General features: G+C 52.7%; 1 protein-coding gene across 1 annotated transcript; it reads left to right on the top strand.

Moving 5' to 3' along the window:
* The first annotated feature begins 52866 nt into the window (after window positions 1-52866).
* Window positions 52867-125138, top strand: MISP3 (MISP family member 3). Its single transcript, XM_075346640.1, has 5 exons — window positions 52867-52943; window positions 97024-99287; window positions 105073-105660; window positions 115587-115654; window positions 124709-125138. Exons 2-5 carry the CDS (start codon window positions 97043-97045, stop codon window positions 124796-124798), a joined length of 2991 nt encoding a protein of 996 aa, XP_075202755.1. The 5' UTR covers window positions 52867-52943; window positions 97024-97042; the 3' UTR covers window positions 124799-125138.
* The last annotated feature ends 19041 nt before the right edge of the window (window positions 125139-144179 follow it).

Below are 144179 nucleotides of genomic sequence, written 5' to 3'. Positions count from 1 at the left end.
AATTTGGCCTCCAGGTCAGCCTTCATCTGCCAATATGCAGGGTCTTCACCCACCGTGGGCTGCCTATCAGGAACCTCTGTGGACCGGGGAGCGGTGTCTGCTCTGGCCTTACAGGCCGGGGTAAATGCTGAGGTAGTCTTTCCTTGGCGGGCCGCGCCTGGCATGGCGGCGGCCTGGTCTTGGCGGGCCGCGCCCTGTATGGCGGCGGCCTGGTCTTGGCGGGCTGCGCCTGGCATGGCGGCGGCCTGGTCTTGGCGGGCCGCGCCCGGGATGGCGGCGGCCTGGATCAGTGTCGCTGTTGCAGGAGGCTCTGTGCAGGCTGGGCTGGACGTCGCTGCAGCAGTCTGGGCTTGGCGGGCCGCGCCCTGTATGGCGGCGGCCTGGTCTTGGCGGGCCGCGCCCAGGATGGCGGCGGCCTGGTCCTGGCGGGCCGGGCAGGGCATCGCTGCAGGGACTGGGTCTTGGTGGGCCGAGCAGGGCATCGCTGCAGCCGCTGGGGCTTGGAGGGCCGCACCTGGCGTGGCTGCGGCCTGCTTCAGCGTCGCCGCACCGGACGCCTCTTCAGGGACCGCGGACGTGGCAGCAGGGGTCGGGGCACTTGCGCGGGCCGGGGCATCATTCGACTCACCCGTTGTTGGTAGCACTGGGGTCTGCGTCGTCGCCGTCCCGCCTGACACCCGGCGCGCAGCTCTCCCTTCATAGGCCCGAACCGCCGCGGTCATCTCCTGCAGTTCCATCCGTTCCTCCCGAATCTGCTCCACGACCCGGGTCTCCAGCCGGTTGCAAAACTGGGCCAGCTCTCGGTACCACCAGGCAGCGGAGCCTGGTTCTGGGTTCCTGCGGTCAGACGCCATTTCTTCTGCGCCGTCTTCTGCACGATCTCCCAGCAGTGGACTCTTCGCTGCCTCCTGTAACAAGCTGTCCAGTTTCTGCTCTGCCTCTTTCAGCAGCTCCTCTCCCAGCAGCAGGCTTGTGGCTTCCTTTCCTTCCCGCCGTCTCTCGACGCTTCCACTCTCATAGCTGGCAAGGTCAGAACTCTGCAGGGGATCTCTGGGTAGCCACACCTCTTCGTGGGCGGTAACTTCTTCCAGCGCGGGCTGCTGTTGTTTTTCAGCGCGCTTTTCATGGTGGCAATATGGCGGCGCTTCCAATTTTTCAAGCGGACCGCCCAGGCACATGGTCACCTGTCTCAACAGGTCTAGTCCTTATCCTGTTCGTGACGCCAGATGTGAAGCCCCACAGGTGTTGTATCGGTGCATACCTTCAGGGACTCCACGTAGCTGGTGCTGGTCACAGGTAGGGAATCTTCAGTTTTGATCGTGACGCCACTCTCAGATTTGCGGTCAGAGGGGACCGCCACTGCAGATTAGGAGGCACCTGGGGCTGATGGTGGGTGCAGTCGGGTGTAGTAGCCTCCTGAGAGTGAGGCAAGCCCCAGGGCCCTTTGTAAAGCTGTAGTACCACAAGTCGCAGAATGACCACACACAGGCAGAGTGTCTTTCAGGGTTTTTACTCACTTCAGGTGGCAGGGTGAGTAACCCGGGCGTAGCTGGGATGAACCAGGTGGGAACCAGGTATCCTTCCGGCTGACTGTATGAGGGTGACTACAAACTCGCCTTCCTTAGCCCTTGGTGGTTTGGGGTGACCCCGACTTTGAGTCCCTATGGGGGTCACCCAGGGAAGATGCTCCAAGCCTCTCTCCCCTTCTTGTGTTGCCGTGTGCTTGTTCCCCGGGCCAGGCCACTCCAGCCTCTTGCCTCCTGTGACCTATGGGCCCTACTTGCGGTTACGTGGCTGCGGCTTTTGGTTGTTGTGGTGTGGGCTGTAAGAGCCCCACACCGGCAGGTTTAGCAGGGAAAGGTGAATCTATCCTCGCTTCGGGATCTGCCGCCCGGTTGGGCCTGGTGCTCTCTAGAAGTCTCCTTACTTCCCACTCCGTGCACTCTCTAGCTGAAGCTGGCTTTCAGGCAGCACTTCTAGTTGACCGTTCTCCCCCGTCTGTAGTCACTGCGCGGGCGCTGTTAGACAGCATCAGCCCCACAGGTCTGCTCCTCACTGAGCCCTATGGAGTTCTTCCTCTAACCGACTCACTGCCCCTCCTCTCCTGTTCTTGCCTACGCCACCTAGCAACCAGACTCTCCACCACACCCCTTGAGAGGAGATGGAGGCTTTTTAACCCCCTGCCACTATTCCAGTGGAGGTATAGGCTTTGCCCCCTCCTGGGATCCCCAGGGGTCCTCTCATGGGTACATGTGTGAGACCTGATCACTATGCGCCTGTGTTCCACACCCCGGTCAGCCTTCTGGATTACCTGTATTGTACTGTCCCCAGCATGGGTGCAGTACTCAGTGGTGCCTGACCAGGTCAGGGGCGCCACAGTGACATCAGCCAACCAATTAAAACCTAGTCACCTCCCTCAGAGCTTGATGGACAAACCAGGGGGCGTGGCCAGGCGGTTGGACACACCCACCAAAGAGTTCAGATGGCCTGAGGCAGGAAAACACAAGGAGTCGAGTCCTAAAGTTCAAGGCTAGAGGCAGGCCTATGTGTCAGGGTCTGCAACTACTGACATGTGCCAGGGTTGGAGCCCTGGTACCTCCGGCTAGGAGGCATACAGAGGCCTCTGTCTGGAGGAGCCTGGAAGACAGCTCGGTGGAACCGAGGTGGACCGGGACAGGGTAGTGGCCCGCCGGTACCGACCCGGGGAACCGACTCGGAAACCGGAGCACAAAGGGGGGTACTCAGACCCTGAAGCTAGGTCCAGAAGCTACTGGGGGCTAGCTAATTAACTGATTGTGGCTAGGACTATAGGTCCTTTCCCACTCAAAGTCCCGACTGAAGACAACAGCCCAACAATAGAAAGCCATCGCCACGGCAGAGAGATCCCACGGGCCAGCGTCTGCAGGCAAAGGGCTCCTCCGACAACCACAAGCCGGGGAGCGGACTCCTGATGTTGGAGGCGCAGGTAGTCCACCATCACAAAACAGGTGCGGGAGAAAGACAGAGACCACCAACCAGGTGGGGGACCAGACTGCAGCCGGCTGCGGGCACCGACCACCATCACCTTGGTTTACCAGAGACTTGTGTGTTTACTAATCGTGAGTACATCAGTGCCCTCCAGCTGCCAATCTCCCTGCACCAGGTCCCCAACGGGTCCCGGGGCCACCATCCCTACCCACGGAGGGGTTAACAACTTGCTGCGTAACATCTCCCGCGGGTGCCCCCGTAACCGCAGCGGTGGTGTCCACCTTCACCACAACCTGTGGGTGGCGTCACGAACTTAAACACGGCTCCGGCCGTACACCTACGTCCCCGAACCGTCAGACCCTTTTTGGTTGGAGTGACCGCAGGACCCCCAGGTCCGGAGACCCTCGAGCCACCCAGTGAAGGTCCGGACCCGAGCGGCTCAGTAGCTGCCGAGCACGGGGCGGCACACCCCGATTTCTGGCGTCACGAACAGGATATTTACCCATCCACTTACCTTGTGGAAGTGCGCCTTGTGCTGAAGTCAGCGGTGATCCGTTGTGAAATTTTCGGAATCCGCCATCTTGCCGCCATCTTCTGGCGCGAAGATTCCCGCCAGAGTCTTTTTCCCCGCGAATAGAGCGCGAAAGCTGAAGCCCCACCCCCTGGGAACGCGGCCAGAAAGGAAGGCCAGAAGGCGCAAAACGAAACTTACTGGACTGGAAGAAGAGTGCCACAAAAAGACCAAAGGGGAGCGGATGGAGGATGTCTGCTCCCGAGCCTGATGCCGGCCCCGCGCCGACCGCTGGAGCGGCGGCGCCCGTGGGGGGGAGCCGCCGGCGAGGAAAAGGAAGCTGCCGCTTCCGCTTCGGTCACAGGAGCGGTGGACCCCAAGGCTCCGGTGGTGATTCTCCGCGTGGCAGCTGGCGGTGACCCGCCTGTCGCCGGAAGAATGCTGGCTCCGGCGGTCCGCCTGGCTGCAACAGGAGCAGTGCCTGACTCGGAAAACCCCTTGGCCGCCCGCTCAGAATCGGAGGAGACGAGTGGAAGTGACCCCGGTGTCGACGCCTCAGTAGCAGCGTATGTCCCGCGATATGGTGGAAACGGATACCGGATGGCCCTCTTGACCTGTACATATCGTATGCTGGAGACGTACGAGGCTGATGCAGAGTCCACCTCCGAGGATGAGGCCTCGGCGCCTGTAGGGGCTGTGGTAATGCCAGTCTGCCGGCACTGTGAGCTACCCGGGCACTTCGCCAGTATGTGTCCCGGGAATGCCCGGCCTTAAAGGGGCCGGAGACCACCGCAAGTTTTGAAGTTTTAATGTTCAATTAATGTTTTATACAAGAGACAAAGCCGAGAACTTGCAGGCCAACCCAAAAACTATTGGTCCTTGTAAATAGCCCTTGGACCACCCTTTTCATGTCCTACAGTCTCCGGAGAGGCTGGTTGGAGGAAGGGCCTGCGGTGGAGTCGGCTGAGGTCCCGTCACCAAGGAAACTGGTGACTACCCTCCGGGTCAGGGGTCCCCTAGACATAGGGCCTCTGAGAGACTGCCGGGTAAGGAACTTCTTACCCGGCCCGTGTGGGCAACACCCGGACCCGAACCAGTTTCCTGGACTGGGGGAAAAGGGGTGCTGACCTGGTTTGTAGAGGCAGCATCAAGGCTAGGTTTGTTTGGGTGGGAAAAATGAAAAGGACCCGGTCCCGTCCCATTCCCGGTTAACAAAAATGTTTTATTCTGCAACGTTTAAGCAAAATGCCTCCCGTTATGGGATGAATACAAAGCCTTCTTGATGTAAATATGTTAGTATACTTGTACATGTTCTAAAATCTTTTATCTTTTTACAGTTTAAAGCAAAACAAACGGTGGTGGTCAGACAGCCCATGGACGGTCTGTGGTTAACCAAGGTGCCAGGGTTGGAGCCCTGGTACCTCCGGCTAGGAGGCATATGGAGGCCTCTGTCTGGAGGAGCCTGGAAGACGGCTCGGTGGAACCGAGGTGGACCAGGACAGGGTAGTGGCCGCCGGTACCGACCCAGGGAACTGACTTGGAAACCGGAGCACAAAGGGGGGTACTCAGACCCTGAAGCTAGGTCCAGAAGCTACTGGGGGCTAGCTAATTAACTGATTGCGGCTAGGACTATAGGTCCTTTCCCACCCAAAGTCCCGACTGAAGACAACAGCCCAACGAGGGGGATAGAAAGCCACCGCCACAGCAAAGAGATCCCACAGACCAGCGTCTGCGGGCAAAGGGCTCCTCCGACAACCACAAGCCGGGGAGCGGACTCCTGACGTTGCAGGCGCAGGTAGTCCACCATCACAAAACAGGTGCGGGAGAAAGACAGAGACCATCAACCGGGTGGGGGACCAGACTGCAGCCGGCTGCGGGCACCGACCACCATCACCTTGGTTTACCAGAGACTTGTGTGTTTACTAATCGTGAGTACATCAGTGCCCTCCGGCCGCCCATCTCCCTGCACGAGCTCCCCCAACGGGTCCCGGGGCCACCATCCCTACCCACGGAGGGGTTAACAACTTGCTGCGTAACATCTCCCCCGGGTGCCCCCGTAACCGCAGCGGTGGTGACCACCTTCACCACAACCCGTGGGTGGCGTCACGAACTTAAACACGGCTCCAGCCGTACACCTACGTCCCTGAACCGCCAGCCCCTTTTTGGTCGGAGTGAGCACAGGACCCCCGGGTCCGGAGACCCTCGAGCCACCCACTGAAGGTCTTGACCTGAGCGGCTCGAGCACGGGGCGGCACAGAGACACACAGAGACACAGACGTACACAGAGACACACACACAGAGACACACAGAGGCACACATACAGAGACACGGACATACATAGAAACACAGACACACAGACACATTAACACACAGAGACAGACAGACACAGAGGCAGAGACACACAGAGACAGACACATTGACAGAGACAGACACACACAAAGACCCACAAAGACAGAGACACACAGAGACACGCAGAGACAGAGACACACAGAAACACACAGAGACAGAGACACAAAAAGAGACACACATAGACAGAGATACACAGAGATAGAGACACACAGACACAGGGTTACACACAAACACAAGCACAGAGACAGAAACACACAGAGAGAGGGAGACAGACAGACAGACAGAGGGGGACACAGAGAGTGGGTGAGAGGGAGAGGGAGAGAGACAGTTACACTACAACTATATGAAAATACCTGCAGGAGCCCCCATACAGCCTCCTATGCACAGCAGGAGCCCTCACACAGCCTCCTATGCACAGCAGGAGACCCCACACAGTTTCCTATTAACAGCAGGAGCCCCCACACAGCATGTTATGCACAGCAGGAGCCCCCACACAGCCTTCTATGCACAGCAGGAGCCCCCACGCAGCCTCCTATGCACAGCAGGAGCCTCCACACAGCCTTCTATGCAGAGCAGGAGTCACAATGCAGCCTTTTACACACCGCAGGAGCCCCCACACAGCTTTCTATGCACAGCAGGAGCCCACCAACAGCCTCCTATGCACAGCAGGAGCCCCTACACAGCCAATTATGCACAGCAGGAGCCCCCACACAGCCTCCTATGCACAGCAGGAGCCCCGACACAGCCTCCCATGCACAGAAGGAGCCCCGACACAGCCTCCTATGCACAGCAGGAGCCCCCACACAACCTCCTATGCACAGCAGGAGCCCCCACACAGCCTCCTACACACAGCAGGAGCTCCCACACGACCTCATGCACACAGCAGGAGCCCCCACACAGGCTCCTATGCACAGCAGGAGCCCCCACACAGCCTCCTGCACACAGCAGAAGCCCCCACACAGTCTCCTATGCACAGCAGGAGCCCCCACACAGCCTCCTATGCACAGCAGGAGCCCCCACACAGCCTCCTGCACAAAGCAGGAGCCCCCACACAGCCTCCTGCACACAGCAGGAGCCCCCACACAGCCTCCTATGCACAGTAGGAGCCCCCACACAACCTCCTGCACACAGCAGGAGCCCCCACATAGCCTCCTGCACACAGCAGGAGCCCCCACACAGCCTCCTATGCACAGTAGGAGCCCCCACACAACCTCCTGCACACAGCAGGAGCCCCCACACAGCCTCCTATGCACAGTAGGAGCCCCCACACAACCTCCTGCACACAGCAGGAGCCCCCACACAGCCTCCTGCACACAGCAGGAGCCCCCACACAGCCTCCTATGCACAGTAGGAGCCCCCACACAACCTCCTGCACACAGCAGGAGCCCCCACACAGCCTCCTATGTACAGCAGGAGCCCCCACACAGTCTCCTATGCACAGCAGGAGCCCCCACACAGCCTCCTGCACACAGCAGGAGCCCCCACACATCCTATTACACAGAGAAGGAGCCCTCACACAGCCTCCTATACACAGCAGGAGCCCCCACACAGCCTCCTATACACAGCAGGAGCCCCCACAGATCCCATATAGACATAAAAAAAATTATGCTCACCTAATCCTGATTCCCAGCACCACAACCTCTGTCTTCTTTTCTATGGTGGCCTGCGGAGGCAGCGAGATGCAATGATGTCACTGCACTACCCTTGTGGATATACAGTCTCCTAAGACACAGGCCTGCAGCGGTATGTGGCTTAGGAGACGGGCAGCTATAGACAGGGCCGGCTCCAGGTTTTTGTGGGCCCCGGGCGGAAGAGTCCCAGTGGGCCCCATCCACACGCAGACACACATACGTACACATACATATACATATTTAACGACAAACTCACAAAAATACATATAGAACTGACACATCTATACAGTCATATACACTGACATACATAGATACACATCATACATGCATACAGACAAACACACACAGCTCTGCTGGATACATACATACAGACACAGCGCTGCTACATACATACACACATAGCTCTGCTATATACATGCACACATAGCCCTGCTATATACATGCACACATAGCTCTGCTACATACACACATAGCTCTGCTATATACATACACACCTAGCTCTGCTACATACACACATAGCTCTGCTATATACATACACACATAGCTCTGCTACATACACACATAGCTCTGCCACATACATACACACATAGCTCTGCTACATACACACATAGCTCTGCTATATACATACACACCTAGCTCTGCTACATACACACATAGCTCTGCTATATACATACACACATAGCTCTGCTATATACATACACACCTAGCTCTGCTACATACACACATAGCTCTGCTATATACATACACACATAGCTCTGCTATATACATGCACACCTAGCTCTGCTATATACATACACACCTAGCTCTGCTATATACATACACACATAGCTCTGCTATATACATACACACATAGCTCTGCTATATACATGCACACATAGCTCTGCTATATACATGCACACATAGCTCTGCTATATACATACACACATAGCTCTGCTATATACATACACACATAGCTCTGCTATATACATACACACCTAGCTCTGCTACATACACACATAGCTCTGCTATATACATACACACATAGCTCTGCTATATACATGCACACCTAGCTCTGCTATATACATACACACATAGCTCTGCTATATACATGCACACATAGCTCTGCTATATACATACACACATAGCTCTGCCACATACATACACACATAGCTCTGCTATATACATACACACCTAGCTCTGCTATATACATACACACCTAGCTCTGCTATATACATACACACATAGCTCTGCTATATACATGCACACATAGCTCTGCTATATACATACACACATAGCTCTGCTATATACATACACACATAGCTCTGCTATGTACATACACACATAGCTCTGCTATATACATACACACCTAGCTCTGCTATGTACATACACACATAGCTCTGCTATATACATACACACATAGCTCTGCTATATACATACACACCTAGCTCTGCTATATACATACACACATAGCTCTGCTATATACATACACACCTAGCTCTGCTATATACATACACACATAGCTCTGCTATATACATACACACATAGCTCTGCTATATACATACACACCTAGCTCTGCTATATACATACACACCTAGCTCTGCTATATCCATACACACCTAGCTCTGCTACATACATACACACATAGCTCTGCTATATACATACACACCTAGCTCTGCTATATACATACACACATAGCTCTGCTATATACATACACACATAGCTCTGCTATATACATACACACCTAGCTCTGCTATATACATACACACATAGCTCTGCTATATACATACACACCTAGCTCTGCTATATACATACACACCTAGCTCTGCTATATACATACACACCTAGCTCTGCTATATACATACACACATAGCTCTGCTATATACATACACACATAGCTCTGCTATATACATACACACCTAGCTCTGCTATATACATACACACATAGCTCTGCTATATACATACACACATAGCTCTGCTATATACATACACACCTAGCTCTGCTATATACATACACACATAGCTCTGCTATATACATACACACCTAGCTCTGCTATATACATACACACCTAGCTCTGCTATATACATACACACATAGCTCTGCTATATACATACACACATAGCTCTGCTATATACATACACACCTAGCTCTGCTATATACATACACACATAGCTCTGCTATATACATACACACCTAGCTCTGCTATATACATACACACATAGCTCTGCTATATACATACACACCTAGCTCTGCTATATACATACACACCTAGCTCTGCTATATACATACACACCTAGCTCTGCTACATACATACACACATAGCTCTGCTATATACATACACACCTAGCTCTGCTACATACATACACACATAGCTCTGCTATATACATACACACATAGCTCTGCTATATACATACACACATAGCTCTGCTATATACATACACACATAGCTCTGCTATATACATACACACCTAGCTCTGCTATATACATACACACATAGCTCTGCTATATACATACACACCTAGCTCTGCTATATACATACACACCTAGCTCTGCTATATACATACACACCTAGCTCTGCTATATACATACACACATAGCTCTGCTATATACATACACACATAGCTCTGCTATATACATACACACCTAGCTCTGCTATATACATGCACACATAGCTCTGCTATATACATACACACCTAGCTCTGCTATATACATACACACATAGCTCTGCTATATACATACACACATAGCTCTGCTATATACATACACACCTAGCTCTGCTATATACATACACACATAGCTCTGCTATATACATACACACCTAGCTCTGCTATATACATACACACCTAGCTCTGCTATATACATACACACATAACTCTGCTATATACATACACACATAGCTCTGCTATATACATACACACCTAGCTCTGCTATATACATACACACCTAGCTCTGCTATATACATACACACATAGCTCTGCTATATACATACACACCTAGCTCTGCTATATACATACACACCTAGCTCTGCTATATACATACACACATAACTCTGCTATATACATACACACATAGCTCTGCTATATACATACACACCTAGCTCTGCTATATACATGCACACCTAGCTCTGCTATATACATACACACATAACTCTGCTATATACATACACACATAGCTCTGCTATATACATACACACATAGCTCTGCTATATACATACACACCTAGCTCTGCTACATACAGACAGAGACAGACACGCGCGGCTCCGGGGGGGGCATAAATCGGGGTTGGGGAGGGCACATACCGCTCAGGTCACGGTGGAGAGGGGGCCCACACAGCGCCGGAGGGACACGCTGTGCTGGGGGTCGCTGGCTGGCACTGCAACTCTCATCTGTGGGACTGAGCAGGATGCCGGTCTGTAGCTCCGCCCACAGATGAAGTTCAAACCAGGAAGTCTGCGCGCCTTAAAGAGACGGCGCCGCAGATTCCTGCCGAGGACTGAGGTCCCCGGAACTCGGCCCGGGGACCGCAGAACTAAGGAGAGTGAGCCCCGGCCAAGGTGCACCAGAGCTGACGAGGCCGAGTGGGCCCCCCCGGCTCTCCAGGGCCCCGGCATTTGCCCGGGTATGCCGGGTGCTGACGCCGGCCCTGGCTATAGAGCATGGAGTTCTCTGCTCTATCACAGGATTGAACTGTATCGGGGTGATGCCGACATAGTTCAGTGCGGTGGTTGCAGAAGATTTGGGGCTCCGGCCAAGAAGTTCTGGGCTGGAGCTCTGGATCTTTGATGCCACTGGTGCCCTTGCCGGCGGGTCCCTTTTATGTCCAATTGGAGAGCCCTCTGGGGCATTGACTGGTGTCTGTGTGCCAGAACGACTCTGGATAGATGATAGATATACAAATAGATATCAGACAGACAGATCGATAGATAGATAATAGAAAGATAGATAGATAGAGAGAGAGATAGATGGATAGATAGATAGATAGAGGGATAGATAGATAGATAGATAGATAGATAGAGGGATAGATAGAGGGATAGATAGATAGATAGATAGATAGAGGGATAGATAGATAGATAGATAGAGGGATAGATAAATAGAGAGATAGATAGATAGAGAGAGAGATAGATAGATAGATAGATAGATAGATAGGCAGACAGACAGATAATAGACAGACAGATAATAGATAGACAGACAGACAGATATTGCACAGTATACAGGACACACACGTTATACATAACACATACAGACAGCATATAATACATTACAGATGACACACAGCATGTTATACTTACATACAGTCACTTCCTTGGCCCCAGGATTTCAGTGTGGCTTTGGTAACAGCATCTCCGGCAGTGCTGCCGCCCCTCCCCCTCTCTATGGTAAAGACGGGAGGAGAGAGGACACAGAGCCAATAGCAGGGGAGGTCGCCCCCTGCTAGAGGCTGTGCAGGCACCAGACAGTAGCAGAGCAGAGGGGAGGGGGGCACTCCCTGCTGTACATTGCACAGAGTCGGAGGAGACCAGACACAGGGCACAGAGAAGGAGGGGGCGCGCCCTGCTAGAGCCTGTGCACCGGAGCAGCAAAATATAAGTAAACAGCTGCTCCCTGGGCGCCCCCCTCTGTTGTCTGCCTGCCGGCGCCCTGTGCGACCGCACCACTCGCACATAGGTAATGCCGGCTATGATTACACCTAAGCCAACCAAATCCTAGTCACCCCCCCAGGACAGCACACCAGTGGGCGGGACTAGGCGGATGGAGAATGCCCACCTAGGGGTCTAGAGAACCCGGGGCGGGAAAAGTAGTCAGATGAGTTTTCAGTGGGAGTTGGAAGTTTAAGTTTTAGTTAAGGAGTAGCTCAAGTAAAGGTGGAGGTGAAGTGAGAGAGAGGAGAAAGTGAAGTTCAAGTGGAAGTCTGACAGAAGTGGCGCCGGGGACGGACCCCCGGCGTATTGGCTAGGTGGCAGACGGTGGTCCGTGTCTGACAGGAGACGGGAACACGGCTGCGGGAGATCTGAGGTGGACCGGGGCAGGGTTGGAGCCCGCCGGTTCCGAGACCGGAGAACCAAACCAGAAACCGTGCACAGAGGGGGTACTTGGACCCTGGAGCCAGGACCGGAACCAATGGCCTAGCTAATTAACCAATTGAGGGCAGGATTATAGGTCCTGTCCCAAAGTCCCAAAAGCAGACAACCACCCACCGAGGGGGATATAGCATCCGCCAGGGCCCGTAGATCCCAAGGGTCAGCTTCAGCGGGCACGGCTCCCAACCAAAGTACCGGGAGCGGACTCCCGTGTTCAACACCGGGATGTCCACACACCACAGAACACAGTGCAGAGGAAAAGTGACACAGACCACCAGCCCGGGTGTGGGGCCAGAATACACCCGGCCGCGGCGGCCGGCCACCAACACCTTGGTTTACCGATTGGACTTGTGTGAAGTTATTTCAAATCGTGAGTACATTGACATTCCCTGGTACGTCCCGGCGCGCCAGCCACTGCAGCCACCATCCTCAGCACAGAGACACTGAGCCCCGGGGCATCCATCCCTACCCACGGAGGGGTTATCATCTAGCTGCCAGCTCATCGCCCCCGGGTGCTCCCCGGTAGCAGCGGTGGTGCTACATTTCACCCCACACCGTGGGTGGCGTCTCAAAATCCCCGTACATATACGTCACCTTTTCATTCGAAGTGTCCGCGAGACCCCGGGTCCGGAGACCCCTCGAGCCACACTGCAGATCCGGATCCCAGTAGCTCGGCTGCTGGCATGGGGCGGCACAGTAGAACTAGCTCACATTACAACTGCAGTAAAAGTGGGTGGAGTCTGCTCTCCTGCGCGTGATGTCACAGCTCCCCCTCCTCATCTGGGTGTTTCCAAAAGGATAAGCGAGAATGAAGTTTAGGATCACAGAGTGGAGCCATATTGTTGGTGACCACAAAGTGATCCTAATGTCTAAAGTGTCACTAAGGACAGCTGGCATAGTGCCCTACTGCATCACACGCCGCACTGCATCCCGTGCCGCACTGCATCCCGCGCCCTCATATACTGTGCTGCTGGCCGGGATCGGAGGTCCGAGATGACATGCGGCGAAGAGGTGTGATCTGCAGCCTGAGCGCCACTGCACTACAGATGTCATGCCGCGATCACCGCTCCCAGCCGCGTGCACTCACCTCAGACCTGCACCCCGGCAGCCTGTCCTGTCAGCCTGGTGTCTGTTCCTCCCATCAGAGATCACAGTACAGAGCATCGAGGAGCGGAGGCCCTAGGGGGTGAGCGGTGGAGTGGGGGTGAGCGGCGGAGTGGTGGTAAGCGGCGGCGGAGGGGGAGTGAGTGTAGCGCCCCTGAAACCATCAGGGTGCTACAAGGTTCTGCATCCCCACAAGGATGCAGGGCCTACCCCCTTAGGGACCCATAACCCCAGTGCCGGTACCAACAAAAACCCAGGTAATCCCAGTTTTCCCCAACAATCCCCCATACAATGGTACCCAGCTAGGGTGGGACCATGGATGGCAGCCTAGAGGTGGAGCCAATCCAGTCCACTAGTTGACCAGGTGGGAGGGGCAGACTGTGTAGAGTAGAGAGACAAGTGTGAGACAGGCGAGGAGTGAGGGTGGAAGTGAAGAAACGTCCTAACTTGGGTTAACGGTGACTTGGTACACAGGAGAAGTAGTTGCCGGTGGAGTACTCCCGAAAGTACGCACCGACAGGGTACGGGACCCTAGGACAGGAAAGAGCTCCAAGCTGACCTGTTAACACCTGCACAGCAAGGGGACCATCAAAGACCTTGCTAACCCTAAAGAATCCGAAGACTCAGTAGCAAAGGGAGAACCGGGGACAAGACCAGAGATGCAACCCCACAGGTTTCACGCTACTGTCAGGCGGACAGAAGTGGACAAACCACAGAACAGGGACCCCCAGTTGTTCTATACCACAGGGACCCACTTACCAGAGACAGGTGCAGGGGAAGAAGGTACTAGAGAACCAAACTGGCACTGGGACGAAGGCGACCTGGAGGTGAAACCAACCGGCCTCGGGCAACCAGTCAACACCTACCAGCACTGAGTAAACCAGTTGCACTGAACACCTGTGTGGACTACCTTCTTCCGACGCCCACTGCACCATACACTCTCTGGGGCAAAACCCTACTTGTGGAGTGTCTACCATTCTAACTGCCATTTCCACCAGCCCCAGTAGAGACATTCTGCACCGGCGGCACCCTATGACTCGCCCACCGCAGGGCTATGGGACACCCGGTGCCGGGCCGGACTAGTCCGGTGGTAGTCAGTGGTGGCTGGGCCCGGCTCCGTGGCCCTGGTGGGTGTCAGAAGAATATGTGGCTTGAATTAAAGTCTTTGTTCGTGACGCCACCTGTGGTATGCGGCTATTAAGCCGCCGCTGCTGTGTGAGGCCAACGGGATGATGTTATGGCAGCACTGGTGGTACTGCTCCCCACAGGTGGAGCAATGCCCGGGGCACAGTTGGTGCTTGTGAATGTCTATGCAGCTGTAATAACAGAGACCACTCCAAGGGTGCAGTTCAAGTTCTTTACTCACAGTTCTTATCAAGGCCGGCAGGAACCCTTGGACTGCTGGGACCACTGTCAGGGACCTCCGCCGTTTCTGGGTGATTCAGAGAGTAAAAGCCGGTACCCTTCTCTTAGTGTCTCTTTCTTCTGCTGTCTTCCTTAGCCTTGCCTTTGTTAGGGTGAACCTGGCGTGGCCTCCACTACAGCCTCCAGGCTGGGGGGTCACCTGTCGGCTGATTACCCCTTTTCTGGAAGTCTGCTATGGGTTCTGGCCCTGGGAGTCTACAACCTTCCCTGGGCCTCGGTTTTTACTCTTTGGAGATGATTTTGCACTCCTCCAGTCTCTAGGGACCGTCCCCTGTCGCAGCTTGATCCCTCCACCGATGTTATTGTGGAACAGGCCACCGTAGCTCTAAACTGCCTCGACAGCTATACAGACTACCCGTGGCCCTGCGACTCCTTCTGTCTCCTACGTGGTGTCACCTGGACCTCTGGGTCCCAGGATCTTCACCAGGAAGCGTCTCCTTCTGTTTCTCTGCTCCTGTCTGACTTGGAGCTTTCTTTCCTTCTTTCTTTCTTTTCTTTCTTTCTTTTCTCCTCCTTGCCTGCCTCCAGCAGGCCTCCTCCTCCCTCCTTTCTCTCGTTCTTCTTCTCCAACTACATGCTCACTCTCTCACTCCCTGAGGTAGACTAACTAAACTTGACCTTCCTCTCTGTGTCTGCTCTCAGATGGCTCCTCCCACCTCCCCAGTTGCTAAGCTGTACCCTATAGGAGCAGGGATGGGTCTTACGGCCCCTCCCAGCATGCAGCATGGGGGGGTAACTGCCACTTTCCCTGGTCCCAGTATGTACCTAACAATGGGTGTAGTGTGGATTTACCAGGGGACCGGAGTTCACTCTCTTCCTCTCCCAGAATGGGGCATCACACCGCTGGATGGGGTGCAATGTCCTGTGGCGACGGAAGCCTCAGGGGCGCCACACTCCCCCACAGCAAATCCCAGCACGCCCTCGGGCTGAAAAACAACAAAAACATGTGGAAGAACTGCAAAACATTTTGTTATGCAAAGCAATAAAACAATTAACATTTCTTCCCTTTATGGGAGGCACAAATACTTTAACGTTGCAACTTCTTATAAAGAAACTATGTGTGCACTTTCAGTTCATTGCACAGTTTGGGCACATCCCCCATAATTCTGGTAGGGGGCACAACGGGTGCAACTATATACATTTCTGGCTACAACAAGTCCAGTAGCCTGGCAGTTCGTTTCTTTTCAAACAACAATGGGGCAAATACTCAACCAGCCACTAAGTCCAGTGGCCTGGTTACATAAAACACACAAGACATCACATTTACCAGGGACCACATTCCATTCTAGTGGCCCGGTATACATAAACATGGGGGGGTGACGTCTTCAAAAAGCATGAGGGGCAGTACAGCAGGAAAGGGTGTCATCTTCGAAAAGAACATTGGGGCAGAACACAAGGGACTTCTTCAAAAAGAATGAGGGGCAGACAGGGGCTATTTACAGTTCAGCATCTGTTCATCTTTACTCGCGAGGGTATATGCGGGGGTCCCACTCCGGCATCGCTCCTGGCAGTAGGTACGCCGACGATATCATCGTCTGGGTCCCCTGGGCGCTGGTCCCTGACCTTCTGCGCTGTTCTGCAGCCTGGATTGGAGTGGGGCTGCTTGCACGGCGTTGCTGCAGAGGGCTGCTCGTCTGCAGGGGGCTGTTGCTGTGGTCTTTAGGGCCCTGTTTTGGCCGGGCTCCCTGCATCACACACGCCATGGAGATTCGGGTCTGCGTTTCTTGTGTGGCTGTCGCAGGACCTCCGCTCAGTTCTGTGGCCTGGGTCTGCCTTGAGGTAGTGCTGCTGCTAGGGGAGAGGCTGCGCGCTTGCATTGTGCGGCGCCACTCTGGTTCTTCTGGGGCCGCTTCTTCTTTCAGGATTCGCACATGCAGCGCATACCACCCACGGTTCCCCATCAGCCGTGTGTACTCCACCACATCACCCAGCTTCGCATCTCTTCCTGGGTGGCCTCTGGGCAGGTGCTCCTCGATGTCTCTTCGGGCCACAAACACGTCTTTGCCCAGGCCGGGCTCCCTGATGAAGCCCCAGCCACCAGCTTGTCGGAAGTCCACTACTAGGCCCCATCGCACTGGGCCTTCGGATCCCTTCAGGGCCTTCCTGACCTCTTCTTTGGAGGCCAGATTAGCGGCTTCTCTGGCCCTCCGTTTCTCCTCCCGGAGTTCCCGCTCCCTCTGGTACTCTACCACCAGCCTCCGGCATGTCAGCTCGTTGGCCAGGGGAGTCTCCTTGGGGAGCATCGGCCGCTGCAGTCCCCCGCTCTCAATGGGCGCTGCGTCCCAATTCACTCCCGGGGATGCCATTCCCAGGAGGCTCACAGGGGGACTCGGCAGGGGGCCCGCTAGCTGTTCAGGATCCACCCCTCCCCAAGCTCCGTCTGTGGGGGTCTCAGGCAGGCCTCCGGTGCCCCACCGGGCGTCCGCGGGGTAGGCTGGGAAGGCCAGGGGGTCAGTGAAGGAGCTAAGCGGGGGCGCGTGGCGTGACCCTGGGTCCGGACTGGTTGGGGTTTCTGGTTGCTCACCCTGCTTCCGCTCCGCGGCATCCATCCACCGCTCCAGATCCTCCGGCACCCTCGGCGTTTCTTTCTGCCGGTCCGCTCCTACTTCCACGCTGCTCAGCCTCCGGGCCAGGACTCGCATTTCCTCTCGGAGCAGGTCCAGCTCGGGATCCACTCTTCCGGTCCCTGGTGCACCTTGCTGCAGCTCCTCCGCCATGCTACCGACCTGGGGAATGCAGCCTGGAACACTGCTCGGGTGCTCGACCACGCCACTCGGCTGCTCCCTTTCCCTTCTCGGAGGCGGGGCCGGGGGCTGCACTAGCATCTGGCGCCAGACTGGCGCCCAGCCCATCATGACCGGCATCACTCCGTTTGCGATAAGGTACATTTTCTTTATCTGCTGGTCTGGCATTTAAACTCTCTCTGCCAGCCGGCCAGCTTATCTGGTCGCCATTTCTTCCTCTTCCGCCTTCTATGGCGGGCACCGCTTCGCGCTCTTTTCTTGGACAAGGGGGCGGGGCTTCTCTTCGCGCCCTTTCTTCTTTCACGCCCCCCTTCTTCCCGCGCTCAGTGTCTTCAATGGCGGCAGTTTCTCACAGTAAACACAGGCTATTTCACGATTCTTCAGGCGCACAGTACCCGGTGTGACCGGGCACGAAATCCTGTTCGCAGCGCCAAAATTGACTCGCCCACCCCAGGGCTATGGGACACCCGGTGCCGGGCCGGACTAGTCCGGTGGTAGTCAGTGGTGGCTGGGCCCGGCTCCGTGGCCCTGGTGGGTGTCAGAAGAATATGTGGCTTGAATTAAAGTCTTTGTTCGTGACGCCACCTGTGGTATGCGGCTATTAAGCCGCCGCTGCTGTGTGAGGCCACCGGGATGATGTTATGGCAGCACTGGTGGTACTGCTCCCCACAGGTGGAGCAATGCCCGGGGCACAGTTGGTGCTTGTGAATGTCTATGCAGCTGTAATAACAGAGACCACTCCAAGGGTGCAGTTCAAGTTCTTTACTCACAGTTCTTATCAAGGCCGGCAGGAACCCTTGGACTGCTGGGACCACTGTCAGGGACCTCCGCCGTTTCTGGGTGATTCAGAGAGTAAAAGCCGGTACCCTTCTCTTAGTGTCTCTTTCTTCTGCTGTCTTCCTTAGCCTTGCCTTTGTTAGGGTGAACCTGGCTTGGCCTCCACTACAGCCTCCAGGCTGGGGGGTCACCTGTCGGCTGATTACCCCTTTTCTGGAAGTCTGCTATGGGTTCTGGCCCTGGGAGTCTACAACCTTCCCTGGGCCTCGGTTTTTACTGTTTGGAGATGATTTTGCACTCCTCTAGTCTCTAGGGACTGTCCCCTGTCGCAGCTTGATCCCTCCACCGATGTTATTGTGGAACAGGCCACCGTAGCTCTAAACTGCCCCGACAGCTATACAGACTACCCGTGGCCCTGCGACTCCTTCTGTCTCCTACGTGGTGTCACCTGGACCTCTGGGTCCCAGGATCTTCACCAGGAAGCGTCTCCTTCTGTTTCTCTGCTCCTGTCTGACTTGGAGCTTTCTTTCCTTCTTTCTTTCTTTTCTTTCTCTTCCTTGCCTGCCTCCAGCAGGCCTCCTCCTCCCTCCTTTCTCTCGTTCTTCTTCTCCATCTACATGCTCACTCTCTCACTCCCTGAGGTAGACTAACTAAACTTGACCTTCCTCTCTGTGTCTGCTCTCAGATGGCTCCTCCCACCTCCCCAGTTGCTAAGCTGTACCCTATAGGAGCAGGGATGGGTCTTACGGCCCCTCCCAGCATGCAGCATGGGGGGGGGGGGTAACTGCCACTTTCCCTGGTCCCAGTATGTACCTAACAATGGGTGTAGTGTGGATTTACAAGGGGACCGGAGTTCACTCTCTTCCTCTCCCAGAATGGGGCATCACACCGCTGGATGGGGTGCAATGTCCTGTGGCGACGGAAGCCTCAGGGGCGCCACACCTACACTTAACCGCAACACCGCAAGTGGCGTCACAAGTGAACATTATCTTATTCTCCCCTATAAATATCCCCATTACAAAAAGGGCCCAGGGCACGGAACCCGGCAACGGCCACCACCGTGACATTCCCAATAGAGACACTACCCGGGACCGAGTACCCCATATCCCTGGGCGCGACATGAGCGGAGGGGGAGAGGGGGTGAGCGTAGGGGTGGGGTTCAATTATGGGGCAATCACTGCTGCCCTGGATCGGTACTCACCGCATCCGGGTGGCTGACAGGGGAACAGTGCAGCACACAGCATACGTTGTGAGCTCCACAAAGATGGCGGCGATCTCCTCCCTCTGCTGTGATCTGAACAGCCCAGGGGGCGCATCTAGTTTACAGCAGACGCTGTCTCTGTGTTAGAGAATAGGGACAGAGCCCGACAATCAGAGTCAATGCACAGAGGGCTGCCATAAATGAGGTGCTGTCGTTACACACAGCAAGATCTAAGCTGGCACAACCCAGTGTTTCAGTAAAAATACTGTAGAATTAAATAAAAAACAAATAAACAGCGAGTTTAATTTTGTATTAAAAATACTTGATTCCATAATCCCTATTATTAATACAAAAATAAAAAAAAGTGACACCTTCCCTTTAATGGTTCTGACAACTCCTTATATTCATCTCATTCTTTAATATTTAAGAGGTTTTCTATCCTAAAGGGAATACATTACAGGTGTATGGTCTCCTAGCTGAGGGAAAAATAAGGTAGAGATAGATACCCTGATTATAGTGTGTCACTTGTCAAGCTGCCTTACCACCAGAGGCTCAGAAGACCCCATTCTGGTCTCAGCCAACACAACATCTTCATGATCAGTTGGCTATTGTCATATTTTGGTATTGTGCCATCAAAAGGTGAAGACTCTCTGGCTGTGGGCCAATAAAAGGTGAAGACCCTCTGACTGTGGGCCATTAAAAGGTGAAGACCCTCTGTCTGTGGGGCCATTAAAAGGTGAAGACACTCTGGCTGTGGGCCATTAAAATGTGAAGACCCTCTGCTAGTGGGCCATCAACAAGTTGCTATCAACCAGCATTTTGTTATTCATAGGTGTGAACTTCAGGCTGGTTGGGTGGTCATCTGCTGGAGGCAAACCTGAGGTTTTCCCCACGGACAAGAGATGAAGAAGAAACAAACCCATCAGTGTTGTCCAGAGGAGCCAATGGAAATGAGATGCTGATGACATCAAGAGGTGTCACTATAACTTGTTGTGATGGTTAAAGGGGTGGTTCACCCATATTTTTTATTGTCTAGATCGATATTATATTGAGAAACAATGTTTCTCTCAAAAACCTTGTGTTGTCAATAGTGCATGTGAGAGGCGCTATTGCAGACCGCTGCTCCCCGTCCAGTGACGTACCCGTCCAAAGCTGCCTCGTCACATCCGTGCAGCCGGCTACATTCTGAGCCCATCTGCTCCCTCCTCCCTCACAGCACGTCTCTTGCTTGCAGCGTTCTGCGAGGAGGGAGGAGGGAGGGGGGAGCAGGAGACGCGCCGTGCTGTGCTAGGAGGGAGGAGGGAGGGGGGGAGCAGATGTCAAATGCTGCCACGTCACATCCGTGCAGCCGGCTACAGTCTTCCAGACTGAGCTGTGAGGGGTGTTTCACTGCTGTCACAGCCCATTTGCTCCCCCCTCCTCCTCCCTCCTAGCATGGCGCATCTCCTGCTCCCCCCCTCCCCTCCTCCCTCCTAGCACAGCACGGCGCATCTCCTGCTCCCCCCCTCCTCCCTCCTAGCACAGCACGGCGCGTCTCCTGCTCCCCCCTCCCTCCTCCCTCCTAGCACAGCACGGCGCATCTCCTGCTCCCCCCCTCCCTCCTCCCTCCTAGCACAGCACGGCGCGTCTCCTGCTCCCCCCTCCCTCCTCCCTCCTAGCACGGCGCATCTCCTGCTCCCCCCCTCCCTCCTCCCTCCTAGCACAGCACGGCGCGTCTCCTGCTCCCCCCTCCCTCCTCCCTCCTAGCACGGCGCGTCTCCTGCTCCCCCCCTCCCTCCTCCCTCCTAGCATGGCGCATCTCCTGTTCCCCCCCTCCCTCCTCCCTCCTAGCACAGCATGGCGCGTCTCCTGCTCCCCCTCCCTCCTAGCACAGCACGGCGCGTCTCCTGCTCCCCCCTCCCTCCTCCCTCCTAGCACAGCACGGCGCGTCTCCTGCTCCCCCCTCCCTCCTCCCTCCTCGCAGAACGCTGCAAGCAAGAGACGTGCTGTGAGGGAGGAGGGAGCAGATGGGCTCAGAATGTAGCCGGCTGCACGGATGTGACGAGGCAGCTTTGGACGGGTACGTCACTGGACGGGGAGCAGCGGTCTGCAATAGCGCCTCTCACAGGCACTATTGACAACACAAGGTTTTTGAGAGAAACATTGTTTCTCAATATAATATCGATCTAGACAATAAAAAATATGGGTGAACCACCCCTTTAAGGAACAGATGAGATATGGGAAGTTCAAACAGTTTCTTCTCCTCAATCTTCCTTAACTTGTAGACATTAACAGAAAAATCTTCTCTAGACTGAGTTGTGGTGTTCTCTGTTCTGGTTTTCCAATTTCTGGTGTTCTCGGCTCTGGTGTTCCCGGGTCTGTTGTTCTTTGCTTTGGTGTTCTCAGTTCTGGTGCTTTTTTCAGCTCTTGTGTTCTCAATTCTGGTGTTCTTGGTTTTGGTGTTCCTGGTTTTGGTGGCCTCTATTCTGGTGGTGTGGCGCCCTGGACAAGCCAGGACGTCACAGGTACTATAACAACACCCCCCCCCACACCCCGGCTAGGCACACCGAAGTCAAACAAAAATCCTTGTTGCCTTCCTCCAGGGGCTGATGTCCACACCAGGGGGTGGGCCAGGCGGTTGGCCCCGCCCACTGAGGAGTTCACAGTCCTGGAGGCGGGAAAAGGAGTGAGATGAGTTTTGGAGTTGAGTTGTGGGGTAGTGAAGAGAAGTGGTAGTGGAGCAGACTGACCGCGTCCGGGTGTGTGGCCCGGACGGAACAGCAAGGTTGGCAGACGGTGGTGACCGTCTGCAGGAGAGGCTGATTGGAGCGAACCGTAAGGACCGGGGACGGGCGGTGGCCCGACGGTACCGGATCGGGGAGCAAAGAGAAGCCAGCACCATTCGGCAGGGCTTACGGACCCCGACCAGGCTAGGAGTCGCCGTTAAACTGGTCAAATCCGTTAGCGAAGGGAACCTCCGGGGTTTCCCAGCAGTCACGACCCGATTGATGGCAACAGCTCACACCGGGAAGGGAAACACAGTCACCGCCAAGGCTACAGTTCCCAGGGCAAGATCCTGCGGGCAAAAGGGGCTCCCTCAGCATCCATCCAAGCTGGGGAGCGGGTTACCGGTGGGAAGCCATCAGTACCACAAACAAACCAAAGGTGCAGGGAAAGACAGTCACCATCAACATACCGGGAGCAGAAACCACCGCAGCCATCAGTGGGCCCCGTCCATCCAGCCGTGTGTTTTACCAAGGACTTTGCATTCGTCATTGGCTGAGTGAGTACCACCGTGCGGTGCGGCACCGCGCTGCCCCCGCGACCCTGCACCTCACCAGGCCCCGTAACCCGCCTGACATCCATCCCTACCCCTCACCAGGCCCCGGGACTACCAACCCCCCTACCCACGGAGGGGAGAACCAACATCCAAGCTGCTCCCTGTCATCGCTACCCGGGATCCCCGTCCAGAGCAGCGGTGGTGTCACAACCTCACCACAACCGTGGGTGGCGTCACGGACAATATCCCTAAACTAAACCACCCCCTTTCACTCACGGGCGAGGAACGCCGCTCGAGTCCCCGGGATCCGGCCCACCGCTCGAGCCACCACCGAGCAGCAGCAGCAGCAGCCGGACCCGAGCAGTGGGTGAGCGCAGCATCCCCTTCTCCACCCGCGACAGTGGACTCTATTCTGGTGTTCCAGCTCTCGTGTCCTCTATTCTGGTGTTCCAGCTCTCGTGTCCTATATTCTGGTGTTCCAGGTCTGGTGTTCCAGCTCTGGTGTTCCAGCTCTGGTGTTCTTGGCTCTGGTGTACTTGGCTCTGGTGTTCTCAATTCTGGTGTTCTTGGTTCTGCTGTTACTGACTCTGGTGTTTTTCATGTTCTTGGCTCTGGTTTTCCAGGCTGTGTTTCTTGGCTTTGGTGTTTTAGACTATTGGTTCTCCTCTTTGGTGTTCTGTCTTGTCAATTTCTTTCAGGCCTGAAACACACATCCATGAAAAGCACGCATGTGTAATACGGGCCGGTTTTCAGGTCCGTGATCCGTTTTTATGTCAGTTTTCATGGTACGTGTGGCATTCGTGTGAACGGCGTATGCTAACCGCGTGTGCGTGTGTAATGCCCGTGTGTGCGTGAGATTCGTAACTGACATGTGAGTGTGATGTCCGTGTGCAATGGTACGTATGTGATGTTAAATGTCTTGATGCATTCCTGCTGACAGCAGACTGAGTCGCGCGCTGAGAATGAACTCGGGTGAACTTCACCCGACTTCATTGTCATACCGCGGCTCTGTCTGTGTCGCGTACTGATTAGCGGTCACCTGTGAAGGACTCACCGGTGACCGCTAATCCCCTGAGTGACTGAATTGAGCAGCGCGATTAGCGCTGCCGTCACTCAGGCTACCCTGGCCAGCTGGAGTCCACCCCCTGTGACCGCAACTCACCTGTGACCTCATCGCTGTCACTCGGGCGACTTGCTGTCACAGTTGGAGGATCTAGCGGTGGCCGCGAGTAACCTCAGTGACAGCTCAGCTGATCGCGCTACTCACCTCAGTTGCTGCATGGAGCTGTCAGGAGCGGCGGTGTTCTTCTGCAGCTCCTGTCACCTTCATGTAGCAGAGCTGGAAGCGACGCGGGACCTCCGTGGATTACGCCGAACATGGATGGGTTTTAGGGGGCTTAATAAAGTGGTGAACGAGGGTATTTGTTATTGTTTATTATTTCAAATAAAGGATTTTTTCACTGTGTGTTTATTTACTTTAACTTGCAGGTTAATCATTGTGGGTGTCTCATAGACGCCTGTAATGATCAATCTTGGACTTATTTGCAGCTATGGGCTGCCATTCATTCCGTATTACCCCGATTGCCAACGTACCAGGGCAAATCGAGAAGAGCCGGGTAGAGTCCCAGAACTGTCGCATCTATTGTATGTGGCAATTCTGGGCGGCTGCTGGCTGATATTGTTAGGCTGGGGGCTCCCCATAACTTAGGGCTCCCCATCCTGAGAATACCAGCCTTCAGCCGTATGGCTTTATCTTGGCTGGTATCAAAATTGGGGGGACCGCACGCCGTTTTTTAAATTATTTAATTATTTATTTTACTGCACAGTATAGACCGGCTGCTGTGATTGGCTGCAGTGAGACAGCTGTCACTCAGCGTGGGGGCGTGTCTCACTGCAACCAATCATAGGCGCCGGTGGGCGGGGAAAGCAGGGAATACGAGATTTATTAATGAGCGGCCGGCTTTTTCAAAATAGTAAAAGCCGCCGGAGTTTATCTCACAGCTGTGCAGCGCCGCGCCGGTGATCGGGGAACGGTAAGTATGAGAGAGGGGGGAGACTGACCGACATGGAAAGAGAGAGAGAGGGACAGACAAGACAGAGAGAGAGACAGACAGACAGACAGAGAGCCCTTACAATTACAAGCCTCCCTTTGAAGGCAGCCATAATGCTAATGTGGCCTTTGGTCAAAATTAGTTTGATATCCCTGGTCTAAGAGGTTTCTGTCAGTCTTACCAACAGGTATAAGACAGGTACAGCCACACAGAGACAGACAGAGATGCAGAGACACACAGAGAGACAAACACAAAAAGACACACAGAGACACATAGAGACTGATACAGAGGAAGACAGAGATACACAAAGACAGAGACATACACATGGACACAGAGACAGACACACAGAAACAGAGACATCGAGACGCAGAGACAGACACAGATACAGAGACACACCCACAGAGACACACAGAGACACAGGCACACTGAGACAGAGACAAAGACACACCAAGGCAGAGTCACAGAGGGAGAGATGCAAACAGAGAGGGAGACAGACAGAGCGGTAGAGAGACAGAGAGACAGTTACTATTCCGGGCAACGCCGAGTACTACAGCTAGTGTAAAAAAAAATAAGAAAGTACACATATTTGGTATTGCCAAGTCACAAACAACCCGATCTATAAAACTATCCTCTTCAGTGAACATCGTAAAAAAATAAATAAAAAAAAAACTCCCTATGATTTTTCATCATGCCACCCAAAAAAAGTGGCATAAAATGCAATCAAAAAGTTGCATGTAAATAAAAATGATATAGCTGAAAACTTCATCTTGTCCTGCAAAAAACAAGCAGAGAAATGAAAAAAAAAAAACAGCTCTCAGAATGCAGGGATGCAAAAACAATTCTTTTTTTTCTATAAAATAGTTTTTAATGTGTAAAAGCAGCAAAACATAAAAAAAATTCTATAAATGTATTATTGCTCTAATTGTACTGACCCAAAGAATAAAGCTGTCTTATCACTTGGTAAACAGTTTAAAAAAAATGCCGAAAAACAGTTGTTAAATTGCTGATTTTTGTTCCTTTTGGCTCCCAAAAATAGGAATAGAAAGCAATCAAAAAATGTAACATGCTAGAAATGATACCAATAGAAACTTCAACTCGTCCCACAAAAAAACAAGATTTCACATGACTGTGTCAGCAAAAATACACAAAACTTATGGTTCTCAAAATATGGTGATGCCTTTAGTGTGTGATATTAGTCAAATGTAAAAAATCAATATAAATCTGGTTTTGCTGTAATCAACCTGAAGAATAAAGCCATCTAATCACTTGTACATCATAAAAAAATAAATAGAAGAATTAAGTCTTGAACTGCTGTTTTTTTAATGCTGCCGCCCAAAGAATGCAGTGAGACTCGGCTCACATTTATCCTGCGCTCTACGCTGAACGCTTACACTTGGGTTTCCATGTAAATCTCTGAAATGAGTGATTCAGACATCACCGATAGAAGATTCCTTGTAATGAGGCAGAGGGAGTCACTTTGGACTCAGTCTGGCCTATTATCCGGCGTTGTCCATCTTTTTAAGCGTGCACAAATGTGCGGTCAGACACAGTTTTGTTCACCTCTGAAAAGAAGGGCACCACTGAACAGAGGCCAGACAGAGTACACAGTGTCTCTGTTGCCTCATTAAAGTACATGGATTCCTCAGGGGTTTTATCTGAATCACGTCATTTTGAGATTTAGATGGAAACCCCAATGGAAGTGTTCAAAGTAGAGCACTGGATAATTGTAATCCAAAATCCCCACTCAAGTCTGTCATCTGTCAATGGAAATATAGGGGGCTTCCTTGTTACTGGTAACACAAAGACTCTGGAAAAATGCTATGGATCCCCCCCTAAAAAGAAATCCAGTGAATTCTGCGCTCCCAAATCCAAATGCACATTTCTCTTCTGAGACCCACAGTGGGCAAATGCAACATTCAGTGTCCACATGTTAGGAATTTCTGTTGCAATGAGAAACCCACTTAACTTATAGGGTGCATGTCTCGAGTAGCACAAGCTGAGCACAATGTATGGGCACTACAAGGTACTGGGCACTACAATGTATAGATACTATAATGGCAAATTTTCAATTTTCACTCAGTAACATCCACTGCTGCTTTTTTCCAAAAAAAACACCAATGGAGTTAAAATTGACACTACACCTGGAGATAAATTCCCAGAGGGGATTAATTTCCAAAATATGGTCACTTCAGGGGGGATTTTGCTCTATCAATTATGGGCTCTGCATATGGAGTCCGTAAACTATTCTATGATTTGTTTTCCAAGAGGCAAATAGTGCTCCTTCCCTCCTGAGTCTCGCCATATGACTCTACAGCACTGTATGGGGTATTGCCAAGTTCAGCAGAACACAAAATTTGGTGCTATTTTTACCCATTTCCCCATCTGAAAATGTAAAACCCGGGGAAAAATTTTGGTGGTAAAATTGTAATTATTTTTTTTTCACTGACCAATAGTATAAAATTCTGTGAGACACCTGTAGTGTCAATATGCTGACTGAACCCCTAAATGAATTCACTGAGAGGTTTAGTTTGTAAAATGAGGTTACTTTTGGGGGGTGTGATGCTAGTCACTATTTACAAGTAGTATAGATGGAAGAGTAGCCAGGAAAGACGGGTCTGGTAACAGAAGGACACATATGAGCACAAGGAGTAAATAAAAGCATAGTCAGGTCACAATCCGAAAGTGAGAAATCCAGGAGAGCACGTAATAAGTTCAGGGAGAAAACAGAGACGTGGTCAGGTAACGGTCTGAGGTCAAAAGACAGGAGGTCACGACAGGAACAGGGAGCAGGCAGAGAAGAGTCAAATAACAGTCCAGGGTCAGAACACAAAGATCAAAGACACAAGCCAACAGCACAACTGCAGAACCAGAAAATAAAACTGGCAAGGTTCTGGGCGAGCCTGCCCAGTAAAGAAGCCTGAGCAATTACCAGGGAGGCGGAACACCTGAGTAATCAGCACCAACATGGAATACTGCACTGTCAATCAAGATGCTAGCTCAGTAACTCAGAAAAGCGCAGCGAGCATCTCGAAAGGCAAGATGCTGTTCACAGAGATATCATGTCACTGCAAGGACTGCAATCCAGGAAAACGCAGCAGAGCATCTTCTAGTCTGCAAGATGCTCTGCAAAGAGAAATCAAGACAGGAGGCTCTGCTATTCTGGCATGTCAGAGGCTCTTCCCTTCTGACCTTTGAACTGTGCCTCAAAAGTAGTTTTCAAACCCTTATGGGTTATTCGTGTACTCAGGAGAAATCACGTAACATATTGTACAGTCAATTTTCTCCTATTACCCTTTGAAAATTAAAAACTTGGGCCAAAAGCAATATTTTAGTGGAAAAAAATGGTAATTTTCCATTTACTCAGCCAAATTTTATACAAATCTATCTGTACCGCCCCCGTGCCAGCGGCCGAGCCGCTCGGATCCAGGGGTCTCCGGACCCGGGGGGTTCGCGCGGACACTCGAATGTCAAAAGAAAGGGGGGGATATATGTGGCGCCCCTGACCTGGTCAGGCACCACTGAGTACTGCACCCATGCTGGGGACAGTACAATACAGGTAATCCAGAAGGCTGACCGGGGTGTGGAACACAGGCGCATAGTGATCAGGTCTCACACATGTACCCATGAGAGGACCCCTGGGGATCCCAGGAGGGGGAAAAGCCTTCACCTTCACTGGAATAGTGGAGGGGGCCAAAAGCCTCCATCTCCTCTCAAGGGGTGTGGTAAGAGAGTCTGGTTGCTAGGTGGCGTAGGCAGAGAGGAGGGGCAGTGAGCCAGAGCAGTGTAGAGTCCAGGGAGCTCGAGTGAGGAGCAGATCCCTGGGGCTGTGCAGTCTGACAGCGCCCGCGCAGTGGCTACTGACGGGGGAGAACGGTCAACTAGGAGGGCTACCCGAAATCCATCTTCAGCTAAAGAGAGAGCACGGAGTGGGAAGTAAGGAGACTGCTAGAGAGTACCAGGCCCAAACGGGCGGCAGATCCCGAAGCGGAGATAGATCCAGCTTTCTTTTGCTAAACCTGCCGGTGTGGGGCTCTCAAAGCCCACGCCACAACACCACAAAAGCCGCAGCCACGTAGCCACAGTTAGGGCCCATAGGTCACAGGAGGCAAGCAGCTGGAGTGGCCTGGTCCAGGCGACAAGCAAACGGCAACCGAAGGGGAGAGAGGCTGCAGCATCTTCCCTGGGTGACCCCCATAGGGACTCAAAGTCGGGGTTACCCCAAACCACCAAGGGCTAAGGAAGGCGAGTTAGTAGTCACCCTCACAAGTCAGCCTGAAGGACACCTGGTTCCCACTTGGTTCATCCCAGCTACGCCCGGGTTACTCACCCTATCAACTGTGAGTAAAAACCCTGAAAGACACTCTGCCTGTGTTGAGTCATTCTGCGCCTTGTGGTACTACGCACCTACACAGGGCCCTGGGGCTTGCCTCACTCTCAGGAGGCAATTCCAACTAACTGCACTCACCATCAGCCCCAGGCGTCCCTCAACCTGCAGTGGCGGTCCCCACTGACCGCAATACTGAGAGTGGCGTCACGACAAGAAGAAGATCTCCTACCTGTGACCAGATCCAGCTGAGTGGAGTCCCTGAAGGTAATGCACCGACACAACACCTGTGGGGCTTCACATCTGGCGTCACGAACAGGATAAGGACTAGACCTGTTCAGACAGGTGACCATGTGCCTGGGCGGTCCGCTTGAAAAATTGGAAGCGCCGCCATATTGCCACCATGAAAAGCGCGCTGAAAAACAACAGCAGCCCGCGCTGGGAGAAGTTACCGCCCACGAAGAGGTGTGGCTACCCAGAGATCCCCTGCAGAGTTCGGACCTCGCTAGTGAAAAGAGCGGAAGCGTCCAGAGACGGCGGGAAGGAAAGAGAGCCACAAGCCTGCTGCTGCAGAGAGAAGAAATGGAGTCCGGACGTGGATACCCAGAACCAGGCTCTGCTGCCTGGTGGTGCCGGGAGCTTGCTATCTTCTGCGATCAGCTGGAGGCCAGGATTATGCGACAGCTCAGAGAGGAACGCATGGAGCTTCTGGAGATGGCTGCGGCGGTTCGGACCTACGAGGAGGGAGCCGCGCGACGCCTGCCAGATCGAGCGGCGACGACTCAGATCCCGATGGTGCCACCGATGGGTGAGTCCAGAGTTGCCCCGGCCAGCGCAAGTGCTCCGACCCCTGCTGCTACGACCGCGGTCCCAGAAGAGGCGCCTGGCGCGGCGACGCTGAGCGAGGCCGCAGCCACGCTAGGTGCGGCCCGCCAAATCCAGGCCGCCGCAGCGACACCCCGCCTGGCCCGCAAAGGTCCGACTGCCACGGCGATACTCATCCGTGCCGCAGGTGTGACGCTGACCCAGGCTGCCACCCTGCTGAGCCCAGCCCGCCAAGAACTGGCCGCAACAGCGACGCAGATCCAGGCCGCCGCCACGCCAGGCTCGGCCCGCCAAGACCAGGCCGCCGCCATACAGGGCGCGGCCCGCCAAGACCAGGCCGCCGCCATGCCGGGCGCGGCCCGCCAAGACCAGGCCGCCGCCATACAGGGCGCGGCCCGCCAAGAGATTGCATCACCATTTACCCCGGCCTGCAAGGCCAGAGCAGACACCGCTCCCCAGCCTAAGGAAGTCCCTACTAGGAAATCCCTGATAGGTGAAGACTCCGCATACTGGCAGCTGAAGGCTGACCTGGAGGCCAAGTTCCCACAGGAGATGGTGGACCGATACATGCTCCCTCCGCACACCCCTAAGGCAACCCCTGCAGCAACTACGCTGAAGAGTCCACCGCCTGGGCCAGCTGAGGAACACTCATCCCCGGCGCTGCCACGACCAGAGTGCAGCGAAGAACTAAGGGGGAGAGGAGGGCAAGAAGCTGAGGAGTTGCCCCCGGAGCCAGCAGCAGTGCTAGTCCCAGAGCCGGAGATGCTGCCATATTCCCGCTGGGACGAGGAAGACCTGACACCTCCTGCTGACGAAGAAGACCTGACACCTCCTGCTGACGAAGAAGACCTGCCCAACCGCCCTACCTGGGAGCTTGTAAGCTGCACTTCGCAGAATCCCGCCCGCAAGACACAGCGCCGCAGTAGAACCCAGTCTTTCCCTGCACCGCCATCCCCAGAGCAGAGAGAAGTCACGGCCAGAGACCTACAAGAAAAACGGTTCCTGAGAAGGTCCAAAGCCCAGGTCAGAGGACCCCTTTGTAGAGGAGTAGTGGAAGACTTCAGCCTAAAGTCAGGATACGGGTTCATCGTTGCACCTGGTATCAAAGAAGGCATTTTTGTCAATAGGAGAGACGTCAGAGCTAATTTGCCCAGAGGACATCCTGGAAGAAACTTAAAAATGGGAGACTCCGTACAGTTTACCCTGCATCGAGGCGAAAGAGGCTGGTACGCGCTAGATGTAGTACCATGTCCCAAAGAAGAAAGGAAAGACAGTAATAAAGAAAGAAAAGACCAAAGACCTAATGATGAGACCACTACAGATGAGGAAAAAGGTCAAGAAACCAACAGGTGCCGCAGCCCTACAGGCCCAAGCCCTGGTGAAGAGGAATCTGCATAAAGTAAAGTACACCAAGTTACTGTTTTGACCAGTTTGAAGTTTTGCAACGTTACTGTTTAAGAGATGTGCCCACATAAACTGATGTGAGAAATAAACCTTAAGGCTATGAACTGGCTATAGCCACAAACTCTCGCAGTGTAAATAGTTACACCAGAGGGCACCACCACCACCAGAGTCAGCCTGTTTAGGGGCTTGGCTCGTCTGCAACCAGGAGGAGCCCGTCCGTATATAGGGCCTTGGCTTACCTGCGACCAGAGAGCATGCCTGTTTATGGGGCCTGGCTCTCCACCACAAAGAGGGTACCTGGTCAGCACCAACTGTGGAGGCCGCCTCTACATCCTGCCAGAAGAGGCTGAAGGCGCGGATCCACCAGGCCAGGTATACCCTGAAGACCACCAGACCATGAAAGCCGCCTCTACATCCTGCCAGAAGTGGCTGAAGTCGCGGCCAACGTGAAAGGGTTTTGGGTGGGTTGACGGACTTGTGGGTGGAGGGTGGTGATGTATGGTACCTGGTGCTTTTAAAAATGTTTTACATGTTTTAATGTTTTATGCATTTTTTTAAAATGTTGTCTTGCAGCCCGAGGACGTGCTGGTGATAACTAAGGGGGAATGTGGCGCCCCTGACCTGGTCAGGCACCACTGAGTACTGCACCCATGCTGGGGACAGTACAATACAGGTAATCCAGAAGGCTGACCGGGGTGTGGAACACAGGCGCATAGTGATCAGGTCTCACACATGTACCCATGAGAGGACCCCTGGGGATCCCAGGAGGGGGAAAAGCCTTCACCTTCACTGGAATAGTGGAGGGGGCCAAAAGCCTCCATCTCCTCTCAAGGGGTGTGGTAAGAGAGTCTGGTTGCTAGGTGGCGTAGGCAAGAACAGGAGAGGAGGGGCAGTGAGCCAGAGCAGTGTAGAGTCCAGGGAGCTCGAGTGAGGAGCAGATCCCTGGGGCTGTGCAGTCTGACAGCGCCCGCGCAGTGGCTACTGACGGGGGAGAACGGTCAACTAGGAGGGCTACCCGAAATCCATCTTCAGCTAAAGAGAGAGCACGGAGTGGGAAGTAAGGAGACTGCTAGAGAGTACCAGGCCCAAACGGGCGGCAGATCCCGAAGCGGAGATAGATCCAGCTTTCTTTTGCTAAACCTGCCGGTGTGGGGCTCTCAAAGCCCACGCCACAACACCACAAAAGCCGCAGCCACGTAGCCACAGTTAGGGCCCATAGGTCACAGGAGGCAAGCAGCTGGAGTGGCCTGGTCCAGGCGACAAGCAAACGGCAACCGAAGGGGAGAGAGGCTGCAGCATCTTCCCTGGGTGACCCCCATAGGGACTCAAAGTCGGGGTTACCCCAAACCACCAAGGGCTAAGGAAGGCGAGTTAGTAGTCACCCTCACAAGTCAGCCTGAAGGACACCTGGTTCCCACTTGGTTCATCCCAGCTACGCCCGGGTTACTCACCCTATCAACTGTGAGTAAAAACCCTGAAAGACACTCTGCCTGTGTTGAGTCATTCTGCGCCTTGTAGTTCTACGCATCTACATAGGGCCCTGGGGCTTGCCTCACTCTCAGGGGGCTATTCCAACTAACTGCACTCACCATCAGCCCCAGGCGTCCCTCAACCTGCAGTGGCGGTCCCCCCCCACTGACCGCAATACTGAGAGTGGCGTCACGACAAGAAGAAGATCTCCTACCTGTGACAGATCCAGCCGAGTGGAGTCCCTGAAGGTAATGCACCGACACTACACATGCGGGGCTTCACATATATACAAGGGATTAAAAGTTCGTGACGCCACCCATGGTGCGTGGTAATGTGAGAGACCACCGCTGCTGTTTGGGAGCCCGGTGACAATGTTGAAGCAGCAGGATGTTTAACCCCTCCGTGGGTAGGGGGTTTGGTGTCCCAGGGCCCGTTGGGTAGTTGGCATTTGGGGTGCCATTGGGGATAGGAGAAGGGTTTTCAGTGTACTCACTCAGTCCAGAAATAACCACACCGACAGCTTGTAAACCAGAGTTCTGAGCACCACTGCAGCTTAGAGGGAGCACACTTGGGTCCGTGCCCTTGGTGTTTCGGTTAGTCTGTGGCCCTTTCCTTGGCACCTGTGTTTCTCTTTGGACCCTCAAGTCTGAAACCCTTTGGGTCCTTCTCACCCATATGGCTAATGGAGTGAGCTTGCTCTCAGGGTTCACGCATAGGATTTCTTTGGACTGTATTGGGAAGGTCCTATCCCATCGGTGCGCTAGTACCCCGATTTTGGAGCGGGTTGGGGATGACACTTGAAGTCTTCACCCCCGTCGGGTAAATTACCAGGACGCGTGAAGCTACTTCCCGGCCTAGTATCCACGTACCCCGTCGTGCCCTGGCCCCTGCCCGGTGATAGCTCAACGCCGCTGGCCGCCCTCCTCAGCAGTCCGTGCCCCTTGACACAATTCCCTGCGACCGGGGTTCCAGCTCCTACCATGCCCAGACCAACGTCTGCCATCTAGTAACTACAGGAGCCCTGCTCCCCGACCTCTCCTCATGAGGGTCACTACTCCACCACCTCTCCTTCCAATCTCCTTTTCCACTCTCCTTCACTTTCTCACTCTTCCCTACCAACCCCCCATGTGGGCGGCCCTATTCCATTCACGCCCCCCAATGGTGTGTCTGGTGTCTACAGTGTAAAGTGTTTCTAGGATTTTGATTGGCTCAGCTGTTAGCAACACCAAAGGACCAGGACCCGTAACCAAGGAGGGTGGATACTGTGCTGAAGGGCAGATTGCACAATACCCTGTGACGACCTGATAGGCCAGAGCATCCCATATCAATCGCTTATGGGTTACAAATGCTCACTACACCACTAAATTAATTCATCATAAGGAGTAGTTTCCAAAATGGGGTCATTTGTGGGGGGTTCCTGCTGTTTTGATATGTCAGGGGCTCTTCAAATGTGACATGGCGTCCACAATCTATTCCAGCCAAATTTGTGCTCCAGAAATCAATTACACTGCCGTGCGCCCAAAAGGTAGTTTTCTACCCCATATGGGGTATCAATGAACCCAAGAGAGATTAGTCAATTTTCTTCTGCTAACATTCTGAAACTGAAAAATTTGGGTCTAAAGCAATGTTTTTGAAGGAAAAATGTATTTTTTCATTTTCATAGCTCAACATTATAAAATTCTGTGAAGCACCTGGGGGTTAAAAGTGCACACCTCTAGATAAATTTCTTGAGGGGTCTAGTTTCCAATATGGGGTCACTTGTGGGGGATTCTACTGTTTAGGCACCTCAGGGGCTCTCTAAACGTGACATGACGTCCATAAACGATTTCAGCTAATTTTGTGTTCCAAAAGTCAAAGGGTTCCCCTTTCCTTCTGAGCTGAGGGTTAATAAATTTCTTGGATGTGGTTTTGAGCAGTTTAAGGGGTGCAATTTTTAGCATGGTGTGACTTTGGGGCATTTTCTGTCACATAGGCTTCTCAAAGTCACTTCAAATGTGATGTGGCCCCTAAAAAAATATTTTTGTACATTTTGTTGGAAAAATAAGAAATTGCTGATAAACGTTACAGTGAAGCGTTCAAGAGTTAATAACTCAAAGTTTACACTGTTCTGTGTTGTCTGAATAGTGTTTTGCCCACAATGAAGGAGTGCGGGTGTTCAGTGGGATGAGCCCTGGACCATGCGGCCTTTTTAAAGACAGCCAGGCCAGACGAAGAGCGCACCCACTGACCCTCGTGTCTCCACAGTAAATATCTCACCTCATCCAGGGGGCTGATCCCAAAAGAGGTAGAAAAGTGAGAAGACGCATGTTTGGTTAGTAGTTGGTGCTGTGACGAGGAGAGGATCTGTTGTTGCAGCCAGGTCCTGGTGCCCATGGATGGACTGTAGAGTTTGGAGCTGGATACATGCAATATGGTGGTGATATCTGAAGTTTGGAGGAGCATAAGGACTTTATTGCTGGCTGGAGCTGGATACTTTTGCTACAGTTGTGATATCCATTGTCTAGAAACATAAGGACTATGGTTGCTGTAAGTCCATGAACAGAAGTAATAAAAATTGTTGCATCGTTAACCTGCCTAGGTAATAAAGAAAAAAAGGAGCCAGCACGATCTGAAATTGGCATGCATCATATAAAAAGTGAAAATTCACAGATTTATTCCAACTGTACTATAATAAAAAAAATGAGATTTTTAGCAAATAATTGATCAATTTTTTGAGCCACCCCTGCCAACGTCACGGCAAATCTCAATAGGGGGGTCCTACTCTATATTCTGTATTTCATGTGCCATGCGGCCTCCTAGATAAAGTTAAAAGCAGAACCATAATGGAGCACACATACCTGTAACCTGTATATAACCGCTTCCATGTTGCAATGGTTGCTCTCTGGCACTGGGAGGGTCAGTTCTGATATAGTCAGGGCTGTATTTTGCCTTCGTGCTGCCCTAGGCACTTTAAGTGGTCGCGCCCCTTAGTGACAACGTAAAACTGAGTTTTCGCACACGACATCTGTTTAAGGCAGATCTACTCTGTAGCACACTTTAAAAAGTATCAATAAGAAACGAACCCCCCCCCCAATGGGAATCACCACAGGCACATCAAAACATAGCATGAGTATAAAATATTCCCACCACACCGTCCCCACTTATATACTGTGACTGTGACACTGCCCCTAATAAACTAAAACACCACACTGCCCTCCCTTATAAACTACTGTATATCCACCACACCTTCCTCGATTATGAAATATGATCTGTACATTGTGAGGAGGGAGCAGCATGATGTGAGGACAATGTCCCATGCATGCTGCCCCCTCCTCACAATGTCCCATGCATGCTTCCCCCTCCTCACAATGTCCCATGCATGCTGCCCCCTCCTCACAATGTCCCATGCATGCTGCCCCCTCCTCACAATGTCCCATGCATGCTGCCCCCTCCTCACAATGTCCCATGCATGCTGCTCCCTCGTCACAATGTCCCATGCATGCTGCTCCCTCCTCACAATGTCCCATGCTTGCTGCCCCCTCCTCACAATGTCCCATGCATGCTGCCCCCTCCTCACAATGTCCCATGAATGCTGCCCCCTCCTCACAATGTCCCTTGCATGCTGCCCCCTCCTCACAATGTCCCATGCATGCTGCCCCCTCCTCACAATGTCCCAGGCATGCTGCTCCCTCCTCACAATGTCCCTTGCATGCTGCCCCCTCCTCACAATGTCCCTTGCATGCTGCCCCCTCCTCACAATGTCTTATGCATGCTGCCCCCTCCTCACAATGTCCCATGCATGCTGCCCCCTCCTCACAATGTCCCATGCATGCTGCCCCCTCCTCACAATGTCCCATGCATGCTGCTCTCTCCTCACAATGTCCCATGCATGCTGGGACATTGTCCCATGCATGCTGCCCCCTCCTCACAATGTCCCATGCATGCTTCCCCCTCCTCACAATGTCCCATGCATGCTGCCCCCTCCTCACAATGTCCCATGCATGCTGCCCCCTCCTCACAATGTCCCATGAATGCTGCCCCCTCCTCACAATGTCCCTTGCATGCTGCCCCCTCCTCACAATGTCCCATGCATGCTGCCCCCTCCTCACAATGTCCCATGCATGCTGCTCCCTCCTCACAATGTCCCTTGCATGCTGCCCCCTCCTCACAATGTCCCTTGCATGCTGCCCCCTCCTCACAATGTCTTATGCATGCTGCCCCCTCCTCACAATGTCCCATGCATGCTGCCCCCTCCTCACAATGTCCCATGCATGCTGCCCCCTCCTCACAATGTCCCATGCATGCTGCTCTCTCCTCACAATGTCCCATGCATGCTGCCCCCTCTTCACAATGTCCCATGCATGCTGCTCCCTCCTCACAATGTCCCATGCATGCTGCCCCTCCTCACAATGTCCCATGCATGCTGCTCCCTCCTCACAATGTCCCATGAATGCTGCTCCCTCCTCACAATGTCTCATGCATGCTGCCCCCTCCTCACAATGTCTCATGTATGCTGCTCCCGCCTCACAATGTCCCATGCATGCTGCTCCCTCCTCACAATGTCCCATGAATGCTGCTCCCTCCTCACAATGTCTCATGCATGCTGCCCCCTCCTCACAATGTCTCATGTATGCTGCTCCCGCCTCACAATGTCCCATGCATGCTGCTCCCTCCTCACAATGTCCCATGCATGCTGCTCCCTCCTCACAATGTCCCATGAATGCTGCTCCCTCCGCACAATGTCTCATGCTTGATGCTCCCTCCTCACAATGTCCCATGCATGCTGCTCCTTCCTCACAATGTCCCATGCATGCTGCTCCCTCCTCACAATGTCTCATGCATGCTGCCCCCTCCTCAGTGTCCCATGCATGCTGCCCCCTTCTCACAATGTCTCATGCATGCTGCCCCCTCCTCAGTGTCCCATGCATGCTGCCCCCTTCTCACAATGTCCCATGCATGCTGTCCCTCTCCATGAGCTCCTAATGCTGCCTTCCTCTTTTCCATAATGAGACCTTCATGTTGCCCCACTCATGCTAAGACCACCACACTAACGCTTATGCTGAGACCCCCCCCCACACACACTACCCCACTCTTGATATTGACTCCCCTACATTGCTCCACTCCATACTGATCCCACACATGCTGCCCCTTCTTCACAATGAGCTCCCAATGCTGCCCCCTCTTATTCTGAGTCCTTACACTCCCCCCACCCAATCGATTTTGTCATTGCACTATCCCTCATCCCTTGTCCTCTGTCTCTAGCATTAGCCCCTCTCTCCCACTCCCCCAGCATCAGCCTCTCTCCCCCAGCATCAGCCTCTATCTTCCCTCAGCATCAGCCTCTCTTCCCCAGTCTCAGCCTTTGCCTCCCCCCAGCCTCAGCCTGCCCCAGTCTCCGCCTCAGCCTCCCTCCAGCCTCCCTCCAGTCTCAGCCTCAGCCTCCCTCAAGTCTCAGCCTCAGCCTCCCTCCAGTCTCAGCCTCAGCCTCCCTCCAGCCTCCCCCCAGTCTCTGCCTCTGCCTCCCTCCAGCCTCCCCCCAGTCTCTGCCTCCCTCCAGCCTCCCCCCAGTCTCAGCCTCAGCCTCCCTTCAGTCTCAGCCTCAGCCTCCCTTCAGTCTCAGCCTCAGCCTCCCTCCAGCCTCCCCCCAGTCTCAGCCTCAGTCTCCCTCCAGCCTCCCCCCAGTCTCAGCCTCCCTCCAGTCTCAGCCTCTGCCTCCCTCCAGCCTCCCCCCAGTCTCTGCCTCTGCCTCCCTCCAGCCTGCCCCCAGTCTCTGACTCTGCCTCCCTCCAGCCTCCCCCCAGTCTCTGCCTCTGCCTCCCTCCAGCCTCCCCCCCAGTCTCTGTCTCTGCCTCCCTCCAGCCTCCCCCCAGTCTCTGCCTCTGCCTCCCTCCAGCTTCCCCCCAGTCTCAGCCTCTGCCTCTCTCCAGCCTCCCCCCAGTCTCAGCCTCTGCCTCCCTCCAGCCTCCCCCCAGTCTCTGCCTCTGCCTCCCTCCAGCCTCCCCCAGTCTCTGCCTCAGTCTCCCTCCAGCCTCCCCCCAGTCTCAGCCTCTGCCTCCCTCCAGCCTCCCCACAGTCTCAGCCTTTGCCTCCCTCCAGCCTCCCCCCAGTCTCAGCCTCTGCCTCCCTCCAGCCTCCCCCCAGTCTCTGCCTCTGCCTCCCTCCAGCCTCCCCCCAGTCTCTGCCTCTGCCTCCCTCCAGCCTCCCCCCAGTCTCTGCCTCTGCCTCCCTCCAGCCTCCCCCCAGTCTCTGCCTCTGCCTCCCTCCAGCCTCCCCCCAGTCTCTGCCTCTGCCTCCCTCCAGTCTCCCCCCAGTCTCTGCCTCTGCCTCCCTCCAGCCTCCCCCAGTCTCAGCCTCTGCCTCCCTCCAGCCTCCCCACAGTCTCAGCCTCTGCCTCTCTCCAGTCTCAGCCTCTGCCTCCCTCCAGCCTCCCCCCAGTCTCAGCCTCTGCCTCTCTCCAGTCTCAGCCTCTGCCTCCCTCCAGCCTCCCCACAGTCTCAGCCTCTGCCTCCCTCCAGTCTCAGCCTCTGCCTCCCTCCAACCTCCCCCCAGTCTCAGCCTCTGCCTCTCTCCAGTCTCAGCCTCTGCCTCCCTCCAGCCTCCCCCCAGTCTCAGCCTCTGCCTCCCTCCAGTCTCAGCCTCTGCCTCCCTCCAGTCTCTGCCTCTGCCTCCCTCCAGCCTCCCCCCAGTCTCTGCCTCTGCCTCCCTCCAGCCTCCCCCCAGTCTCAGCCTCTGCCTCCCTCCAGCCTCCCCCCAGTCTCTGCCTCTGCCTCCCTCCAGCCTCCCCCCAGTCTCTTCCTCTGCCTCCCTCCAGCCTCCCCCCAGTCTCTGCCTCTGCCTCCCTCCAGCCTCCCCCAGTCTCTGCCTCTGCCTCCCTGCAGCCTCCCCCCAGTCTCAGCCTCTGCCTCTCTCCAGCCTCCCCCCAGTCTCAGCCTCTGCCTCCCTCCAGCCTCCCCCCAGTCTCAGCCTCTGCCTCCCTCCAGCCTCCCCCCAGTCTCTGCCTCTGCCTCCCTCCAGCCTCCCCCAGTCTCAGCCTCTGCCTCCCTCCAGCCTCCCCACAGTCTCAGCCTCTGCCTCCCTCCAGTCTCAGCCTCTGCCTCCCTCCAACCTCCCCCCAGTCTCAGCCTCTGCCTCCCTCCAGCCTCCCCCCAGTCTCTGCCTCTGCCTCCCTCCAGCCTCCCCCCAGTCTCTGCCTCTGCCTCCCTCCAGCCTCCCCCCAGTCTCTGCCTCTGCCTCCCTCCAGCCTCCCCCCAGTCTCTGCCTCTGCCTCCCTCCAGCCTCCCCCAGTCTCTGCCTCTGCCTCCCTCCAGCCTCCCCCCAGTCTCTGCCTCTGCCTCCCTCCAGCCTCCCCCAGTCTCAGCCTCTGCCTCTCTCCAGCCTCCCCCCAGTCTCAGCCTCTGCCTCCCTCCAGCCTCTTCCCAGTCTCTGCCTCTGCCTCCCTCCAGCCTCCCCACAGTCTCAGCCTCTGCCTCTCTCCAGTCTCAGCCTCTGCCTCCCTCCAGCCTCCCCCCAGTCTCAGCCTCTGCCTCTCTCCAGTCTCAGCCTCTGCCTCCCTCCAGCCTCCCCACAGTCTCAGCCTCTGCCTCCCTCCAGTCTCAGCCTCTGCCTCCCTCCAACCTCCCCCCAGTCTCAGCCTCTGCCTCTCTCCAGTCTCAGCCTCTGCCTCCCTCCAGCCTCCCCCCAGTCTCAGCCTCTGCCTCCCTCCAGTCTCAGCCTCTGCCTCCCTCCAGTCTCTGCCTCTGCCTCCCTCCAGCCTGCCCCCAGTCTCTGACTCTGCCTCCCTCCAGCCTCCCCCCAGTCTCTGCCTCTGCCTCTCTCCAGCCTCCCCCCAGTCTCAGCCTCTGCCTCTCTCCAGCCTCCCCCAGTCTCAGCCTCTGCCTCCCTCCAGCCTCCCCCCAGTCTCTGCCTCCCTCCAGCCCCCCCCCAGTCTCAGCCTCTGCCTCCCTCCAGCCTCCCCACAGTCTCAGCCTCTGCCTCCCTCCAGTCTCAGCCTCTGCCTCCCTCCAGCCTCCCCCCAGTCTCAGCCTCTGCCTCTCTCCAGTCTCAGCCTCTGCCTCCCTCCAGCCTCCCCCCAGTCTCAGCCACTGCCTCCCTCCAGTCTCAGCCTCTGCCTCCCTCCAGCCTCCCCCCAGTCTCAGCCTCTGCCTCCCTCCAGCCTCCCCCCAGTCTCAGCCTCTGCCTCCCTCCAGCCTCCCCCCAGTCTCAGCCTCTGCCTCCCTCCAGTATCTGCCTTTGCCGCCTCCCCCCCCCGCATGCGCAGATCTCTGGTCTGCATTAGAGACACTCCCACGCTCCTTATGAATCCACTTACCTGCTCCAGTGCCCGCCGCCATCTTCCTGGCTCACGTGAGTATCCTCTTCTGACACCGGCTTCCATCACGGCGTCCTCCGCGGCGTCCTGCTGTGAGCTCTGCATGTGACGTCCACACAGCAGTGGACGCAGCACAGAGGAAGGAGCTGATTGGCGCGCGCCTGTGACCCCGGAAGTGCAGGCGCCGGCAGTTCCGGGGTCAATCAGCTCCCTGTGCTCGGCGGCCACAAAAAAAAAAAAAATGTAAAAAAAAAAAAAAAAAAAAAAAAAAAAATAATTTTTTTTTTTTTTGCTGCCAGAAGGTGCCGCCCCTCACAATCTGCCGCCCTAGGCACCGTACCACGGGTGCCTAATGGTAAATACGGCCCTGGATATAGTCCTGGTATGTGTAGAGCTTGCTCCACATGCTGGGACCTGGGCTGGCCTCTATCCGCAATTGCCTCTTTTGCAACATAGAAGCGGTTATATATACAGGTTACAGGTATGTGTGCTCCATTATGGTTCTGCTTTTAACTTTATCTAGGAGGCCGCATGGCACATGAAATACAGAATATAGAGTAGGACCCCCCTATTGAGATTTGCCGTGACATTGGCAGGGGTGGCTCAAAGAATTGATCAATTATTTGCTAAAAATCTCATTTATATTACAGTACAGTTGGAATAAATCTGTGAATTTGCACTTTTTATATGATGCATGCCATTTTCAGATCGTGCTGGCTCCCCTCTCTCTACCTGCCTAGGTAATGAATACAACCCACAACCTCAGATCTTCACAAGTGGTGGCAGCACCTGTCTTTGGAAAACTTTGCGGAGAAAGCTAGTGAGCGGTGACTTGGCAGAAAAGATGGCAGACTCCAGCTACAAGATGCTCAATAAGGCAGAGCTGAGAGCCCTTTGCTCAGGTAGAAAGCTGGAGGGGTTGATAGAGGGCAACCTGGCGACCCTAATACAATACTTGGCCGAGTTGGACCGAGAACACCCAACAAGGAGGTCAGTTCAGATGTGAAGGCCAGAGGGCGGAGGTTAGACCGACTGAGTTGTGGCGAATGCTGTCCACACTAGGAGCGTGGGCCACGGAGATAGAGTGGGCGGCAATGGTAAGCAAATTTCTGGGTGTGCATGTAGCAGTACTCCACCTGCCCTAGCACAGATGACATTGGATAACACAACAGAAGAGCCAGCGCTTGCATGCTGAAAAAGTGGGGGAGGAGTGTGAGGAGCTGGCCATGAACCAAAGACTATTGTACTTTTCCAGCACAGAGCACTGGTTATATCGATCTCATTGTTGTGGTTTTTATTTTTTTTTACTATAGATGTGCTTGTGTGTCGCCCTGGGCAAGCCAGGGGACACAGATCACACACCACCACACCCTACATCCCAGGTAGGCACATCTAAGCTGAACCAAAAATCCTTGTTGCCTTCCTCCAGAGGCTGATGATTCACACCAGGGGGTGGGCCAGGCGGTTGGCTCCGCCCACCAAGGAGATCACAGCTCTGGAGGCGGGAAGTACCAGGAGATAGAGTTTGGAGGAGGAAGTGGAAGGAGTGGAGGAGTAGCCCAGACAGGGCTAAAGTTAAACAGCAAGTGAAAGTAAGGAAAGTAAAGGAGAAACGGAGGAAAGCAAGAGTGGTGACAGAGAGAGAGAAAAGCCTGAAGAGTCCAGCTAAGTGCAGGGCAGGTCAGCAAGGTCAGCAACGGCGGTGACTGTGTCGCGGGCGGGGAGGAGGGTGTCAGCACACCGCGCTCACCCCTTCTGCTCGGGTCCGGCAGTTGCTCCTGGTGGCTCGAGCCGCGGGCCGGATCCCGGGGTGTCTCGAGCGACACTCCTCGCCCGTGAGTGAAAAGGGGGGGTGTTTGTTGGGATTATAGTTCGTGACGCCACCCACGGTTGTGGTGATGGCACCACCGCTGCTCAGTGTGGGGGTCCCAGGGATGGTGATGGGAGCAGCCAGGTGTTGTGTTGCCCCTCCGTGGGTAGGGGTTGGTGATCCCGGGGGCCCGGTGAAGAGATGTGAAGTGTAGGGCCTGGAGGGCGCAGGGACGCGGGGGCAGCGCTGTGCCTTGCGGCACTGTGGTACTCACTCAGCCTGAGACACGGACACAGTTTGTACGGTAAACCAACGGCTGGTAGGACGGTCCCACAGACGGTTGCACCTGCACTCCCGGTAGGTGACGGTGACGTCTCTCTTCCTTGCACCTGTTTGACTGATGGTAGCGGTGGATTCCCTCCGGTTACCCGCTCCCCGACTGCAATCTGGGCCGGAGGAGCTCTACACTTTGCCCGCAGGCGCTGGCCCTGGGGAAACTGGTGCCTTGGTGGTGGCGGTGTCTCCCCGGTAATGGTCGGGCTGTTGCCGTCAATCGGGACTTTGTTGCTGGGGGATCTGCGTCCCCGTCGCTGACGGATTCGGCAAATTGGGCGACTCCTAGCCTTGCCGGGGTCCGAGAGGCCCCTGCCCTGGTGCTGACTGTCCTTCGGAACACTGCTCCAGACCACCGGGCACACAGCCAACGGGGTCCTTCCAGGAACTTCCAAACGGTCCCCCTCCGGACAGTCACCGCCGTCGCTGACCTTGCTGTTCTAGCCCTACACACAGCTGGGCTCTCAGGCTTTGCACTCTCTCTGCGCTGTCTCCACTTCTTGCTTTCCTCCTTTTCCACTTTCCTTTCCTTCACTTTCACTTCTGGTTGTTTACTCTAGCCCCTGCCTGGGCTAATCTGCTGTTCACTCGTTCATGTCCCTGACAGTTCTCCTGGTAACTTCCTGCCTCCAGAGTTGTGAGCTCCTTGGTGGGCGGAGCCAACCGCCTGGCCCACCCCCTGGTGTGCATCAACAGACTCTTGGAGGAAGGCAACAAGGGTTTCTGGTTAGCAGGTGTGCCTACCTGGAGTGTGGGGTGTAGTGGTGTTGTTATCTGTGTCCCCTGGCTTGCCCAGGGCGACACATTCCCCCTTAGCAAAATGCAGACCATCCGCGGGCTGCCGTCCTACACCGGTTTTATTTTTCTGTAAAAAGGGGATAACAGGGTTAAACATAACATAAGCATTTTCAATAAACTCTTCCCAAGACGGGAGGCACATATTGCTTTTAACGTTTCAACGGTGTACGGTCACGGTTTCCGCTCTCTCCCACCCAAGCAACCTGGCCCTGATGCTGCCCCTAAAACCCAGGCAGCACCCCTTGACCCACAGTCCAGCACAAGTCACCCGAGCGGGATCTGTCCTTCCCTCCAGAGGGTAGCCACCGGTTCCTTTGGTGGCTGGGCCCTGGCCTGCTCTGCTCAGGGCCCTCCCTCCAACCTGCCTCTCCGGAGGCGGCATTGCGGAAACGGTAACGGTACCCAACATATTTACAAGCCACTAACGTTTGTGGTTGCCCTGCAGAGTTCACGGGCTTGTCCATGGCTAGTTCCCATGCATTTTTAAACTTTAAACGGTCCCCACGGGGACAACGGTGCCGGCTCCAGCCGGTTGCTAATCACAGCTGACAATCAGGTGAAAACTCGGTTCAATCAGTGTTTTTCATTTTTCAAAACTTTCAACAAACTTTCAAACAACAAACAAGCAGGTGGTCCCAACGGGGACGGTGCTGCGGGCCTCCATTGCCCTACTCCGGTCCTGCTGCTGCTTCATCCGAGGGAGGGGGTGCAGAGCTCCTCTTGCCCTCCGGGCTGCCCCTCAGCTTTACATCCAGGGCAAACCACCGCCTCTCTCCGCAGTGCCGAGTGTACTGCACCATGTCTGCCGGGATAAGATTGCGGCCAGGATGCTCTTCGGGCAGGTGAGCATGCACATCCCGCCGAGCTACAAATACCTCGGCCTCCAGGCCCGGTTCGTATATGAACCCGTAGCCCCGGCGGATATCGAATCGCCTCACCTGCCCCTCGTAGAACGGGCCCCGGACACGGAAGGTCGCTTGCCGCAGGTTCTCCTTTTCCCGTATGACTCGGGCCACCAGCTCGGCTTTCCTACGCTCCCTCTCCGCGATCTCCAGGCCCAGCTTGGTCGGCTCCCTGTCCCAGTATGGCTCCGGCGCACGGGTTGAGCCCCGCGGGACATTCAGCACGTTACCCACTGTCAGGAAGGTGGGTGGCGTATCCCGCGGTGTCATGGCCTTGGGCGCTGCCTTGCAGCAACAACCCGGCGCCACCTCAGCCGAGGTGTGGGGGATGGGCACAGGGGCTTTCCGCAGTTGGGCCTTCGGCTCGGAGCGGGTCATCGGCTCCGGCTCGGGGAACTGCTCGGGGACTGTCTCTGGCGCAATCTTCGGGGCCTTCCATGGCAATGCCTCCGGTTTGCTTCGGGCTCCGGCTACAGGTCGGTCCGCTGGGGCGGACGGGCTGGGTATCGCTACCGGTTGCGGTGGCAGCGGGCCTAGTGGCGGGGTCACGGCCTCCGAGACAGGTGGCGAAGGAGGCAACGGGGGGAGAGGGCTTGGACCGGGTCCCTCAGCCGCAGCGACCGGTCCCTCCGGGACATAGGGGCGTGGGTCACTCACCCTCCCTTCCTCCGCTTCCTCCTCGCGTCTCCGCACGGCTGCCAAAACGTCCGCCATGTCGGTCTCCCACTCCTCCAGGAGGAGCTGCATTTTGACCTGCAGCCTTAGATGGAGCTGCGCGGTCCGGATCTCCACCCACGCTGCGGTTCCCGGTGCGGGGGCCACGGTGTTTCGGGACGTCATCCACATGGTGTCTTTGCTGTTTGCTTCCAGGAACGGGATGTTTGCAGAGTCCTGGCGTCCCTGCTTTTATAGCGGCGACTACATGCCGCCAGCCGCCATCGCGTCCCCCTCAGCTCTTTTCGGCCCCTCCTCTCTCGGGGCGGAGTTTTGGCCTTCGCGCCTCTACTGCTCGAGAAGACGCTCGAGCGGGAACTTTTCGCGCCAAAGATGGCGGCTTCTGAAATTTTTCTGCTGGATACCTCCGGCGGTAACAAGGCGCACCTCTACCAGACGGCAGAGCGGTAAGATCCTGTTCGTGACGCCAAGTTGTCGCGGGCGGGGAGGAGGGTGTCAGCACACCGTGCTCACCCCTTCTGCTCGGGTCCGGCAGTTGCTCCTGGTGGCTCGAGCCGCGGGCCGGATCCCGGGGTGTCTCGAGCGACACTCCTCGCCCGTGAGTGAAAAGGGGGGGTGTTTGTTGGGATTATAGTTCGTGACGCCACCCACGGTTGTGGTGATGGCACCACCGCTGCTCAGTGTGGGGGTCCCGGGGATGGTGATGGGAGCAGCCAGGTGTTGTGTTGCCCCTCCGTGGGTAGGGGTTGGTGATCCCGGGGCCTGGTGAAGAGATGTGAAGTGTAGGGCCTGGAGGGCGCAGGGACGCGGGGGCAGCGCTGTGCCTTGCGGCACTGTGGTACTCACTCAGCCTGAGACACGGACACAGTTTGTACGGTAAACCAACGGCTGGTAGGACGGTCCCACAGACGGTTGCACCTGCACTCCCGGTAGGTGACGGTGACGTCTCTCTTCCTTGCACCTGTTTGACTGATGGTAGCGGTGGATTCCCTCCGGTTACCCGCTCCCCGACTGCAATCTGGGCCGGAGGAGCTCTACACTTTGCCCGCAGGCGCTGGCCCTGGGGAAACTGGTGCCTTGGCGGTGGCGGTGTCTCCCCGGTAATGGTCGGGCTGTTGCCGTCAATCGGGACTTTGTTGCTGGGGGATCTGCGTCCCCGTCGCTGACGGATTCGGCAAATTGGGCGACTCCTAGCCTTGCCGGGGTCCGAGAGGCCCCTGCCCTGGTGCTGACTGTCCTTCGGAACACTGCTCCAGACCACCGGGCACACAGCCAACGGGGTCCTTCCAGGAACTTCCAAACGGTCCCCCTCCGGACAGTCACCGCCGTCGCTGACCTTGCTGTTCTAGCCCTACACACAGCTGGGCTCTCAGGCTTTGCACTCTCTCTGCGCTGTCTCCACTTCTTGCTTTCCTCCTTTTCCACTTTCCTTTCCTTCACTTTCACTTCTGGTTGTTTACTCTAGCCCCTGCCTGGGCTAATCTGCTGTTCACTCGTTCATGTCCCTGACAGTTCTCCTGGTAACTTCCTGCCTCCAGAGTTGTGAGCTCCTGGGTGGGCGGAGCCAACCGCCTGGCCCACCCCCTGGTGTGCATCAACAGACTCTTGGAGGAAGGCAACAAGGGTTTCTGGTTAGCAGGTGTGCCTACCTGGAGTGTGGGGTGTAGTGGTGTTGTTATCTGTGTCCCCTGGCTTGCCCAGGGCGACACAACTGTCTGGAGGGGGACCGTTTGGAAGTTCCTGGAAGGACCCCGTAGGCTGTGTGTCCGGTGGTCTGGAGCAGTGTTCCGAAGGACAGTCAGCACCAGGGCAGGGGCCTCTCGGACCCCGGCAAGGCTTGGAGTCGCCGTAAATTGCCGAATCCGTCAGTGAAGGGGACGTAGATCCCCCAACAACCAAGACCCGAGTGAAGGCAACAGCCCAACCTGTACAACAGAGACACCGCCACCGCCAGGACACCAGTTTCTGAGGGCCAGCGCCTGCGGGCAAAGAGTAGAGCTCCCCCGGTCCAGCTTGAAGCCGGGGAGCGGGTTACCGGTGGGGACCCATCGCAACCAATTAGTACACAAGGTGCAAGGAAGAGGGACATCACCGTCACCTACTGGGAGAGCAATTGCAGCCGTCCGTGGGACCGTCTTACCAGCCGTTTGGTTTACCGTACAAACTGTGTCAACGTCTCAGGCTGAGTGAGTACCACAGTGCCGCAAGGCACAGCGCTGCCCCCGCGTCCCTGCGCCCACCAGGCCCTGCACCTCCCAACCGTCACCGGGCCCCGGGATCACCGACCCCTACCCACGGAGGGGCAACACAACACCTGGCTGCTCCTCATCACCATCCCCGGGACCCCCGTATTGAGCAGCGGTGGTGAAATCACCACAACCGTGGGTGGCGTCACGGACTATAAACAATCCCCACACCCAACAAACCCCTTTCACTCACGGGCGAGGAGTGCCGCTCGAGAGACCCCCGGGATCCGGCCTACAGCTCGAGCCACCACTGAGCAGCGGCCGCCGGACCCGAGCAGAAGGGGTGAGCGTAGTGTGCTGACACCCTCCTCCCCGCCCGCGACAACTTGGCGTCACGAACAGGATCTTACCGCTCTGCCGTTTGGTAGAGGTGCGCCTTGTTACCGCCGGAGGTATCCGGCAGAAAAATTTCAGAAGTCGCCATCTTTGGCGCGAAAAGTTCCCGCTCGAGCGTCTTCTCGAGCAGTAGAGGCGCGAAGGCAAAAACCCCGCCCCGAGAGAGGAGGGGCTGGAAAGAGCTAAGGGGGACGCGATGGCGGCTGGCCGCATGTAGCTGCGGCTATAAAAGCAGGGACGCCAGGACTCTGCAAACATACCGTTCCTGGAAGCAAAAGAAGAAGCCATCATGTGGATGCCGTCCCGCGACACCGTAGCCCCCGCGCCTGGAACCGCGGCGTGGGTGGAGATCCGAACCGCGCAGCTCTACCAAAGGCTGCAGGTCAGGATGCAGCTCCTCATGGAGGAGTGGGAGGCCGACATGGCGGACGTTGTAGCCACCGTGCGGAGACGCGAGGAGGAAGCGGAGAAAGGGAGGGTGAGTGACCCACGTCCCGATGCCCTTGAAGGGCCGGTCATCGCGGCTGTGGGGCCCGGTCCAAGCCCTCTCCCCCCGTTGCCTCCCTCGCCACCCGTCCCGGAGGCCGTGACCCCGCCACTAGGCCTGCTACCACTGCAACCGGTAGCAGTACCCAGCGTCCCCGCCCAAGCGGGCCGACCTGTAGCCGGAGCCCGCGGCACACCGGAGGTGTTACCGTGGAAGACGCCGAAAGTGGAACCGGAGGCATCCCATGAAACATCCCCCGAGCCGGAGCAGATGACCCGTTCTGAGCCGAAGGCCCGGCAGCGGAAAGCCCCTATGCCCATCCCCCACACCTCGGCTGAGGTAGCGCCGGGTTGTTGTTGCAAGGCAGCGCCCAAGGCCAAGACACCGCGGGACATGCCGCCCATAGTCCTGACAGTGGGCAACGTCCAGGATGTCCCGCGGGGCCCGACCCGTGCACCGGCGCTGGCAGCAGCGCCGTATTGGGATAGGGAGCCGGTACCGCTGGGCCTGGAGATCGCCGAGAGGGAGCGGAAGAAGGCCGAACTGGTGGCCAGAGCGATCCGGGAGAAGGAACACCTCCGGCAGGCAACCTCCCGTGCCCGAGGACCGTTGTACGTGGGGCAGGTGAGGCGGTTTGATGTCCGCCGGGGCTACGGGTTCATCTACGAGCCGGGCCTGGAGGCCGAAGTTTTTGTAGCCCGGCGGGATGTGAATGCCCACCTGCCTGAGGAGCATCCTGGCTGTAATCTGATGCCGGGTGATATCATCCAGTACACTCGGTTCTTTGGGGAGCGAGGGTGGTTTGCGCTGGACGCTAGATTGAAGGGCAGCCCAGAGGCCCTAGCAAGCGCCGCGCCCCCTCCCTTGGAAGGAGCACTGGAGCCTGGAAGTCCGGAGTAGGGCAGCGGATGCCCGTAGCACCGTCCCCGTGGGGACCACCTGTTTGTTGTTGAAAAAGTTTGAAAGTTTTGAAAAATGATATGAAAAGATGATGACCGAAGTTTCACCTGATTCACCGTGTGATTTGCAACCGGCTGGAGGAGGCACCGTTGTCCCCGTGGGGACCGTTTAAAAATGCATGGGAACTATCCATGGACAAGCCCGTGAACTTGCAGGGCAACCACAAACGTTAGTGGCTTGTAAATATGTTGGTTACCGTTACCGTTTTCCGCAGTGCCGTCTCCGGAGAGGCAGGTTGGAGGGAGGGCCCTCAGCAGAGCAGGCTGGGGCCCAGCCACCAAAGGAACCGGTGGCTACCCTCTGGAGGGAAGGACAGATCCCGCTCGGGTACCGTGTGCTGGACTGTGGGTCAAGGGGTGCTGCCTGGGCTTTAGGGGCAGCATCAGGGCCAGGTTGCTTGGGTGGGAGAGAGCGGAAACCGTAACCGTAAACCGTTTGCAACGTTAAAAGTAAATGTGCCTCCCGTCTTGGGAAGAGTTATTAAAAATGTATATATGTTAATTTCCAAATGTTATCTTTTTCAGAAAAATAAAACCGGTGTAGGACGGCAGCCCGCGGACGGTCTGCATTTTGCTAAGGGGGAATGTGTCGCCCTGGGCAAGCCAGGGGACACAGATCACACACCACCACACCCTACATCCCAGGTAGGCACATCTAAGCTGAACCAAAAATCCTTGTTGCCTTCCTCCAGAGGCTGATGATTCACACCAGGGGGTGGGCCAGGCGGTTGGCTCCGCCCACCAAGGAGATCACAGCTCTGGAGGCGGGAAGTACCAGGAGATAGAGTTTGGAGGAGGAAGTGGAAGGAGTGGAGGAGTAGCCCAGACAGGGCTAAAGTTAAACAGCAAGTGAAAGTAAGGAAAGTAAAGGAGAAACGGAGGAAAGCAAGAGTGGTGACAGAGAGAGAGAAAAGCCTGAAGAGTCCAGCTAAGTGCAGGGCAGGTCAGCAAGGTCAGCAACGGCGGTGACTGTCTGGAGGGGGACCGTTTGGAAGTTCCTGGAAGGACCCCGTAGGCTGTGTGCCCGGTGGTCTGGAGCAGTGTTCCGAAGGACAGTCAGCACCAGGGCAGGGGCCTCTCAGACCCCGGCAAGGCTTGGAGTCGCCGTAAATTGCCGAATCCGTCAGTGAAGGGGACGTAGATCCCCCAACAACCAAGACCCGAGTGAAGGCAACAGCCCAACCTGTACAACAGAGACACCGCTACCGCCAGGGCACCAGTTTCTGAGGGCCAGCGCCTGCGGGCAAAGAGTAGAGCTCCCCCGGTCCAGCTTGAAGCCGGGGAGCGGGTTACCGGTGGGGACCCATCGCAACCAATTAGTACACAAGATGCAAGGAAGAGGGGCATCACCGTCACCTACTGGGAGAGCAATTGCAGCCGTCCGTGGGACCGTCTTACCAGCCGTTTGGTTTACCGTACAGACTGTGTCAACGTCTCAGGCTGAGTGAGTACCACAGTGCCGCAAGGCACAGCGCTGCCCCCGCGTCCCTGCGCCCACCAGGCCCTGCACCTCCCAACCGTCACTGGGCCCCGGGATCACCGACCCCTACCCACGGAGGGGCAACACAACACCTGGCTGCTCCGCATCACCATCCCCGGGACCCCCGTATTGAGCAGCGGTGGTGAAATCACCACAACCGTGGGTGGCGTCACGGACTATAAACAATCCCCACACCCAACAAACCCCTTTCACTCACGGGCGAGGAGTGCCGCTCGAGAAACCCCCGGGATCCGGCCCACCACTCGAGCCACCACTGAGCAGCAGCCGCCGGACCCGAGCAGAAGGGGTGAGCGTAGTATGCTGACACCCTCCTCCCCGCCCGCGACACTTGCTTATTAGTTTAAGGTCATTTGTCCGTACACAATTGGAAGGGGGAAGGAGTTGTAACAGTGTGCCATATTAGTTGGCCTCCTTGGACGCTATTGTGATTAGGTCTGTAGTAGGATTCATTGTCCTGCATATGGTAGGAAGTTGTGGGTCTGTTGTTCCCCTCTGCAGGGGTCCTCCCTGATACACAGTCCTACAGACTGATCTGAGACCACCCTCCTTCATACTTGGAGTTACATGAAACAAATGTTCAAGGGGGTGGGATGTGATCACTTCTCCTAATCAGGGGACTGATCCCAAAAGAGATATAAAAGTAAGAAGACATGTTTGGTCAGTAGTTGGTGCTGTGAAGTGGACCATCTGTTGTTGTAGCCAAGTCCTGGTACCCATGGATGGAGTATAGAGTTTGGAGCTGGATACATTTGTTATGGTCATGATATCCTTCGTCTGGAGGAGCATAAGCACTATGGTTGCTGTAGAAATAAAAAATATTGCATCAACCCCAGATCATCACACCCGTCCTTCTGCAACTGGGTGGTAGGGCAATATTCCAATATGATAACGAACCCAAACACAAATCCAAGACCACCACTGCCTTGCTAAAGAAACTTACAGTAAAGGTGCTGGACCGGCCGAGCATCTCCAGACCTAAACCCTATGGAGCATCTGTGAGGCCTCATCAAACGGAAGGTGGAGGAGCCCAAGGTCTCTAACATCCACCAGCTCCTCATGGAGGATGGAAGAGGATCCAGCGGCACCTGTGAAGCTCCAGTGACCTCCAGTCCCAAGAGTTAAGGCAGTGCTTGAAAACAATGGTGGCCACACAAAATATTCATGTCCCATGAAAAGATTTAGAAAGATATTTACAAAATATGAGGGGTGTACTCACTTTTGTGATATCCTGTGAGTGTCACTATGGGCACATAGCTGTAAATTAAAAGAATATATATTGTTGGATTTTTCAGGCAGGTGACATCCAGGTATGCAGTACAGGTAAGTGATTTGGGAACGCTCATACCTCATGTGTGTCCTTCTGTGTCCTCAGTACCAGGCAGTCGCAACCAGTCACCAAATTACACAATCAGCTCATTGTGCCACCAAGTAACACAGGACACACTCAAGGTGAGAGAGCGGGAGAGACGGTGCTGCAGAGAGAGCGACAGCCAGGTGACACAGCGACTGCCAGGTGAGAAAGCGACAGCCAGGTGAGAGAGTGACAGCCAGGTGAGAGAGTGACAGCCAGGTGAGAGTGATAGCCAGGTGAGAGTGATAGCCAGGTGAGAGTGATAGCCAGGTGAGAGAGTGACGGCCAGGTGAGAGAGTGACGGCCAAGTGACAGAGTGACGGCCAGGTGAGAGAGTGACGGCCAGGTGAGAGAGTGATAGCCAGGTGAGAGAGTGATAGCCAGGTGAGAGAGTGACGGCCAGGTGAGAGAGTGACGGCGAAGTGAGAGAGTGACGGCCAGGTGAGAGAGCGACGGCCAGGTGAGAGAGTGACGGCCAGGTGAGAGAGTGACGGCCAGGTGAGAGAGCGACGGCCAGGTGAGAGAGTGACGGCCAGGTGAGAGAGTGACGGCCAGGTGAGAGAGCGACGGCCAGGTGAGAGCTCACAGAACATGGAGGGATGGTGGGTTTGTAGAGTGAACATATGGGGTGCTAGGTAGGTAAGGGGTTCAGTGACAAGACTATGGGATTGTTGAAAGCAGTCACGGGGTGCCACGTGTATCAGGATGCTGGGTGTGCAAGGGGTGTAATGACAGGGTACTCAGTGTGTAAGAGGTGCAGAGGCAAGGATGGCGGGTGCAGAGACAAGGATGGTGGGCGCAGAGACAGAGCTCTGAGCATGTGGAGTGAAGTGATAGGTGTTGGGTGTGTGGGGTGTACAGACCAGGAGCTGGGTGTGGGGTGTACGGACCAGGAGCTGGGTGTGTGGGGTGTATGGACCAGGAGCTGGGTGTGTGAGGTGTACAGACCAGGAGCTAGGTGTGGGGTGTACGGACCAGGAGCTGGGTGTGTTGGGTGTACGAATCAGGAGCTGGGTGTGTTGGGTGTACAGACCAGGAGCTAGGTGTGGGGTGTACGGACCAGGAGCTGGGTGTGTGGGGTGTACGGACTAGGAGCTGGATGTGGGGTGTACGGACCAGGAGCTGGGTGTGTTGGGTGTATGGACCAGGAGGTGGGTGTGTGGGGTGTACAAACCAGGAGCTGGGTGTGTGGGGTGTACAGACCAGGAGCTGGGTGTGGGGTGTACGGAGCAGGAGCTGGGTGTGTGGGGTGTACGGACCAGGAGCTGGGTGTGTGGGGTGTACGGACCAGGAGCTGGGTGTGTGGGGTGTACGGACCAGGAGCTGGGTTTGAGGGGTGTACGGACCAGGGGCATGAAGGTTATTGAGCAGAGACAGGTGTCTATGAGTGAGTGGTGCAATCACAGTGCATTGGGTACATTGGGCAAGGAGACAGCTGTAATAACAGGGCACTGGGTGTGTGCGAGTAAAGGGTTCTTTGTCTGTTGCACAGTGGCGGGGTGCTGCGTCCGTGCAGTGTAGGAATAGGGCGCCTAATATGTAATGAAAAGTAACAGGATGCTGGGTGTATGGGGTGAGGGAGCCGGGAGCTTTATACGCTGTGCGATGTCGGTGGTTAGTGGGTGAGGGGTGCAGGCATATGAGTCTTGGTTTTCTGAAAGCAGTAACTGGGAGACAGATGTACAGACTTTATAGGGTGTGAGGTGCTGTGACAAGGAGCTGGGTGTAGGATGAACTGATAAGATGCTTATTACAAAGGGTGCTTACTATGCAGAGTGCTTACTATGCAGAGTGCTTACTATGCAGGGTGCTTACTACGTAGCGTGCTTACTATGCAGGGTGCTTATTGCACATGGTGCTTACTATGCAGAGTGCTTACTATGCAGGATGCTTACTATGCAGGGTGCTTACTACACAGAGTGCTTACTATGCAGGGTGATTATTACACAGGGAGCTTACTACACAGGGTGCTTACTATGCAGAGTGCTTACTATGCAGGGTGCTTGCCATGTAGGGTGCCACTAGCTGTGGGTTGAATTAATGAGTGCTTACTATGCAGCGTGTTTACTACACAGAGTACTTACTATGCAGAGTGCTTATGTGCCGCCCCCACGCCAGCAGCCGGGCTGCTCGGATCCGCGGTGGCTCGAGGGGTCTCCGGACCCGGGGGTTGTGCGGCTTCTCAAATTTGAAGGGGGGGAGTATTTACAGGGGATGGTGTGGAAAGTTCGTGACGCCACCCGTGGTGCGTGGTAAGGTGGAGTACTACCGCTGCAGCTGGGAGTATCCGGTGGCGATGGAGTGGGCAGCCAGGTTTTTAACCCCTCCACGTGTAGGGGGGAATGCCCCGGGGACTCGGTGATGTGGGTAGGGACGTGCCGTTGGGACAGTAAGGGTCACTTGTGTACTCACTCAGTCCAATAACGCTGACACCGACAACTGTGGTAAACCAAAGTTCTGGACACCGCTGCCGCTTAGAGGGAGCACGTCTGGATCCCGTGCCCGTTGGTGTTGCCTGTTAGTCTGTGACCTTTGCCTTGGCACCTTGTCTTCTAGTTGATCCCTTTAGTGTAGAACTAATCGGGTCCCGCTCACCAATGTGGCTAACTGGGTGAGCTTGTTCTCAGGGTTCACGCTTAGGATTTTCTGGACCATATGTGTGGAAAGTCCTATCCCCCTCGTTCCGCTAGTACCCCGATTTTGGAGCGGGTGGAGAACGGATCTTGAAGGCTCCGTCCTCGTTGGGTAAATTGTCAGGACGCCTGAAGCTACTCCCTGACCTAGGGTCCATGTACCCCGTCGTGCCCTGGCCCCTGCCCGGTGATGACACAAGGTCGCCGGCTGTCCTCCTCGACAGTCCGTGCCCCTTTTCACAATCCCCTGCGACCGGGTCCAGCTCCTACTAGGCCCAGACAAACGTCTGCCACCTAGTAGTTCCAAGGAGCCCAGCTCCTGACCTCCTCTCACTTTCACCTCCAACACTACACTGTCTTGCTCCTGACACTCCTGACCTCCCCTTAACCAACCCCCCAAGTGGGCAACCCTATTCCACTCAGGCCGTCCACTGGTGTGTCTGGTGGGTGTGGTGCAGAGTGTTCCTAGGATTTTGATTAGTTTGTTCTTGGCAACACCAAAGGTTAGGGACCTTTAACCAAGGAAGAGATGGATACTGTACAGAAGGGCAGATTGCACAATACCCTATGACGTCCTGATAGGCCAGGGCTTCACATTCCTCCTTGGTTAAACGTAGCTCGTCCCCGAGATACAGGACATCAGAGGTTTATTTTTTTTTTTTTAACTGTAGAAAAAGGTAAGAAAATTAACATTTTTATTCACACATACATCCCTGATCAGGGAGGCTTGTCACTTAAACGTTACTTAACATTATTAAGAGTTCATCTCCCAACGGTGGGACGCTACCGGTTTCAGTGGTAGCGGAGACTCAACCTGCTCCATTGCAGCCTTTTCCCACAACAGCCCAGTCCCAATCTCCTAGATCCCATCAACTCGCCACCCAAACAACCTGACCCGCTGCATACCTATGGTGGGTCCGTGACCAGGTTAAGGTCCCGGGCGTTGTGTTAGACTACTCTGGTGGGCACAAAAGGTGCAACTATGTACAATAACACAAGTTCATGTTAGTCACACCAGTCCTGTGACCGTAGTCCATTTTTTTTACTATATAAATTCAACAAAGTCCATGTACCGGGTGTACACATTGTAAAGAATCTTGTTGCAAATTAGGTAACTTCTTCGTTCATTTAAAACCTTATTGATTACGCACTTATTCACTAACATTTTCTATATGGAAAATAATAAACTATGAAAAACAACAAACGAAAACACCGTTACCTAGCAGTTCTATGGCATCATTAAACCACTGATATTTTTCAACATTCTTCAAACTACCGGGTCCCGTAGCCACGCCTCCTTGTGACCACGTGCTACCAATGCCAGCACAAACCCTTCTTCGAGCATCGCATGCTTGGTCACCTCCAGGGCATACCAGCCCCACTCTCCGCAATGCCGGGTGTAGGTGACCATTTCTTCAGGTTGGAGATTGCGCTCGGGGTGCCCCCAGGGGAGGTGCTGCCCTACATCCCGCAGGGACATGAACACCCCAGCTGTGAGGCCTGCTTCTCGGATGAACCCCCACCCTTGCTCGGGGTCAAACCGATTCACGAGACCACGGCACCATGGCCCTCTAACTCATGAAGCAGCGCTCCTCACTTGCTCCTTCTCCTCTCTGTTGCGGGTGACAAGCTCCCGTCGTCGCCGATTTCGTGTAGTTATTTAGGCTTGTAATTGTTGATGGTGTCATTCCCAGTAGGGGGCGTCAGCATCCGGCCTCGGCTCCCTAGCTGGCTCTGGTTTTAAGTGGACTCTTGCGGATCCAACAGCCGTTGGAACACCGCGCGGCAGTGGAACCGGTGGATCTCTAGGCTCCACTTCCGCCTTGACAAACTGAAGAACCGACTGCTCTGCAGCTGGGGTTGCAGGGTCTGGGTGCTTCGCCTCTGAGGAAGCGCCCGGTGATGTGGCCAGGTCTGGTCTGGCCGGGGTCCGGATGACCGCTGTCATGACTGGAATGAGGGACAGAACCGGGGTTTCTGCAGCTAGAGCTTCACTTAAAGGCACCGAAGGTTCGGCTGCCGGGATTGGTGTGGGCAGCTCGGCGTCCGCCGAGGAAAGGGGTTGGTGATGGTGGAGTGCTCACCGCCAGCGGGGGGCGGTCCAGATCCCTCAGCCGCTGTGGCCGGATTTGGGCAATCAATAGGGACTAGGTAACCGCTTACCCTCTCTTCACGTGGGATTTCGATATCACGGGCTCGCACCGCCATCGCCAGGCTTCTCATCTCTTCCGTCCAGTGATTCAAGATAAACAGGAACTGCGTCCGCATTCTCCTGCACAGCTGCTCTTTCTCCTCCTCAATCCAGGTCGCGGTCCTGGGAACAGCACATTCCAGTGACCAGCTCCGCTCCGCTATCTTTCCTCTGCGCTGCCCAGGAACGTTATGTCAGAGTCCTGGAGTACCTGCTTTTCTTCTGCTGTAGTTATATTCCAGCACGCCCCCTCGGTTTTCACTCAGCACTCCTTCACGCGCTGTTGCCCTCTGGGAACTTCCGGTTTCGGCCTCACACTCGGGACGAAGGGCGGGGATTCTGCTTTGCGCGCTTTCTTGGGGAAGATGGCATTTTGGCCGAAAACATGGCAGAATTGGCGGGAAAAGGAATCTTGACTCGCGGTTTTCGATTTCTTAGGCGCACGTCACCCAGGTAAGTGGGTCCTGCTCGGATCCTGTTCGTGACGCCAGGTAATTTTAGGGTGTGCCGCCCCCACGACAACAGCCGGGCTGCACGGATCCGGATCCGTGGTGGCTCGAGGGGTCTGCGGACCCGGGGGTTGTGCGGCCACTCAAATTTAAAGGGGGGAGTATTTACAGGGGATGGTGTGGTGAGTTTGTGACGCCACTCATGGTGCGTGGTAAGGTGCAGTACCACCGCTACAGCTGGGAGTACCCGGTGGCGCTGGTGTAGGGGGAATGGGTAGGGACGTGCCGTTGGGACAGTAAGGGTCACTTGTGTACTCACTCAGTCCAATAACGCTGACACCGACAACTGTGGTAAACCAAAGTTCTGGACACCGCTGCCGCTTAAAGGGAGCACGCCTGGATCCCGTGCCCGTTGGTCTTGCCTGTTTGTCTGTGACCTTTGCCTTGGCACCTTGTCTTCTAGTTGGTCCCTTTAGTGTAGAACTAATTGGGTCCCGCTTACCAGTATGGCTAACTGGGTGAGCTTGCTCTCAGGGTTCACGCTTAGGATTTTCTGGACTGTATGTGTGGAAAGTCCTATCCCCCTCGTTGCGCTACTACCCCGATTTTGGAGCGGGTGGAGAACGGATCTTGAAGGCACTGTCCTCGTCGGGTAAATTGTCAGGACGCTACTCCCTGACCTAGGGTCCACGTACCCTGTCGTGCCCTGGCCCCTGCCTGGTGATGGCACAAGGCCGCCGGCTGTCCTCCTCGACAGTCCGTGCCCCTTGTCACAATCCCCTGCGACCAGGGTCCAGCTCCTACCAGGCCTAGACCAACGTCTGGCACATAGTAGTTCCAAGGAGCCCAGGTCCTGACTTCCTCTCACTTTCACCTCCAACACTACACTGTCTTGCTCCTGACCTCCCCTTAACCAACCCCCCAAGTGGGCGACCCTATTCCACTCAGGCCGTCCACTGGTGTGTCTGGTGGGTGTGGTGCAGAGTGTTCCTAGGATTTTGATTAGCTTGTTCTTGGCAACACCAAAGGTTAGGGACCCTTAACCAAGGAGGAGATGTATACTGTACAGAAGGGCAGATTGCACAATACCCTGTGACGTCCTGATAGGCCAGGGCGTCACACTTACTACACAGGGGCTTGCTATGCAGCATGCTTACTACACAGCGTGCTTACTATTACTTACTACAAGCCAGGACGTCACAAGTACTGCAACAGCACACCCCACACCCCGGTTAGGAACATCAAAGTCAGACACAAATCCTTGTTGCCTCCCACCAGGGGCTGATGTCCACACCAGGTGGGGTGGAGCCAGGTGGTTGGCTCCTCCCACTGAGGAGTTCACAACCCTGGAGGCGGGAAAAGCAAGTTAGTTGAAGTTCCGTGAGGGAAAGTGAAGGGTGGAAGTAGTAGTTGAGGAGCTGGAGCAGACTGACCGTGTCCGGGTACGTGGCCCGGGCACCTGAGAGCAAGGTTGGCAGACGGTGGTGACCGTCTGCAGGAGAGGCCGATTGACGCACAACAGTAAGGACCGGGGACGGGCGGTGGCCCGCCGGTACCGGATCGGGGAGCAAAGAGAAGCCAGCACCATCTGGCAGGGCCTACGGACCCCGACCAGGCTTGGAGTCGCTGTTAAACCGGTCAAATCCATCAGCGACGGGAACCTCCGGGGTTTCCCAGCAGTAAAGACCCGACTGAAGGCAACCGCTCAACCGTGAAGGGAAATACAGCTACCGCCACAGCTAGGGTTCCCAGGGCCAGCGCCTGCGGGCAAAAGAGGCTCCTCTGGCAAACACACCGCTGGGGAGCGGGCTACCGGTGGGAAGCCATCGGGGCCGAAAACACAACAAAGGTGCAGGGAGAGACAGTCACTGTCAACCTACCGGGAGTGATCACCGCAGCCGCCTATGGGACCCGTCAATCCAGCTGTCTGTTTTACCAGAGACTCTGCGTACGTTACTGGCTGAGTGAGTACCACCGTGCCGTCTGGCACCGCGCTGCCCCCGCGACCCTGCACCTCGCCAAACCCCGCCATCTACCTTCCAGTCACCATCACCGGGCCCCGGGACCACCAAATCCCCCTACACACGGAGGGGAGAGAAACATCTCGGCTGCTCCCTGTCATCGCTCCCGAGATCCCCCGTCCAGAGCAGCGGTGGTGTCCGCACCTCACCTCAAACCGTGGGTGGCGTCACGGACTGACTTCCCAAACCCAAAAATGATCCCCTTTCACTCACGGGTGAGAAGCGCCGCTCAAGTCCCCGGATCCGGCCCACCGCTTGAGCCACCGAGCAGCAGCAGCAGCGCCGGACCCGAGCATGGTGAGCGCAGCGTTCCCTCCCCGCCCGCGACAACTTGGCGTCACGAACAGGATCTTACCGTTCTACCGCCTGGTAGAAGTGCGCCTTGTGTCCCGCCGGAGGTGTCCGGCCGAAAATTTTCAGAAGCCGCCATCTTGGGCGCGAAAAGTTCCCCGCTCGAGCGTCTTCCCGAGCAGTGGAGGCGCGAAAGCCGAAGCTCCGCCCCTGAAGAGGAGGTGCCGAAAGAAACCAAGGGGGGACGGATGGCGTCCGGCCGCATGTAGATCGCGGCTATAAAAGCAGGGACGCCAGGACCCTGCAGCCATCTTTGGGTTCCTGGAAGGTACCGTTACCAACATGTCCACCCCGTCCAGCGACGCAGAGATTACGGAGCCGGTGCCCGGAACGGCGGCATGGCTCAGGGCCCGAACGGCGGGTATCTGCCGGCGCTACCGGGATCAGATATGTCTTCTGATAGAGCAGTGGACCGCGGAGGTGGAGGAGGTAGCTGCGGTCGCCCGGGTGTACGGGATGGAGGCCATGATGGAGGAGCTGGTGAGTGACCCACGCCCCTGTGTCCCCGATGGTCTGGCCGCTGCGGCTGAGGGACCCGGTCTGCCCCTGGCCCCCATACTGCCTCCGTTTTCCCTGCCCGTGCGCTCCGCTACTGCTGGTCCATCTGACTTACACCCCCTTGTAGCGGTAGCCGAAAGAATGGCGAACCCGGAGACTGCGGCAGCTGGCGGCAACCCGCCTGGCACAGGGACAGATGATAGTGACTCCGGGCCTGACACAGAGCCTGTTTTGGAGGAGGACGAGGGAGTCGTCGCCTTGTATGGCATGGAGGCCACTTACATCTCCCGGAGCGGAAATAATGGATACCGGGCGGCCCTTCCTCGTCGCGCCTGCTATGCGCTGGAGGGGTTGGTACCCGTGTTCTTCCACCCGGGGCCGGGTGAAGAGGACGAAAGTGAGCAGTGATGGCAACGGTTCCCCGCTGCAAGTTGTCCCCATTGGGACCACCAGCACCGTTGTGTGATGTTCTTGAATGTATAAGTATGTAACCGAATGATAACAGGAAGTAATCAACCGAACTGTGAACAGATTAGCATTGTGATTGACCCGGCCGTTGCCGGCAAGTTGTTCCCGTAGGGACCCTTTGCACCTTGCGTAAGGAACTACTTACGGACAAGCCCGAGAACTTGCAGGGCAACCACAAACTTGTGGCATGTAAATAAAAATGTTGGCTTTTACCGTTACCGCCTCCAGAGAGGCTTATTTGGGAGGATGGGCCTGGAGGAAAGGGATGGCCCAGGTATGCCACTACCGTAACCGGTGGCGATCCTCCGGGGGTCCATGGACGCGGGGTCCCCTGAAAGAAACCGTACCCGCTCGGGCAATTTGGTTCTGGACTGGAGCAAGGGGTGCTGCCCACTTCTTAGGGGCAGCATCAGGGCCAGGTTGTTTGAGCGGGGGGGAGAGCGGAAGCCGTTAACGTTAATAAAAGACTACCGTTTAGTAACGTTAAAGTACCGTGCCTCCCTTTATGGGAAGTTTTATAAAGAAATGCATATGTTGATGTTGATGTGTTTTCTACTTTTTGCAGTTTAAAAGAAAATAAAACCGGTGATGGACGGGCAGCCCGTGGACAGTCTGCGTTTAACCAAGGGGGAATGTGGCGCCCTGGACAAGCCAGGACGTCATAAGTACTGCAACAACACATCCCACACCCCGGTTAGGAACATCAAAGTCAGACACAAATCCTTGTAGCCTCCCTCCAGGGGCTGATGTCCACACCAGGTGGGGTGGAGCCAGGCAGTTGGCTCCTCCCACTGAGGAGTTCACAACCCTGGAGGCGGGAAAAGCAAGTTAGTTGAAGTTCCGTGAGGGAAAGTGAAGGGTGGAAGTAGTAGTTGAGGAGCTGGAGCAGACTGACCGTGTCCGGGTACGTGGCCCAGGCACCTGAGAGCAAGGTTGGCAGACGGTGGTGACCGTCTGCAAGAGAGGCCGATTGACGCACAACCGTAAGGAGTGGGGATGGACGGTGGCCTGCCGGTACCGGATCGGGGAGCGAAGAGAAGCCAGCACCATCCGGCAGGGCCTACGGACCCCGACCAGGCTTGGAGTCACCGTTAAACCGGTCAAATCCGTCAGCGACGGGAACCTCCGGGGTTTCCCAGCAGTAAAGACCCGACTGAAGGCAACCGCTCAACCGTGAAGGGAAATACAGCTACCGCCACAGCTAGGGTTCCCAGGGCCAGCGCCTGCGGGCAAAAGAGGCTCCTCTGGCAAACACACCGCTGGGGAGCGGGCTACCGGTGGGAAGCCATCAGGGCCAAAAACACAACAAAGGTGCAGGGAGAGACAGTCACCGTCAACCTACCGGGAGTGATCACCGCAGCCGCCTGTGGGACCCGTCCATTCAGCTGTCTGTTTTACCAGAGACTCCGTGTACGTTACTGGCTGAGTGAGTACCACCGTGCCGTCTGGCACCGCGCTGCCCCCGCGACCCTGCACCTCGCCAAACCCTGCCATCTACCTTCCAGTTAACATCACCGGGCCCCGGGACCACCAAAATTCCCCCTACCCACTGAGGGGAGAGAACCATCCCAGCTGCTCCCTGTCAACGCTCTCGGGATCCCTGTACAGAGCAGCGGTGGTGTCCCAACCTCACCACATACCATGGGTGGCGTCACAAACCGACATCCCAAACCCCACCAAACCATCCCTTTCACTCACGGGCGAGGAGCGCCGCTCGAGTCCCCGGATCCGGCCCACCGCTCGAGCCACCGAGCAGCAGCAGCGCCGGACCCGAGCATGGTGAGCGCAGCGCCCTCCCCGCCCGCGACACTTACTATGCAGGGTGCTTATTACACAGGGTGCTTACTATGCAGAGTGCTTGCCATGTAGGGTGCCACTAGCTGTGTGGGTTGAAATAATGAGGAAGGATGATAATGTGAGTGGTAAAGTTGATGGTATTTGGAGTCTATAGTGCAGCATCAGACCTGGGTGTACGGACAGTGTTAAAAAAATATACTCTTAAATATATTTTTCTTCAAATACGTAAAAGCGCATGAAAGAAAGAACTTCAAAAATGTAAAAAATAAATGTATTTTATCTATTTAAAAATGGTTGCCAAAATTCAGTTACAAAAAGGAAAAATAATATACTTCATTAGCTTACGTAAAAAGTTCAATGAGTCCATACAAATCAATAGAAATCTTCATCTATTTCACCTTGGTTCCCAAATAGAATCATGTTGCAGGACTGATAGATATATCTTGCTTCGTCTTGGGTGAATGCAGGATAGGCTGGATGTATGGATCCGCTTCGACATGTGTGGATTGACTCTCGGAGCAGGAGTGAGCAGCCACCCCCTCCCACCGTGTTATATGACAATTGTCCAATCCATATAGGGTGTTTCAGTTGTACACAGTTACACATGACATAATCATTAGAAGTTTCCAGAAGGAAGGATATATATATATATATATATATATATATATATATATAATAGGTACCATGCTATGTCAGCATCTATCCATACTTAATACAGATACCTTATTATTTATTCCTTATAAAAACTTTATCAATAAGCTATGCCCTTCCAATATAGACAAAACTGTGAAAACATATAATATGTCCTACTACAAAATGTTTGATAACTAGATGTATTAATTTTAATGTTTTTACAATTCCCCCTTGAAGCGGGTGAATGATTAATTATTATTAATGAAACCCCAAAAATGAATTAATACATCATTAAAATAACAAATCTTCTTTCCTTATTTGGCGATAATGGATTAATATCAATAATAATGATGAATAATAATCAATTTGCATTATTCATGTTGTAAGTTCAATAATATAATAATGTGGATTCATGTTATGGTAGGCCGTGACTGATAATCATATAAAATATATATAATTATACTTTCCTAAATTTAAAAGATGCAAAACAAATCCGGTCACCATATGATGTCCTCTGAGATGATCTCTTCTAAAAATAAATGTATTTTATCTATTTAAAAATTGTTGCCAAAATTCAGTTACAAAAAGGAAAAATAATATACTTCATTAGCTTACGTAAAAAGTTCAATGAGTCCATACAAATCAATAGAAATCTTCATCTATTTCACCTTGGTTCCCAAATAGAATCATGTTGCAGGACTGATAGATATATCTTGCTTCGTCTTGGGTGAATGCAGGATAGGCTGGATGGATGGATCCGCTTCGACATGTGTGGATTGACTCTCGGAGCAGGAGTGAGCAGCCACCCCCTCCCACCGTGTTATATGACAACTGTCCAATCCATATAGGGTGTTTCAGTTGAACACAGTTACACATGACATAATCATTAGAAGTTTCCAGAAGGAAGGATATATATATATATATATATATATATATATATATAGGTACCATGCTATGTCAGCATCTATCCATACTTAATACAGATACCTTATTATTTATTCCTTATAAAAACTTTATCAATAAGCTATGCCGTTCCAATATAGACAAAACTTCGAAAACATATAATATGTCCTACTACAAAATGTTTGATAACTAGATGTATTAATTTTAATGTTTTTACAGACAGTGATCACAGTCTGTTGAAAGTAGTGTGTTGGAAAAGTAGTATGTTGGGAAAGTAGTATGTTGGGAAGACAGTGTGAACTGAGCCTTGTAGTCTATGGGCAAAGACAGGAGTCCAGGTATGTGAGGTACATTAGCAGTGTGTTGGGTGTTCAAAATGTGCAGTAAAGTAACATAGTGCCAGGTGTTTGGGGTGAAGTGACAGGGTGCTGGGTGTTTGGGGTGACGTGACAGGGTGCTAGGTGTTTGCGGTGAAGTGTCAGGGTACTGGGTGTTTGGCGTGAAGTGACCGGGTGCTTGGTAAGTATAACCATTAGAGAGTAGTATGTATGGGCAGCACCATTGTGGATCAGATCTGAGCTCTGATTAGTGCTACTGGCTGTAGGGGGCGCTCTGTTTATATACCGTAGTAGTTTCTGTATGTGTATGTGTGTATATATATATATATATATATATATATATATACAGTGCCTACAAGTAGTATTCAACCCCCTGCAGATTTAGCAGGTTTGATAAGATGCAAATAAGTTAGAGCCTGCAAACTTCAAACAAGAGCAGGATTTATTAACAGATGCATAAATCTTACAAACCAACAAGTTATGTTGCTCAGTTAAATTTTAATAAATTTTCAACATAAAAGTGTGGGTCAATTATTATTCAACCCCTAGGTTTAATATTTTGTGGAATAACCCTTGTTTGCAATTACAGCTAATAATCGTCTTTTATAAGACCTGATCAGGCCGGCACAGGTCTCTGGAGTTATCTTGGCCCACTCCTCCATGCAGATCTTCTCCAAGTTATCTAGGTTCTTTGGGTGTCTCATGTGGACTTTAATCTTGAGCTCCTTCCACAAGTTTTCAAGTGGGTTAAGGTCAGGAGACTGACTAGGCCACTGCAACACCTTTATTTTTTCCCTCTTGAACCAGGCCTTGGTTTTCTTGGCTGTGTGCTTTGGGTCGTTGTCTTGTTGGAAGATGAAATGACGACCCATCTTAAGATCCTTGATGGAGGATCTTCCCATGGATGCGGACCAGATGGCCAGGCCCCTTGGCTGAGAAACAGCCCCACAGCATGATGCTGCCACCACCATGCTTGACTGTAGGGATGGTATTCTTGGGGTCGTATGCAGTGCCATCCAGTCTCCAAACGTCACGTGTGTGGTTGGCACCAAAGATCTCGATCTTGGTCTCATCAGACCAGAGAACCTTGAACCAGTCTGTTTCAGAGTCCTCCAAGTGATCATGAGCAAACTGTAGACGAGCCTTGACATGACGCTTTGAAAGTAAAGGTACCTTACGAGCTCGTCTGGAACGGAGACCATTGCGGTGGAGTACGTTACTTATGGTATTGACTGAAACCAATGTCCCCACTGCCTTGAGATCTTCCCGGAGCTCCTTCCTTGTTGTCCTTGGGTTAGCCTTGACTCTTCGGACAAGCCTGGCCTCGGCACGGGTGGAAACTTTTAAAGGCTGTCCAGGCCGTGGATGGCTAACAGTAGTTCCATAAGCCTTCCACTTCCGGATGATGCTCCCAACAGTGGAGACAGGTAGGCCCAACTCCTTGGAAAGGGTTTTGTACCCCTTGCCAGCCTTGTGACCCTCCACGATCTTGTCTCTGATGGCCTTGGAATGCTCCTTTGTCTTTCCCATGTTGACCAAGTATGAGTGCTGTTCACAAGTTTGGGGAGGGTCTTACTGAGTCAGAAAAGGCTGGAAAAAGAGATAATGAATCCAAACCTGTGAAGCTCATTGTTCTTTGTGCCTGAAATACTTCTTAATACTTTAGGGGAACCAAACAGAATTCTGGTGGTTTGAGGGGTTGAATAATAAATGACCCTCTGAATAAACTTTTCACAATTTAAAAAAAAAAAGAAATAACATTCTTTTTTGCTGCATTTCACACTTCCAGGCTGATCTACAGTCCAAATGTCACAATGCCAAGTTAATTCCGAATGTGTAAACCTGCTAAATCTGCAGGGGGTTGAATACTACTTGCAGGCACTGTATATAAAATGTACTGTATATATAGAATTTTTTTTCTCTCAGCTCTTGTTATATGTTTGTACCCATGAAGCATAAACCTGGCCCACAATAATATTAACTTGTCATTGGTGTTCACAGTGTCCGGAGCAGGGCGCAGTGCGTTAGAGGAGGGCTGTGCATAGTACAGTATGTCATTGCCTGGGATGGGACGTTTAGCTTTCCAAGGTCACTCCATGTGTATGGAAAAGGCCGGTGAACGATGGGGCGTTGATGAGGTTGCACTACGTTGTATATTTAGTATAAACATGTTGTGGTTCTGGCTGTGATAATTACAGTCTGTGATAATCAGTGTTTCATGTCCCCGCTTCACACATGCCCCCATCTCCATCATCGTCCCTGAGGTTATAGAGCTTCCTTTACCACTTGGTGTCTCCTCAGATGCCACCTGAAGTGCCAAACACTGGTTCTCCCATAATGTAAGTCACAGATGATCCCAAAATGCCAGCTACTGATGCCCACCATTGTGCCAGGCACATATGTGCCCTTTACTGCCAGTCACAGAGGTCTCCATAATGCCGGTCAGAGCTGCCCCAGATGTCACCATAGATGCCCAACATGCTGCTGGCCGTAGATACCCTTGGAATGCCAGCCAAAGGGAGATCTGAGTCTAGAAGAGGGATATGAGGAACCAGTAGAAGAGAGGTCAGCTGTCTATAGCCCCCCTGGGTGTGGTGACAGTCCCGGCTGGGATTTGTAGTTCCACACCCTCTGCCGTAGAGTGACCCCGATGCAGGTTCACAGTCCTGTATGTGTGGATGTGGTCTTCCCGGGTTAATAAGTAGTCGCTCTCGCTCTCGGTGACTGTCTCTTACCAGCACTGTGTGTGTGTGGCTTCCACTGACACTGACTATCAGTAAATATCTCCCCATCTGTTTGACAGAAACCAGTGAATTCCAGCAAATCCAGGATTTCTGAGTTAAGGTGAGTGTCATCGTCACCCCCTGTATCCAGGGACGGTATCACACGGTAGACTTAGATACACCAGCTCAGCAGACAGTATCACAGATGGTAGGTTTCCGAAGATAGGCTTGGATACACCGGCTCAACAAACAGGATCACATATCACCAAGGCTTAGATACACCTGCCTATCAGACCGTATCACAAACAAAAATATGGCCAGTTTCTGCCTAAGGCTGGTTGCACACTTTCAACATTGATGGCCTGACTGCGGACATGCGATGTCCGGACCGGCTGTGGTTGTGCTTATCGTACTCGGCAGCCTCGAAGGTAAATATGAGGCTTTAATTTCAGGTCTGAAGACATCACAATCAGTACTTGGACTGCAAATATCAGTCGTGTGAAACCGGCCTTCTACTAAGGTCGCAAGATTTAGTATTGGTGGGGGTCTGATACCCGATCCCCTCACCAATTATCGTATGCAGAGTATGAAGTTGGGACACCAAAGGTCCACACTGTCTGTAGTGCTTGTTCTCAGATCTTATGGCATAGACCACATTCACTTGAACAGGAGCTGAGCTTCAGTACACCCAGTTGTGGTGGGAGCTGCAAACAGATTGCTGGGGTGTCATGGATGTGTTACGCTTGACAGACAACCCTGTGGTGTCCGGCTGCAGAAGGTCGCTGTTTTTGGCTATACAGATTGCTCCTTGATATTTCATTCTTTCTCTCTGGTGTGTATTAGTTCCAGGTATCTTCTCTGTCAGAGTTAACTCTTTCCCTTTTGGCACCCTACAGACACCTTAGCTATTCAGCTCCTAATCCTTATCCCCACTCCCTGTGTACACACATATATATATATTTATTTATATACAGTGGGACCTTGGATTGCGAGTATAATTGGTTACAGGAGTGTGCTCTTAAACAAAGTTACTCTTATATCAAAGCATATTTTCCCATAGGAAATAATTGAAATGCAGATAATTCGTTCCACAACCCAAAAATATTTACTGTATTTATACAAACTAATTACAGTAATACAAAATAATGAACTGTATTCATATAAAATTATTACATTACACTAATACAAAATACTGTACAGTAACAGCATATCAAACAAATTAAACTGCACATTAGCTTACAATAGAATTGTTGGTGTGCGAGAGGTACAGTATAAGCGATGTGCTGCACTGGTCATCAATAAGACAGTACAATACTATATCCACAAATGCAAATTGATAGACATGCTATATAGTATATAGTGTACTGTGCAATGGAATACTGTATACAGTACATATGTACAGAAATTTACCATCAGAGCGCGGTGAAAGGACGGAACCAGAAGTGTGAACAGTGAGTATTTGCTCTTATTGCAAAACATTGCTCTTAAACCAAGTTACAATTTTTTAGAAAGCTTTGCTTGTCTTGCAAAACACTCTCAAACCAAGTTACTCTTAAACCAAGGTTCCACTGTATATATATAAAAAATACATATATATATATATATATGTACAGTATATATATATATATATATATATATATATATATAAAATATATATATATATATATATATATACCTGCATTTCTCCTTCGTATGTTGCCGGTGATAGAGTTAGGGGTACTTTGCACGTTGCGACATCGCTACTGCGATGTCGTTGGGGTCAAATCGAAAGTGGCGCACATCCGGTGCCAGTAACGACGTTGCAACGTGTAAAGCCTAGAAGCACCGATAAACGATCGCAAAAGCGTCGTAAATCAGTGATCGGTGTAGTGTCGGTCATTTCCAAAATTTCGCTGCGACAGGTACGATGTTGTTCCTCGTTCCTGCGGCAGCACACAACGCTGTGTATGAAGCCGCAGGAGCGAGGAACATCTCCTTACCTGCCTCCACTGTGTATGCAGAAGGAAGGAGGTGGGCGGGATGTTTACATCCTGCTCATCTCCGCCCCTCCGCTTCTATTGGCCGCCTGCCGTGGGACGTCGCTGTGACGCCGCACGATCCGCCCCCTTAGGAAGGAGGCGGGTCGCCGGCCAGAGCGACGTCGCAGGGAAGGTAAGTGCATGTGAAGCTGCTGTAGCGATAATGTTCGCTATTATTATTATTATTTATTATTATAGCGCCATTTATTCCATGGCGCTTTACAAGTGAAAGAGGGTATACGTACAACAATCATTAACAGTACAAAACAGACTGGTACAGGAGGAGGGAGGACCCTGCCCGCGAGGGCTCACAGTCTACAGGGAATGGGTGATGGTACAATATGTGAGGACAGAGCTGGTTGCGCAGTGGTGTACTGGACTGAGGGCTATTGTAGGTAGTAGGCTTGTTGGAACTATGGCAGCTATCACAAGATATCGCATGTGCGACGGGGGCGTGGACTATCGCGCTCGGCATCGCTATCACCGGCTAGCGATGTCGCAGCGTGCAAAGTACCCCTTACTCCTATGCTGTCCAGATTGCAAGCAGTCGACTTGGAATCACCTGTGGAGACGCATTGTTGTATGTTGCTATACTTCTCCCAAAGTCATCCTGGAGATAAGTTGACCATTTCCATTCTCCTGTTTGTTTTCCCTGTGTATTCTTTAGGCCTTAGTGGGGTTGACTAGTGCTCATCCTGTCCGGTCACTGCCTTGTGTCCATTTCATGGTCAGCCAGGGCCTAGGTATCCTATTCGGCGCATAAGTGCAGAACCTATCTAGGGACGTCAGAAGAGCCAGGGGCCAATGGTAGGTTTTACCAGGGGTCACCATCTTTCCCTTCCCTAGTGACAGGGTTCCCCTCCCCCCCTCCTTTTTTTGTTGTTTGCCCGATATTCCCCCATACCTAGCATGACATGGGGATGTCAGGTGTCAGACCGCCATTATTAGGCCATTAATATCAAAACATATTAAAAAGATACATCTGCCATTGAGGTGACAACTCCTGTAAGAGCTGTGATGGTGGCCGTAGTGGTTGTCACCCAGTTTTCCCATGGTTGAATAGAATATATATCCACTCAACAAAGAAAGACCCAGTACAGAAAGACAAACCTCAAAGGTGACAACATCTCAAAGATTTAGAACCATGTCGCATGAGACTTACAAATGTCTGATATCCCCATTCCCACATTTATGATGCCAATACCACCCAAACCTGGACGTTTCTTTCGAAGGGGCTGACTCTTGGCACTAAGATTAGCAATTCTGTGTCCTATAACCTCTCGCATTCTGGACAAATAATAATTAGGAAAGGCGGAGAAATGCTTTAGATGTCCCTGAGGGAGAAAGTGTTAATACGTGGTCATCGGATATGTCTATGTAAGGTTGCGCCGGTCCCATATTGATTGATAGGTCAATAGCCTTGCGTAGAAACTGCTACGGACAAGCCCGAGAACTGGCAGGGCAACCACGAACTTGTGGTGTGTAAATAAAAATGTTTGTGGCTTTACCGTTACCGCCTCCGGAGAGGCTGATTTGGAGGATGGGCCTGGAGGAAAGGGATGGCCCAGGCCCGCCACTACCGCAACCGGTGGCGATCCTCCGGGGGTTTCAAGGGTTCCCCATGGACGTGGGTCCCCTGAAAAGGACAGAACCCGCTCAGGCAACTTGTGCCGAACTGGGGTCAAGGGGTGCTGCCCGTTTGCTTAGGGGCAGCATCAGGGCCAGGTTGCTTGGGTGGGAGAGAATGGAAGCCGATACCGTTTAGTAACGTTTAAGTATGTGCCTCCCGATGTGGGAAGATTGCAAAATGTTTTATATGTTTTACCGTTTATCTTTTTCAGTTGTGAAAATAAAACCGGTGATGGACGGGCAGCCCGCGGACGGTCTGCATTTTACTAAGGGGGAATGTGGCGCCCTGGACAAGCCAGGACGTCACAAGCATTACACCAACACACCCCACACCCCCGGTCAGGCACACCAAAGTCAAACAAAAATCCTTGTTGCCTCCCTCCAGGGGCTGATGTCCACACCAGGGGGTGGGCCAGGTGGTTGGTCCCACCCACCGAGGAGTACACAGTCCTGGAGGCGGGAAAAGGAGGGAGTTCAGATTAGTTTTGGAGAGGAGTGGGGTAGGAGTGAGGAGAAGTGGCAGTAGAGCAATCTGAAGTTGGTCCGGTTGTGAGGCCTGGACAGTACAGCAAGGTTGGCAGACGGTGGTGACCGTCTGCAGGAGAGGCCTATCAGAGCCAGCCGTAAGGACCGTGGACGGGCGGTGGCCCGGCGGTACCGGACCGGTACGCAAAGAGAAGCCAGCACCAACCGGCAGGGCTTACGGACCCCGACAAGGCTAGGAGTCGCCGATGAAATTGTCAAATCCGTTAGTGAAGGGAACCTCCGGGGTTTCCCAGCAGCCAAGTCCCGACAGAAGGCAACAGTCCAACTGAGAGAGGGAAACACAGTCACCGCCAACGCTACAGTTCCCAGGGCCAGAGCCAGCGGGCAAAAAGGGCTCCTTCAGGAACCTTCAAAGCTGGGGAGCGGGTTACCGGTGGGAACCCATTGGAACCATTTACACTACACAGGTGCAGGGAAAGGCAGTCACCATCAACCTGCCGGGAGGGAAAACACCGCAGCCGTCTGTGGGACCCGTCCATCCAGCCGTTTGTTTTACCGGAGACTTTGTGTACATCATTGGCTGAGTGAGTACCACCGTGCCGTGCGCCACAGCGCTGCCCCTGCGACCCTACACCTCGCCAGTCCCCGTAACCCGCCTGCCATCCATACCTACCCCCCCTCACCGGGCCCCGGGACAACCAAACCCCCTACCCACGGAGGGGAGAAAACAACATCCAAGCTGCTCCCTGTCACCGCTCCCGGGATCCCCGTCCAGAGCAGCGGTGGTGTCACAACCTCACCACAACCGTGGGTGGCGTCACGGACAATAAATCCCCAAAACCATCCCTCTTTTCACTCACGGGCGAGGAACGCCGCTCGAGTCCCCGGGATCCGGCCCACCGCTCGAGCCACCACCGAGCAGCAGCAGCAGCCGGACCCGAGCAGTGGGAGAGCGCAGCGTCCCCTCCTCCGCCCGTGACACAGACACCTCATGTGACCCAGGGAACGTCGTAGACTATGTTTTGACAGGAAAATTTAACCCCGCGCTTTACAGTTACTCTCCAAAAAACATGCCTCCATTAAAGTAAATGGAGCCTGGAACTACAGGTTATTAGTAGGAGCTGTGATTGGTTGCTATAGGAACAAAAGACATTCATAGTATAAGAAGCATATATGTGAGTTGGGGAGACGGATAGAGAGAGACAGGGAGAGACAGACAGAGAGAGAGAGACAGACAGGAAAGAGACAGAGAGAAAGAGACAGACAGAGACAGACTGAAAGAGACAGAGACAGACGGGGAAAGAGACAGAGATAGACCTGGAAAGAGACAGATGGGGAAAGACAGATGGGGAAAGAGACAGACAGACATGAAGACAGGGACAGAGACAGGCAGACAGGGAAGGAGGAGACAGCAAGAAAGACAGCCAAAGATAGGTGGGGAAATAGATAGAGAAAGACGGGGAAAGAGACAGAGAAATAGAGACAGACAAGGAAAAATACAGACAGAGACAGGCAGACAGGGAAAGATACAGACAGGAAAAGACACAGACAAAGAGACGGGGAGACAGACGGGGAAAGAGACAGACCTGGAAATAGACAGATGGGGAAAGAAAAAGAGAGATAGAGACAGATAAAGAAAGAGACAGGCAGATGGGGAAAGAGACAGACGGGGAAAGAGACAGACGGGGAAAGAGACAGATGGGGAAAGAGACAGACAGAGGCAGACGGGGAAAGAGACAGACAGAGACAGACGGGGAAAGTGACAGACAGAGGCAGACCTGGAAAGAGGCAGACCTGGAAAGAGGCAGACCTGAAAAGAGGCAGACCTGGAAAGAGACAGACGGAGCACATTACTTGGCCAATTTAGTTAAATCTGTGTGGAATATCTGGGGTGTTGAAATATATGTTGTGAAATGCTTCTATTAGCTTTGTTTTTGCCGTTTAATAATTATGTGTAGCCCCTCCAGTGTTGTGTCGGTGCATTACCTTCAGGGACTCCACGTGGATGGAACAGTCTGGTCACAGGTAGGAAACCTTCTTTTAGGATTGTCGTGACGCCACTCTCAGAATTGCGGTCAGTGGAGACCGCCACTGCAGATTAAGGGAGGCCTGGGGCTGATGGTGGGTGCAGTCAGTTGTAATAGCCTCCTGAGAGTGAGGCAAGCCCCAGGGCCCTGTGTAAGTGTGTGGAACCACAAGGCGCAGAATAACTCAACACAAGCAGAATGTCTTTCAGGGGTTTTACTCACTGATGGTGGCAGGGTGAGTAACCCGGGCGTAGCTGGGATGAACCAGGCTGGAACCAGGTGTCCTTCAGGCTGACTGATGAGGGTGGCTACTGACTCGCCTTCCTTAGCCCTCTGTTGTTTGTGGTAACCCCGACTTGCAGTCCCTATGGGGGTCACCCAGGGAAGTTGCTGCTCCCCTCGTTTCGGCCCGTTTGCTTGTAGCCTGGACCAGGTCACTCCGGCTGCTTGCCTCCTGTGAACTATGGGCCCTCGTTTTGCTACGTGGCTGCGGACTCTGTGGTGTTGTCTTGGGGGTGTAAAGTGCCCCCTCAAGCAGGTTTGGCAAGGGAAAGGTGAATCTATCCCTGCACTGGGACCTGTTACCCCTGCGGGCCTGGTACCACCCTGACAGTCTCCTTACTTTCCACTCCGTTGCTCTCTCTTTAGCTGTGTGTGGATTTCGGGCAGCAATGCCAGGTGACCGTTCTCCCCCGTCAGTAGTCACTGCGCGTACGTTGTCAGAATCGTGTAGAGCTACAGGGTCTGCTTCTGCTCTCCCTGAACTTCACCACTCAACTGCCTGGCTCACTCTTCCCTCCTCTCCTGTTCTTGCCTGCGTCACCTAGCAACCAGGCTCTCTACCACACCCCTTGAGTGGAGATGGAGGCTTCGCCCCCTCCTGGGATCCCCAGGGGTCCTCCCAAAGGTACATGTGTGAGACCTGATCACTATGCGCCTGTGTAGTCACACCTCGGTCAGCCTTCTGGATTACCTGTTTGTACTGTCCCCAGCATGGGTGCAGTACTCAGTGGTGCCTGACCAGGTCAGGGGCGCCACATTCCCCCTTAGTTATCACCAGCACGTCCTCGGGCTGCAAGACAACATTTTAAAATGCATAAAACAGTAAAACATGGTAAAACGTTTTAAAACCACCAGGTACCATACATCACCACCCTCCACCCACAAGTCCGTTAACCCACCCTAAACCCTCTCACGTTGGCCACGCCTTCAGCCACTTCTGGCAGGATGTAGAGGTGGCTTTCGTGGTCGGGTAGTTTCAGGGTATACCTGGCCTGGTGGAGCCGCGCCTTCAGCCTCTTCTGGCAGGATGTAGAGGCGGCCTCCACAGTTGGTGCTGACCAGGTACCCTCTTTGTGGTGGAGAGCCAGGCCCCATAAACAGGCGTTCTCCCTGGTTGCAGGCGAGCCAGGCCCCATAAACAGGCATGCTCCCTGGTTGCAGGCGAGCCAGACCCCTAAACAGGCTGGCTCTGGTGGTGGTACCTCTGGGGTAACTATTTACACTGCGAGAGTTTGTGGCTATAGCCAGTTCATAGCCTTAAGGTTCATGGGTTTCTCACACTAGTTCATGTGGGCACATTTCTTAAACTTGTAAACGTTGCAAAACTTCAAACTTTAACTTCTGTACTTTACTTTACTTTACACAGATTCCTCCTCACCAGGGCTTGGGCCTGTAGGGCTGCGGCACCTGTTGCTTTCTCCATCTCTGTCATCATCTGTAGTGGTCTCATCAATGGGTTCTTTGTCTTTCTTTTCCTCTTCTTCTTTGTTTCTGTAGGGATTTCTGGGACATGGTATAACATCTAGGGCATACCATCCTCTTTCTCCTTGGTGCTTGGTAAACTCCACTGAATCTCCCATCTGTAAGTTTCTTCCTGGATGTCCTCTGGGCAAATGGGCTCTAACATCCCTTCTGTTCACAAAGATGCCTTCTTTCATACCAGGTGCAACTATGAAACCGTATCCAGATTTTAAACTAAATTCCTCTACAATTCCACGACAAAGTGGGCCTCTGACCTGGGATTTAGCTCTCCTTAAAGACCGTTTCTCTTCCAAGTCTCTGGCTGTTACTTCATCCTTCTTCTCTGGAGATTGCTGTGCAGGTGGAGCCCTTGTCCTGCTGCGGCGCCGTGTCCTGCGGGCTGGGTCCGGCCTGGCTGCTATCTCACCGCTTGCAGGCTCCCAGGTGATGTACCTGGACAGATCTTCCTCAGCGGAGGGTGTCGGGCTCTCTTCATCCCAGCGGGAATATGGCAACATCTCTGGCTCTGGGCATGGATCCACTGCTGATGGCTCCGGGGTCAGCTCCTCAGCCTTCTGTCCTCCTCTCCCCCTTAGTTCTTCTGAGCACTCCTGTTGTGGCAGCGCTGGGGATGGGTGTTCATCAGCTGGCCAGGGCGGTGGACTTTTTGGCGTGAATATGGCCGGAGTCTTCCTGGGGGTATGCGGAGGGAGCAGATACCGGTCCACCATCTCCTGTGGAAACTGGGCCTCTAGATCAGCCTTCAGCTTCCAGTATTCGGGGTCCTCCCCCAGCGTGGACTTCCTAGCAGGGACTTCCTTGGACTGGGGAGCGGTGTCTGCTCTGGCCTTGCAGGCCGGGGTAAATGATTGTACAGTCTTGTCTTGGTGGGCCGTGCCCTGCATGGCGGCGGCCTGGTCTTGGCGGCCCGCGCCTGGCATGGCGGCGGCCTGGATCAGCGTCGCTGTTGCAGTCTCAATCAGGGTCGCAGCTGGAGTCTTAACGGGCATCGCTACTGTGTCCGGTTCTTGGCGGGCTGAGCTGGGCGTCGCCGCAGCGATCTGGGCTTGGCGGGCCGCACCTGACGTGGCTGCGGCCTGGTTCAGCACCTCACTTGCGGCGCGGACGAGCGTCGCTGCTGCGGTGGGGTCTTGGCGGGCCGGGCCTAGCATGGCGGCGGCCTGGGTCAGCGTCACACCTGCGGCGTGGATGAGGGTCGCGGCGGCAGCCGGATCTTTGCGGGCCGGGCAGGGCATCGCTGCGGCGGCCTGGGCTTGGCGGGCCGCACCTGGCGTGGCTGCGGCCTGGTTCAGCGTCGCCGCGCCGGACATCTCTCCTGGGACCGCGGGCATGACAGCAGGGGTCGGGGCACTCGCGCTGGCAGGGGCAACACCGGACTCACCCATCAGTAGCATCATCGGGGTCGGAGTCGTCACCGCTCGGTCTGGCGCTCGTCGCGTGGCTCTCTTCTCGTAGGCCTGAACCGCTGCAGCCATCTCCAGAAGCTCCGTGCGTCCCTCGCTGATCTGCCGTATGACCCTGGCCTCCAGTCGGTCGCAGAACTGGGCAAGTTCCTGATACCACCAGGCAGCGGAGCCTGGCTCTGGGTCTCTGCGTTCAGACGCCATCTCCTCTGCGTCTCCTTCTCCTAGTAGCAGGCTTCTGGCTCTCTTTCTTTCCCGACGTCTCTGAACGCCTCCGCTCTCATCACTTGCGAGACCAGGACTCTGCAGGGGATCTCTGGGTAGCCACACCTCTTCGTGGGCGGTAACTTCTCCCAGCGCGGGCTGCTGTTGTTTTTCAGCGCGCTTTTCATGGTGGCAATATGGCGGCGCTTCCAATTTTTCAAGCGGACCGCCCAGGCACATGGTCACCTGTCTGAACAGGTCTAGTCCTTATCCTGTTCGTGACGCCAGATGTGTAGCCCCTCCAGTGTTGTGTCGGTGCATTACCTTCAGGGACTCCACGTGGATGGAACAGTCTGGTCACAGGTAGGAAACCTTCTTTTAGGATTGTCGTGACGCCACTCTCAGAATTGCGGTCAGTGGAGACCGCCACTGCAGATTAAGGGAGGCCTGGGGCTGATGGTGGGTGCAGTCAGTTGTAATAGCCTCCTGAGAGTGAGGCAAGCCCCAGGGCCCTGTGTAAGTGTGTGGAACCACAAGGCGCAGAATAACTCAACACAAGCAGAATGTCTTTCAGGGGTTTTACTCACTGATGGTGGCAGGGTGAGTAACCCGGGCGTAGCTGGGATGAACCAGGCTGGAACCAGGTGTCCTTCAGGCTGACTGATGAGGGTGGCTACTGACTCGCCTTCCTTAGCCCTCTGTTGTTTGTGGTAACCCCGACTTGCAGTCCCTATGGGGGTCACCCAGGGAAGTTGCTGCTCCCCTCGTTTCGGCCCGTTTGCTTGTAGCCTGGACCAGGTCACTCCGGCTGCTTGCCTCCTGTGAACTATGGGCCCTCGTTTTGCTACGTGGCTGCGGACTCTGTGGTGTTGTCTTGGGGGTGTAAAGTGCCCCCTCAAGCAGGTTTGGCAAGGGAAAGGTGAATCTATCCCTGCACTGGGACCTGTTACCCCTGCGGGCCTGGTACCACCCTGACAGTCTCCTTACTTTCCACTCCGTTGCTCTCTCTTTAGCTGTGTGTGGATTTCGGGCAGCAATGCCAGGTGACCGTTCTCCCCCGTCAGTAGTCACTGCGCGTACGTTGTCAGAATCGTGTAGAGCTACAGGGTCTGCTTCTGCTCTCCCTGAACTTCACCACTCAACTGCCTGGCTCATTCTTCCCTCCTCTCCTGTTCTTGCCTGCGTCACCTAGCAACCAGGCTCTCTACCACACCCCTTGAGTGGAGATGGAGGCTTCGCCCCCTCCTGGGATCCCCAGGGGTCCTCCCAAAGGTACATGTGTGAGACCTGATTACTATGCGCCTGTGTAGTCACACCTCGGTCAGCCTTCTGGATTACCTGTTTGTACTGTCCCCAGCATGGGTGCAGTACTCAGTGGTGCCTGACCAGGTCAGGGGCGCCACAATTACATTTCTATTTGTTTTGTGGTGTTTGTGTGCAGAATAATTTTTGTTGATACATTCTATTTTGTTAATAGCAGTTATTAACCCGGGCGAAGCCGGGTAGTACAGCTATTCTGTGTCCTATAACCTCTCGCATTCTGGACAAATAATAATTAGGAAAGGCGGAGAAATAATTTAGATGTCCCTGAGGGAGGAAGAGTTAATAGGTAGTCATCGGATATATGCATGTAAGGTTGCGCCGGTCACATATTGATTGATAGGTCAATGGCCTGCATGTCAATAACTCTTATAAAACCCGACAGCAGGGGGAGCCTGGAAGCAAAATGTAAAATAAGATGCTAATCTGGTCGAGAAAATATGGACATCTGTACTTTATATGCATAAATATTCACTATTCTCTACAACATCATTGTACGATGGAGCATTAGGATTTCACTTCATGGAACAATTTATCCAACACCAAACTTTATACATGGCGTATTCGAGAAAGGAAGTTTTCTCCTCGCATTGTCCAAACCAAGATCATAGTGTCAGCGGAAGATTGGCAGCACTTGGAAGGGCTTCCCCAGACAGACTTTATACTAATCACTCCATCTAGCAAATCACAGCTGTACCCTAGCTATCACCTCTATACAGGAATCTGTACTCAAATAGGGGTCCCTGGGTTGAGTCCACAGATTAGCTGCTGGTCGGTGAAGCATTCAGGAAAAAATGGTCAAAAAGCAAGGTCAGTACCAAGAGGTCAGGATCAGGAACAAAATTGTCAGGCAGTAGATTAGTCAAAACACGGGCTGAGGGAAATAGGAGTGAACCAGGCTAAGAATAACCTATAAAACTGACATTTGGATGCAGTGAGTTAAGGATTTATACAGTGTGTCCACCCATATTCTGTCCACCGCCATTAATTTGAGAACGGCGGCAGCTATAGGCATAGAAGTGGTGTCTAGGTATAGTAAAGAATCCATGCGCTACGCAATGAAATCCATGCGCTACGCAATAAAACCACCTATAGCGCCGCCTGGTGGAAAACAACAAAGTTAGCATTTTTATCTCGAAAACGAAACGAGATAGAGAAAAAAATGTGAATTACAAAGTTGTAGGGCGTCATTGTCGCGGGCGGGGAGGAGGGTGTCGGCACACTGCGCTCACCCCTTCTGCTCGGGTCCGGCAGCTGCTCAGTGGTGGCTCGAGCTGTGGGCCGGATCCCGGGGTTTCTCGAGCGACACTCCTCGCCCGTGAGTGAAAAGGGGTTTTGTGGTTGGGTGTGGGGATTGTTATAGTTCGTGATGCCACCCACGGTTGTGGTGATTGCACCACCGCTGCTCAGTATGGGGGTCCCGGGGATGGTGATGCGGAGCAGCCAGGTGTTGTGTTACCCCTCCGTGGGTAGGGGTTGGTGATCCCGGGGCCCAGTGATGGGATGTGAAGTGTAGGGCCTGGTGGGCGCAGGGACGCGGGGGCAGCGCTGTGCCTTGCGGCACTGTGGTACTCACTCAGCCTGAGACGTGGACACAGTTTGTACGGTAAACCAAACGGCTGGTAGGACGGTCCCACAGACGGCTGCACCTGCACTCCCGGTAGGTGACGGTGATGTCCCTCTTCCTTGCACCTATGTTTGACTTGTGGTAGCGGTGGATTCCCTCCGGTTACCCGCTCCCCGACTGCAATCTGGGCCGGAGGAGCTCTACACTTTGCCCGCAGGCGCTGGCCCTGAGAAACTGGTGCCGTGGCGGTGGCGGTGTCTCTCCGGTTCAGGTTGGGCTGTTGCCTTCAATCGGGACTTGGTTGCTGGGGGATCTACGTCCCCTTCACTGACGGATTTGGCAAATCTGGCGACTCCTAGCCTTGCCGGGGTCCGAGAGGCCCCTGCCCTGGTGCTGACTGTCCTTCGGAACACTGCTCCAGACCACCGGGCACACAGCCAACGGGGTCCTTCCAGGAACTTCCAAACGGTCCCCCTCCAGACAATCACCGCCGTCGCTGACCTTGCTGATCTGGCCCTCCACAAAGCTGGACCCTTCAGGCTTTCTTTCTCTTCTCTCACTTCACTTGCTTTCCTCCTTTTTCCACTTCTCTACTTTCACTTTCACTTTTTTAACTCCTCTGCTTAGCTCCTCACTCCTACTCCTCCCTGAGCTAATCTCTGTTGTTTACTCAAGCTCGTCCCTGAGCTGACTGCCTGGTTTTCCCGCCTCTAGAGTTGTGAGCTCCTCGGTGGGCGGAGCCAACCGCCTGGCCCACCCCCTGGTGTGCATCATCAGACTCCTGGAGGAAGGCAACAAGGATTTGTAGGTTAGCTGTGATGTGCCTACCTGGAGTGTGGGGTGTGGTGGTGTGTGACCTGTGTCCCCTGGCTTGCCCAGGGCGACACATTCCCCCTTAGCAAAAATGCAGACCGTCCGCGGGCTGCCGTCCTACACCGGTTTTATTTTTCTGTAAAAGGGGGTAACAAGGTTAAGAAAACATAAATAACATTTTAATCAAAACTCTTCCCAAGACGGGAGGCACATTTACTTAAACGTTGCAACGGTTTACGGCTACGGTTTCCGCTCTCTCCCACCCAAGCAACCTGGCCCTGATGCTGCCCCTAAAGCCCAGGCAGCACCCCTTGACCCACAGTCCAGCACAAGTTACCCGAGCGGGATCTGTCCTTCCCTCCAGAGGGTGGCCACCGGTTCCTTTGGTGGCTGGGCCCTGGCCTGCTCTGCTCAGGGCCCTCCCTCCAACCTGCCTCTCCGGAGACGGTATAGCGGAAACGGTAACGGTACCCAACATATTTACAAGCCACTTAACGTTTGTGGTGCCCTGCAAGTTCACGGGCTTGTCCATGGATAGTTCCCATGCAAATAAACTTTAAACGGTCCCCACGGGGACAACGGTGCCGGCTCCAGCCGGTTGCAATCACAAAGCAAATCAGATGAAACTTCGGTATCATTTTCTTATCATTCTTTCAAACTTTTTAAACAAACAGAGTGGTGGTCCCAACGGGGACAACTTTTAGGCGGAGGACCGCCGGCTTAGCAGTCCATCCTCAATCGCGGGGCTCTAGTGCCACCTTCACATGGTGCACCGCCGTGGACCCCGATGGTAGCTAGCTGCGGGTCATCTTCCTCCATATTCAAGCGGGCATGCACATCCGCTCTACACCCCTCTCGGGCATCGATCTCCCTGCGCAGCTGCTGTTGCCGTCGCTCCCAGCCGGGAGCACTTTCTGTTTGCTCCGGTTCAGCGTGTGCGGGGGACGGGCCCAGCCAGAGTCCCTCCGTGTCGGCTACGACCGGCACCTTCAGTAATGAGGGACCCCGCTGTGACATGGCCTGCTCTGCCTCCTGGCAGCCGCATCCCCGCCGTGCCTCCGGTGCATCTTTGCTGACGGCTTCAGCCTTCGGCTTCTTCCATGGAAGCGGATCAGGGCGGTCACGAGCTTCTGCTGCAGGTCGGTCCGCCGGGGCGGATTGGCAGGGTACCGCTACCGGTGGTGGTGGTAGCGGGCCTAGTGGCGGGGCAGCAGCAGCTAACGCGGGTAGCGGGAGAGGCAGCAGGGTGAACGGGTGTAGGCCGGGCCCCTCAGCCGCAGCGGCCGATCCCTCGGGAATACAGGGACGTGGGTCTCTTACCCGTTCCTCCAAATCTTCCTCCACCTCGCATCTCCGCATAGCAGCCACCGCTTCCACCATGTCGGCCTCCCACTCCTCCAGGAGGAGCTGCATGCGGACCTGCAGACGGCTGCTTAGCTGGGCGGTCCGGACTTCCACCCACGCCGCCATGCCGGGCGCGGGGACCACGGTGTTGTTGGTCGGACTCAGCATCTTTAGCAGCGGCCTCTTCCAGGAACCAATAAATGGCCGCAGGGTCCTGGCGTCCCTGCTTCCACAGCCGCGCTCACATGCGGCCAGCCGCCATTTCGTCCCCCTTAGCTCTTTCCGACCCCTCCTCTCTCGGGGCGGGGTTTTGGCCTTCGCGCCTCTACTGCTCGAGAAGACGCTCGAGCGGGAACTTTTCGCGCCAAAGATGGCGGCTTCTGAAATTTTTCTGCCGGATACCTCCGGCGGTAACAAGGCGCACCTCTACCAGACGGCAGAGCGGTAAGATCCTGTTCGTGACGCCAAGTTGTCGCGGGCGGGGAGGAGGGTGTCGGCACACTGCGCTCACCCCTTCTGCTCGGGTCCGGCAGCTGCTCAGTGGTGGCTCGAGCTGTGGGCCGGATCCCGGGGTTTCTCGAGCGACACTCCTCGCCCGTGAGTGAAAAGGGGTTTTGTGGTTGGGTGTGGGGATTGTTATAGTTCGTGACGCCACCCACGGTTGTGGTGATTGCACCACCGCTGCTCAGTATGGGGGTCCCGGGGATGGTGATGCGGAGCAGCCAGGTGTTGTGTTACCCCTCCGTGGGTAGGGGTTGGTGATCCCGGGGCCCAGTGATGGGATGTGAAGTGTAGGGCCTGGTGGGCGCAGGGACGCGGGGGCAGCGATGTGCCTTGCGGCACTGTGGTACTCACTCAGCCTGAGACGTGGACACAGTTTGTACGGTAAACCAAACGGCTGGTAGGACGGTCCCACAGACGGCTGCACCTGCACTCCCGGTAGGTGACGGTGATGTCCCTCTTCCTTGCACCTATGTTTGACTTGTGGTAGCGGTGGATTCCCTCCGGTTACCCGCTCCCCGACTGCAATCTGGGCCGGAGGAGCTCTACACTTTGCCCGCAGGCGCTGGCCCTGAGAAACTGGTGCCGTGGCGGTGGCGGTGTCTCTCCGGTTCAGGTTGGGCTGTTGCCTTCAATCGGGACTTGGTTGCTGGGGGATCTACGTCCCCTTCACTGACGGATTTGGCAAATCTGGCGACTCCTAGCCTTGCCGGGGTCCGAGAGGCCCCTGCCCTGGTGCTGACTGTCCTTCGGAACACTGCTCCAGACCACCGGGCACACAGCCAACGGGGTCCTTCCAGGAACTTCCAAACGGTCCCCCTCCAGACAATCACCGCCGTCGCTGACCTTGCTGATCTGGCCCTCCACAAAGCTGGACCCTTCAGGCTTTCTTTCTCTTCTCTCACTTCACTTGCTTTCCTCCTTTTTCCACTTCTCTACTTTCACTTTCACTTTTTTAACTCCTCTGCTTAGCTCCTCACTCCTACTCCTCCCTGAGCTAATCTCTGTTGTTTACTCAAGCTCGTCCCTGAGCTGACTGCCTGGTTTTCCCGCCTCTAGAGTTGTGAGCTCCTCGGTGGGCGGAGCCAACCGCCTGGCCCACCCCCTGGTGTGCATCATCAGACTCCTGGAGGAAGGCAACAAGGATTTGTAGGTTAGCTGTGATGTGCCTACCTGGAGTGTGGGGTGTGGTGGTGTGTGACCTGTGTCCCCTGGCTTGCCCAGGGCGACACATCATCAATTCAATACAAATCAAAACCTTGCATACAGAAATGCTATGATTAGAACATGTAAAACTCACAAGGCTGCGGACGTGAAGCGATACCTCATAGAGACCTTCCTACAAGTCATTGGGTATGGTGGCTGTGTGGAGTGGCCTCCGCTCACCTGACCTGACCCCAATGGACTTCTTTCTGTGAGGTCACATCAAACAGCAGGTGTATGCGACCCCTCCACCAACATTGCAGGACCTACAACGACGTATCACAGATGCTTGTGCAAACGCGTCACCTACCATATTGCACAGCATGCAGCAAGATACAGTATGCTGTGCAGAGTCCAGATGTGCATTGCAGCTGACGGTGGTCACTTTGAGCATCAAAGTTTAATGAGCGCCATATGCGTGACCAGCATTCAATGTTTTGGGGGGATCATGGGTTTCATATCATAGCATTTCTGTATTTCGTATTGAATTGATGATGCCCTACAACTTTGTAATTCACTTTTTTCTCTATCTCGTTCCATTTTCGAGTTAATAATGCTAACTCCGTTGTTTTCCACCAGGTGGCGCTATTGGTGGTTTCATTGTGTAGCGCATGGCTACTTTACTATACCTAGACACCACTTCTATACCTAAAGTTGCCGCCGTTCTCAAGTTAATGGCGGTGGACAGGATATGGGTGGACATACTGTATAGTGTGTAGAGTGATAATGGAAAAACCATGTTCAGGAATTCCCCCCCAGGCTCCTTGCCTGTATTCCACCTGTCGCGGGCGGGGAGGGGACGCTGCGCTCACCACGCTCGGGTCCGGCGCTGCTGCTGCCTCGCTTGCTGCTCAGTGGCTCGAGCGGTGGGCCGGATCTGGGGACTCGAGCGGCGCTCCTCGCCCGTGAGTGAAAAGGGGAATGGTTTTTGGTGGATTTATTGTCCGTGATGCCACCCACGGTTGTGGTGTGGTTGTGACACCACCTCTGCTCTGGATGGGGATCCCGGGAGCGATGACAGGGAGCAGCTTAGATGTTATTCTTCCCCTCCGTGGGTAGGGGGGTTGGTTGTCCCGGGGCCCGGTGAGGGAGGAATGGCAGGTGGGTTACGGGGCCTGGTGAGGAGCAGGGTCGCGGGGGCAGCACGGTGCCGCACGGCACGGTGGTACTCACTCAGCCAATGATGAATGCAAAGTCTCCGGTAAAACAAACGGCTGGATGGACGGGTCCCACAGACGGCTGCGGTGGTTCTTCTCCCGGTAGGTTGGCGGTGACTGCCTTTCCCTGCACCTGTGTTATGTTCTCGGTTCTGGTGGCTTCCCACCGGTAACCCGCTACCCAGCTTGGATGGATGCCGAGGGAGCCCCTTTTGCCCGCTGGCTCTTGCCCTGGGCACTGTAGCCTTGGCGGTGACTGTATTTCCCTTCACGGTTTGAGCGGTTGCCTTCAATCGGATCTTGACTGCTGAGAAACCCCGGAGGTTCCCTTCGCTAACGGATTTGACCGGTTTTACGGCGACTCCACGCCTGGTCGGGGTCCGTAGGCCCTGCCGAATTTGTGCTGGCTTCTCTTCGCTCCCCGATCCGGTACCGGCGGGCCACCGCCCATCCCCGGTCCTTACGGTTCACGTCAATCAGCCCCTCCTGCAGACGGTCACCACCGTCTGCCAACCTTGCTGTATGTGCCCGGGCCACGCACCCGGACACCGTCAGTCTGCTCCGCTACCACTTCACTCCTCCACTCTCCAAACTGAACTTTCTCCTCTCTCTTCCTTTTCCCGCCTCCAGGACTGTGAACTCCTCGGTGGGTGGGGCCAACCGCCTGGCTCCATCCCCTGGTGTAGACATCAGCCCCTGGAGGGAGGCAACAAGGATTTTTGGCTGACCTTGATGTGCCTAGCCAGGGTGTGGGGTGTGTTGTTGCAGTACCTGTGACGTCCTGGCTTGTCCAGGGCGCCACATTCCCCCTTAGTAAATTGCAGACCATCCGCAGGCTGCCCGTCCATCACCGGTTTTATTTTTGTTAACTGCAAAAGAGTAAAAACACATTTAAAACACAAGCATTTTTTTTAGTCAAACTTCCCATAACAGGAGGCACATTCTTAAACGTTGCTAACGGTATATGTTTATTAAACGGTACGGCTTCCGCTCTTCTCCCACCCAAACAACCTGGCCCTGATGCTGCCCCTAAGAAGCGGGCAGCACCCCTTGACCCCAGTCCAGAACCAAGTTGCCCGAGCGGGTACGGTCCCTTTCAGGGGACCCGCGTCCATGGGGACCCCTGAACCCCCGGAGGATGGCCACCGGTCCAGGTGGTGGCCGGGCCCCAGCCTACTCCATTGCGGGCCCTTCCTCCAATCTGCCTCTCCGGAGGCGGCAATGGTTTAAGCCAACTATTTACATCCCACAAGTTTGTGGTTGCCCTGCAAGTTCTCGGGCTTGTCTGTAAGCAGTTCCTTACGCAACGGTTGCAGAAAGTCCCTACGGGGACAACAGTGCTTCGTAGCCAACGGGCTACCACAAACAAAACTGTAGGGTCCCGACGGAGACTTGCCGTAGGGTCCCAACGGGGACTGTCAGCTGGGTCCCAGGGGCCATCCACAACACCTGGCTCCGGTACAGCTTCCCCCTGCAGCTTTCCCACAGTCCACCATCGAACAGCACGAGCCCCCAACGCCACCCTCACACAGGGGTGACACTGTCCCACAGGACTCCATTTTCAGCTGCCGATGATGCGGGTACGACTGCTCCTCCAACCGGACTCCTTAGCCTTGAGGGCCGTCTGGAATGTCAGCAGAGTCCCAATGGGGACCGACAGCAAGGTAACCGGGAACCGCTACCATGCTCTAACGTTTCTTTCTTAATCAGCAATCCCGCGGCGCAGCTGCCTTTGCTGCCGCTCCCGGTGCGGAGCACTTTCTGCTTGCTCCGGTTCAGGCGGGGTGGGGGATGGGCCCAGCCGGAGTCCCCCCGTGCCGGCTACGACCGGTACCTTCGGTAATGAGGGACCCTGCTGTGACATGGCCTGCTCTGCCTCCTGGCAGCTGCATCCCCGCCGTGCCTCAGCCAAGGCTGGGTGTCTGGGAGCGGTCAGCGGGACTCGCGGTGCTGGCTTCTGGGCGAGGGTTGCCTCCGTTGCGGCCGGGCGGGCTGCCAGGGCCATCGTCCTCTCCGTCGCGGCTGGGAAGGAAGCCGGGACGGGTGCCAGGGCGGTGGTAAAGGTAGGGCCCGAGGGCCGCAGGTCTGGGTCCTCTCCCACAGACGCTGCGGGCTCCGCTACCGGTGGCAGGGGTAACGGGTCGGTCGGGGCGTCGGCCGCGGGCATGGGCAGTGAGGGAGGTAGCGTGGTGGACGGCAGCAGGCCGGGCCCCTCAGCCGTATCGACCGATCCCTCAGGGACATAGGGGCGTGGGTCGCTTACCCGCTCCTCTGAGACCACCTCCACTTCGGATGCCCAAACGGTTGCGGCCAGGCCCTTCATCTCCGATGTCCACTTCGCCAGCATGAAGTGGACTTGGCCCGGGAGCTCCTGGCACATCTTGCTTCTGGATCCAGGAACGTGTTTCAGCAGAGTCCTGGCGTCCCTGCACGCTGCAGCGCTAGTTACATGCGGCTGCGACCACCGCTCCTCCAACGGCTCCCTCGGGCGCAGACATCTTGTTTTCGTCCCCCTTAGTCTTTTTCCGGCTCCTCCTCTACAGGGGCGGGGTTTCGGCTTTCGCGCCTCCACTGCTCAAGGAGACGCTCGAGCGGGGATTTTTCGCGCCCAAAATGGTGGCTTCTCAAAATTTTCGTCCGGACACCTCCGGCGGTCAAAATGCGCACCTCTACCAGACGGCAGAGCGGTAAGATCCTGTTCATGACGCCAAGTTGTCGCGGGCGGGGAGGGGACGCTGCGCTCACCACGCTCGGGTCCGGCGCTGCTGCCTCACTTGCTGCTCGGTGGCTCGAGCGGTGGGCCGGATGCGGGGACTCGAGCGGCGCTCCTCGCCCGTGAGTGAAAAGGGGAATGGTTTTTGGGGGATTTATTGTCCGTGACGTCACCGCTGCTCTGGACGGGGATCCCGGGAGCGATGACAGGGAGCAGCTTAGATGTTGTTTTTCCCCTCCGTGGGTAGGGGGGTTGGTTGTCCCGGGGCCCGGTGAGGGAGGAATGGCAGGTGGGTTACGGGTCCTGGTGAGGAGCAGGGTCGCGGGGGCAGCGCGGTACCGCACGGCACGGTGGTACTCACTCAGCCAATGATGAATGCAAAGTCTCCGGTAAAACAAACGGCTGGATGGACGGGTCCCACAGACGGCTGCGGTGGTTCTTCTCCCAGTAGGTTGGCGGTGACTGCCTTTCCCTGCACCTGTGTTATGTTCTCGGTTCTGGTGGCTTCCCACCGGTAACCCGCTCCCCAGCTTGGATGGATGCTGAGGGAGCCCCTTTTGCCCGCAGGCTCTGGCCCTGGCCCTGGGAACTGTAGCCTTGGCGGTGACTGTATTTCCCTTCACAGTTTGAGCGGTTGCCTTAAATCGGGTCTTGACTGCTGGGAAACCCCGGAGGTTCTGTGGCGCCCTGGACAAGCCAGGGGCCACAGAGAACAGCACCAACACACCCCACACTCCCGGTCAGGCACACCGAAGTCAGACACAAAACCCTTGTTGCCTTCCTCCAGGGGCTGATGATCACATCAGGGGGTGGGCCAGGCGGTTGGCCCCACCCACCGAGGAGTTCACAGTCCTGGAGGCGGGAAAAGCAGGCAGATGAGTTGAGGAGTGGAGAGAGATCAGTTTGGGAAGTGAAAGTGGAAGGAGTAAAGTGGCAGTTAAGCAGCCTTGGCGGTGACCGTCTGCAGGAGTGGCCTATCGGAGTCTACTGTAAGGACCGTGGACGGGCGGTGGCCCGGCGGTACCGGACCGGGACACAAAGAGAAGTCAGCACCAACCGGCAGGGGCTTACGGATCCCGGCAAGGCTAGGAGTCGCCATGAATTTGCCAAATCCGTCAGCGAAGGGAACCTCCTGGGTTTCCCAGCAGCCAAGTCCCGACAGAAGGCAACCGTCCAACCAAGGGAGGGAAACACAGCCACCGCCAAGGCTACCGTTCCCAGGGCCAGAGCCTGCGGGCAAAAGGGGCTCCTCCAGCCCATATCCAAGCTAGGGAGCGGGTTACGGTGGGAACCCATTGGAACCGTTTACAGTACGTAGGTGCAGGGAAAGGCAGTCACCATCAACCTGCCAGGAGAAACAACACCGCAGCTGTCTGTGGGACCCGTCCATCCAGCCGTGTGTTTTACCGAGAACTGTGTCCTCATCATTGGCTGAGTGAGTACCACCGTGCCATGCGGCACAGCGCTGCCCCCGCGACCCTGCACCTCACCAGGCCCTGTAACCCGCCTGCCATCCATCCCTACCCCATCACCGGGCCCCAGGACAACCAACCCCCTACCCACGGAGGGGAGAACTAACAACAAAGCTGCTCCCTGTCACCGCTCCCGGGATCCCCGTCTAGAGCAGCGGTGGTGTCACCAATATCACCACAACCGTGGGTGGCGTCACGGACAATAACCAAATCCCCACCATCCAATCCCCACCCTTTTCACTCACGGGCGAAGAGCGCTGTTCGAGTCCCCGGGATCAGGCCCACCGCTCGAGCCACCACCGAGCAGCAGCAGCCGCAGCAGCAGCGGCCGGACCCGAGCAGTGGGAGAGCGCAGCGTCCCCTCCTCCGCCCGCGACAGTTCCCTTCGCTAACGGATTTGACCGGTTTTACGGCGACTCCAAGCCTGGTCGGGGTCCGTAGGCCCTGCCAAATGGTGCTGGCTTCTCTTCGCTCCCCGATCCGGTACCGGTGGGCCACCGCCCGTCCCCGGTCCTTACGGTTCACGTCAATCAGCCCCTCCTGCAGACGGTCACCACCATCTGCCAACCTTGCTGTATGTGCCCGGGCCACGCACCCGGACACCGTCAGTCTGCTCCGCTACCACTTCACTCCTCAACTTCCCAAACTGAACTCTCTCCTCTTTCTTCCTTTTCCCGCCTCCAGGACTGTGAACTCCTCGGTGGGTGGGGCCAACCACCTGGCTCCACCCCCTGGTGTGGACATCAGCCCCTGGAGGGAGGCAACAAGGATTTTTGTCTGACCTTGATGTGCCTAGCCGGGGTGTGGGGTGTGTTGTTGCAGTACCTGTGACGTCCTGGCTTGTCCAGGGCGCCACACACCAAAATCTACAGAATATCAGACAGAACTGCTGCATTGCCCACAAATAAAGTAGTGGTGCCACTCAGAGACAGAAGCAGAAGGAGCAAGTCCACGAAGTTACACATTCCGTGTTTCCCAGAAAATAACACAGGGTCTTATAGTATTTTTTGCTCCAAAAGATGCTCTAGGGCTTATTTTCAGGGGATGTCTTATATTTTCCCATGAACAACAACAATTCACATTTATTGTGGAACGGAAAAAAAAAAATCAACATTTATGCAAATATAACATATCACCACATTCTGGAACATCAACATTTTGTGTTAATCCTATTACTGGTTCAAATGCACATATTCTTATCTGATCGGCTGTTCTCATGGAGCAGAACCCGTCCTATAGTGGTGGGTACATACCGTATTTACAAAGGTTTAGATTTCCTGCTTAAATGTATTATTCTCGATTTATACTGCTAAGTTTACCCCTAAAAGAAAGCAGACACCCCCTAAAAGAATCACACTTACCAGACCTCAAAACAATTAGAGTTGACAAGTGAAAGGGCTCTCACATACAGATCTGTGTCACTGTCAGGACCTCCCCTGCGTTCTACAGCGGTTGGCTCCCCCTAGTGACTGGAAGCAGTATCACTGGCACGGAGTGATACTAGTACCCGATCAGTTTGTAAGTGCTGCAGTGCAATACAGCTAGGGACCTGCAGATCTCTGTGTGAGAGCCCATCCACCATTGGCACTTGCCAACTGTAATTATTTAAGGTCTGGTGAGTGCGATTTGTGTTAGGTAGGTGGGGGGGCTATTTTCTTTTTAGGGTGTCTTTTGGGGACGTCGGCTTTTTTTTTTTATGAAGAGTCCAGCTGTATTCTTTAACCTTTTTAGCTGCTTGGACACTTCCTTAAGGAACCACAACTAGGGTTTTTTCTTTTTTTTCAAGTAGGGCTTATAGTCTAAGCATACTCCAAAAAGCCCCAAAAAATCCTACTAGGGCTTATTTTCAGGATAGGTCTTATTTTCTGGCAAACAGGGTAGTTACCTATATTTGCTAACTATTTTCAGGAAGAGCAGTGACATGGCAATGGTATGGGGGTCACTTGGTGATATGAATTTGCTAAGTCGAATGTCTGGGTGAGCAGCACGGACCAGAGGGGTTAATGCAGCAGACCTGTATTTGCCACGTAGAACAGCCAGATGATTACGGCTGGATATTCAGGATGGCAGGTGCATCAGTGGAGCTGGATGTAGTAGATGAAGCTAAGCCAAATGTGCGGACAGCATAGGAACAGCAGTGTTGTGTACACAATCTGGCACCTTGTTGCAGGAGTGTAGTAACGCACAGGAATAACAGAGTTATGTAGGCAATCTGGTTCTTTGTTGCAAGAATGCACAACACACAGGAACTGTACAGGAGTGCAGGATATATGTCACCTTGTTGTGTGGTGCATGACTGCAGTTGTGGTAAAGTCTGGTGCTGGTGTGGCGCCCCTGAGGCTTCAGTCACCACGATAGGAGTCAGAAGAACCTGGGAAGATAATAAGCCATCTGGCTGTAGGAGAACCATGTGAAAGAGGAAGTTTGACTTATCGAAAGCACAGAATATCAGCGTGCCTGCCACCTGAATACTCAAGCCGCAAGCAGCAACCTGAGCCAGTCCTAAAAAAGTGGATGATGACATCAGAATTACACACCAGGATGCCACAATAACCCGGCACAGACCAGCACAGAGGGGGCCAGCAATAGGGGAAGAAAGCAACACAGGCTGGAACTGGGACAAATGAGTAACAGTAACCCCCTCCTTGTAGATCCTTTATAAGACTCTAGCATATTGTAACGCCTGCCTGGATCAACAGACTCAGGTAGGATGTAATTAACAGACTAGAGGGAAGCCACTCACCAAGTAGGACCCCCAGAACCCTGAAACCCTTTAACCCCTATACAGGGATTTGGAATTACACAGGGCCCTGGAGATCACTACCTGTGGAAGGCTGCAGTCCGATGAGAGTAGTCGTCAGGCAGGGTCAAACCAGGAATAGCAGAACAGGGACAGAATTGGCAGGCAAGGACGTAATCAGAAAACGTAGCGGAGGTCAAATCCGGATCGGGCAGCGAGGTACAAAAACAGCAGGCAGAAGGGTAGTCAGGAAACACGCAGAAGTCAGCACACAGGAATCACAAAACAGAATAGGGCGGACCAGGAGCCAGGAAATCAGAACTATCTCTGGCAGAGGTCAGCAGACAGGAGGGGAACTAAGAAGGGTGTGGTGTCTTCCCATTGGCTGTAGCTGAACGCTGGCAACTTCAGCTGGAAGACACACGCCACCCACAGTCAGCCAGTGGTACTGCAGATCCCAAGCTAACCCAGCCCAGTGGATGATCGGAGCCTGCGCCCACCGGTGCCACTGGCATCGACTCCTCTCCCATCACCAGCACCATCCACGGCAGGAACACGGCGTCGCCTGGCGATCGGAGCAGAGGTCGCTGGAGCAGACCCCGGTGGCGACGTAACACATACTTCTTCGGGACTGTATCATTTCCAATTTATCAAGTAGAAAAGATTGCCATGAACTTACCCAGAATTTGGTTTATTTCCTACTCCATGTGAGGGTCAGCAGCAGAAACAGAAGCTGACTTGATAATAAGGGCAGTATTTTTTGAGAACCAAGGGACAGGAGCTGTGGCCATACGATCGCCACCAAAAGCTCTGCTTAAATTATAGCCAAGCCCCAGCTGTCACAGCCAGGGAAAATCCCTGCTCTCCCTGGCTGTTTAATTCCCTAAATGCTGCGATCGATATCGATTGCAGCATTTAGGTGGCTGGGAGTGTACTCCCTTTCCCTTCCGATTGATGCCCGCGTGAAGTTGACTGTTTGATATGATTGGCAGAGGAAGATGAGGCTCTCAACCATATACTCTGTCAAAGGGAGATTTCCTCGAAGACTAGGAAAAGTAATTGTTTTGTCCAATGGGATGATGGGAATTAGAAAAAATCCCAGGGTTTTGCTACTTAGACTGATTGATTCTCTTGACCTGCTCATTACTTTTCATTTTTAATAATTTTATTAATTTTCAAAGTAAAACAAAAAACAGTCATCAGCAAAGGAACAGACGTTTTCTGTGGTGCTCCTGATGAAGTCAGAATAGCTCGAAACGCGTAGAGATTACACCTCACCATTCCTTATATGCCGTGTACTGGATTTTATTGAACGTACAACCAGCAGAAAATACTTAATACTGTTATAACTATAGCTTTCCCTTTGTAAAAAATACCTTGTACTTTGACCCTCTATTTGTTTTTTGTTTATTTTTTTTTTTTTGCTGAAATCGAACATAAAAATGTAAAGTTATACATTGCTATTTTTTTCTTACTTTTTTTTAATTGTATTTTAGTGTTTTCCTTATGTAACTATTTTAGTACCGTATCTCTAAGCCTAACCCTAGGCTTAACATTAGTCATACCCTTAGTCCTAGCTGTGACCTAACCTTAGTCTGAATCCTAGTCCAAATTCTAAATAGGGGTACAGAAAGTATGTTAAAACGTAATTTTTTATAATGTTTTTTTGTTTGTTTAGTTGTTTTTTTTATTGAACAGGGGACACTCTTTTACATTTGGACAGATACCCAGCAAGTGTCATTCCACTCATAAAATCATAGGTGAAAGAAGATACAGCGAACCAGGGCGAGCGCATAGTACAGCTTTTGTAATTTCACTTGCTACCTATGCAGAGTGCAGGAAATGGAATGTTTAGTCTTCTGGGTACCTGGGGGTAGGGCCTGCATCTTTGACAGGATGCAGTACCTTGTAGCTTCCTGATAACTTCAGGGGCGCTACATTCAGGCTTGGCGGGAGCAACTGGACTTAAAAATTAAAGTCAAGTTCTGGACCAGACTTGACCCCGGACGCCGAACCCCATATAAGTCTAAGGGACTCGAACTTAAGTATTATAAAATGGTGTTAGTAAGGGCTAGGGGGCTGCAAAATGAGGATAAAATCAGGAAAAATACTGACCAAGTTTCTGCAGTGCTATCACAATGTTTCCGGGTCTGCCCATTCAATCTCATGAATAATCACTGCTTCCTCCACCCACTTTCTATGACAGTATCTGTGATTGGCTGCAGTCAGACTTCCAGCCGCTGTGATTGGTTGCCCTCACACTAGCTGTCTAGCTCCTGGAAGTAGAGTGTAAAAATAAATAATTGGAAAAAATCATTGATATTATGATACCAAGTGCAGATAAAGCAGACAGCTGGAGACTGCAGCCCCCAGCTGTATGTGTTACAGTATCTTGGCTGTGTATCACAATACAAAGGACCTCATGCGGCTTTTGTATTATTATTTAAGTAAATAATTTTAAAAACGGCATGCAGTTACCCCCAATTTTGATACCCAGCCAAGATAAAGCAGACAGCTGAATGCTGGTATTCTCAGGCTGGGGAGGCCCATGGTTATTGGGCCCTCCCGAGCCTAAAAATAGCAGCCCGCAGTGGAACCAGAATTAATTAGATTTACTAATCCTGACGTTTTACTCAGCTCATCCTGATTGCCCTGGAGCGGTGGCAATTGGGGTAATAAAAGGGCTTAATGACAGCTGTAACTTGTAAAAAAATCACAGCTGTGATCTAGCCAGAGGTTACTAATAGGGTGGAGTCTATGAGACCCCCCATTACTAATTATGTAAGTAAAAAAAATAAACACAAAATACTTATAAAAATCCTTTGTATAAAAAAACAACAGTTCACCTGAGGTCTCCGCTGGGGTACCGTGGGAGCCGACAGCTGTGACCTCAGGTGAACTCACTGATGTGACCTATCTCACAGGTGCAGCTTCATCATTGTTTCCCGCAGGCTATGGTGATCGTTCATGTTTTCTAATGTTACCATGCACTGCGACCTCTGGATGTAGCTGAGCTGGGATCGTAATGGGATGTCATGGTGTGGATTACACTGAAGCTGCTGGGGTGTTTTGGGTTAATAAATTGGAGATAGAATGTATTTATTTATTTAATAAATGATTTTTTCATGTGTTTATTTCTTTTTACTTACACGATTAGCAAGGTGGGTTTCATAGACTCCTTCCCATTACTAACCTCAGGCTTGATGACAGCTGTGATTTTTTAACAAGTTACAGCTGTCATTAACCTCTTATATTACCCCAACTGCCACTGCACCAGGACAATTGGGATGAGCCAGGTAAAGTGCCAGGGCTGCTACTCAAAATTGGGGGGGGAGGCTCCAAGTCGTTTTTTTAATTATTTATTTAAATAATTTTTAAAAAGCCGCATGGGGTCCCTTTTATTTTTCTATTTATTACACAGCCAAGATAACACTCACAGCTGCGGGACTGCAGCCTCCAGCTATCTGCTTTATCTGTGCTGGGTATCAAAATACAGGGAACTATACGTCACTTTTTCCAATTTTTATTTATTTTTATATTCCACTTCGGAGACTCAGAAAACTAGTATGAGGGCAACAAATCAGATATGCTGGCACACCGGCAGTCTGACTGCAACCAATCACAGATGCTGTCACAGGGGTGGGTGGAGGAAACAGTAAATATTCATGAGATATAATGAGTGGAACCAGAAGGAATCAAGCTTTAATCCCCATTTTGCTTCCTTTCTTTTATCTGCGTGGCTAAACCCAAACAGTAAAAACGACTTTCATGAGAAGTCCATATTTGAGGTTCGTACACTTAGGCCCTGTGCGCACACTGCGGTTTTTGCCGCAGATTTTCCACAGTTTTTGCTGCAGAAAAGGTGTGGTTTTTGTTCATAACCTTTCTGCAGTCCTTCCCCAGCAAAATCTATGGGAAAATCAAAATGCTGTGCTCACATTGCGATTTTTTCCTATAGGTTTTGCTGCAGAATTTCTGCAACTTTTCTGCAGCAAAAAAGAAGTAGAATGTCACTTCTTTTCTGCAGATACCTACTTTTTTGCCATAAATAATGGTAAAAAACGCATAGACCAACCCGCAGAAAAAACACAGCAAAACCACGGCAAACCGGTAAAACCGTATGCGGATTCCGGGTGCGTTTTTACCGCGTTTTTTACCACAGGTGCGGTATTCTGCCAGAGGGTGCGGATTTTTCTTAAGAAAAGCAAATTTCCCAATGCGCACAGAATCACAGCTGCAGCATTTTGTCATCACGCCCTTCGGCTATATATACCCACTTCTGACTTTACTCCATGCCAGTGATAGATCTATTCTATACTGACCACGTTGAAGAAGCTCGTCTCTGCATAGTTGTGGTGTTGTTTGAGTTGCAGCTGTGAAGTTTCCTGCTGAAGAAACCAATGAGTGCTTTTGTTGTGTCTTTCCCAACTAGTTTGTTATATCTTCCTTGTGTTGTTTTATTGTAGGAGTAGGACTAGTATCTCGCTGGCCTGTACCCTAATCAGGATACGTTCAGGATCAGCAAGGGCCTAGGCACGTGACAGTGCAAGGGGGGAAGGATCCGTCTAGTGAAATTAGGGGAAGAGGGATCAGTGACAGGTGATTGTGAGGTGGTGCCCCACTCCCTGTCCCCAGGTCCTTCCTTTACATCATCCTTGGTTTTCTCTCTGTGCTGCGCACACGTCATGCGTTCCCTCACCCTGACATGACATCTAAGCAGCAAAGTTTATATTCTAATGCAATCAGTGCAATGTAATCATAAATAACTAGGTACAATGGTTCCCATTAGAGCTCACACTCTACTAGGTAATGAGTAAAGTTATTTAAGGTATATAAGATCATTAATAAAAACATAGACCTTTTTCTCTTCACACAGGTATTCTACAAAACATTCAATGACGTCAGAGCAGAAAGTATCAAGCACTGGTGATAACCAGCCAAATCCCACCGTCAGTAGCGGAGAGCCCATAAACCCTACAAATGACAGAGAAAGACCCAGCTGCTGTACTACTGATGCTGACCACAAGGGGGAGCCAGGGTCACATCCAGTCACAGGTCCACCTGAGGAGAGGAGAGAACAGGTAGACGGGGCAAATGATGGGCACGGGGTCAATGCCGGAGAAGGGGAAGGAGCTGGAGCACTGGAGAGGCAAAAGGAAGGGGACAAGACAGCAGAAGAGAAGGCCGCCTGCGAAAATACATCCCACCAGGTGACAAGCGTAGAGGTTTCAGCGAAGAAGGAGGAGGTACCTGTAGCATTGTTACTGTCATTGGATGAAAGTGGCCCCTCAGAAGAGGAAAGAGCAGTCCAAGGGCCACAGGTCACAGGAACGGAGACAGAAGGGCACGTATTAGTTAAGGGGACAGGTCCTGAAATGACACAGGTGACAGAAGAAGTGACAAAGGTGACAGAAGAAGTGTCAAAGGTGACAGTAGAAGTGACAGCGCCACAGGTGACAGGTGAACTGAAAGCATCACAGGTGACAGGTGAGGAGACAGCGCCACAGGTGATGGAAGAGACAGCACCACACGTTTCAGATAAAGAGACAGCGCCACAGGTGATAGGTGAACTGAAAGCATCACAGGTGACAGGTGAGGAGACAGCGCCACAAGTGACAGTTGCAGAGATAGTGCCACAGGTGACAGAAGTGACAGTGCCACAGGTGACAGGTGAACTGAAAGCGCCACAAGTGACAGGTGAAGAGACAGCGCCACAAGTGAGAGGTGAAGAGACAGCGCCACAGGTGACAGGAGAAGTGACAGCGCCACAGGTGACAGGTGAAGAGAAAGCGCCACAGGTGACAGGTGAAGAGACAGCGCCACAGGTGACAGGAGGAGTGACAGCGCCACAAATGACAGGAGAAGTGACAGCACCACAGGTGACAGGAGGAGTGACAGCGCCACAGGTGACAGTTGCAGTTGAAGAAACAGGGTTGAAAGAGGCAGCTGAGGAACCGGAGACACAAGGTGTGCAAGTGACAGGTGAGGAGACATGTCCCCCAAAAACTGATGACTTCCCTTCTGCAGAAGCCGCCCTTCCTGAGAGTAGTGAGGGTGCAGGACCAGACGAGCAAAGAGGAGCACAGGTGACCGACACCGGCCTGCAGGAAAGTAAGGATGCACCGGTGTCACATGCAGGTGAGAGGTGGATTGACATGCTGGTGCACACCATAGTGACAGAGGCGACAGGTGAGCAGGACACAGATGTCCAGGGACCAGTAGATACCACTGCAGAGAGGACAGAGGAGAAGAAACATTCCACCGTGCAAGTGACAGAAACAATGACAGGTGAGCAGGTGACAGCACAGGCAGCAGGTGCAGCCGCACAGGTGATCACTGACGGGCAGGTGTCTAGTAACATCCCAGACATAGCTCCACACGTGTCAGGAGAGGAGCCGGAGCAGCAGGTGGGGGCTGAGGAGGAGACAGCTACACCTGAACAGGTAAAAGTCACAAGTACAGACAGGCAGGTAGAGGAGGCGGCTGCCCAGGTGACTGTCACTGTGGAGGAAGTACAGGAGGACATCAGCAGTAATGTGGAAGCAGGTGGACAGGTGACAGCCTCAGGAGAGGAAGCAGACAGGGAAGTGACACCTGATCTGGTCACACTCGCTGGCAGGGAGGGGACATTAGACCAAGACCAGCAGGCAGCATGCCGGGAGAAGGAGTGGCCATTTCTTATTTGCACTGTCAGTGAGGTAAGAACAGTCACAGAAGCGCAGGGAGACACATCACAAGGGTCATTTACCCAGAAAGAAGCTTCCATCGATACACCTGAGATGAAGGAAAGGGAAATCATAGAGGATGGGACCAGTCCGACCCCTGAAACCCCCATAGAGCGTGAGATCCGCTTGACCATGGAACGAGAGATGACTCTACGTCAAGAGAGGGGCATCAGCTCGCCGATTGGGCAGCAGCCAGAGTTGGTTGAGGTGCGAAGAAAGACGATTTTGGTGGAGCCCATGGCAGTCCCTGGCAAAGAACGCCAATTGGCGGGGGCACAGATGCAGAGGGAGATCCAGCTGGAGACCCAAAGAGAGAAAGACTTGGTGGATCTGGGCAAAGTAATGGGCACCTATGACCGTGGACCTCAGCAGGAGCTACAGGAAAAGAAAATGATATTCGAGAGCATGAGAACAGGTATGTGTTCTATATTAAGTGGCAGGTGCCATCATTTATGTACATCTCTCTCTGGGCAGCTCAAACTGGAGAGTGCTACTTAGTATGTAATGGTAAACCATCAACCAGCCAAGTGTGAGGAGTGATCTGCTCCATTGGTGGCTTCAGTAGGGATCCACCACATGTCACCATCATTGGCATGTGCCTCTGAGATGAGGTCCGGCCACCCATACCCTTGTTATAAGATTGTATGTCTTCTCCACTTGTCTTCAGTACTTGGAATGATCTGCTCCACCGGTGACTTAAGCAGGGATCCACCACATGTCACCATCATTGGCATGTGCCTCTGAGACGAGGCCCGGCCACCCATACCCTTGTCTTTCAGAAGATTGTATGTCTTCTCCACCTGTTTCCGGTACTTAGATTGATCTGCTCCACTAGTGGCTTCAGCAGAGATCTACCATGGGTCACCATCTCACCATCATGGGCATGTGCCTCTGAGATGAGGCCTGGCCACCCATACCCTTCTATGTTAAAAGTTTGTATCTGTTCTCCACCTGTCTCTGGTACTTGGAGTGATCTGCTCCGCCAGTGGCTTCAGCAGGGATCCACCACAGGTCACAATCATGGGCATGTGCCTCTGAGACAAGGCCCGACCACCCATACCCTTCTCTTTTAGAAGTTTGCATGTCTTCTCCACCTGTTTCTTGTACTTTGTGTGATCTGCTCTACTGATGGCTTCAGCAGGGATCCACCACAGGCCACCATCATGGGCATGTTCCTCTGAGATGAGGACCGTCCACCCATACCCTTTGATTTTACAAGATTGTATGTCTTCTCCACCTGTCTCCAGTACTATTAGGACACTGTTTTTTCTGTGTAGACCATTTGCTTTGTACCTGACTGCCTGCCCAATACAATGACATCCTAAATGGGAACTTTCTGTCCTAACCTGTTTTTTCAGCATTTGACCCACGGCGCCTACTAACAACATAGACTTCTCTGCTATCTGACTTCCACATTACAGACAAATTGACATATAGGTAATGCAGCCGTATTTTACTGTATAGATTGTGGATGTGCCAGGACTTCTCACGGTTCTACTAGACCGAACGTACTGTATCTAGTACCAAAGGATTGAGGTAAGAGGTAAGCTTGGTTCTGGTTCGGTAAAATTACACAGGTGTTATATGCACTGACATGTGGCTGAATTATGGACTTGTGACGCCAGTCCGCTACCGATCACCTCTCGTGGCCACCACCCAATGCATAAAGATCTCCCCAGCAGATAAAGGCTGCAATACTCATTCATTATCATATCCTCCTACTATCAGTACAGGATAAGTAATGTATGTACACAGTGACTGCACCAGCAGAATAGTGAGTGCAGCTCTGAAGTATAATACAGGAGGTAACTCAGGATCAGTGCACAATAAGTAATGTAATGTATGTACACAGTGACTGCACCAGCAGAATAGTGAGTGCAGCTCTGGAGTATAATACAGGAGGTAACTCAGGATCAGTGCACAATAAGTAATGTAATGTATGTACACAGTGACTGCACCAGCAGAATACTGAGTGCAGCTCTGGAGTATAATGCAGGATGTAACTTAGGATCAGTAATGTAATGTATGTACACAGGGACTCCACCAGCAGAATAGTGAGTGCAGCTCTGGAGTATAATGCAGGATGTAACTTAGGATCAGTACAGGATCAGTAATGTAATGTATGTACACAGTGACTGCACCAGCAGAATAGTGAGTGCAGCTCTGGAATATAATACAGGAGGTAACTCGGGATCAGTAATGTATGTACACAGTGATTAAACCAGCAGAATAGTGAGTGCAGCTCTGGAGTATAATACAGGAGGTAACTCAGGATCTGTACAGGATCAGTAATGTTATATATGTACACAGTGACTGCACCAGCAGAATAGTGAGTGCAGCTCTGGAGTATAATACAGGAGGCAACTCAAGATCAGTACATGATCAGTAATGTAATGTATGTACACAGTGACTGCACCAGCAGAATAGTGAGTGCAGCTCTGGAATATAATACAGGAGGTAACTCGGGATCAGTAATGTATGTACACAGTGATTAAACCAGCAGAATAGTGAGTGCAGCTCTGGAGTATAATACAGGAGGTAACTCGGGATCAGTGCAGGATAAATATTGTAATGGGTATGAAAGTGACTCAACATTTTATGTAGGTTATAGCTATAAAAATAACCCTGCATATTAGAGACTGATGCTCTCTGACAGTCCGGTTTGGAGAACGTCTATTCATCAGCTGATTTTCATAACAACTAAAAAGTTCCTCAGTTGTTATTACCTAGTGACTTATTATCTTCCTAGTAAGGCATTACACAGATCCTCTCCTCCCTCACAGAGATGGGACCCGATCTGGGATCTCCCCAGCATTGCCCCAATATGGAAAGAGCCCTTTTAATTACTGCTAGACCCAATGGTACCTGTTGTACCACTGGCCCATTATCATGACAGGCAATCATGTCTACTGGTGCGGCGGTCCGATCCTCATCTTCATATACCCTCTGACACTCTTCTTTAGTCCTTGTGACACTTAGGGGTACTTTGCACGCTGTGACATCGCTACTGCGATATCGTCGGGGTCAAATCGAAAGTGACGCACATCCAGCGCCGGTAACGACGTTGCAACGTGTAAAGCCTAGATGTGCCGATAAACGATCGCAAAAGCGACGAAAATCGGTGATCTGTGTAGTGTCGGTCATTTTCATAATGTAGCACCAATAGGAGATACGATGTTGTTCCTCGTTCCTGCGGCAGCATACATCGCTGTGTGTGAAACCGCAGGAACGAGGAACATCTCCTTACCTGCCTCCACCGGCAATGCGGAAGGAAGGAGTTGGGCGGGATGTTTACGTCCCGCTCATCTCCGCCCCTCCGCTTCTATTGGCTGCCTGCCGTGTGACGTCGCTGTGACGCCGCACGACCCGCCCCCTTAGGAAGGAGGCGGGTCGCCAGCCAGAGCGACATCGCAGGGCAGGTAAGTGCGTGTGAAGCTGCCGGAGCGATAATATTCGCTACGGCAGCTATCACAAGATATCACATGTGCGACGGGGGCGGGGACTATTGTCACGGGCGGAGGAGGGGACGCTGCGCTCTCCCACTGCTCGGGTCCGGCCGCTGCTGCTCGGTGGTGGCTCGAGCGGTGGGCCGGATCCCGGGGACTCGAGCGGCGCTCCTCGCCCATGAGTGAAAAGGGGGATTTGATTGTGGGGATTTGATATTGTCTGTGACGCCACCCACGGTTGTGGTGAGATTGGTGACACCACCGCTGCTCTGGACGGGGATCCCGGGAGCGATGACAGGGAGCAGCCTGGATGTTAGTTCTCCCCTCCGTGGGTAGGGGGTTGGTTGTCCCGGGGCCCGGTGATGGGGGTAGGGATGGTTGGCAGGCGGGTTACGGGGCCTGGCGAGGTGCAGGGTCGCGGGGGCAGCGCTGTGCCGCACGGCACGGTGGTACTCACTCAGCCAATGATGTACACAGAGTCTCCGGTAAAACAAACAGCTGGATGGACGGGTCCCACAGACGGCTGCGGTGTTTCTCCTTCCGGCAGGTTGATGGTGACTGCCTTTCCCTGCACCTGTGTAGTGTAAACGGTTCCAATGGGTTCCCACCGGTAACCCACTCCCCAGCTTGGATGGGTGCTGAAGGAGCCCCTTTTGCCCGCAGGCTCTGGCCCTGGGAACTTTAGCCTTGGCGGTGACTGTATTTCCCTCTCTCGGTTGGACTGTTGCCTTCTGTCGGGACTTGGCTGCTGGGAAACCCAGGAGGTTCCCTTCGCTAACGGATTTGACAAATTGCACGGCGACTCCTAGCCTTGTCGGGGTCCGTAAGCCCCTGCCGGATGGTGCTGGCTTCTCTTTGCGTACCGGTCCGGTACCGTCGGGCCACCGTCCTTACGGTTAGCTCCAATAGGCCACTCCTGCAGACGGTCACCACCGTCTGCCAACCTTGCTGATCCGTCCGGGCCACACACCCGGACCAACTTCAGGCTGCTTAACTGCCACTTCTCTCCTTCCACTTCAAACTCCACAACTAAACTAAAACTTTCTGCTTTTCCCGCCTCCAGGACTGTGAACTCCTCGGTGGGCGGGACCAACCGCCTGGCCCACCCCCTGGTGTGAACATCAGCCCCTGGAGGAAGGCAACAAGGGTTTTTGTCTGACTTAGGTGTACCTGACCGGGAGTGTGGGGTGTGTTGGTGTTGTTCTGTGACGACCTGGCTTGTCCAGGGCGCCACACTCACACTATCGCGCTCGGCATCGCTAGCCGATGCTAGCGATGTCGCAACGTGCAAAGTACCCCTAAGCGACAGCACAAATGTAGAGATCCTGCTGGTGACCCACAAGAAGATCTTTGACAGATGCTATTTTTCTATGATGTCCCTCTGCCTACATCAGGCATATACTCATCCAAATGGGACACCCTATTTCTGACTGAATAAAGGGATACTTCCTTCTCTCCACAGGATATGTCCTACATGTCTGACAGATATGGGTCTGACCGATCAGACCTCCAACTATCTTGAGAGTGTGTATTAGATGTTCTCTTTCTATGATGTCCCTCTGCCTACATCAGGCATATGCTCATCCAACTAGGACATCCTTTTTGTGACTGAAAAAAGGGATACTCCCCTTTCTTCACAGGATAGAACGTATGGGTCTGACCGATGAGACCTCCACCTATCTAGAGAGTGTGTATTAGAGGTTCTCTATCTATGACGTCCCCTCTGCCTTCGTCGGGCATATGTTCATCTCATCCAAATGGGACATCCCCTCTCTTCACAGAATATAACGTATGGGTCTGACCGATGAGACCTCCACCTATCTTGAGAGTGTGTATTAGATGTTTGACAGATGTTATTTTTTATGACATCCCTCCGCCTTCGTCAGGCATATGCTCATCCAACTAGGACATCCTCTTTCTGATTGAATAAAGGGATGCTCCCCTCTCTCCACAGGATATGTCCTACATGTCTGACAGATATGGGTCTGACCGATCAGACCTCCACCTATCTTGAGAATGTAGATGTTATCTTTCAATGACATCCCTCTACCTTCATCAGGCATATGCTCATTTAACTAGGATATCCTATTTGTGACTTAATAAAGGGATACTCCCCTCTCTTCACGGAATATGTCGTGTCTGACGGATATGGGTCTGACTGATCAGACCTCCACCTGTCTTGAGAGTATATATTAGATGTTTGACAGATGCTACTTTTCTATGATGTCCCTCTGCCTTCATCAGGCTTATGTTCATTCAAATGGGACATCCTATTTCTGACTAAATAAAGAGATACTCCCATCTCTCCACAGGATATGTCATAAATGTCTAACAGATATGGGTCTGTCCGATCAGACCTCCACCTATCTTGAGAGTGTGTATTAGATGTTATCTTTCTATAACATCCCTCTGCCTTCATCAAGCATATGCTCATCCACCTGGGATATGCTATTTGTGACTTAATGAAGGGATACTCCCTTTTCTTCACAAGATCTCCACCTATCATGAAAATGTGTATTATATGGTTGACAGATGTTATTTGGGCCTACTTGGGGGAAAAAGAGGATGACCATGAATGTTTTCTGTCTGGTTCCTGGCCCACACTTCTGGCGGCAGCTAATCTTCTGAACAAGGAATAGGGCATACTGAAATACAACATGTCCCATCCTTCTTTTCCCCCAAATCTGCCATTTGGATGGGAGGTCAGGGCACCCTCAAAAACAGTGACCATATTATCTCTTGCATGTTTTACAGAGCCAACTGATGCTCCCATCAAGAAGAGGCAAAGTGAGCCCCAGCAGCAACCAAAGCCCCAGGATTCTCCGCCATCAAATATCCCTCTATCTACTAACCATGTGGTACCTGCAAAAGTAACCAAGAAAGGGCCTTCATACACTGAGGCCAATGGTAGCAATGTTATCATCATAGAGCACAGTTCTTTGCTCCGAAGGTCTGCCCCGGGAAATACCTTTAGCTCCACCCCTGCTGATTCACGTCGCTCCACCCCTGTTGATTCACGTCGCCCCACCCCTGCTGATTCACGTCGCTCCACCCCTGCTGATTCACGTCAATCAACCTCTGCTCAGATCTCCTACATGAACTCATCAGGACCTCCTCTCATCAACTCTGCTAGTACCCCTGTTCCATCTGGAAGCCCCTTTCCACTGCTCCAGTCACCAAACCCAAGTTCTTTGCTAGAGAGAGAAATAGAGGAGGTGAATGAGAGAGAGCGGGAACTCCAAAGGCAGAGAAGTAGCATATATGGAAGAGATGAAACTGACGGGCAGACCAAACAGAAGAGCCAAGAGATCACTTCTGACGTCCAAAGTGTCTATCAACCAGGTAAGACCTCAAGCATGAAAAATGTCTAGTGTAAAGGGATGTTTGTATTAGAAAACCCATTTTCAAGCACCTTAACAGGGAGAAAACCCATTTTCAAGCACCCTACTAGGGAGAAAACCCATTTTCAAGCACCCTACTAGGGAGAAAACCCATTTTCAAGCACCCTAATAGGGAGAAAACCCATTTTCAAGCACCCTAATAGGGAGAAAACCCATTTTCAAGCACCCTACTAGGGAGAAAAAACATTTTCAAGCACCCTACTAGGGAGAACATCCATATTCAAGCACCCTAATAGGGAGAAAAACCATTTTCAAGCACCGTACTAGGGAGAAAAAACATTTTCAAGCACCCTACTAGGGAGAAAACACATTTTCAAGCACCCTAACAGGGAGAAAACACATTTTCAAGTGCCTTAATAGGGACAAAACACATTTTTAAGGGCCCTAATAAGGAGAAAACCCATATTCAAGCACCCTAATAGGGAGAAAAAACATTTTCAAGCACCCTACTAGGGAGAAAACCCATTTTCAAGTGCCCTAACAGGGAGAAAACACATTTTCAAGTGCCTTAATATAGAGAAAACACATTTTTAAGGGCCCTAATAGGGAGAAAACCCATTTTCAAGCGCCCTAACAGGGAGAAAACACATTTTCAAGTGCCTTAATAGGGACAAAACACATTTTTAAGGGCCCTAATAAGGAAAAAACCCATATTCAAGCACCCTAATAGGGAGAAAAAACATTTTCAAGCACCCTAACAGGGAGAAAACACATTTTCAAGTGCCTTAATATAGAGAAAACACATTTTTAAGGGCCCTAATAGGGAGAAAACCCATTTTCAAGCACCCTAATAGGGAGTTTTAATCAAATAAAGGGGACTCCTGCTTCCAATAGGACCTATGCACTGCTTAATTTATTCCAGGGCTGGCGCTCACTTGTTTCCCACAGATAACAGCATATCACATACAATAGCTGTCAGACAGCAATTCCTTTTCTTATACATATGCATGCTCAGTTTGACTGAGCATGCATAAGTTTACAACAGGGAGAATAGTATAAGCTGCGGGACCATTCCTCTGGCAGCAGCTTATGTCCTGTAGTAACAAAGAATCGGGCAAATCTTGCTTTTCCTGCTGCAAGACATCTCAAGATCAGCTTATTATTTGGAGATCCTCCTTATGAATAAGGATTGTCCTATGCAGAGAACTCTTCAAACTGAACCAATATTATATTTCAGTAGAGCCGGCTGTCAGTCAGTACCAGGGGGTGCAGTTACAGCCGCCACTCACTATATACAGAGCGGCGACTGCAACATGCGCCGGAGCCACCGCTGAATGCAGAACACCGCCGGGAAGAATAAAGTTAATTTCCTCCTTGCAGCTTCAGAACCCTATAAACCTACAGATCAACCCTATAACCCCAGGTTTACATGACAGGTTCCCCTTAAGGCCGGTTTCACACATCCGGCTTTTTGCCGTTTTGCCGGATGCGGCGCTCTCCCGTACAGTTAATACAGTACAATGACAGCACAACAAGCGCTGGTCACATGCTGTCATGTGACCGGCGCATGTGACCCGGAAGTTACAGCGCTGTCACTGTACTGTATTAACTGTACGGGACAGTGCCGCATCCAGCAAAACGGCAAAAAGCCGGATGTGTGAAACCGGCCTAAGAATAGCTATCTTCTCACAGTGGTGACTAATTATCGGTTTGGATTTCTATACAGATTATATACAGTATATAGTGGAAACCCTTAGTTTCCCTCTGCTCTCTATAAAGACACATCTGCAGGTTTTTCCCTCCGCTCTCAGTAAAGACACATCTGCAGGTTTTCCCTCCGCTCTCTATAAAGACACATCTGCAGCTTTTTCCCTCCACTCTCTGTAAAGACACATCTGCAGGTTTTTCCCTCCACTCTCTATACAGACACATGTGCAGGTTTTCCCCTCCGCTCTCTGTAAAGACACATCTGCAGGTTTTTCCCTCCGCTCTCAGTAAAGACACATGTGCAGCTTTTTCCCTCCGCTCTCTGTAAAGACACATCTGCAGGTTTTTCCCTCCACTCTCTATACAGACACATCTGCGGGTTTTTCCCTCCGCGCTCTATAAAGACACATCTGCAGATTTTTCCCTCCACTCTCTATAAAGACACATCTGCAGGTTTTTCCCTCCGCTCTCTATAAAGACACATCTGCAGGTTTTCCCTCCGCTCTCTATAAAGACACATCTGCAGCTTTTTCCCTCCGCTCTCTATAGAGACACATGTGCAGGTTTTTCCCTCCACTCTCTATAAAGACACATCTGCAGGTTTTTGCCTCCGCTCTCTATAGAGACACATCTGCAGGTTTTTCCCTCTGCTCTCTATAAAGACACATCTGCAGGTTTTTCTCACTATCTGACATGAAATCAAAATAAAATCTTTCCCATTTTAGGTCAATTAGGAACCAAAATTATTTATATTTACCAAACGTCAGAATAATGAGAGAGAGAATGTTTTAAGGCATTTTTATTACGTTCTGCAAAGTCAAAAGATTACATACACTAGGAGTACTGTGCCTTTAAACAATATGAGACAACCCATATAATGAGGTCATATCTTTGGAAGATGCTGGCGGAAACTGGTAAGATGGTGTTTTATCCACAGTGAAACGAGCACTGTATCAAAATGAGCTGTAAGTCCACTCTGCCAGAAAGAAGCCATTACTCCAAAAGAAACATAAAAAAAACAAGATTAATGTTTGCAAATGCACACAGGAACAAAGAGCTTCATTTTTGGTGACATGTCCTGCAGTCTGACGAAACTAAAATTTAACTGTTTGGCCGTAATGACCATCATTAGGTTTGGAGGAAAAAGGGAGAAGCTTTGAAGCCTAAGAAACATCATCCCAACTGTGAGACACGGTGGTGGCAGCATCATGTTGTGGGGTTGTTTTGCTGCAGGAGGGACGGGTGCACTTCACAAAATAGATGGCATCATAGGAGAGAAGATTATATGGCAATACTGAAGAACATCTCAAGACATCAGCCAGGAACTTAAAGCTTGGGCAGAAATGGGTCTTCCAAACGGACAATGACCCGAAGCTACTGCCAAACTGGCTACAAAGTGGCTTAAGGATAACAAAGTCAATGTTTTGGAGTGGCCATCATAAAGCCCTAATTTCAATCCTAAGGCTATGTGCGCACTAGTGCGTTTTACCCGCGGATTTACCCACGGATTTGCTGCAGAAATTTCTTGAGAAATGTCTGCAATCTTTGTGCAGACATTTCCCAGCAAATCCTATGAGAAAAAAAAATAGCTGTGCGCACTGTGCGGATTTTTCTCAAGAAATTTCCTTGAGAAAATTTTCTCGAGAAACTTTCTTGAGAAAATGAGCATGTCCATTATTTTCCGCAGGTACCTGCGGTATACCCCCGGAATTTCACTCCATTCACTGTAATGTAATCGCGAAATTCCGGGGGTATACCGCAGGTAGCAAATGATGTGCGGTATACCCCCGGTATAGCCGCGATTTACCTGCGGTAATGCTCATCGCTGCCTGCGGTTTTGCAGGAAGTGATGTCATTATGCCAGGAAGAGGAAGCGGAGCAGAGTAAACACAGACGTCACACTCCCTGGACGCCGCACAGAAGCGCTTCCGTGCGACCTCCAGGTCTGTCCCGTGCAGTCTGTGTCCTGCTCCGGCCTCGCGGCTGCCTGCACTGCAGGGTGTCAGTGTCTGCCCGCAGTGTCAGCAGCTTGTCACGCTGCAGCGCAGGCAGACACTGACACCCTGCAGTGCAGGCAGCCACGGGGATGACGATCGCTGCTGTCAAAAGGTGAGATCATTACCTGCTGTGACGATCTCCTGCCTCCTGACGTCAGCGCTGTCACTGCTGTCTATGCCCGTCTCGCGAGCGGCCCGAGACTGTCACTAGCGGTGACGTCACGGGCTCTCGCGATACTTCTGACAACGCGGCGGGCATAGAAGTCAGTGACAGCGCTGACGTCAGCAGTACAGGAGATGATCACAGAAGGTAATGATATCATCTATGCTCCTGATGGCAGCGCTCGGCACCCCCTGCAGTGACCTGGGCTGACCTATTGATGTTAGCTCAGGTCACTGCATTGCTCTCCCAGCCAATGGGGAACATTCTGTTCTTCATGGACTGGGACAGCGACTATGGTATGGATCGCCGTGCCCCCCCCCCCCCCCCTTATTGGATTACGCCGGATGTGGAATTGATTGTTCTTTTCAATAAATTGGTTAAAGAGGGAATGTTTTGGGGAGTGTTTTTTCAAATAAAACTTTTTTTGTTGTCTATTTTTTATTTCTTACTGACTGGGTTGGTGATGTCGGGTATCTGATAGACGCCTGACCTCACCAACCCCAGGGCTTGATGCCAGGTGACATTACACATCTGGCATCAACCCCATATATTACCTCGTTTGCCAATGCACCAGGGTGCGGGATGAGCTGGGGCGAAGCGCCAGGATTGGCACGTCTAATGGATGCGCCACTTCTGGGGCGGCTGCGGCCTGCTATTTTTAGGCTGGGGAGTGTCCAATAACAGTGGACCTCCCTAGTCTGAGAATACCAGACCACAGCTGTCCGCTTTACCTTGGCTGGTGATCCAATTTGAGGGGGACCCCACGTTTTTTGTTTTAAATTATTTATTTAATGTAAAATAACAGCGTGGGGTGCCCTCTATTTTGGATTACCAGCCAAGGTGAAGCTGTCAGCTGTGGTTTGCAGGCTGCAGCCGACTGCTTTACCCTAGCTGGCTACAAAAGATGGGGGGACCTCACGTCGTTTTTTTTTTAATTATTTATTTATTTTATGGCTAAATACAAGGCTAAGCACCCTTTAGTGCCACATGAAAGTCACTAAAGGGTGCCAGCTTAGAAAATGCAGGGAGGTGGGACATTCTATAGGTCTTTCTCATCTATCTATCTATCTATGGCCCGTTTCACACGTCAGTGAAAAACACTGATGTTTTTCACTGGCGTGTAAAACACGCACATGTCCCTGCGTGTGCCGTGAATTACGGCACACGTGGGTTGTCTAAGTGCAATCCGGGCTCCATTCTCCGTGGCCTGTGATTGCACTTAGAAACCAACTCACCTGTGCGCGCTCCCGCTCTCCATGGTGCTGATCGCTCCCGCGGTGCAGCATCCGGCCGGCGCTGACCCCCGCAGCAGCTGCTTCCAGGTCGGCTGTGTCGTGCATCATGAATATGCGCGACAATAATCAGCCGGCTCAGAAGCAGCAGGGAGGACGGGCTGCAGAGAGCGCGGCTGAAGCCGGGTGAGTAAAAATGTTTTTTATTTTAAAAGCACGTTTTTTTCTGGCACGTGTTTGACGGACCACACCACTGCGTGGTCCGTGGAACATCAGTGATTCCAGAAAAAAATGGACATATCTCCGTGCAGCAATCACGTACACGCGGGTACGCCGCACGGAGACACGTGCAGTGAAAAATCACTGATGTGTGAGCAGACCCATTCATTATAATGGGTCTGCGTATGTCAGGGATTCTGGTACGTAGAAAAAAAAGCACAAACGTCCCAGAATCACTGACGTGTGAAAGGGGCCTATCTATCTATTCATCTATCCATCTTTCACTCTATCCATTATCTGTCTATCGATTATCTATATTATTTATTGCAAAACCGCAGGGAGCAACCTGCGGTAAATCCGCGGCAAATCCGCATGCGTTTTTGCCGCGGATTTTTCCGCAGGTGCGGAAATCTTCCACTCCCAGAAGTTTCTCAAGAAATTTTCTTGAGAAAATTCACATTTCTAGTGCGCACATAGCCTAAAGGCCCTGTCACACACAGAGATAAATCTGCGGCAGATCTGTGGTTGCAGTGAAATTGTGGACAATCAGTGCCAGGTTTGTGGCTGTGTATGTGTCGCCCTGGGCAAGCCAGGGATCACAGGTCACAACACCACCACACCCTACACCCCAGGTAGGCACATCACAGCTAACCAGAAATCCTTGTTGCCTTCCTCCAGAGGCTGATGATTCACACCAGGGGGTGGGCCAGGCGGTTGGCTCCGCCCACCAAGGAGATCACAGTTCTGGAGGCGGGAGAAACCAGGCAGATAGCCCCGGGCAGGGGAAGAGTGAAGTCTAGCTGAGGGCTAGAGTAAACAACAGAGAAGTGAAAGTGGAGGAAAGAAGAGTAGTAAAGGAGGAAAGCAAGAAGTGGTGACAGAGCAGAGAGTGTGCAACGCCTGAGAGCCCAGCTTTGTGTAGGGCCAGTACAGCAAGGTCAGCGACGGCGGTGACTGTCCGGGGGGGGGACCGTTTGGAAGTTCCTGGAAGGACCCCGTTGGCTGTGTGCCCGGTGGTCTGGAGCAGTGTTCCGAAGGACAGTCAGCACCAGGGCAGGGGCCTCACGGACCCCGGCAAGGCTAGGAGTCGCCAAATTTGCCGAATCCGTCAGTGAAGGGGACGTAGATTCCCCCAACAACCAAGTCCCGATTGAAGGCAACAGTCCAACCTGTACAACAGAGGCACCGCCACCGCCAGGGCACCAGTCTCTGAGGGCCAGCGCCTGCGGGCAAAGTGTAGTGCTCCTCCGGCCCAGCTTGAAGCCGGGGAGCGGGTTACCGGTGGGGACCCATCGCAACCATCCGTACATACGGGTGCAAGGAAGAGGGACATCACCGTCACCTGCCGGGAAAGCAAAGCAGCCGTCTGTGGGACCGTCCTACCAGCCGTTGGTTTACCGTACAAACTGTGTCCGTGTCTCAGGCTGAGTGAGTACCACAGTGCCGCAAGGCACAGCGCTGTCCGCGCGTCCCTGCGCCCACCAGGCCCTGCACCTCACAAGCCATCACCGGGTCCCGGGATCACCAACCCCTACCCACGGAGGGGCAACACAACACCTGGCTGCTCCCCATCACCATCCCCGGGATCCCCGCATAGAGCAGCGGTGGTGCTACACATCACCACAACCGTGGGTGGCGTCACGGACATTATCCCAACATCCCAAAACCCCCCTTTCACTCACGGGCGAGGAGTGTCGCTCGAGAAACCCCGGGATCCGGCCCACCGCTCGAGCCACCACTGAGCAGCTGCCGGACCCGAGCAGAAGGGGTGAGCGCGGTGTGCTGACACCCTCCTCCCCGCCCGCGACATGTACAAATGGAACAATATGTCCATGATTTCACTGCAACCACAGATCTGGCAAAGATTTATCTCTGTGTGTGACGGGGCCTTAACACCAGTTCTGTCAGGAGGAATCGGCCCAAATTCATACCAACTATTGTGAGAAGCTTGTGGAAGGATGCAAAACGTTTCACCCAAGTCATAAAGTGTAAGGGCAATGCCACCAAATACTAATGAGATGGAGGGGAACTTCACTGTGCAGAAAGGAATAAAAATGCCTTAAAACATTCTCTCTCTCATTATTCTGGTATTTGGCAAATAGAAATAATTTTGGTTGCTAATTGACCTAAAACGGGAAAGGTTTATTCTGATGTCATGTCAGATAGTGAGAAAACCCTGCAGATGTGTCTGTATAGAGAGCGGAGGGAAAAACCTGGAGATGTGTCTTTACAGAGAGCGGAGGGAAAAACCTGCAGATGTGTCTGTATAGAGAGCGGAGGGAAAAACCTGCAGATGTGTCTGTATAGAGAGCGGAGGGAAAAACCTGGAGATGTGTCTTTACAGAGAGCGGAGGGAAAAATCTGCAGATGTGTCTGTATAGAGAGCGGAGGGAAAAACCTGCAGATGTGTCTGTATAGAGAGCGGAGGGAAAAACCTGCAGATATGTCTGTATAGAGAGCAGAGGGAAAAACCTGCAGAAGTGTCTTTATAGAGAGCGGAGGGAAAAACCTGCAGATGTGTCTTTATAGAGAGCGGAGGGAAAAACCTGCAGATGTGTCTGTATAGAGAGTGGAGGCAAAAACCTGCAGATGTGTCTTTTCAGATACTGTATGTCAACTTCTGGTTTCAACTGTATATACTGTATGTATATATATATATATATATATATATATATATATATATATAAAAATCTCCCATCACCCACACTAAGCTCTAACCTGTGCGGTCCTGACTGTAGAAGTGTGATGTCACGTAGCGTGGTCGGGCAAGTTTCTCTAAATATTAACTCAAGCGCTTGGTTGTGTTTATAGAGGCAATTACATAACCGATATAAAGGTGGAGTGGCGGTAATATAAGAATTAGGGCGCTGTCACACGGCCGTATAACACAGGTGACGATCGGCATCGCAATGCTCAGACTGGACAGCGACTCTCCAGACCTGAGTGTGACATCTGCAAAGAAATACTCACTGACAGGCTCGGGTCAGGAGAGCCGCCGGCCAGTAAGAGCATTGTGATGCGATACTCGAAAGAGTTATACGACTGTGTGACTGCGCCCTTATAGTGTGTACCGTACAGGTGAGCTGTGACATCCCCTATTGTGAATGGTGGATCCTCTTATCGACTGTATATAGAAAGGTTATCAGTCATTGTACAGGAGGAGGTGAGTTGTGACATCCCCTATTATGAATGGTGGATCCTGTTATCGACTGTATATAGAGGAGTTATCAGTCATTGTACAGGAGGAGGTGAGCTGTGACATCACCTATTGTGAATGGTAACCCCCTGGGTTATCTACTGTATATAGAGGTGTTATCAATTATCAATCATTATACAGGAGGAGGAGGAGGTGAGCTGTTACATCACCTATTGTGAATGGTGACTCCTGTGTTAGCTACTGTATATAGAGGTGTTATCAGTCATTGTGCAGGAGGAGGCGTGCTGTGACATCCCCTATTATGAATGGCGGGTCATGTTATCTACTGTATATAGAGGTGTTATCAGTCATTAAACAGGGGGGAGGTAGGCTGTAACATCACTTATTGTGAATTGCAGGTACTGTGTGGTCTACTGTATGTAGTGCTGTTATCAGTCATTGTACAGGAGGAGGTGAGCTGTGATATTGCCTATTGTGAATAGTGGATCCTATTATCTACTGTATATAAAGGTGTTATTAGTCATAGTACAGGAGGAGGAGGTGAGCTTTGACATCACCTATTGTGAACAGTGGATCCTATTATCTACTGTATATAAAGGTGTTATTAGTCATAGTACAGGAGGAGGAGTTGAGCTTTGACATCACCTATTGTGAATAGTGGATTCTGTTATCTGCTTTATATAGGTATTATCACTCATTGTACAGAAGGTGGGAGGAGGTGATCTGTGACATCACCTATTGTGAATAGTGGATCCTATTATCTACTGTATATAAAGGTGTTATTAGTCATAATACAGGAGGAGGAGGTGAGCTTTGACATCACCTATTGTGAATAGTGGATTCTGTTATCTGCTTTATATAGGTATTATCACTCATTGTACAGAAGGGGGGAGGAGGTGATCTGTGACATCACCTATTGTGAATGGTAGATCATGTGTTATTTACTGTATATAGATGTTTGATTGTTACAGGGTCTGGACCCCCCCTCCTAAGGAACAAACTGTATAGGAGGGAAGTCTTCAATCAGTGGGTCTGCTTGCTACAAATAAAATGGAAGGGGTAGCGGTGGTACATTTAAGGTTTGAAATCCATTCGCTGTATGAGTGATCATACTAAACTAATACTCAGCTACCGTATTTTGGGATAGTGGAGCTCTGCATTGGCTCCCTCTACACTCAGGGGTTGGCACCCCTTGTGGCCAAGAATAGTATGACAATCTTAGGAGTCGTGATCCAAGATCTGTGGGCCCCTAAAAAAACAATATTAATGGTAATGTTTAATTCCTACATGGAAGGCGTATGATAATTCCCAGCTGGTATCACAACGATGGGCACATAAGGTTTAATATTAAGTGCAGTGTTTGTTGAATTTAATTGTGCAATCACCTGAGAGGAGGGGATGTTATTGTAGGGCCGATGACTGAACGCGGCTAACCTGTGCTCTCTATTACAGAGCGTCCAAGCTGGAGGAAGCTAGAGGTTAACTGGCCACCGAACAAAGAGGCTGAAATGAATGGACAGGTAATGTGAGCTCTGCGGACATGTCACAGGCTAGAAGGTCATTTGTAGGGTCCAAAATGTCTCCAACGTAAGCCCTTTACCACACCACATAAGCCCTTTACCACACCATGTAATGTTTTATATGGAGATTCAATGTTCCTCCTTTGCACATAATCACAGGGATAGTCCCTGGTGACCCAGTGTCATTGTCCATACTTGGTTATCAAGAGAGTTTTGTTTCTACCATGATGATGGATAGGAATAGATGGTATATTGCCGGCAGTAGGGCAAGAAATAGTAAATCTTTGGGACTAGCCCATAGAGGGAGTGACTAGTGGAGGGACAAGGATGGTTTTCTTCTATAAGGTCAGATAGGGCCTAGCATGTAACAGATTCAGACCTAAGGTCTGGGTAGTTCACGAGGACATGTGACGTAAATGTCTCTGGATCAAAAGGAGACCATGGATAAGTGATAGCGCAATCCAGAGTACAAAAACAGAGAGGAATGACCGGAGACAGAGTGATCTATTGGATTCGGGACGGAGGACTGACCAAAGGAACAGTAAACTGAGTGAAATGGGTCCTTGAGTAGGACGCTCAACAGCGAGGCCCTAAGCAGTTTACAACTTGTAACGGGCCAAGATGGAATAATACGTAACAGGTCAAAATGGAATAATACGTAACGAACCAAGACGAAAAAATACATGAGGGGCCAAGACAGAATAATACGTGAGGGGCCAAGACGGAATAATATGTGAGGGGCCAAGACAGAATAATTCGTGAGGGGCCAAGACGAAATAATACGTGAGAGGCCAAGACGGAATAATACATGAGGGGCCAAGACGGAATAATACGTGAGCGGCCAAGACGGAATAATATGTGAGGAGCCAAGACGGAATATAAGTGAGGGACCAAGACGGAATAATACATGAGAAGCCAAGACGGAATAATATGTGAGGAGCCAAGACGGAATAATACGTGAGGGGCCAAGATGGAATAATACATGAGGGGCCAAGACAGAATAATACGTGAGGAGCCAAGACGGAATAATATGTGAGGGCCAAGACGGAATAATACGTGAGGCGCCAAGACGGAATAATACGTTAAGGGCCAAGACAGAATAATATCTGAGGGGCCAAGACGGAATAATATGTGAGGAGCTAAGACGGAATAATACGTGAGGGGCCAAGACGGAATAATACGTGAGCGTCCTAGACGGAACAATACTTGAGGAGCCAAGACGGAATAATAAGTGAGGGACCATGAAAGAATAATACATGAGGGGCCAAGACAGAATAATACGTGAGGAGCCAAGACGAAATAATACATGAGGAGCCAAAACGGAATAATACGTTAGGGGTCAAGACGGAATAATACGTGAAGGGTCAAGATGGAGTAATACATGAGGAACCAAGACGGAGTAATACGTGAGAGGCCAAGACGGAATAATATGTGAGGGGCCAAGACGGAATAATACATGAGGAGCCAAGACAAAACAATATGTATGGAGCCAAGACGGAATAATACGTGAGGGGCCAAGAGGGAGTAATATGTGAGGGGCCACGAAGAATAGTGAGGGACCAAGACGGAATAATACATGATATGAAGTGAGTGAAGTCCCTTACGCATTTGAGAGCTTGAAGCTAAGGTCCGGCCATATTGGCAATACAGCACCTGTACAAGGAGAATGTGTGAGATGTGGAACCGTAAAAGGGAAATAATGCTTCTCACAGACTGTACTGTGATATTCAGCTGAGTGGTGAAATAAGCAGGACTGGTGAGGACAGGAACAAGTGAGATGGAAGGAGTAGACAGACTGTTTATGGAGCTACTTTGTGGTAATGAACATAAGAGACGTTATGTGCCCGCTAGCTCATGTATATAGTTGCCCTAAAATGGTTGTGCACTTAAGAGACATTTTTCAAGACCTTGTGGTCTCCTTCAGTGAACTGGGTAACGCCCGGTCCTGGCCAGCCGGAGTCAAAGGCATAATGCGCCTCCTTAAAGCAAAACCACCCAGCCAGCCAGGTCCCCATCTCTTATCTAGAGTGCCTGGGCGCAAAAGAAGCAGACCTTACCCACGACTACCTGCCCATGCCACACTATACTTGAAATAGTCGGCAGGTTAAAACAACAATTTCATGGACTAAAATGGTGTTGAACATGGATTGTAACATGGCGGCTAGTGGAGTAGCTCGAAAACAGGTTTTCACCAATCATGGGTGTCGGAGAAATTAATGGGCACAAAGATCCGTCCAGCCCTTCAAAGGTTACTTCTATTGGAGGGAGAATTTTGCCTGGAAGTGCCAGCTCATGGACAGAGGTGCCCACCTCCATAGGGTGAAGTGGAAGGAAAAGGCCGAACCCTTGCAAAGTGACAGAAGAGAATGCTGAAGAAATGGGATGGTGAGACGGGGAGCACTCAAGCCAGTGCAATGCGTAGCTGTGATGCAGGACACCAAGCGGTGACTGGGATGGTGCCATTTTCTCGCGGGGAGATGAGGGAGGAGCATTACTGTGCGGTGATGTAGATTCTAATGGCAGACTGGCAGTTGGCGATGGCCCAAGGAGGCCCAACGATAGGACATGCCCAGGTGCAGCGATTAGCAGCCCTAGTAGAGAAAAAGAGGAACTAAGGTAGCTTGGTGAAGAAAGTCACTGGACTCTTGAAGGAGAGGCTAGAAGCAGTGTGGAAGCCAAACTGTGGACAGCAGCCTGGTTCCTGAACAGTGGAAGGGCCAAACACTGGGAGGCTGTCACAGGGTATGATGGGATCACTAGGAACAGGGGAGCTTAAAATAACCCTCAGGCTAGGGGAACCCTGGCTGACCCTGATCCCAAAGATACGTCTGAAGGTAATAATGTTTGGACCACCTTTCTCACCCTAACTCTTGAACAACCTTGTTCTAGTGGTCTCCCTCCCGCCACCCAAGAGAGGGCTGTGACAGGAATTATTAATCCCACACAAATACCCGAGCCTGTCTGTGCAACTCAAAATCAGCATCTTGTGGAGTGTCTGACCGATGTAAGAAGAGTGTCAGAAGTAGTCCTGACACTAGGCAAGTTCTGAGCCAGACGTCATGTGACCTGTTACAGGCCCAGACACTAAGGAGTTCCCCACTGGCCCCGAGAACAGTCCCCACCTCCTAGGGAGAGAAGTCAACCATTAGCTAGCAGTAAATTGTTGAGGTTTTCAGAAGACCAGGGAGGAAAATGGAGTCAGATGCTGAGGAGGCCATATTGGATCAGCTGAACAGTACTGAAATTCACGGAGGGACATAAATCAGCGAGTCTAAGATCCACACATCTAGGATGCCCCCTCGTTGTGGCCATGTATGGCTGGAAGTTGTTTCACCCCTTTCCCAGTTTGTTGTGCATGTTACGCATCCCTCTACTGCATTAAGAGACTTTGAAGCTGCGAAAGGATTGCACGCCATTCGCAAAGGTCTTGGCTTAATCCGAAATGGACTTTGCCCGTAAGGGACTGTGATCCTATCATGTGAACAGGATGTGCTTAAAGGACTGTGCCTCCATTTGATGCATGTTGACTTTAACCCCTTCACGACCTTGCCATTTTCTTATTTTTTGTACTTTTGCTTTTTCCTGACCTTCTTCCATAAGCCATAACTTTTTATTTTTTCTGTTATATGAGGCCTTTTTTTTTTTTTTGCAAAACGTGTTGTACTTTTGAATGACATCATTCATTAACTAGTATCTTCCAGTACATCCAAGGTCGTACAGAGGCTAAGGACTATGCCCTCATCTTAGGGACTGATGATAGATATGCAATATGCCCTCGATCTGAAGGTCTACCCTTACATGAATGGACTCTGTCACTTTGAGGGCCCTTTCTCAAATGGGCCAAGCCTACCTGTTGGACTGGTGCCGGGTGAGGCAAATAAGATTTACCTGGTTGTTCGATTCTCCACTGGATTTGTTCATGTTAGTTCTGTGTCTTGGAAGAAGATGTCATTAATGTGCTGGATTAGAAAACCTGGAAAACGTCATGTTACTTAAAATGGTTATGTTGAATGTGGTGTTATGCATTGATGTCTTCTATGTTTTCTGGATGGTCGAGGACGACCATCATTAAAGAAGGGGGAAATGTAAGAAGGTGGACATATTGTTACATTCCCCGTTGAAGACACTAACATTGTTGTTATAACATGTAATGTGAACAGTGATGTGTAATGTGCATTATGACATGTGTTAAGACTTAAGATATGTAATTTAATTGTAGCAAAGATAGTTAGTGATATTCCAGACAGTAGGACAAGAAACCATTAATGTTTGGGACTAGCCCATATTGGGAGAGGTTTGAGTGCAGGGACAATGTCTGTTTCCTGTTAAAAGATCAGATAGGGCTCAGTGTGTGACAGAGTCAATCTTAAGATCTGGGTAGATGACGAGTCTGTATGACTTGGGTGTCCCTAGAGCGTGAGGAGACCAAGGATTAGAGATAGAGTGATACAGAGTACAGAGACAGAGAGAGAGGTGACCATGGCAGGGAGTAAATTAATGAACTTCGCACTGACCGAACAAACAAGATACTGAATGAGAATGGTCTTTGAGTAGGACGCTCAACAGAGAGGCCCTCAGTAGTTTATAACTCTTAAAGATAACAGACCAGGACAGAACAAAACGATAGACCAAGTGAATGCTCTGGGCGGGAGTTCCCTAAGTTTCGTAGAGTTTGAAGTTAAAGTCCAGCTATATTGGCAATACAGCTCCTTTACAAGGAGAAGAAGACGCAGAACCCCACTCGAGAAATAATGACTTTCACGTACTGTACTTTGATGTTGATCTGGTTGGTGGTGAAACAAGGAGGACTGACGAGGACAGGAACAAATGAGATGGAGATAGTCAAGTATATCAGGTCAAATAGACCAGAGGAGGACCGAAGCAGCGCTGTAGACGATCAGCATATATTTTAATACACTCTTAGTACATTACATAAATACTAAGGGGTACTTTGCACACTACGACATCGCAAGCCGATGCTGCGATGCCGAGTGCGATAGTCCCCACCCCCGTCGCAGCTGCGATATCATTGTGATAGCTGCCGTAGCGAATATTATCGCTACGGCAGCTTCACATGCACTCAGCTGCCGTGCGACGTCGCCCTGGCGGCGAACTACCTCCTTACTAAGGGGGCGGGTCGTGCGGCGTCACTGCGACATCACACGACAGGCGGCCAATAGTAGTGGAGGGGCGGAGATGAGCGGGATGTAAACATCCCGTCCACCTCCTTCCTTCCGCAGGGAGGCGCGGTGACGCCAGTAGGAGATGTTCCTCGCTCCTGCGACTTCACACACAGCGATGTGTGCTGCCGCAGGAGCGAGGAACAACATCGAACCGTTGCGTCAGCGTAATTATGGAATTCGCCGACGCTACACCGATGATACGATTACGATGATTTTGCGCTCGTTAATCGTATCATCTAGGATTTACACACTACGATGTCGTGAGCGACGCAGGAAGTGCGTCACTTTCGACATGACCCCACCGAATCGCACCTGCGATGTCGTAGTGTGCAAAGTACCCCTTAGTAGGGATTAGGCAAAAGATATAATTATTTAATGAATATTTTCCCTGGTGTTTAGTGGGTTATCAGTAATATCTCAAGTGTCTAGTGGGTTACTACCATAATATTGTATGTAGAAGGTTCCTGATTCTTTGGGTTATTAATACTGGTATTATCCCTAGTTTCTAGTAAGTTACTAACATAACTGTTGTCTATAAGATTGGTGATATCACTTGTGTCTTGTGGGCTATTAGTAAAATGCCTGGCATCTAGTGGGCTGTTATTATGATTAATAACTGAGTCCCTAATCTACTGGATTCAGGGTCACATATGCCAAGAGGCAAAATTCAAACTCACAAGATACCCATAGGATAAGTATAGGAGAATTTTCTCTGCCTAAATATCTAAATTGTATTCTTCTTCTTTACAGGCCTAGTGTACTGGTACATAGATACATCACTCTCTATATATATTTGTCTCAATACCCATGAATAAGGGCTAAATTACAAGTCAAAGAGGTTTTTTTTACTATAAAAGTACTAAAAAATAGTAAAAGCTATTACAGTAATCCAATTTTTTTATACACTTTTAAATAAAAGTCACATATCGGCAAAGAAGATCGACATATGTGTTATCCCTGTAACCGTAACAGATCATACAGTACAGTGACCCGATTATTTAGGGTGATCAGTTAGACATGAAAAAATGGCATGATTGGGGTTTTTTTCTTCATGAAAGACATAAAAAGTTGTAAAAAAATATGTTTGGCTAAATGGCACTTAGAAAAACTAGGGCTTGTTTGGCAAAAAAAAACAAAAACAAGACTTGAACTAGAGAAGATTACATAAAACACTATTAGTGTAGGTTCCCAGTGATGAGATGTGCCTTGGTGTGGCTACTGGGCAGATATTGAAATGGCCATTTTTGTATGCTAAATATCTCAATTTTTCCTAGATTTCCTTAAGCAGTAATGCATGTCTATATTCTTACATTCATTCTTTGCATTCTTTAGCATTTCAGAGTGCAAATGTCTATTACTGAACTCCGGGGACTGACAGTACAAAGGTTGCTGCGTGCTGCCGCCAGTGTGCAGAGCTTTGGATCTTGTGCTGGGGACAGGGTGGCGATTTTCGAGAACTGGGTGTATTATTATTATTATTATTATTATTATTGCCTATGTATCAGTGGGTGTGTTTATTTATTAACTATTAATTATTTTATTGATTTATTATAATAATATATCACGCTGTCAGAAGGTGAACTTGCAGTCTCGTTACTCCCTGAAGACACCAATCTCTTTGTGAATTGTGTCCTGTGTCTTTGTAAATAATGTACAATATGCTAATGTAATGTCTAATGTACAGTAATGTAGTGATGTAATGTGTAATAGTGTATAATCTATAGCACTTGTATAGGTAGTAGCCAGACTATAGGCTAATCAATAGTTAAGTGTTGGGACTAGCCCACAATGGGAGGGGTTAACATCTAGGCAGAGTGACAGTTTTCCTCTAGAACGCCAGGCTATAAGGTAATTAATAGTTGTTTTGGAACTAGCCCACAATGGAAGAGATTAGCATCTAGGGGAAGTGACGGTTTTCCTGTAGGACGCCAGACTATTGGGTAATTAATACTTAAGGGTTGGGACTAGCCCACAGTGGAGGGATTAGCATCTAGGGAGGGTGACAGTTTTCCTGTTGGACGCCAGACAATAGGGCAATTAATAGTTAAATGTTAGGACTAGCCCACAATGGGAGGGGTTAGCATCTAGGCAGAGTGACAGTTTTCCTCTAGAACGCCAGGCTATAAGGTAATTAATAGTTGTGTTGGGATTAGCCCACAATGGAAGGGATTAGCATCTAGGGCGGCAGACTGACAGTTTTCCCGTAGGACGCCAGACTGTAGGGCAATTCATAATTAAGTGTTGGGACTAGCCCACAATGAGAGGGGGTTAGCATCTAGGGAGAGTGACAGTTTTCCTGTATAACGCCAGACTATAGGGCAATTAATAGTTAAGTGTTGGGACTAGCCCACAGTGGAGGGATTAGCATCTAGGGAGGGTGACAGTTTTCCTGTAGGACGCCAGACAATAGGGTAATTAATAGTTAAATGTTAGGACTAGCCCACAGTGGAGGGATTAGCATCTAGGGGAAGTGATGGTTTTCCTGTAGGACGCCAGACTATTGGGTAATTAATACTTAAGGGTTGGGACTAGCCCACAGTGGAGGGATTAGCATCTAGGGGAAGTGACGGTTTTCCTGTAGGACGCCAGACTATTGGGTAATTAATACTTAAGGGTTGGGACTAGCCCACAGTGGAGGGATTAGCATCTAGGGGAAGTGACGGTTTTCCTGTAGGACGCCAGACTATTGGGTAATTAATACTTAAGGGTTGGGACTAGCCCACAGTGGACGGATTAGCATCTAGGGAGGGTGACAGTTTTCCTGTAGGACGCCAGACAATAGGTTAATTAATAGTTAAATGTTAGGACTAGCGCACAATGGAATGGTTAGCATCTGGGGAGAGTGATGTTTTTTTCTGAAGGACTTCAGATAGGGCCCAGCATGTGACTAGAACAGGCCTATGGTCTGAGAGATCGTCAAGGCCGCATGCCGTGGGTGACCTGTGAAAACAAAGGAGAAATGAGACCATATGAGACAGCGTGATCCTAATGTGTTGACCAAGACACAGGATGCGAGACAGTGCTGAGGCTAGAGACCGACCGTCTAGACAAGTGCCCCCAGCCAGAAGGGTCTGGAGAACGGAACTTTAGCGACAAGACCCCAAGCCTGAGCCGGAGTCTCTTCTCTTGCCTTAGTGATCAGATCCTCAATACACCATCCTCTATACGGAGAATAGACGTAGAGCCGTGGAAAGGGATAATGTCTGGTACGAATTATGGGCTGGGTTGTGCTGTGACTCACAGGACCAATAAGATCAGAAGCCATCAGCGGGAAAAAAAAAACCATAACTGCTTTCGGAAAATAACGAAACAATGCAAAAATATCTTTCTTACAAAATTCTGAATAATGTATTCATCACTTAGATAGAAAAAAAAAAAAATCAATGCAAGTTCGGTGACCCCGTAATCGCGCTGACCTGGACCATCATGTTTCCGGGTCATTATTACCCCATGATGAACGCTGTGAAAAAAAAAACAAAAACACAAGACAATGGTGGAATTGCATTTAAATCACCATTTCGTCCCACTTGGCATTTTTTTCTTCTGTTACGGTACATTGCATTACAAAATTAATGATGTCATTGAAAACTACAGCATGTCCATCAAAATGGCCCTTATATGTTGGCAGGAAAAAAAAAGTGCAAAAAGAAAAAAAGAAACTAGTCCTTAAAGTGTTAATATTAGTGATATGGGTCAGTGCCATGGGTAGGAGTATATACTAGCATGCTGTAAGGGTTTAGTACAATACCCTTGATATTCGGTGGCTATAGAATACCTTTGTTGTACATAAGACCTCATGATGTCACTAGTAGTGTGTAATGGATGTAATATATGAAATATTCATTAATGTATGTTCTCTCCCCTCGCTCAGGGTTTGGACAGTCCCCGCACCCGGCGGCAGCGCAGCGCTCTCATCCAGAGCTGGGAACGTGGGAGCCCAAATCCAAAGGATGATGAATAAGGAGAGGTTACAAGAGAACTGAGCCAGAACTTGTGACATATGGATGAGACGTCCTCACCTCTCTATACCTGGATTATATCAGACTGCCATCCTCCTCCTCATCCTCCTCCTCATCCTCCTCGTTGCCCCCCATTTCAACGCTTCAGATGTCACCCTAACAACTGACTGTGCCTCCTGCATCACAATCCGTATCTAATCTGCCAATCAAGCTTTTGTAACCTGTAAAAAAATTATTTGTAATAAATTATAGAAAAATTTCAATATATGTGGACTGTGCAAAAGTATTAGCCCCCTTCTGTATGTTTTATACTATTGGACTGTATAAAGGGCTGTGCAAGAAGATCTTTCTAACAAAAATGCTCGAGTTCTCCATTGACTTACATTATACTCAATACACGAGTCAAACCCGTCCGAGTGTCCGACTGCTCGTTACAAACGGCGAGCACCCGAGCATGGTAGTGCCCACTCATCACTAGTTACGAGTACCGAACACCCGAGCATGGTAGTGCTCACTCATCACTAGTTATCAGTACCGAGCACCCGAGCATGGTAGTGCCCACTCATCACTAGTTATCAGTACCGAGCACCCGAGCATGGTAGTGCCCACTCATCACTAGTTACGAATACCGAGCTTGTTAGTGCCCGCTCATCACTAGTTACGAGTACCGAACACCCGAGCATGGTAGTGCTCACTCATCACTAGTTATCAGTACCGAGCACCCGAGCATGGTAGTGCCCACTCATACGAGTACCAAGCACCCGAGCATGGTAGTGCCCGCTCATCACTAGTTATGAGTACCGAGCACCCGAGTATGGTAGTGCCCGCTCATCACTAGTTACGAATACCGAGCATGGTAGTGCCCGCTCATCACTAGTTACGAGTATCGAGCACCCGAGCATGGTAGTGACCGCTCAAAACTGGTTATGAGTATCGAGCATCCGAGCATGGTAGTGCCCACTCATCACTAGTTATGAGTACCGAGCACCCGAGCATGGTAGTGCCCACTCATCACTAGTTATGAGTACCGGGCACCCGAGCATGGTAGTGCTCACTCATCACTAGTTATGAGTACTGGGCACCCGAGCATGGTAGTGCCCGCTCATCACTAGTTATGAGTACTGAGCACCCGAGCATGGTAGTGCTCACTCATCACTAGTTATGAGTACCGGGCACCCGAGCATGGTAGTGCTCACTCATCACTAGTTATGAGTACTGGGCACCCGAGCATGGTAGTGCCCGCTCATCACTAGTTATGAGTACCGGGCACCCGAGCATGGTAGTGCTCACTCATCACTAGTTATGAGTACTGGGCACCCGAGCATGGTAGTGCCCGCTCATCACTAGTTATGAGTACTGAGCACCCGAGCATGGTAGTGCCCACTCATCACTAGTTATGAGTACCGGGCACCCGAGCATGGTAGTGCTCACTCATCACTAGTTATGAGTACTGGGCACCCGAGCATGGTAGTGCCCGCTCATCACTAGTTATGAGTACTGAGCACCCGAGCATGGTAGTGCCCACTCATCACTAGTTATGAGTACCGGGCACCCGAGCATGGTAGTGCTCACTCATCACTAGTTATGAGTACTGGGCACCCGAGCATGGTAGTGCCCGCTCATCACTAGTTATGAGTACTGAGCACCCGAGCATGGTAGTGCTCACTCATCACTAGTTATGAGTACTGGGCACCCGAGCATGGTATTGCTCACCTATCAAAAGCAGTAGATAATTTCTAATATCCTTGGTGTCTAGAGGGTTTGTTTAAATTTCTGGTGTCTAGTCGGTATTATAAATGGGTGTCTAGTGGGTAGTATTATCATACCTCCCAACAAACAGGGATTCAACGAGATTGTCTCAAATTTGAGAGCTGTTCCACTACCCAGGGGATGAGAGTATATCCCGACTTCAGCTGTATTTATGTTGTTAGAACACACATACAGCTAAATATAACAGTGGTGCAGGGAGCCAGAGGTTCCTACTCCACCATTCAGTCTATGTAAAGACTGAAGGTCCTCCCAGGACCAGTTGGTCACATGATATTATCAAGTCACGTGACTAACAGAGGCGATGAGGGGCAAGACACAGGGAAAGCATTTGGATATAACATAGCTCTGTATCTACACTAAGCTATCATACTATGTGTATATACTGTGGGGACATTGTACTGTGGGAGGAACTGGGAGGGCCACCAGACTGTGGAGGTGCGAGGGAGCATTAAAGTGCATAGAGAGAATAATACATTGTAGGAAATGTTCTGTGGCATCATCATATTTTAAGGGGGCACCATGAGGGCATCAAATGGTGTGAAGAGGCATCATATTATGTGTGGGAGGCTGTGGTTACAACATAATGTGTTGGGGAGCATCAAAGTGTGGGTGGGTAGAATGTATTGCTTGGCTGTCTTACTGTGTGGAAGGCTCTGGGGGACATCATACTGTTTGTCGGGAGATGTGCATGCATCATACTGTGTGTGGGGAGCTGCCGGTGCATCAAACTATGTGTGGGGAGCTGTGGGTGCATCATACTGTGTGGAAGGCTGTGGGAACCATCATACTCTGCGTGGAGAGCTGTGAGGGCGTCATACTGTGTGTGGGGAGCTGCCGGTGCATCAAACTATGTGTGGAGAGCTGTGTGTGCATCATACTGTGTGTTGGGAGATGTGGGGGCATCTTACTGTGTGTTGGGAAATGTGGGGGCATCATACTGTGAGTGGGGAACTGTGAGGCCATCTTACTGTGTGTTGCATCATACTATTTGCAGGGAGCTGAGAGTGCATCATACTGTGTGAAAGGCTGTGAGGGCCATCATACTGTGTGTGGGAGGCTGTGGGGACAGCATAATGTGTGTGGGGAGCTGTGAAGCATCATACTGTGTGGAAAGCAGTGGGAGCATCCTACTGTGTGTGGGGGCATCCTACTAAGTTTGGGACGTTGTGGGGGCAACATACTGTGTGTGGAGAGCTGTGGTGTCATCATACTGTGTGTTGGGCGCTGTGGGAGCATCTTACTATGTGGAAGATTATGGGGACTGTCACAAACCACCGAGGGGGTCACTCAGAAATCCCCCGCGCTGGCTACCAGTACGTCACAATCGGGGGGTAACAAGTGGGGGTCACCCCTCCTTTATACCTCCCAACCGACAGACAGAGCACGTGATGCGCTCTCTAGCGCCCCTCTTATAGTCAGGCCAATTATGGAATTGCCCGACAATAAGCAAGGAGGCCGCTATACTACTTATGCCGATTATTGAAGGGTCCCCGGTGAGAGTAGGGTATATATTCCCCCGACCTCCGCAGGCGGAATATATAAAATCTCCCCGAATCTCACTGGCCTCCCCACAATAATCCTTGGCACAAACTCGCTGCCACCAACCGCTTCACGGTAACTATTAGCCGAACACACAGACGTGGGATTCAAGATCGAGATAACAGAACAGCCCAAGATTAATTATATAATTTAATCAGCCTAAAGCACACTAGAAACTACAATATATACAATAGGGAATCTACAGAATATACATATGTCAGAGTACAGTTACAGATAAAGCATGGTTTACAAACAGGTATGCAATTCAATCAGTTACCTTGTGCGTCTGGCCACAGGGGGGCGCTGTAGACCAGGTTTCTAGGAACTCCCACAGATGTTTCCTGCACGTGACCCCCAGCGAAAGAACCCTGGAAAATGGCCGAAGTAGGGTTATCAACCTGGGCAAATCCAGGTCCCCTCCTACCTTAGTGACCTCAGAGGGAGCACTGCTCCACCCCTGGCTGGAGTTATGGACAATATCCACAACATGGAATATGGCCATAACTTTGCCTGGGAGCGTCGTAGGCGGACGCCGACGCTCTCATTGTGACAGCTATGAATTTAGCTACAGAACGAGAGGTTTCATGACTTGTCTACTAGTTCCCCATTGGCTGATATCACGCCTGGGGTATTTCCCAAGCTCCCGCTCCCATAAAAAGGGTGTGCCAGCATCGTCCGCATGCGGAGACACCATTTTTATGGTTGCCATATTTATCGGAAATATGGCTTGCGAGATATGAACCATTTTTTACTGGAGTCGTTCTGTCTGGATACTTCCAAGCTTGCTAATTAGATAGCAGCTCCTACCACAGGGTCACGGCAGGGAGTCCTCCTGTGTCCATTGTTCCCACATCATCTCATCTCCATATCACAGGAGATGGCCATGGAGGTGTAACACCTTCACAGATGCTGGACATTGAGAACAAGAAGGGAGGGGGGCACTGCCAGGGAGTGATGAGCGATTATGACTGGAAGTCATAATTCATCTTCATATCCCGGGATTTGCCTCACACCTCCCCCCTTTTGAGGGCGCTAGGGGGCAGCACACTCCGGTGTTCCCCCGTGCGCCCGTCCGCGACCTCTCCTTGTCGGGACAGCCCGTCTGCGTTACCGTGGTCACGGCCCCTTTTGTGGCGAATGGTGAAGTTGTATTGCTGGAGCGCAAGGCTCCATCGCAACAATCGCCCATTCGTCCCAGAGACGGTGTGCAACCAGCTGAGGGGATTGTGGTCCGTCTCCACGATGAAGTGGCGCCCGTATAGATAGGGTTGCAGACGCTGCAGGGCCCACACTATGGCCAGGCACTCCTTCTCCATCGTGGAATAGGCCACTTCCCTTGGTAACAGCTTCCTGCTCAGGTACAAGACTGGGTGCTCTTGGCTCGCAGAGTCCACCTGGCTGAGCACCGCACCGAGGCCGAAGTCACTGGCGTCGGTCTGTACTACAAACGGCCGCGTGAAGTCGGCTGCCTGTAGCACGGGCGGGCTGGACAGGGCGTCCTTTAGGGCCTGGAAGGCTGTCTCGCAGTCCATTGTCCAATCGACTGCAGAGGGCAGCTTCTTCTTGGTGAGGTCCGTCAAGGGCTTTGCCAGGCTACTATAGCGTGGAACAAACCTCCTATAGTACCCAGCGGTCCCCAAGAAGGACATCACCTGCTTCTTGGTCCTGGGGGTGGGCCAGGATGCGATGGCCTCCACTTTCTCAGGCTCGGGCTTCAGTGTTCTCCCGCCTACCCGGTGACCGAGGTACTGGACCTCGCTCATGGCCAGCTGACACTTTCCCGGCTTGATGGTCAAACCTGCCCGGTGGATCCGCCTGAGCACCTGTGCTAGATGCTCTAGGTGGTCCTCCCAGGTGGGACTGAAGACGGCAATGTCATCTAGGTACGCGGCCGCGTACCCTTCAAGTCCCTTGAGCAGGGTGTTGACCATCCGCTGGAAAGTGGCAGGGGCATTCCTCATCCCGAATGGCATCACCGTGGACTCGTATAGTCCAAATGGGGTAATAAAGGCAGAGCGTTCCCTGGCCTTGCGAGTCAGGGGGATCTGCCAATATCCCCGGCTCAGGTCCATGATGGTCAGGTACTGAGCCCCGGCCAACTGATCGAGCCGGTCATCGATGCGTGGCATTGGGTACGCATCGGCGACCGTGACAGCATTGAGCCCCCTGTAGTCCACGCAGAACCGAGTGGTTCGGTCCTTCTTAGGGACGAGGACTACAGGCGAGGCCCAAGCGCTGTTGGATGCCTGGATCACCCCCAGCTTCAGCATCTCGTCAATCTCCTGGCGCATGTGTTGCTGCACCTCCAGGGAGACCCGATATGCTGAACGCCGGATCGGGGGATGATCCCCAGTGTCCACGTGATGGACAGCCAAGTCAGTCCTTCCGGGCTGGTTGGTAACCAACCCCCGGAAGGGGAGGAGGGTGGCCCACAGCTGGGACCGTTGGTCCTCCAAGAGCTGGTGGCCAACCTCCACATCCTCAATGGATCCGCCTGCCCTAACCTGGGCTAGCATATCCAAGAGGGTTTCCGCTTCTCCCTCCTCGGGCAGGTTGCACACGGGGAGCGCACATGCCTCCCGCTCATGATGTGCCTTCATCATGTTCACATGGAAGGGCTTCCGCCTTCCACGGGCAGGGTCCAGGGTGACCAGGTATGTCACAGGGTTGAGCTGCTGGTACACGAGGTATGGGCCTTCCCAGGCTGCCTGAAGCTTGTCCTGTGGTACGGGGACCAGTACCCACACCTTTTGACCCACTTGGTAGGTCCTCTCACAAGCGTTCTGGTCGTACCAACGCTTCTGATCGGCCTGGGCTTGAGCCATATTGTCGTGTACCAGTTGCGTCAAGGCCTGCATTTTGTCCCGGAAGCGCATGACATACTCGATAACCGACACTCCAGGGGTGGCCAAATCCCCTTCCCAAGCCTCTTTCACCAGAGCCAGGGGGCCCCGCACACGTCGCCCGTACAGGAGCTCAAACGGTGAGAATCCTGTTGAGGCCTGTGGAACCTCCCGGTAAGCAAATAACAGGTGTGGGAGATACCGCTCCCAGTCACGCCCATGGGAGTCGACCAACATCTTAAGCATCTGCTTTAAGGTGCCATTGAACCGCTCGCACAGGCCATTAGTCTGTGGATGGTACGGGCTGGCCACCAGATGTCGCACCTGGACTTGCTTACAGAGGGCCTCCATCAGCTGAGACATGAATTGGGTCCCCCGGTCAGTGAGCATTTCCTGGGGAAAACCCACTCGGGAGAAAATCTCCAGCAATGCGGTGGCCACCTTGTCAGCCCGAATGGACGACAAGGCCACTGCTTCTGGGTACCGGGTGGCATAGTCCACTACCGTCAGTATGAAGCGTTTCCCGGAGCTGCTGGGGATGGCCAGCGGGCCGACCAGATCCACAGCCACCCTCCTGAAAGGCTCATCGATGATTGGCAGAGATACCAGTGGGGCTTTGGGGCGTGGCCCCGCCTTCCCCACTCTCTGACAGGTTTCACACGAACGGCAGTAGGCAGCCACATCGGCCCCCATTTTTGGCCAGTAGAAATGCTGGTTTAACCTGGCCTTGGTCTTAGCGATCCCTAGGTGTCCGGCCATCGGAATCTCATGTGCGATCCGCAACAACTCCGTCCGGAACGGATAGGGTACCACCAACTGTCGGCCCCTGGGCCACGCCTCCGGTGAACCCTGCTGGACCGTGGCCCGGTACAGCCGTCCTTGGTCCCAGACCACTCGCTCCGGGTCCGAGTCCGAGGGAGGCTGTGCCGCCTGCTCCTTAAGAGCTTTCAGGCTGTCGTCAGCTTCTAACGCTGCCTGAAACCCCTGACTAGATGTGGCCAGAATCGACGAGACTGTCACATCTTCAGTCAGTACCCCGGGACCTGTGTCCTGGCCTCCACCTGACTCGGCTGCCACTTGGTCAGAAGGGGAAGAGCTATCGGACCTCCGGGAGGCCCCTTGGCTTCCAGCACTCCCACTGCGGGTGACAGCGGCCACAGCCGCTGCGACCGTGGGTCGTGCCTGCTCCTCCTCCGTTCCTGACCAAGTCGCCGGTTCAGGCAGACCTACCTGGCTTCCTGACACCCCGGTTGTGGGGGAACCATGCACCGAGATCTTACCTGGGAGCACTTCCGCTCCTGGACCGGCCCCAATCTCACCTGCCTGTTCCCCTCCTGCAGCAACAGAACCCCGCTGTGAAATCTCTGGGGACCCCACATTTGCTGTGGTAGCCCCCACCCCACACACTGGTCCTCCCCCTGCAGCACCCTGCTCTCTGCTTATCCCTTCAGAGGGCAACAGATCCCAGCTCACAGGCTGATTACTTGTAGAGGCATTGTCACACCTTTCTCTGACCCCCTCCCCTGTCACAGCTGCAGCTGAGTGTGTGTCTATGGTGTCTATGCAAGCAGAAATATCAGAGTTCACTCCCTCCTCCCTTACATCATTCATAGATAACACATTAACATTGTCCGGAGGCAGGTCAGTACTGGCTGAAGGTTCAGCCCTTGGTTGGGGCCCAAACTGGGAGGTTATCTGCCCCAAATCTGTCCCAAGTAGCACGTTTGCAGGGATCCGATCAGTTACCCCCACCTCCCTCACCCCTCGCCCTGCGCCCCAGTCCACATAAATGTCAGCAACAGGCAGCGCCGGGTCAGTGCCTCCAATCCCGGAGACAGCGAGGGTTTTTCCAGGGATCAAGTCTTGGGGGGACACCATCTCAGGCCGCACCAGAGTCACCTCCGAGGCGCTGTCTCGCAGTCCTATGGTCACAGACCGGCCGACGGTGACAGGTTGGAAGCTGTCCAGGGACCTACCACCACCCCCACCCACACAATACACCTTGGGCGGCCCTTGGGACGGGGACGGAGCCGGGGCCTTGGGACGCTGAGGGCACATGGCCTTGAAGTGTCCAGGTAGGTTGCACTGGTGGCACCGTCTTGGTTCCGCCACGGGCCTGGAGAGGGGAGTTGAGGGGGACACCCCCTGCAGTCTAGGGGCAGGTGGGGCAGTCGCAGAATTCATCTTACCCCCTCTCCAGGTGCTGCTGGTGGCCGCTCTCCTGGCCTCAGGGGCCCGGTTGTTGGTGTGGTCATCGGCAAGGGCAGCTGTAGCCGTGGACCCCTTTGGCTTCTGGTCTTGGATGAACTGGCGGAGATCCTCAGGGCAGTTCCACAAGAGTTGCTCCGTGATGAACAAGTCCAGGATCTCCGGTCCGTTGGAAAGCTGCAGGCCTTGGGTCCAGTGGTCGGCAGCTCGGGCAAGTGCCCGCCGGTGGTCAGCCCAGGAGTCCTTTGGTCCCTTCTGTAGGCTCCGGAACTTCTTGCGGTAGGACTCTGGAGTGAGGTTGTACTGTTGGATCAGGGCCCGCTTGATGGTGTCGTAGCCCTGATCTGCCTCAGCAGGCAAGTCCCCAAGGATATCCAGGGCCTTACCCCTTAAACGGGGGGTCAGGTATTTGGCCCACTGGTCCTTGTCCAGATGGTGCTGCAAGCAAGTCCTTTCAAAAGCAGTCAAGAAAGAGTCCAAGTCTCCATCCTTCTCCAGCACTGGGAAGTCCTCAACACGGACCTTTGGAAGTTTGGTGTCTCGAAGGTCACATGTGGCTGATGAGGGCCGGAGCTGAGCTAGCTGCAGCTGGTAGTCACGGTCTGCCTGTCGCTCTCGCTCTTCACGCGCTGCCTGCCGCTCTCGCTCCGCAGCCTCACGCTCTGCGTGCCGCTCCGCAGCCTCAGCGTCACGCGCTGCCTGCCGCTCTGCCCTGCGCTCTGCCAGGAGTTCCTTGTAGCCCTTCTGGTCTCCAGCCTGGAGAAGGGCCATAGCCATTTGAAGAAGGCTATCCGAGCCTCCCAGGCTCGGTGGAATGGCACGTGGTGATCTGCGGCACGCTGCAGAGCTAGGCGATTCACTGTCCCTTTCAGAGCGGAGGGCTGGCATCTGGCTCGTTGAGGAACCTTGGGTGAGCTGCTCCTCATCTTGTCCAGCAGTGCCAGGTTGCGCAATGTCCTCGGCAGAACGGTTTTCTGGCGTCGAGCTCCTGGAGGACTCGTGGGCAACCTCCTCATTGCTGTCCACAGCACCGTCCTCCCTCTCTTCGGCTCCTGCCTTAGCATTGGCCAGTTGCATAGCTCTGCTCCTGGTGCCATCAGCCATTCTTGCAGACTTTTGGTCACTGACACAGAACTGACACCTGATGCCTCCACACACCTTACAGTATCTGCACTCTGACACTCTAGTGTTGAGCTAGTCTGAAGACCCCAGCAGCCACAGCTGCTGCAGGCAGTCTTTAGTGTCTGGGAGTATGGGTCTCACACTCACACACACTATTATCTCGATCCCACCGCTATGCCACCAATATGTCACAAACCACCGGGGGGGTCACTCAGAAATCCCCCGCGCTGGCTACCAGTACGTCACAATCGGGGGGTAACAAGTGGGGGTCACCCCTCCTTTATACCTCCCGACCGACAGACAGAGCACGTGATGCGCTCTCTAGCGCCCCTCTTATAGTCAGGCCAATTATGGGATTGCCCGACAATAAGCAAGGAGGCCGCTATACTACTTATGCCGATTATTGAAGGGTCCCCGGTGAGAGTAGGGTATATATTCCCCCGACCTCCGCAGGCGGAATATATAAAATCTCCCCGAATCTCACTGGCCTCCCCACAATAATCCTTGGCACAAACTCGCTGCCACCAACCGCTTCACGGTAACTATTAGCCGAACACACAGACGTGGGATTCAAGATCGAGATAACAGAACAGCCCAAGATTAATTATATAATTTAATCAGCCTAAAGCACACTAGAAACTACAATATATACAATAGGGAATCTACAGAATATACATATGTCAGAGTACAGTTACAGATAAAGCATGGTTTACAAACAGGTATGCAATTCAATCAGTTACCTTGTGCGTCTGGCCACAGGGGGGCGCTGTAGACCAGGTTTCTAGGAACTCCCACAGATGTTTCCTGCACGTGACCCCCAGCGAAAGAACCCTGGAAAATGGCCGAAGTAGGGTTATCAACCTGGGCAAATCCAGGTCCCCTCCTACCTTAGTGACCTCAGAGGGAGCACTGCTCCACCCCTGGCTGGAGTTATGGACAATATCCACAACATGGAATATGGCCATAACTTTGCCTGGGAGCGTCGTAGGCGGACGCCGACGCTCTCATTGTGACAGCTATGAATTTAGCTACAGAACGAGAGGTTTCATGACTTGTCTACTAGTTCCCCATTGGCTGATATCACGCCTGGGGTATTTCCCAAGCTCCCGCTCCCATAAAAAGGGTGTGCCAGCATCGTCCGCATGCGGAGACACCATTTTTATGGTTGCCATATTTATCGGAAATATGGCTTGCGAGATATGAACCATTTTTTACTGGAGTCGTTCTGTCTGGATACTTCCAAGCTTGCTAATTAGATAGCAGCTCCTACCACAGGGTCACGGCAGGGAGTCCTCCTGTGTCCATTGTTCCCACATCATCTCATCTCCATATCACAGGAGATGGCCATGGAGGTGTAACACCTTCACAGATGCTGGACATTGAGAACAAGAAGGGAGGGGGGCACTGCCAGGGAGTGATGAGCGATTATGACTGGAAGTCATAATTCATCTTCATATCCCGGGATTTGCCTCACAGGGACATCTTACTGTGTGTGAAGAGCTGTTGGGGCATCATACTGTGTGTGGAGAACTGTGGGGGTCATCATACTGTGTGTTAGGAGCTGTGGGTGCATCATACTGTGTGTGGGAAACTGTGGGGGTCATCGTACTGTGTGTTGGGAACTGTGGGGGTCATCGTACTGTGTGTTGGGAACTGTGCGGGTCATCATAGTGTGTGTGGGGAACTGTGGGGGTCATCATACTGTGTATGGGGAACTGTGGGGGTCATCATACTGTGTGGAGAGCTGTGGGTGAATCATACTGTGTACAGGGAACCGTGGGGGCATCATACTGTGTACAGGGAACCGTGGGGGCATCATACTGTTTGTGGGGAGCAGTGAGGCATCATACTGTGTATGGGGAGCCCTGCGTGAATCATACTGTGTGTGGTGGCTGTAGGGGTATCATACTGTGTGTTTTAGGTGCTCTAAGCACATCATACTATGTGTGGGGGAATGTACTGTGGGGGCATAATTCTATATTAGGGGCACTGTAGAGGCATTATAGTGTGTTTGTCACTTAATATGCAGCGTCCCCCACTGATCATCGCTTTGTGGCCAGATATATGTAGTGTATGGAGTGGAGCAGCGTGGCTCCATACAGTGCTCAGTGGTCGCTCCTGGTTCCTGCACTCATATCCTATAAGGCCAATCCTTTACGTGTGTCCCTCGGGTCAGTACTAAATATATCACACTTGGTGAATACATTATACATAGGACGGTTATAGGATGAGGTGTGATGTACCAGTGACGAGTATGTGCCTTCTTTATGACACATCGCACGATGGGTGGAGTTCTCCTGTAAGTGCCATCACTTGTTCCTATGAGTTGGTTTCTCTCTCATAGTTTCCTTTCTTTCGGCTTTTCGCAAGTGTTTCGGTAATCATTCCCTAATCTCATGGCAAATACATAACTCTCCACCCCGAGAGCCGGGAGCCTAAGTCATGAACAAAAGCTACTGGATCAAACACGGCGGGTTCAATGCCCAAATCCCCTTCTAGGTCCACCTAAGAACTTGTTTTCACAGGGATAATAAAAAAAAATGAGTGTGCTGAGAGGGCGAGGTCCCCGGGAAGGGGTGATGTGTTTGTAGGGAACATTACTGAGCGGTGCAGTATATATATATAGCAGGTGGAGTGATTTATATAACCCATTACTCACAGCGCTGCAGCCTCCACCCAGTCTGACAGCTGATACAGGCTGGCAAAGCAAAGAGTGATTGTCCCTTTCTCCATGCCCAATGTTTCTGTATGTGTTTTGTGGGACACTCCCTGGTTTTGCTCTTAGTACCTGCCTCCTCCACCTCCCCTTTCCCTTTGATCTTCCCTGAGGTGGACAGACAGGTCAGGCCAGCGTACAGCAATCAAGAAATAACTGGGCATCAATGGCACCCGCTGAGAAGTATCCATAGTGTACCAGGGTAGTATAAAATGCAATATAAATATATTCAGACCCCAAACTAGACTCCTAAATAAACTCAGACCTCATAAAGTTCCAATTAATTTCAGATTTCCAGACCCTTAACCAGATCCCTAAATGAACTCAGTCCTCAAACTGGACTTTAAATAAATTCAGATTTCTAGACCCCTAAATAAATTTGGGTCCTCGGACCAGATCGTTGAATAGATTTAGACCCCTAAATATACCTGTCACGGGGTGTGAGGGGATAACAGAGAATCGGGGATCCTACACTGGCCCTCAGGCTAGCGGGTTCCTAGCTGTCCCTTCCAAGAGATACGTCTAATGGTGACAATGTCTGGGCCGCCTTCCTTGCCCTGCTCCTGGCCAGCCCTGATCTAATACCCACCCCTATTGAGAACAGGAGTGGACAAAGAGGGGAAACCAAAACTCTATTGTCACAAACCACCGGGGGGGTCACTCAGAAATCCCCCGCGCTGGCTACCAGTACGTCACAATCGGGGGGTAACAAGTGGGGGTCACCCCTCCTTTATACCTCCCGACCGACAGACAGAGCACGTGACGCGCTCTCTAGCGCCCCTCTTATAGTCAGGCCAATTATGGAATTGCCCGACAATAAGCAAGGAGGCCGCTATACTACTTATGCCGATTATTGAAGGGTCCCCGGTGAGAGTAGGGTATATATTCCCGAATCTCACTGGCCTCCCCACAATAATCCTTGGCACAACTCGCTGCCACCAACCGCTTCACGGTAACTATTAGCCGAACACACAGACGTGGGATTCAAGATCGAGATAACAGAACAGCCCAAGATTAATTATATAATTTAATCAGCCTAAAGCACACTAGAAACTACAATATATACAATAGGGAATCTACAGAATATACATATGTCAGAGTACAGTTACAGATAAAGCATGGTTTACAAACAGGCATGCAATTCAATCAGTTACCTTGTGCGTCTGGCCACAGGGGGGCGCTGTAGACCAGGTTTCCAGGAACTCCCACAGATGTTTCCTACACGTGACCCCCAGCGAAAGAACACTGGAAAATGGCCGAAGTAGGGTTATCAACCTGGGCAAATCCAGGTCCCCTCCTACCTTAGTGACCTCAGAGGGAGCACTGCTCCACCCCTGGCTTGAGTTATGGACAATCCACAACATGGAATATGGGCCATAACTTTGCCTGGGAGCGTCGTAGGCGGACGCCAATGCTCTCATTGTGACAGTTATGAATTTAGCTACAGAACGAGGGGACTCATGACCTGTCTGCCAGTTCCCCATTGGCTGATATCACGCCTGGGGCATTTCCCAATGTCCTGCTCCCATAAAAAGGGTGTGCCAGCATCGTCCGCATGCGGAGACACCATTTTTATGGTTGCCATATTTATCGGAAATATGGCTTGCGAGATATGAACCATTTTTTACTGGAGTCGTTCTGTCTGGCTACTTCCATAGCCTTGCTAACTAGCTAGCAGCCCCCACTACAGGGTCACGGCAGGGAGTCATCCTGTGTCCATTGTTCTCACATCACCTAATTTCCATATCACAGGACATGGCCCTGGGGCCTTCACAGATGCTGGACATCTGAGGACAAGAAGGGGGGGGGGCGCTGCCAGGGAGTGATGAGAGCGATTATGACTCCCAGTCATAATTCCTCTTCATATCCCAGGATTTGCCTCACACCTCCCCCCTTTTGAGGGCGCTAGGGGGCAGCACACTCCGGTGTTCCCCCGTGCGCCCGTCCGCGACCTCTCCTTGTCGGGACAGCCCGTCTGCGTTACCGTGGTCACGGCCCCTTTTGTGGCGAATGGTGAAGTTGTATTGCTGGAGCGCAAGGCTCCATCGCAACAATCGCCCATTCGTCCCAGAGACGGTGTGCAACCAGCTGAGGGGATTGTGGTCCGTCTCCACGATGAAGTGGCGCCCGTATAGATAGGGTTGCAGACGCTGCAGGGCCCACACTATGGCCAGGCACTCCTTCTCCATCGTGGAATAGGCAACTTCCCTTGGTAACAGCTTCCTGCTCAGGTACAAGACTGGGTGCTCTTGGCTCGCAGAGTCCACCTGGCTGAGCACCGCACCGAGGCCGAAGTCACTGGCGTCGGTCTGTACTACAAACGGCCGCGTGAAGTCGGCTGCCTGTAGCACGGGCGGGCTGGACAGGGCGTCCTTTAGGGCCCGGAAGGCTGTCTCGCAGTCCATTGTCCAATCGACTGCAGAGGGCAGCTTCTTCTTGGTGAGGTCCGTCAAGGGCTTTGCCAGGCTACTATAGCATGGAACAAACCTCCTATAGTACCCAGCGGTCCCCAAGAAGGACATCACCTGCTTCTTGGTCCTGGGGGTGGGCCAGGATGCGATGGCCTCCACTTTCTCAGGCTCGGGCTTCAGTGTTCTCCCGCCTACCCGGTGACCGAGGTACTGGACCTCGCTCATGGCCAGCTGACACTTTCCCGGCTTGATGGTCAAACCTGCCCGGTGGATCCGCCTGAGCACCTGTGCTAGATGCTCTAGGTGGTCCTCCCAGGTGGGACTGAAGACGGCAATGTCATCCAGGTACGCGGCCGCGTACCCTTCAAGTCCCTTGAGCAGGGTGTTGACCATCCGCTGGAAAGTGGCAGGGGCATTCCTCATCCCGAATGGCATCACCGTGGACTCGTACAGTCCAAATGGGGTAATAAAGGCAGAGCGTTCCCTGGCCTTGCGAGTCAGGGGGATCTGCCAATATCCCCGGCTCAGATCCATGATGGTCAGGTACTGAGCCCCGGCCAACTGATCGAGCAGGTCATCGATGCGTGGCATTGGGTACGCATCGGCGACCGTGACCGCATTGAGCCCCCTGTAGTCCACGCAGAACCGAGTGGTTCGGTCCTTCTTAGGGACGAGGACTACAGGCGAGGCCCAAGCGCTGTTGGATGCCTGGATCACCCCCAGCTTCAGCATCTCGTCAATCTCCTGGCGCATGTGTTGCTGCACCTCCAGGGAGACCCGATATGCTGAACGCCGGATCGGGGGATGATCCCCAGTGTCCACGTGATGGACAGCCAAGTCAGTCCTTCCGGGCTGGTTGGTAAACAACCCCCGGAAGGGGTGTAGGGTGGCCCACAGCTGGGACCGTTGGTCCTCCAAGAGCTGGTGGCCAACCTCCACATCCTCAATGGATCCGCCTGCCCTAACCTGGGCTAGCATATCCAAGAGGGTTTCCGCTTCTCCCTCCTCGGGCAGGTTGCACACGGGGAGCGCACATGCCTCCCGCTCATGATGTGCCTTCATCATGTTCACATGGAAGGGCTTCCGCCTTCCACGGGCAGGGTCCAGGGTGACCAGGTACGTTACAGGGTTGAGCTGCTGGTACACGAGGTATGGGCCTTCCCAGGCTGCCTGAAGCTTGTCCTGTGGTACGGGGACCAGTACCCACACCTTTTGACCCACTTGGTAGGTCCTCTCACAAGCGTTCCGGTCGTACCAACGCTTCTGATCGGCCTGGGCTTGAGCCATATTGTCGTGTACCAGTTGCGTCAAGGCCTGCATTTTGTCCCGGAAGCGCATGACATACTCGATAACCGACACTCCAGGGGTGGCCAAATCCCCTTCCCAAGCCTCTTTCACCAGAGCCAGGGGGCCCCGCACACGTCGCCCGTACAGGAGCTCAAACGGTGAGAATCCTGTTGAGGCCTGTGGAACCTCCCGGTAAGCAAATAACAGGTGTGGGAGATACCGCTCCCAGTCACGCCCATGGGAGTCGACCAACATCTTAAGCATCTGCTTTAAGGTGCCATTGAACCGCTCGCACAGGCCATTAGTCTGTGGATGGTACGGGCTGGCCACCAGATGTCGCACCTGGACTTGCTTACAGAGGGCCTCCATCAGCTGGGACATGAATTGGGTCCCCCGGTCAGTGAGCATTTCCTGGGGAAAACCCACTCGGGAGAAAATCTCCAGCAATGCGGTGGCCACCTTGTCAGCCCGAATGGACGACAAGGCCACTGCTTCTGGGTACCGGGTGGCATAGTCCACTACCGTCAGTATGAAGCGTTTCCCGGAGCTGCTGGGGATGGCCAGCGGGCCGACCAGATCCACAGCCACCCTCCTGAAAGGCTCATCGATGATTGGCAGAGATACCAGTGGGGCTTTGGGGCGTGGCCCCGCCTTCCCCACTCTCTGACAGGTTTCACACGAACGGCAGTAGGCAGCCACATCGGCCCCCATTTTTGGCCAGTAGAAATGCTGGTTTAACCTGGCCTTGGTCTTAGCGATCCCTAGGTGTCCGGCCATCGGAATCTCATGTGCGATCCGCAACAACTCCGTCCGGAACGGATAGGGTACCACCAACTGTCGGTCCCTGGGCCACGCCTCCGGTGAACCCTGCTGGACCGTGGCCCGGTACAGCCGTCCTTGGTCCCAGACCACTCGCTCCGGGTCCGAGTCCGAGGGAGGCTGTGCCGCCTGCTCCTTAAGAGCTTTCAGGCTGTCGTCAGCTTCTAACGCTGCCTGAAACCCCTGACTAGATGTGGCCAGAATCGACGAGACTGTCACATCTTCAGTCAGTACCCCGGGACCTGTGTCCTGGCCTCCACCTGACTCGGCTGCCACTTGGTCAGAAGGGGAAGAGCTATCGGACCTCCGGGAGGCCCCTTGGCTTCCAGCACTCCCACTGCGGGTGACAGCGGCCACAGCCGCTGCGACCGTGGGTCGTGCCTGCTCCTCCTCCGTTCCTGACCAAGTCGCCGGTTCAGGCAGACCTACCTGGCTTCCTGACACCCCGGTTGTGGGGGAACCATGCACCGAGATCTTACCTGGGAGCACTTCCGCTCCTGGACCGGCCCCAATCTCACCTGCCTGTTCCCCTCCTGCAGCAACAGAACCCCGCTGTGAAATCTCTGGGGACCCCACATTTGCTGTGGTAGCCCCCACCCCACACACTGGTCCTCCCCCTGCAGCACCCTGCTCTCTGCTTATCCCTTCAGAGGGCAACAGATCCCAGCTCACAGGCTGATTACTTGTAGAGGCATTGTCACACCTTTCTCTGACCCCCTCCCCTGTCACAGCTGCAGCTGAGTGTGTGTCTATGGTGTCTATGCAAGCAGAAATATCAGAGTTCACTCCCTCCTCCCTTACATCATTCATAGATAACACATTAACATTGTCCGGAGGCATGTCAGTACTGGCTGAAGGTTCAGCCCTTGGTTGGGGCCCAAACTGGGAGGTTATCTGCCCCAAATCTGTCCCAAGTAGCACGTTTGCAGGGATCCGATCAGTTACCCCCACCTCCCTCACCCCCCGCCCTGCGCCCCAGTCCACATAAATGTCAGCAACAGGCAGCGCCGGGTCAGTGCCTCCAATCCCGGAGACAGCGAGGGTTTTTCCAGGGATCAAGTCTTGGGGGGACACCATCTCAGGCCGCACCAGAGTCACCTCCGAGGCGCTGTCTCGCAGTCCTATGGTCACAGACCGGCCGACGGTGACAGGTTGGAAGCTGTCCAGGGACCTACCACCACCCCCACCCACACAATACACCTTGGGCGGCCCTTGGGACGGGGACGGAGCCGGGGCCTTGGGACGCTGAGGGCACATGGCCTTGAAGTGTCCAGGTAGGTTGCACTGGTGGCACCGTCTTGGTTCCGCCACGGGCCTGGAGAGGGGAGTTGAGGGGGACACCCCCTGCAGTCTAGGGGCAGGTGGGGCAGTCGCAGAATTCATCTTACCCCCTCTCCAGGTGCTGCTGGTGGCCGCTCTCCTGGCCTCAGGGGCCCGGTTGTTGGTGTAGTCATCGGCAAGGGCAGCTGTAGCCGTGGACCCCTTTGGCTTCTGGTCTCGGATGAACTGGCGGAGATCCTCAGGGCAGTTCCACAAGAGTTGCTCCGTGATGAACAAGTCCAGGATCTCCGGTCCGGTGGAAAGCTGCAGGCCTTGGGTCCAGTGGTCGGCAGCTCGGGCAAGTGCCCGCCGGTGGTCAGCCCAGGAGTCCTTTGGTCCCTTCTGTAGGCTCCGGAACTTCTTGCGGTAGGACTCCGGGGTGAGGTTGTACTGTTGGATCAGGGCCCGCTTGATGGTGTCGTAGCCCTGATCTGCCTCAGCAGGCAAGTCCCCAAGGATATCCAGGGCCTTACCCCTTAAACGGGGGGTCAGGTATTTGGCCCACTGGTCCTTGTTCAGATGGTGCTGCAAGCAAGTCCGTTCAAAAGCAGTCAAGAAAGAGTCCAAGTCTCCATCCTTCTCCAGCACTGGGAAGTCCTCAACACGGACCTTTGGAAGTTTGGTGTCTTGAAGGTCACGTGTGGCTGATGAGGGCCGGAGCTGAGCTAGCTGCAGCTGGTAGTCACGCTCTGCCTGGCGCTCTTCACGCGCTGCCTGCCGCTCCGCAGCCTCAGCCTCACGCGCTGCTTGCCGCTCTGCCCTGCGCTCTGCCAGGAGTCCCTTGTAGCCCTCCTGGTCTCCAGCCTGGAGAAGGGCCATAGCCATTTGAAGAAGGCTATCCGAGCCTCCCAGGCTCGGTGGAATGGCACGTGGTGATCTGCGGCCCGCTGCGGAGCCTGGTGATTCACTGTCCATTGCAGAGCGGAGGGCTGGCATCTGGCTCGTTGAGGACCCTTGGGTGAGCTGCTCCTCATCTTGTCCATAATTGCCAGCTTGTGCGCTGTCCTCTGCAGAACGGTTTTCTGGCGTCGAGCTCCTGGAGGACTCGTGGGCAACCTCCTCATTACTGCCCACAGCACCGTCCTCCCTCTCTTCGGCTCCTGCTTTAGCATTGGCCAGTTGCATAGCTCTGCTCCTGGTGCCATCAGCCATTCTTGCAGACTTTTGGTCACTGACACAGAACTGACACCTGATGCCTCCACACACCTTACAGTATCTGCACTCTGACACTCTAGTGTTGAGCTAGTCTGAAGACCCCAGCAGCCACAGCTGCTGCAGGCAGTCTTTAGTGTCTGGGAGTATGGGTCTCACACTCACACACACTATTATCTCGATCCCACCGCTTGCC

This window comes from Anomaloglossus baeobatrachus, chromosome 4, assembly GCF_048569485.1.
Source record: "Anomaloglossus baeobatrachus isolate aAnoBae1 chromosome 4, aAnoBae1.hap1, whole genome shotgun sequence".
Lineage (NCBI taxonomy): Eukaryota > Metazoa > Chordata > Amphibia > Anura > Aromobatidae > Anomaloglossus > Anomaloglossus baeobatrachus.
Note: the sequence above shows the minus strand (reverse complement) of the source record. Positions and strands in the feature narration are given on the sequence as shown.

Bases quoted from the DNA above. Each gene is read 5' to 3' on its own strand.
- MISP3 (XM_075346640.1), top strand. From the start codon at position 97,043: ATGACGTCAGAGCAGAAAGTATCAAGCACTGGTGATAACCAGCCAAAT. The intron at 99,288-105,072 runs GTATGTGTTCTA...CATGTTTTACAG, and splicing joins ATTCGAGAGCATGAGAACAG to AGCCAACTGATGCTCCCATC. The intron at 105,661-115,586 runs GTAAGACCTCAA...TCTCTATTACAG, and splicing joins CCAAAGTGTCTATCAACCAG to AGCGTCCAAGCTGGAGGAAG.